This window comes from Papaver somniferum, chromosome 10, assembly GCF_003573695.1.
Source record: "Papaver somniferum cultivar HN1 chromosome 10, ASM357369v1, whole genome shotgun sequence".
Lineage (NCBI taxonomy): Eukaryota > Viridiplantae > Streptophyta > Magnoliopsida > Ranunculales > Papaveraceae > Papaver > Papaver somniferum.
In genome coordinates this window covers 149,122,477-149,266,655 of record NC_039367.1, presented here as the reverse complement: position 1 = coordinate 149,266,655, position 144,179 = coordinate 149,122,477, and the positions used below count along the sequence as shown (strand labels likewise).

At 37.5% G+C, this 144,179-nt stretch overlaps 7 protein-coding genes, 3 long non-coding RNA genes and 1 other non-coding gene across 14 annotated transcripts; 6 read left to right on the top strand and 5 right to left on the bottom strand.

The window, feature by feature from the left end:
- The first annotated feature begins 18,011 nt into the window (after positions 1-18,011).
- On the top strand, positions 18,012-19,083 carry LOC113318013. The gene is made up of 3 exons (XR_003344214.1): positions 18,012-18,151; positions 18,267-18,341; positions 18,888-19,083. It is a non-coding gene; the product is annotated as an uncharacterized LOC113318013 (long non-coding RNA).
- Positions 19,084-21,370: 2,287 nt separating this feature from the next.
- LOC113316497 lies at positions 21,371-22,585 on the top strand. Its single transcript, XM_026564664.1, has one exon. The coding sequence runs from the start codon at positions 21,371-21,373 to the stop codon at positions 22,583-22,585; it is 1,215 nt and encodes a 404-aa protein (XP_026420449.1).
- A 546-nt stretch (positions 22,586-23,131) lies between these two features.
- On the top strand, positions 23,132-27,302 carry LOC113318700. 3 transcript variants are annotated; one of them, XM_026566920.1, is made up of 3 exons: positions 23,132-23,739; positions 24,136-24,247; positions 26,709-27,302. In XM_026566920.1, exons 1-3 carry the CDS (start codon positions 23,155-23,157, stop codon positions 26,888-26,890), a joined length of 879 nt encoding a protein of 292 aa, XP_026422705.1. In that variant the 5' UTR covers positions 23,132-23,154; the 3' UTR covers positions 26,891-27,302. The 3 variants fall into 3 exon arrangements, with proteins under 3 accessions (XP_026422705.1, XP_026422706.1, XP_026422703.1); XM_026566921.1 differs by having other exon boundaries at positions 26,784-27,301; XM_026566918.1 differs by lacking the exon at positions 24,136-24,247 and having other exon boundaries at positions 25,073-26,848.
- A 1,622-nt stretch (positions 27,303-28,924) lies between these two features.
- On the top strand, positions 28,925-31,533 carry LOC113319122 (nitronate monooxygenase-like). Its single transcript, XM_026567400.1, has 6 exons — positions 28,925-29,200; positions 29,315-29,527; positions 30,230-30,325; positions 30,581-30,726; positions 30,813-31,038; positions 31,159-31,533. Exons 1-6 carry the CDS (start codon positions 29,066-29,068, stop codon positions 31,408-31,410), a joined length of 1,068 nt encoding a protein of 355 aa, XP_026423185.1. The 5' UTR covers positions 28,925-29,065; the 3' UTR covers positions 31,411-31,533.
- Positions 31,534-61,262: 29,729 nt separating this feature from the next.
- LOC113315153 lies at positions 61,263-63,453 on the top strand. 2 transcript variants are annotated; one of them, XR_003342776.1, is made up of 3 exons: positions 61,263-61,389; positions 61,723-61,974; positions 62,486-63,453. It is a non-coding gene; the product is annotated as an uncharacterized LOC113315153 (long non-coding RNA). The 2 variants fall into 2 exon arrangements; XR_003342777.1 differs by having other exon boundaries at positions 61,557-61,974.
- Positions 63,454-72,375: 8,922 nt separating this feature from the next.
- Positions 72,376-74,289, bottom strand: LOC113316873 (mitogen-activated protein kinase kinase kinase 1-like). The gene is made up of 3 exons (XM_026565030.1): positions 74,182-74,289; positions 73,497-73,605; positions 72,376-73,259 (listed from the first exon to the last, which is right to left on the bottom strand). Exons 2-3 carry the CDS (start codon positions 73,512-73,514, stop codon positions 72,555-72,557), a joined length of 723 nt encoding a protein of 240 aa, XP_026420815.1. The 5' UTR covers positions 73,515-73,605; positions 74,182-74,289; the 3' UTR covers positions 72,376-72,554.
- Positions 74,290-82,304: 8,015 nt separating this feature from the next.
- LOC113318511 lies at positions 82,305-83,623 on the bottom strand. Its single transcript, XM_026566682.1, has 3 exons — positions 83,571-83,623; positions 83,356-83,488; positions 82,305-82,572 (listed from the first exon to the last, which is right to left on the bottom strand). The coding sequence occupies exons 1-3, from the start codon at positions 83,592-83,594 to the stop codon at positions 82,325-82,327; spliced, it is 405 nt and encodes a 134-aa protein (XP_026422467.1). The 5' UTR covers positions 83,595-83,623; the 3' UTR covers positions 82,305-82,324.
- Positions 83,624-87,017: 3,394 nt separating this feature from the next.
- Positions 87,018-88,730, top strand: LOC113316496 (nitronate monooxygenase-like). The gene is made up of 6 exons (XM_026564663.1): positions 87,018-87,149; positions 87,257-87,469; positions 87,604-87,699; positions 87,834-87,979; positions 88,086-88,311; positions 88,497-88,730. The coding sequence occupies exons 1-6, from the start codon at positions 87,018-87,020 to the stop codon at positions 88,728-88,730; spliced, it is 1,047 nt and encodes a 348-aa protein (XP_026420448.1).
- A 2,895-nt stretch (positions 88,731-91,625) lies between these two features.
- TRNAG-GCC lies at positions 91,626-91,696 on the bottom strand. The gene has a single exon. It is a non-coding gene; the product is annotated as a tRNA-Gly (tRNA).
- A 30,084-nt stretch (positions 91,697-121,780) lies between these two features.
- On the bottom strand, positions 121,781-122,528 carry LOC113318996. Its single transcript, XR_003344992.1, has 3 exons — positions 122,463-122,528; positions 122,321-122,362; positions 121,781-121,850 (listed from the first exon to the last, which is right to left on the bottom strand). It is a non-coding gene; the product is annotated as an uncharacterized LOC113318996 (long non-coding RNA).
- A 5,328-nt stretch (positions 122,529-127,856) lies between these two features.
- On the bottom strand, positions 127,857-128,342 carry LOC113316494 (E3 ubiquitin-protein ligase RNF181 homolog). Its single transcript, XM_026564662.1, has one exon. The coding sequence runs from the start codon at positions 128,340-128,342 to the stop codon at positions 127,857-127,859; it is 486 nt and encodes a 161-aa protein (XP_026420447.1).
- Between the last annotated feature and the right edge of the window lie 15,837 nt (positions 128,343-144,179).

Genomic DNA, 144,179 nt, shown 5'->3' with positions numbered 1-144,179 from the left:
TCAAAGTAAGTTGAATTGAGGCGAGGGAAGCTCAGTGGAGCTTTGATACCCAAGGCCTCACCGCTATCACAAGGCGGCGCAGTCACGCATTCAACTCACAGAAACCATCATGAACTTTGGAGTGTGCTTAAAGGGCAACCAATATTTTTCGAAATTTTTTCCTAACAAGCTCGATACCCTATAGGTCTCTTTCTAATCAGATTTTAAAGCTTGGGTTCGCGTTAGGTTTTGTTTTCCTAAAACGGGCAAGAAGGGAACGGTGATGAAATCCGAACCCTTATCTTGTTTTGGCCAGGCCTTGCCCTTTACTAGGAAAATAAAGACAGTCTGGTTCGTCCTCAAACAATTATCACCTTAAGGCAGACAGTAACCCGCTTGCAGGAGATTCGCGAGTGTTTCGATGGACTTACCTCCCGTACAGACGGGCGAAGAACCGTTGAAGTCGACTTGGGCCACGACTCCTATGTCACGTACGAACCCGAGGGGCCGAGACGATATAGTAACCGTCGTCCTTCCCTGCACACAGTTTATATAAATTTTTTTTTTTTTTTAATAATACCCTTCCGTATGGTTAAAAAAATAAAATAAAGTCCAATTGTTTAAAGTCCAAAGTCCAAAATAAATAATAAAAAAAAAATACAGTTTCCTCACACACTCTAAAAAAATTACAAATTAAATATTAAATCCTAAAATTGTCCTTTTTTTCTTCTCTTTTCGCTTTTCGCTTTAAGATTTTTCCTCTCCAAGTCCTTAGTTTTCACTTTGAACCTGCAAAATAAAGACAAAAAGAAACGTAAAAAGGAACAAACAATTCTGAAAAAAATAATAAACCTAAAAAAAATAAATCAATCTATATACAAGTCCGCGTCGGCGGCGCCATTTTGTTATAGTTTTGAAAGTGGTAGTAAAAGTTCGTTGCTCGGACTTGTAAAGATAATGGATTTTTAGATTTAAAAATATATATACAAAAATATTAAAAATGGGTGCGAGAGGTAACCAAGACACTAGATTCCACTATTAGGCAAAATTGATTGATAAATATTTCAAATCTCTATTCAATTCTTAAGTCCTCTTTTATCTTTAATTCACTATCAATCATACAGATTCTCAAACATTATTTGTAAACCTTAAGCATAGATTATCAAGAGATTAAACCAAGCATAACTTATCAAACTGAATAACAAATAATTAAAACAATCATTCAAACAATTTAAAACTCTGCAAAAGCAGCGATTAGGTGAATTATATAATTAAATGAAATAGTTACCCATTTATGTTGCGTGGATAGCTTCCTCCATTGCCTTGGTTACGAGGGAATTAACTTATCATAGTAAAAATGCTCTCAAAGAATTTCATTGATGCTGAAAAGTGTTTTACAATGAAGAGAAAGATAAGTAAATAGTATAAAACAGGATTCTGCGACCCACAGAAGGCGTCCAGAATCAACGACACAGATATAGTGATGTTGGTACAACGACTCAGTCGCGGAAAGGAGTGGAAAAGTGTCGCAATAAAGCGACAGTTTTTAACGACTTTCCTGCCTCGTCCAATGTTCTTCGTGTTCTTCAGTTCCATCAGCAGCAGGAACTTCTTCACAACGTCTGGTTCTTTGATTTTTACGTCTCTAACTCTCTCCCAACTCTCGACAGCCTCTTACCAATGACCGATACTTGTATTTATAGTGTTTTGGAGAAAGAAATCTCCATGTACGCTCCTAATCAGCTTCAGAAGCTTTCCCGCGCCTCCACATCACTCCATGCATAGCAGAAACACGATTGAGCTCGTGTTCAGTTCACGTTGCTCTGTTTTGAGCTCGTGAATTAAAACGAGCTTTCCAGCCAATGTCGATCAAATTCGATGCCCAAAATGTCTTCCCTATGTCATATCACATCTTTATGCCAATTTTCAGCGATTGAATCGCATTCCAACTTCTTCATTTTCTCGATCAAACATCATGCAGAATTGTTCTTCGTTTCCCGCCAATTTTCAGTTTTCAAACGTAGAAGAAAGGGTGTCCCCCTATCCTGAACTTGGGTGGGAATAACAGCTGCTTTGGGGTGACCTGCGGGTGCCCCTTAGTAATTAGGTTACCCCTTATCCAAAAGCGAGATTCCGAATAACACTTGTCCTCCGGGTGCCAAAATCAACTTTTCGAGCCGAATTTTTCAAAAATATTTATTTCCAAAAAATACCTACAAATACATAAAATAACATAATTAGTACAAAATCGAGTGCCAACAATATATAGTATTGAGATCAAATTAGACACAAAAATGTGTCTATCAACTACAACAACTCGATCAACTAGATTGTAGTAATTATACGAAAAAGGACTGCAGCAGTTCGATCAACTGGACTTTAGTATTTGTTGTGGAACTGGACTACAACAGCTCGATCAACTGGACTGTAGCAGTTATACGAAAAAGGACTGCAGTAGTTCGATCAACTGGACTACAATATTTGTTGTGGAACTGGACTACAACGACTCGATCAACTGGACTGTAGCAGTTATGACCATCACCGTATATAATTTTCTTGAGACTTGAAAATCTACACAACAAGCACGAACTTCCCATGTTGTGGACTTAAATCTACATTACGTCAATCTTTGAGGATTTTGTTATGGCTTCATATGGTGATTAAAATGCGCCCCTCTTCGATGTCGCCGTTCTAATCTCAAAAAAAATAAAAATTCTTTAAACGTTGAAATTTCAACCTTCATGATGTTGGAAATTAACATACGATCTCAACGGGACGAAAATCACTCCGTTAGGATGCACGGAGAAGAAGTTATCGAAGAAACAAAAATGATCGGTGAGCGCCTTGCTCCAAACATGTTGATGACGTGATTGTACCAAAAATATTTTTCTCCAATTGTAAAATTTTTACCTTTCATGATACTGGATATTGAAATACGATCACAACGAGCCAAAAGTCATCCAATTCGGACGTGGGATGAAGAAGATATCAAGGAAACAAAATTTAAGACCAAGCCCAAGTGGGGCGTATAAATCCGCTAGGTAAACAGCATGGGGCTGAAACATCCAGGGCTATATAATTAAGTTGTGTCGCGATGCATTAGATCGGAGAAACGTTATAAAGTTACTCCGTGCTACACCAAAACATATTCATTTGATTAAGTTGCATCTTGTCGCACCGTATGATAATTGCAGCCGGACAACTGAGGCCGGACGGATGAAGCTCCACAAGATCGCTTCCGGGTGGAGGAGGTTGCTGGCAGAAGCTGCCGGCTGTTGCCGCCGCCACCTGCAGCTGCCGTCTTCTGCCGGACATTTCTGCCGGGTGTTGCCGCCGGCATCTGCTGCTGCTGACGAAGCCGGGGCTGTTGAAGATCAGCGGAGCTGTTGAAGATGATCGGCTAAGGTTGACGTGGGTGAAGGAACCTTAATTTGAGTGACCTAAATGTAACGTGGGTGAACTGACCCATTGATGTGGGTGACGGACATTTTAATGTATCGCTGACCATCGGAGTTTGATGCACCATAGAGCATCGAAGGTTCATATACGCAGAACATCGAAATTTGATATACTTTTGTGTATCGAAATTTCCCGGTTGTTGATGATTGATGTACCGCAGTTCACTGAAGTTTGATGCACCACAGGGCATCAACGGTTGATATACGCAGCACATCGAAGTTTGATATTAGACTAAGCATCAAAAATTTTCCAGAGTGTAGACGGAATTGAGAACCGCCGGCTTCTGGACGCCGGTTTTTTTGTATGAGAACTTTCGCAACGGTTGTCAAAAAAAATGATCTTTCTAGGGGTGTAAATTGGGTCGGGCCGGGCAGCCTGGCCTAATTATTAAATTATCCATGAAATTAAAAGGGCCGGGCGGGCAAGGTTATTTATCTACAGTTAGTACTCATGGCCTGCCCAAGCCTGTTATGTAATTTGGGCTCGGGTGGGTAGGGCCGGGAAGGCCTTGAATATATTACATACATATATATAATTAAAAATAAAAATAAAGTAATTGTGATAGTACACAAATTTTATTTTAAATTAATAATCAAATACGAGATTGAGTTGGGAACAAGATAAACCAAGCTTCCTATAATTTTTCTTACCTTAGATTTTGCTCAATATTTTCTCTAAAAAGTTAGCAAATTTAGATTCATGTGAAGTAAAAGTTAAGAAATACATACGAGAACTATGAGGGTTGACTGTATTAAATATCTGTACCAAGTATATTCTAGAATAAAAAAATGAAAATAGTTATTTAGGCTAGGTAAATGGATAACATTGACGTGCTAATAGGGCGGGTAACATTGACGGGCTAATAGGGAGGGTATTGGGCCGGGCAAGAAAATTTAAATTGTGGCCCGTGCCCGCCCTCTTATTTAAATGGTCTAGGTCGGGCCAGCCCGTAATGGGTCACGGGCACCCATGGTCTGTCATGGGACAGGGGGGACAGTACTGGGCCTTGGGCTGCCGGGCTGAATTTACACCCCTAGATCTTTCCTCCATACATTTGGTGACAGTTTCGCGAAACTGTTGTCTTTTCTTTCAAGCCTTCTTGCAACGGTTTTCTGCTTCAACCTTCAGCAACAGTTTTATTTAACTCATACCATTGTTCGGGAACGTTTCTGCAACAGTTTCTTGTTTTAGCAACGGTTCCTGGGACTGTTGGCGTTTCTCATGGACTTTCCACCACCGTTTTGCTACACTTTTGTGGCCTTTTCTGGATCTTTTTGAGGTGCTTTTCTGGAGGTATTCTCTAGGGTTTTCAAGCGCCTAGAGATGTAGGCAAATTGACAACCTTGCGATCATGACAGTGATGATTTTGACGTACTACAAACTCGAACATGTAGACACTACGTTATTTGGGAAGCAAATTTTTCTAACTTTGGAATGGAATATGTTGCGGATCGAACATCCTGGAAACAATCTTAGCGATCTTTCCAATGAGTCAGTCTTGTTGGCCTCTGACTATGAAGCTGGACTGCAGTAGTTGCGATCAACTAGACTGCAATAACAGTGATTAACTAGACTACATCAATTGCGATCAACTGGACTGCAGTGATTGAAATCAAAACTGGACCCAGCCTTGTTGCAGATCGAATATCCAACAACAATTTTGACGATGTTTCTACGCCATCTTTTGCCGCGGATGATGGTTTTTCAAATAGTGATTGTAGTAGTGGTAAAAACTGGGTCTTTTCAGACTTGTGAAGAAAACAATTTTTATAGATTTAAATTAAAGAGGCAACTAAATAAAATAATTCAAAGTTTTGGAGAAAAATACCAAGACTAGGATTCCACCATTGACCAAATAAATAGTAAACTCTAAATAATATTCATGCAATTCTATCTTTAAAAATAATTTTAATATTTTCCTCAAATATATTCTTGAAGTAATAGTTGTAATCAAAGAGTAAAAAACATCAAAAGTATTTAAAACCCAGCATGCTTCATCAAATTAATTCACAACTATTCAATAAGAACTAATATTTCAATTCAATCCCATGCAAATAATCAAATAATAATATTGCAAATAAATAGTAAAATTAGAATTATACCAATTAATGTGGAACAATGGCTTCCTCCGTCGCCTTGGCTAATGGGTTTAGCTCCTCATCCCAAAAACATAATCATATGATGTATCCATGGCTTAATAATGTGTTTTTATTGATGAAAATGGTGTAAAAAGAAGTTTGCAACGCTGTATAAATGTTACAGCGTCATTGTTACAAAGTGGAAGGGTCTTAAAAACAACGATAGTAGCACTAACTGTTGTAAAACAACGACAGTTGGTTTTGATACTATGACTATTGAAGAACGACAGTTCAGAAGCGTCTGTTCTTCGTCTTCTTCAACTATGCAGCAGCACAAAATATTTTCTCTGGAAGTTTTTCTCACGCCTCTCCTGGTCTTTCTTTTGCTCCCCAATCTCTCTTGATGTTTTCCAACCCTTCTTATGACTCGAACCAACACTTATATAGCTACCAAACCCCCAAAAATCTCGAGTGAATCCGACTTCTTCTTTTTCTCTCTTCTCTGCGCTGTTGAGAAAATATCTCTCTCTGATCTCCCTGTACGCGTTTGTTAGCTATATATTTGCGACCAAACTCTTATCAAGACTAGAACAGGACCAAGTAAAAGTCTAACTAGCGTGAAACTCTCCCTGAATCCTTTACCCATTCTCTGTACATATCGGGAAGATACGTATCTCTGTAACAACTCTGTTTATCCAGCCCGGATTATCCAGCCCATTTCGATTGATAAAAACGCATGTACCAACTCTGTTTAGTCCATTAACATCCAGCCCAAACGAATTTGGTGATCGAATTTGTCCCAAAGGGCCCCAAAATTCCAACCCTGTTTGCTGTTCGTGAAGCATTTCATTTCCCGCCAAAATTTTCTTTTGAATTTGAGAAGATGACCTCCCCTTATCTGTGGCTGGTCTCCCTTTAGCAGCTGCCTGGATATAGGTCACCCCTTAGTAATTAGGTTACCCCTTATCCAAAATCAAGTGTCCGTATAGCAAGTGTCCTCTGGGGAATTTTCCGCACTTTTTCGGGGTTCCTCCGGGGTATTTCTGGGTGTCTCCAACATACTTCTGGGGTGCTTCTGGTAGTTATCAACGGAGGTCCAAATGCCGCATTTTTAGCCAATTTCGCCACAAAGCCTTATTCTTCCAAAAACACCTACAAATACATAACATAACCGAATAAGTACAATATCGAGCACTAACAATATATACAAATGAGCTATATTAGACACATAAATGCGTCTATCAAATACCCCCAAACTTATTATTTGCTAGTCCTCGAGCAAATCTAATCTAAAATAAAATGACTACACTTAGCACGTGCAGTACGCCGTTAAACCACTAGGTGGCCCTAGTGGCGGAGTGTTGTCTCCGGGGGGTTTACCAGAGGTGTACCCACAAAACCTTAATACTCCAGAGCTTAGCTATCTACGCAGAACCTTGGAAGGCACTAAAGAATCTCCTTGGTTGGCATACTTATTGACTACAGGAAGAAGTACCCTGATGCGAAATTCCAATTGCTGTACACGAGTTTGCACTCAAGCATACTAAAATTCATATTAAGTGACAGAGCTCTACTCAGATAGTTGCACTATGGACATCATATTCAGAGTCAAAACTAATCACATGGATAGATCAAGAAGATGGATATAGAAAAACATGTATGGATTTGATGTTTACTAAGTGAACGGCGTTTCCCATATCTGTCTGAAGGCCTCCGCCAAAATGAACCTATCCTAATGGATTGAGATACTAGTCTGACTAATATCAACACACTGGCATATACAAGGGTACCAGTGGTCGACTTAGGAATACTTGGTCAAATGGTCTGGTTCATTTTTATTTTTTTGGTCAAATGGTCCATTTTTTTTTTTTTTTTTTTTTTTAATCTTTTTTTTTCAACTTTTTTTTTCATGGTATCTCAATCACTCTAATTCACCCTAGCATTGGTAACAACTTGAATCGTGGGCCCCACCTATCACTTAGAGAAACATAGTTTAAAAAAAATAAAATAAAAATAGAAGTGAAAAGGACTCAACGAGATATGGTGAAACTATCATGTTATTTCTAACACCTGAGCTCTGTGCTTTTATGAATAGACTCTTTAGATGTTTCCATCTAATCAGATTGGTTCCTCAAACTCCTACAATCAAAATGCTTCCATCCACTTAGATTAGTTAGTGCAATCCTCAATAGGCATAAATTTCTAGGCTCTGGAGTTTATTTATTGCAACTAAAAGCTAACAAAAAGTTTCTTCCCCACCCCCAAACTTAAATCTAACATTGTCCTCAATGTTTCTCATGAAAGAACAGTACCAAGATATAAGTAACATGAGGAAATAGTAAAGAGAGAGTTCGGAAAGATAGTACCTGAGTGAAGTGAAACCAAAAACTGAATACAAAAATTATACAACATACAAATCGCCTCGATGGTCAATCAAGGGTAAACAGGGTCCTCCAGAGGGACCTCCTCAACATCACCTGTAGGAAAAGGCTCTAAAAAGGGCTTCAATCGCTGACCGTTAACCTTTGAAGAACTACTACCATCCAGTGTCTCGATCTCAACAGCTCCATGAGGAAAAACAGTACGGACCACAAAAGGACCGGTCCACCGAGAGCGCAGTTTCCCGGGGAATAGATGCAAACGAGTGTCATACAGAAGAACTTTTTGACCTGGAGAAAATGACTTCCGTAATATGTTTCTATCATGCACAAGTTTCATTTTGTTCTTATACTCCTTCGCACTATCGTAAGCATCTATACGAATCTCGTCCAACTCATTGAGCTGGAGTTTCCTATGGGCTCCTGCCTTGTCAAGTGAAAAATTTAGCTGCTTAACAGCCCAATAAGCTCTGTGTTCTAACTCAACAGGTAAGTGACATGCCTTGCCATAAACAAGCCGATAAGGCGACATTCCAATGGGTGTCTTAAACGCAGTACGGTAAGCCCATAAGGCATCAGTAAGCCTAGACGACCAGTCTTTCCGATTAGGATTAACTGTTTTCTCTAATATACGTTTTATCTCCCTATTGGAAACCTCTACCTGACCACTAGTCTGTGGATGATACGGGGTAGCTACCTTATGTGTAATACCATATTTCTTCATCAGAAGTCTAAAAGTCCCATTACAAAAGTGCGACCCTCCATCACTAATTATAGCTCGCGGTGTACCAAAACGTGTAAGTATATTATTTTTCAAGAACTCAATCACAACCCTATGGTCATTGGTTTTACACGCAACCGCCTCAATCCACTTAGAGACATAGTCTACGGCGACAAGGATGTATAGGTTACCAAAAGAATTAGGAAACGGACCCATAAAGTCAATACCCCACACATCAAAGACCTCAACAATTAAAATAGGGTTCAAGGGCATCATGTTCCTACGGGAAATGGTTCCTAATTTCTGGCATCGTTCACAAGTAACACAGTAACTGTGGGAGTCTTTAAACAACGAAGGCCAATAGAATCCACACTGCAATATCTTAGCAGCAGTTTTCTTAGCACTAAAGTGACCCCCACAAGCATGATCATGACAAAAGGAAATAATACTGGACTGGTCACTCTCAGGTATACATCTCCTAATAATCTGGTCTGGGCAATACTTAAACAAATAAGGATCATCCCAAAAGAAGTGCTTAACCTCAGCTAAAAATCTAGAACGATCTTGTTTACCCCAATGTTGGGGCATTCGACCAGTAACAAGATAGTTCACTATATTCGCATACCAAGGTAATTGGGTAACAAAGAACAATTGTTCATCAGGAAAGCTATCCCTTATAGGAAGGGAATCATCTGGGGAACTAACAACTAGCCTAGACAAGTGATCTGCTACAACATTTTCGGCACCCTTTTTGTCTCTAATGTCTGGAGAAAACTCTTGCAACAACAGAATCCACCTAATCAATCTAGGTTTAGTATCCTTCTTAGACAAAAGATATTTTAAAGCAGCATGATCAGTATATATGATGATCTTAGAACCTAAGAGATAGGGTCTAAACTTGTCTAAGGCAAACACAATGGCTAATAGTTCCTTCTCGGTAGTGGTATAGTTCAACTGGGCATCATTCAGAGTTTTGCTAGCATAGTAAATCACATGAAGTAACTTATTTTCTCGCTGACCTAGCACAACACCAATAGCATAATCTGAAGCATCACACATGATCTCAAAGGGTAGGTTCCAGTTGGGTGCCTGGACTATGGGGGCGGTAGTGAGTAATGACTTAAGCTTCTCAAAAGCCTCTAAACAAGCATCATCAAAGACAAACTTAACATCTTTTGCAAGCAAATTGCAAAGAGGTCTAGACATCAAGCTAAAATCCTTAATGAAACGACGATAAAAACCAGCATGCCCTAAGAATGACCTAATATCTCTTACGGTTTTTGGGACCGGTAAAGTTTTAATAAGGTCAACTTTGGCTCTATCCACCTCTATACCCTTTGAAGATACAATATGCCCTAGAACAATTCCTGAACGAACCATAAAGTGACATTTCTCCCAATTAAGCACTAAATTCTTTTCCTTACACCTAGTCAAAACTAATGACAAATGATGCAAGCACTCATCGAAAGACGAACCAAACACTGAAAAATCATCCATAAAGACCTCTAAGAACCGTTCTACCATGTCAGAAAATATGCTCATCATGCAACGCTGAAAAGTCGCAGGGGCATTACATAGCCCGAAAGGCATGCGTCTATACGCAAAGGTACCAAAGGGACAGGTAAAAGTGGTTTTCTCCTGGTCTTCTGGGGCAATAACGATCTGATTATATCCAGAGTAGCCATCTAAAAAGCAGTAGTGACTATGTCCAGCTAATCTCTCTAGCATCTGGTCGATGAAGGGAAGGGGAAAGTGGTCCTTCCTAGTGACCTTGTTCAATTTCCTATAGTTAATACAAACACGCCAACCCGTGGTCATTCGGGTCGGGATTAACTCATTGTTATTATTCTGGACTACAGTAATACCAGATTTCTTGGGAACAACCTGAACAGGGCTGACCCACTTACTGTCTGAAATAGGGTAGATGATGCCTGCATCTAATAGCTTAAGAACCTCAGTTCGAACTACTTCTTTCATATTAGGGTTTAGTCGACGTTGCATCTCCCTAGAAGGTTTGGTGTCTTCTTCTAAATATATTTGATGCATACAAACAGTAGGACTTATACCCTTAATGTCTGCTATGGTCCACCCTAAAGCTTCCTTGTTGTTTTGAAGGACGGTTACTAGCCTACTTTCCTGATCTCTATCCAAGTCGGAAGAAACAATCACAGGTAGATTCTCAGACGGGCCTAAAAACACATACTTCAGGGTATCTGGCAATGGTTTCAGGTCCAACTTAGGAGGCTCTTCTAAAGAAGGAACTAGGGTAGACTTAGAAACTGGTAGTGGTTCGAACTTAGGTTTCCATCCATTACTCGTATCTAACAAAGGAGTTGAATCTAACAAAGCATTCACCTCATTAATTACATTATCATCATCAAAATCAATCCCAAAGTGAGCTAGGCATTTTTCTAATGGATCTTCTAACAAAGTGTTTGGTAATGACTCCTCGACTAATGTTCCTATCATGTTCACCTCTTCTATATTCGAGTCATCTAGTTCAGAGGGTAGCTTACTAATATTAAAAATGTTCAGCTCAATAGTCATATTACCAAAAGACAAATTCATAATACCATTTCGACAGTTAATGATGGCATTGGATGTAGCTAAAAACGGGCGACCTAAAATCACTGGTATTTGGTTCTCTGGGTCAGGGACAGATTGGGTATCTAGGATAACAAAATCCACTGGATAAATAAACTTGTCAACCTCTATGAGAACATCCTCGATCACACCACGAGGAATTTTAACGGACCTATCAGCTAACTGAAGTGTTATCTGGGTAGGTTTCATCTCACCAAGTCCTAGCTTAAGGTACACATGATATGGAAGTAAATTCACACTGGCTACTAAGTCAAGCAAAGCTTTCTCAACACGGTACTTACCTATTGCACAAGCAATGGTAGGGGACCCTGGGTCTTTATACTTAGGAGTAGTGGTATTCTGAATAATAAAACTCACATGACTAGCTATGAAGGCTTTCTTCTGGACACTGAGCTTACGCTTTCGCGTACACAAGTCCTTAAGGAACTTGGCATAAGAGGGAATCTGCCTAATTGCATCTAATAATGGAAGGTTGATATTAACCTGCTTAAAAACCTCCAATATATCATTAAAGTTGGACTCCCTCTTAGTCGGAACTAGCAGCTGGGGAAACGGGGCTCTGGGAACAAATCCGTGCTTAACAAGACCCTCATTGGTCTCTTTGGAGACTCTATTAGTCTCCTCATTTTCTGGCTCAGCAAGGTGAACTACAGCATGTTCATTATCAGGCATGGCGACCTTGTTGTCAACTTTCTTTCCACTCCTTAGGGTTGTGACAACATTCACATGATTGTACGATTTCTCTCCTTTGGGGTTAGGATCAGTATGATTTGGGAACCTTACTTCTTCTCTCTCATTGATAAACTTAGCTATTTGGCCGACTTGAAGCTCTAATTTAGCAAAAGACTGGGCACTATTCTTAAAATTCTGTTTGGTTTCTTCTTGAAATTACCCTGGCTTTTTACTAACATTTCCTGGATTTGTGATAGCATCTCCTGGCTCTTCCTTAATATACTAAGGGTTTCCTCTAAGCTAGCTATCTAAATAATAGTAAACTCTAAATAATATTCATGCAATTCTATCTTTATAAATAATTTTAATATTTGCCTCAAATATATTCTTGAAGTAATAGTTGTAATCAAAGAGTATAAAAAATCAAAAGTATTTAAAACCCAGCATGCTTCATCAAATTAATTCACGACTATTCAATAACAACTAATATTTCAATTCAATCCCATGCAAATAATCAAATAATAATATTGCAAATAAATAATAAAATTAGAATTATACCAATTAATGTGGAACAATGGCTTCCTCCGTCGCCTTGGCTAATGGGTTTAGCTCCTCATCCCAAAAACATAATCATAGGATGTATCCATGGCTTAATAATGTGTTTTTATTGATGAAAATGGTGTAAAAAAAAGTTTGCAACGCTGTATAAATGTTACAGCGTCACTGTTACAAAGTGGAAGGGTCTTAAAAACAACGATAGTAGCACTAACTGTTGTAAAACAACGACAGTTGGTTTTGATACTATGACTATTGAAGAACGACAGTTCAGAAGCGTCTGTTCTTCGTCTTCTTCAACTATGCAGCAGCACAAAATATTTTCTCTGGAAGTTTTTCTCACGCCTCTCCTGGTCTTTCTTTTGCTCCCCAATCTCTCTTGATGTTTTCCAACCCTTCTTATGACTCGAACCAACACTTATATAGCTACCAAACCCCCAAAAATCTCGAGTGAATCCGACTTCTTCTTTTTCTCTCTTCTCTGCGCTGTTGAGAAAATATCTCTCTCTGATCTCCCTGTACGCGTTTGTTACCTATATATTTGCGACCAAACTCTTATCAAGACTAGAACAGGACCAAGTAAAAGTCTAACTAGCGTGAAACTCTCCCTGAATCCTTTACCCATTCTCTGTACATATCGGGAAGATACGTATCTCTGTAACAACTCTGTTTATCCATCCCGGATTATCCAGCCCATTTCGATTGATAAAAACGCATGTACCAACTCTGTTTAGTCCATTAACATCCAGCCCAAACGAATTTGGTGATCGAATCTGTCCCAAAGGGCCCCAAAATTCCAACCCTGTTTGCTGTTCGTGAAGCATTTCATTTCCCGCCAAAATTTTCTTTTGAATTTGAGAAGATGACCTCCCCTTATCTGTGGCTGGTCTCCCTTTAGCAGCTGCCTGGATATAGGTCACCCCTTAGTAATTAGGTTACCCCTTATCCAAAATCAAGTGTCCGTATAGCAAGTGTCCTCTGGGGAATTTTCCGCACTTTTTCGGGGTTCCTCCGGGGTATTTCTGGGTGTCTCCAACATACTTCTGGGGTGCTTCTGGTAGTTATCAACGGAGGTCCAAATGCCGCATTTTTAGCCAATTTCGCCACAAAGCCTTATTCTTCCAAAAACGCCTACAAATACATAAAATAACCGAATAAGTACAATATCGAGCACTAACAATATATACAAATGAGCTATATTAGACACATAAATGCGTCTATCAGCGGACTGAACGTCCTGAAAACATTTTCATCAGGCTTTGTAGTGATGCAATTTTTAGTAGTTTGAGAAGGTTATAGCTTCAAAAAATCTCGAATTGCGAATCTGGACTACAGCAGTTCCGATCAACTGGACTGCAGTAACTGCGATTAACTAGTCAGCAGCAGCTGCGATCAGCCGGACTACAACTATTACGATCAAACTGGGCTGTAGCAGTTACGATTAACTGGACTGCAGCAGTGATTTTTCACGACGTTCAAACAGACTTTTCACGGAAACGATTTTAAAGCATTCTGTACAACTTTTCTCAATGGGAAAACACGATTCCTTTTCTCTTAGTCCCCTTAGTCGGCGCCAATGTTTGTACTTACCTTTGGGCATGAAACACAATTGAATTGATGATTTGGTGTGTATTTAGGGTTGGAGGCGAATTGAAGAACAAATAAAAGAGACACAGATTTTTACGTGGTTCGACATGGTTTGCCTACATCCACGGGTGAATCCCCTTGGGAGTATTGTTTTATTGATAATTGAATTACAGTATATTTTTTTCAGTGTGAGCTAGTCTCCTTTTTCTATTGGCCCCCTTTTTCCTTTATCAGGGCATCTCTATTTATACAGTTTTAATAACTAATTTCGAGATAGACTTAAATGGCGTTAATATGACCTGCAATCAATTTTGCATGAAACTGCTGGAATTAACTCTGCATACCTCCATCTTCAATTCTGCATGGAACTGTTGGAATTAACTCTGCATGCCTCCATCTTCAATTCTGCATGAAACTGTTAGCATGCTTCTTTGATTCTGCATGAATAACAGCTGGCAGTATGGGTGGATGCTGGCTGGCAGCATAGCTGACTGCATGGCTAGAGACTTGCTGGCAGCACATCTGGCAGCATGGCTAGAAATTGGATGACAGTGAGGCAGAGCACTTGGATGGGAATTGGTTGGCATCACTGTTGGAAACAAGACTAAAAATTGGCTGGAGGTGCGACATGCAACCTGACTTTGACAGTTGACCAACGGTTGACTTTGAATGTTGACCGAATGTTGACTTTGACCATTGACCGGTCATTGTAGTACTGGGCAGGCTGGTGGGCTACTTCAGTTGACTGGTGGCAGCTGAATAGTGGCCCAAAACAATATTCTGGCCCATTATGTGGTATTTTTACTCATGGTACAAACAGGTTTGTACCTCGTAACCCTTAAAATCAGTCGTTATTTTGAGATCCACGGCTAAGGATCGTACAAAACAGCGGCGCTTTATCGGAGACCCCAACAGAGACGGTTGGAAATGGTCGTATAACTCGTATATATGACTTGTACTGACAGCCGCGGAACTTCTATTTTCCACTAGTGCAAGCTACTAAGAAGTCAAGATGGGCAATCCATGCTGCTGTTACTGCCAAATTTCAACGGCCGTGGAGTTTGTCCTTTCTGTATGGGAGTACAAGTAAAATTGGAAGGAAGAGAATGTGGAATGAGTTGGAGGTTATCGCTAAAATTCCTAATATGGAATGGATGTGTTAGGAGATCTCAATACTATTGCTGGGAGCCAAGAGAAAATGGGAGGTAGCAGGCCATCTGCAAATCATCTATCAGAGCTTAAAGAGGTGTTGAACAACTGTGGGCTTATTGATCTTGGTTTTAATGGTCCAAGATTTACCTGGAACAACAAAAGAGCAGGTGCGGCTAATATCAAGGAGCGTATTGACATGGATGTTGTTAATACTAATTGGCAGAACAGATTCAACAAGGCTCAGGTATATCATTTACCCTACTATAATTCTGATCATAGGGCCATTATTGTCGATTTAGATCCCTAAAGTAAGTTTAAAACTAAACCTTTTAGACTTGAGGTTGTTTGGGCTGAGGACCCTAGATATGAGGCTATTGTAGAGAAATCTTGGTCTCTCCAATGTTGTAATTCCAATAGTAATAAATTCCTTGATAATGTTGCTAAAATTCAGGATGAATCAAAAAAATGGAACAAACATGTTTTTGGCAACTTGTTTCGTCAAATTGATGATGCCCATGAGCAGCTTATTTTGAGCCAAAATGAATTTGACAATTGGCCATCTAATGAAGCCAAACTTAAAATGACCAATTGTCTCATTGAGTACCTTAGACTTTTAAATCTTGAATAGGTGTATTGGATACAAAAATCCAGAGTCTCTTTGCTCAAGGATGGCGACCTCTCTACTATAGTTCGAAGGAAAAGTATCTCCATTGTTATGCTTAAAGATAGTAGGGGTAATTGGATTAATTCGATTGAGGATATTGAGTCACAAATTGTGGATCATTTTAGTAACTTGTTTTAACTATTCTACTTCTGATGTGACTAATAGTGAATTAAGCACTTTCTTCCCTCCTATTATCACTGCTGAGGACAACTTGCAGCTCAACCGCGATGTCAGACAGGCTGAGATTAGGCATGTTATTCGACAGTTGGGTGCTCCTAAGTCCCCTGGTCTAGATGGTCTTCAAGGTATCTTTTATTCCAAGTATTGGAAGTATGTGGGTGATAGTGTTGTTACTCTGGCAAGAAACTTCTTCTCTAATGGTTTAGATGCTAGAATCAATAAAACATTTATTGTTCTTATTCCCAAAATAAGTGATTCCACTTGCATTAAAGAGTATAGGCCCATTAGTTTATGTAATTTTAGTATGAAAATTATTATTAAAATTTTAACTAATAGGCTTAGACCATTTATAAGCAAAATAGTGTCTCACAATCAGCATGCTTTCATCCCTGGAAGATTTTTCTTTGACTCTACTATTTTGTTTAATGAGATTATCCATTCTTTTAAGAAGAAAAAAGGATCTAAGGGGTGGATGGCTTTAAAATTAGATTTTGATAAGGCTTATGATCACATTAGTTGGGATTTTCTTGAACATATTCTAATTTGCAATGGTTTTGATCAGGTTTTGTTGGTTGGATTGAAGTGTGTCTCTTCAGTTTCTTTCCAAATGTTGATAAACGGATCTCCTAGTATAGATTTAAGACTACAAATGATTTTAAGACAAGGGGACCCTTTGTATCCTTACCTTTTTATTTTATGTCTTGAAGTTATGTCTAGAATTATCAATGTTGCTATCGCTAATAAGTCTATTTCTGGTTTTACTATTGCTAGGAGGGCACCATTGATTACTCATTCTCTCTTTATTGATGACAACATTGTTTTCTGAAGGCTTCTTACAAGAATGCTTTAAATCTGAGAGCAATTTTGGATAAACTGTGTTCTTAGACATGTCAAAGGATAAATGACAACAAGTCCACTTTGTTGTGCTCTGCTAATCTGGGTAGAAGCTTTTCTCAGGGTATGGCGAAATCCCTTAAGGTCCAAGTAGCTACCAGCCCAGGTAAGTACTTAGGTGTCCCATTACAATGGGGCAAAATTAGCGAGAAAACTTATGTTGATGTTTTTGACAAAATGAGTAATAGGCTTCAGGGTTGGAAATATAAAAATCTCAATGTGGCTGATAGAAATACTATGTTAACTGCTTGCATTGTCCCTATTTCTTATCATGTTATGTTTGTAGTTAAGTTACCTAAAACTTTGTTGAACAAACTTGATAAGTTTAGGAGAAACTTCTTCTGGGGGGTGATAAACATAGTAGGAAAATCCATAATGTTAAATGGTCAACGGTCTGTCGACCTAAAGATCTAGGTGGAATTAACATTAGGAATTTGGAGTTTAACAACTTATCCCTTCTTGCTAAAATGGATTGGAAGGTTGTTGTGGAGCCAAATAACACCGTGGCTAGGTTGTTAAGAGCCAAGTATCAAAGGCAGGTAGGATTCTGGAATACTAATCTGATTTCTGGCGCTTCAGTTAGTTGGAGAAGCATTCTTCAGGGTAGAGATGTCATTAGGGATTGTGTGAGATGGAGCATATGAGATGGGACCCAGGTTGACTTCTGGAGAGATCATTGGATTGGTGAGTCGTCCATAGCGTTTTTAGATACTCATGATAATAATGATTTTCCTATAAAATCAGTTAGTTCTGACATTGATTCGGTCACTCTTAGGGCTGCACAAGAACCGGTTGGGAGGACCTGGACCGGAGTGGAACCGGAAATACCGAACCGGTACCGGACCGGAACCGGTCTAGCCGGTACAGACACCGGTACTGGAAATTGAGAACCGGTCTAGACCGGTACAGACACCGGTTCTAGGGGGAGTACCGGTAGGAACCGGCCCATATGTGCCGTTTAATTTCAGCCGTTAAGATCCTAACTAGTTTTAATCCTATCCGTCCAATATAGATAACCCTAATACTAATCGCTAACTCTGGTAACTCTCTCACTCTCAGTTTTCTTTCTTCTTCGTTTTTTTCTCTGTGAAGCAGTGAAGCTATGAAGAGCAGCCTCTTCATCTCTGAGTAACTACGGCTACCCTCACCAATCAATCAGGAAATCACCAATTCACGATCATCATCAAGTGATTCAAGTCTTACTAGTTAGTAGCTATCAATCAATCAGGTAATCTTTTCGATTTCCTTTCTGTTTCAACAAAAGGAAACCCTAGGAATTGTAAACGATTTTAAGTAGCTATCGCTTGACTAATCAACTAACCCTAGTGTTTATACTCACGCAGGTTAAGTGGTGACTGCCAAGGATACCAATTTTTTCTTCGTCTATCAGATTCAATCTAAACCTTTTTGTTTCCAAGGTACTTTACAGTCTTTACTTATTCTTGTTCTTCTGATTGAGCAATCTATCTTATGAGATTAACCTTGTTGATGTAAATGATTTAGGGTTTGACATTGATTGAGAGTTTGAGATCAATTTAGGGTTTGAGAATTCAGATTGATTGAGAAATACATGTTAATATGTTATAATGAATACATAGATTGATTGTACTCTGTACTACTGTGTGATAAGTGATAACTGATTAACTGTGATTCTATGAATGGTTTTGCAATTAGTTGTATCTTTCTTGTATGAGTATGTGTGACAGTATCACTATGTGTATGTCTCACTGGAGGTATTTCCTAACTTGGATTTGTTGATAATATTGAGTTTGTATGTCAGTATGTCTGTATACTGTATGTTTGCCAAGTACAATAAGTATTGGGGTGTGTATGAGAATATGTAATGTATGGAAATGAATGGACTGAAAATATTCAATCTGCACAAATTCAACTGTAGTTATGAACTTCTTATGTATTTGCTTGCTATTTGTTTTGAACTGGTTGTAAACTTGTAATACACACAGGTTGAGGTTGTCCTATCCAATCAATGGCCTTATTGGAGGGGAAAGTGCAGATTTGTGGCCTAGGATTGCAACTTGCAAGTGCAGGCTGTGCAGCCATCCATTTTCGTTTGCAATGATCGCATTTCATTTCTTGTCGACTTGTCGTAGACTGACTTATATGGTAGTGGAAATGTTGTTTTTACTTTTTTAGCAAACTGAACTTATGAACTTATTTTGGATTGTTGTTTTGAAGTTATGCAAAATGTTGAACTTAAATATGTATGCAACCTGAACTTATTTTGGATTGTTGAACATTGAACTTATGGAAATGTTGTATTATATTTTGTAATATTTTTCAGGTAAAAAACCCGGTACCGGTCTTGTACCGGACCGGTACCGGAGGACCGGTACAACTCCAGGTACAAGTACAGGGACCGGTCCTCAAAATGAGGTACCGGTCAACACCAAGTACAGGGACCGGTTCCATAAGAGAACCGGACCGTACCGGAGTATGTGCAGCCCTAGTCACTCTTGAGTGGGATACTGTTAAACTGGGAAATAATGTTGATCATAATATTTTTGAGACAATTAAGTCCATCCCTATTAGTAATGTTTCTAACAATACTGATAGACTAATCTGGTCTGGTAGCAAGTATGGTGCTGTCACTGTATGTGATGCGTATAGGTACATTCAGAAAAAGAACATTGGTGAGGAGACTACAAACAAAGACTGGAAATTCCTTTGGACAGTTAAGTGTTCTTTCAAATACAAATTTTTCTTGTGGAAATTATGTCAACAACATTCAGGTTAGTGAGTCCCTTTACTGTAAAGAAATTGTGAAACACCCAGGGTGTTTACTTTATAATAAGGATATAAAAACTTGTATGCATTTTGTTTTTTCGGTTGTGCTGCTGTTATGCCAATTTGGAAGAAAATTATGGATTGGACAGGGATTAAACTTGATCCAGAACAGTTCTCCCCTAGTTTTCTTAAGAAAATCTGCTCTTATGAAGCCAATATTGGTTTGCTGACTTGGAAGGATCTCTGTCCTTTCATTTTGTGGGGTATCTGGATTCATATAAACAAGTTGATTTATGAGAAAAAGAGGTTTAATGGTCTGCGGGTGTTGGCTGAAGATATTAAGGCTGCTAAGGAATTTTGTTAGGTTAACTCTGACTTGGTCATGGGAGACAAGGCAAAGGAGGAAGTTTTAGTTGCTTGGCAGAGTCCAAGGAATGGTTACGTTAAATTAAATAATGATGGTTCTTTTAATGGGTGTGGTTTTGTAGGAATTGGAGGAATCATTAGAGATGAGTTTGGAGCCTTTGTTGCTTGTTATGGAAAGCACATTTTCATGAACAAAAACAATGTTGTTGAAGTTTGGGCAATCAGAGATGCTTTGCATCTAGCTGCTAGCCTAGGTTTACATTGTGTGGAAGTGGAGAGTGATTCTAAATACACTGTTCAACTGTGTCAAGAAGAAACCTCACCCAATTGAGATACCTATGGTCTCATCAGGGAGATTTCGGAACTCAAAAGCTCTTTCAGTCAAGTGAAGTTTGTGCAAAGATATTGTGAAGCCAATAATGTTGTTGATCTATTGCCAAAGAAGTTAATAGAGAATATGCAGGAATTTGGATTAGGGATATGCTTTATTTTATAGCTGCTTTATTTCATAATGACGTTGTGGTTGTTGCTACACCAAGACTTGTATGCGTTTTTGCTTAGTTTTTTTGTTTTGATGTTGACTTATCAAAAAAATAAATAAATAAATAAATAATATCCCGTGTAATGAATTTTCTTGCATCATGAATTAATTTAGAGATGGTTAAAAAAAATAATGAAGAAAGCACCAATTTCAATTCAGACTATTCATAATACAAGGAATCATATAAGCCATGTCAATGCCTTAGAAGGCTTTATTAGAAAACAAAAGAACAAGAGACAAAAAATCGGTGTAAGAACTCAGATTAATCCTTTGATTTCTGGGTGCAATCCTTATCTTTTCTAATGATTAACAAACAACAAGCGATTGTCGATGGTTCGATTGAACCAGGAGGGTTTCAAATAAGTCAAAATTCAGATGTTGATATTCAAATTGATGGAGCTATGGATTCGGATGAACATATGATGGAATCTGAAGTTGGAACTGAAGGTATGAAAAATGATCAACAGAGAATAGAAGAAGATGGATCTGGTTTGCAAAACAATCAACCTTTGAAATAGGGACCCTTGAAAGCAATTTCTTACAGGGATGTGTAAGAATTCGAATCAAAGTTGGAAAAATTGCTTCGATGAGTGGGGTTTTCAGGAAATGTACTTGGAATTTGAGGAAGGCCATACATCGATGGATAGTACTACTGAGGAAGATGATGGGATTCTGGTTATCAGTTTGGATTTGTAAACCAAGAAGAGAATTATCCAACCTTGGAAATACTGCCTAATTGGGAAGGTGGTAGGGAAAACGGTAGGGTATAAATTTTTATCTTTTAAAGCTAATGAAATGTGGAAGCTATCAGGTAAGATGCATATCCTTGATTTGGGTAGTGATTTTTTTCTTTTCAAGTTTAATAATTCTTTAGATTATAAATTTGCTTTGTTAGAAGGTCCTTGGTTTATTGGAGGTCATCATCTTTCCTTGCGAAGATGGAAACCAGATTTTAAACCATCTGAGGCTTCAATGAACACTACGGTTATTTGGGCTAGACTTCCCGAACTACCACTTGAATACTTCGATAAAACTGTATTGGAGAAGGTAGGAGCTAAAATTGGTAGATTGATTAAGGTTGATGCAACCACTGAGCATGTGTTAAGAGGCAAATTTTCTAGAGTTTGTGTTGAGGTGTCTACTGATAAACCGTTAGTTCCTCTAGTTAAAATTGGGAGAGTTTTACAAAAGGTTGAATATGAGGGTATTAGTATGATATGTTTCAATTGTGTAAAAATGCCACATAAAAAAGATAAATGTCCTTTGATAGTTCAGGATTCAACTCCGAATACTAACACTTTTAACAATGCAGGTGCTCCAAAAACTGTTAACTTGGAGGATAACTATGGTACCTGGATGATTGTCGAGAAGAAGAAGAACAAAAATAAAGGGAAGCATCCCAGTAGTCAAGACAGGAAGCCAAATAGCAGTATCTCAGGCGTTTCAAACAGATTTGCGTCATTAGCTGAGCAGAATGTCATGGAGAAGAATGAACGGGGAAGTGAAGAAGCATTTAATGCTAAGATTGATAACAACAACTCGCACATTAATGATGTTAGTGGAGGGAATGATAAAAGATTAGAGAGTCAGTTACAAACTAGAGAAATGAAAGGGTTTAATGGATCCTCTACTAATGATGAGTTATTACAAGTTAATCAGGGAAGGAATTTGAATAGAAAGAATAACAGTTTCAATAAATCTGATGGTGGGTGTGTGAAAACTGCTATCCCAGTTATTATGAATGATCCATTAAATAAAGGGAAGGATAAATTAGACTCTTCTACCTTCCTTAGAAATAGAGGAGTTGATGGAGGACAACAATCAATCACAACAATTTCATTTACAAGAAACATAGGAGCACATGGAGGACAACATTCGGTTCCAACAAATTCTTTCTCAGGTCTTTCCAAGACCATTGGAGGTTTCTTGGACAGTGGAAGAATTGTTAGTTCGAAGAGCCCAAGTAGAACTTCTGGCGATGGAAAATCATCTGACAAAAATTGTGATTGAGCATATAACACAAGTGGATATAAGGATTCAACTCATGGAGGACGTTGCAGAGTTGAGAAGGCTTATGAATCAAGCACTGCCAGAGGTGGTGCATGCCCAGGAACAGCTGGATTGGAGTGTATTTTTGGACAGAGTCAATCAGGTATGGATACTGCTAAGCTTTTCCCCCTCAAATTGGACACACATGGATCCGGAGGAATTCCTAAATCAGGGAAGGGAAGAACTAGAATGCGTGTCAATTATGTGGCCAGAAACAACAATTCTAGTGGCGGAAATGGCCCCAATGGTGGAAACTCCGGCTCTTATAAGAATCCCAAGCGATCTTTGGAAGTTCGAGATGCTTTTCAATACTCGTTTGGATCCGTACAATTCCTACCAGCTTCAGTTCAAGATAAATTTCATTCCGATGTTGGAGTTGAAAAAAGCATCCATTGCAAGGATAATGGAAATGCCGGTCTTCAGCGGACCATCTAGGCCTGTGTTCCTTGCCTCGTTGTATAGATAATTGCTAATTGAAGATTTTAGTCTGGAATTGTAGAGGTGCTGCAAGGCCCTCGTTTATTCGAGTTATGAAGAAGTTAATCAAGAGACATAAGCCAACTATCGTGGCTTTGCTAGAGACAAGAGTGCTGGCTTCCCATGCAGCTGGTATTGTCGGTCGTTTGGGTTTTTCAAAGTCTATTGTGATTGACCCTGAGGGTTTTTCTGGGGGTATGTGTTTGTTATGGGATCCGGAGGAGGTGGATATTCAGGATACTAAGGAATCTAGGTGGGTTATTCATGCTGTGGTCACTGCGAAATTTAAGAGCCCCTGGATTTTATCTTCTATTTATGGGAGCACCAACAAGGTCACTAGGAAGAGGATTTGGGATGAGTTAGAAGCCATTGCCGAGTTTGGTAAAACAGGTCATATGGTTATGGGTGACTTAAACACGATTGGAGCTAGAAATGAGAAAGCTGGTGGCAAGGAACCTTCAGCTAATCAGTTGCAGGAGCTCAAAGATGTCATGGACCAATGTGGATTGATTGATTTGGGGGCAAATGGACCAAAATTTACTTGGAATAATAAGCGTCCTGGGCTAGCTAACATCAAGGAAAGGTTGGACCATGTGTTAGCTAATGAGGAATGGTGCAAAAGCTTCAAAAATGCACAGGTTTTCCATCTCTCTTATTTTAATTCTGACCATAGAGCATTGTTGATAGATCTAGACCCTAAAAAGAGCTTTAAACAAAGACCGTTTAGGTTGGAGGCCATTTGTACCAATGATCCTAGATTCTTTAATGTAGTTAAGGAGAATTGGATTAATCCTTCTAGGAGTAATAATCAAAATTACTTTGAAAATGTTGAAAGATTTCAAAAGGAAGTTAGATACTGGAACAAGAATGTTTTTGGTAATATTTATACTAGGATTGAATCTTCTCTTTTGAATCTAAATCATGCTCAGAATGCTTTTGACTCTAATGCCACTGATGAAGCTAGGACTAACATGATCAACTACTTGTATGAATATTTGAATTTGCTCAAAATGGAAGAGTTTTTTTGGAAACAGAAATCTAGGATTGATTGGCTCAAAGATGGTGACCTTAATACAAAAATTTTTCATACTTCTACTCTGGTTAGAAGAAGAAGAAATTCCATAAATTTGCTTAAGGATAATGCTGGTAAGTGGCTGAAGTCTGATGAAGATATTGAGTTAGAAATTGTGAATCATTTCAGTAAACTTTTTAGTTCTATCAATACTTGTTTGGATCATGATGAAATTGAATACCTTTTCCCTAGCATCATTACTGAGGATGAAAATACAAAAATTACTTGGGAGGTTTCGCTTGTGGAAATTAGAACTTCCATGCGTCAGTTGGGGTCGTTAAAAGCCCCCGGTCCGGATGGATTGCAGGGCATCTTTTTTCAAAAATATTGCGACATTGTTGGTTCTGGATCATAGATTGAACAGGACTTTTATAGCTTTGATACCTGAGAAACCTATTTCTATGTGTGTCAAAGATTATAGGCCTATTAGTCTGTGTAATTATGCTATGAAGATTATAACAAAACTTCTTACTAATAGAATCAGGCCTCTTATGAGCAAAATTGTGCCAAAAAATCAGCATGCTTTCATTGAGGGTAGGTCCATTTTTTATTCTACTATAATCTGTAATGAGACAATTCACTCTTTTAAAGCTAAGAAAGGAACTAAGGGTTGGATGACTCTTAAACTTGATTTTGATAAGGCTTATGACAGAGTTAGTTGGCCATTCATAGCAAAATTTTTGAATTGTGTGGGCTTTGCTGACAAAGTGGTAAATTGGATTATGACTTGCATTAGCTCTATTTCTTTTCAAGTTTTAATCAATGGTGCTCCCAGTGATGAGTTTGTTCCTAATAATGGTATTCGTCAAGGAGATCTGTTATCTCCTTAAATTTTCATTTTGTGTCTTGAGGCCTTATCGAGACTCATAAAACATGGTACTGACTCGAAGTTCTTGCAGGGCTTTACTGTAGCTAGGGGAGCCCCTATGATTACTCACTCTCTCTATGAAGATGACAACATTATCTTCCTCAAGGCAAATTATAAAAATGCTTGTAATTTGAGATATATTCTTGACAAGTTTAGCAAATGGTCTGGTCAGGTTGTTAGCGATGCTAAGTCAACTTTACTGACTTCGAATAATCTGGGTAGGAGCTTCACCATGAGTATGGCTAAGGCACTTAGAGTGCAGGTTGCTGAAACTCCAGGTAAGTACTTAGGTATTCCTTTACAATGGGGTAGAGTTTCTGAGAAAACCTTTGCTGATTTGCTAGAAAAACTTAGTAATAAGATGGTTGGGTGGAAGTCCAAATCTTTGAATATTGCTGGTAGAACTATTCTTATTAAATCTGTTCTTGATACAGTTTCTAATCATGTTATGTCTATGCTAAAGTTTCCTAAAGGTTTAGTCAATAAGATTGATAAATTTAGGAGGGACTTTTTGTGGGGAGGAGATAAAGACTCTAGGAAGATGCATAACATAAATTGGTTAACTGTGTGCAGTCCTGTAGTAAATGGTGGTTTAGGTGTAAGAGATTTGGATTTTGACAATATGGCTTTGCTAGCAAAGATGGCATGGAGGGTTAGTAAGAACCCTGAATCTGAGGTGGCTAGCCTTTTAAAGGCTAAATACATCAAGGATAGTGATTTCTGGTCTAGTAAGTCTAAAAATGGTTGTACTACCTGTTGGAGAAGTCTAGTCAAAGGAAAAGATATTATAAAGGGTAGTCTTCGATGGTGCATATGTGATGGGAGTCAGGTTGATTTCTGGAGAGATACTTGGATCGATGAACTTCCTTTGTCTGCTTTAAACAATATGGAAGGTATTAGTTTGCCTGATATTTCGGTGAAAGATGTCATTAAATCGAGTACGAGGCAATGAGATCTTTCTGTTGTTGATAGATTTATTTCTGATGAGGTGAAGAATAAAATAATTTCTATCCCGATCCCTATTAGTGATGATAGGATTGATAGTAGAGTCTGGATAAATGGGAAAATGGTAAGGTAAGTGTTAAAGAGGCTTTTAACTTCTTAATTTCCAGGAAAGTCGGCATGGTTAATACCAATACTCACTGGAAATTTCTGTGGACCATTAAATGCCCACAAAAATTTAAATTCTTTTTGTGGAAGCTTTGCCACAACAAACTTAATCTGAATGAATCTCTTTACAGGAAATGTATAAGCTCATCCCCTGGTTGCACTTCATGTCGTAGAGACTTTGAAACTATTTATGTTTCTCAATTGTTCTGCAGTTTCTCCTATATGGAAAAAGTTATATGATATGACAGGGCTGAGGTTTGATTTGGATGTAATGCCACCTACTTTCTTAAAACAATTACTTTCTTTAAATGGTACTGTTGGAAATGTTAGGTGGGATTATATTGTTCCCCATATGTTGTGGTGCATATGGAACAGTATAAACAGGTTGATTCACGAAGAAGAAAGGTTTGTTGCCTTAAAGCTTCTTGCCTTGGCCATTAGAAAAGCAAGGGAGTTTTATTTAACTGTCGTACATAAGGAAGAGAGACCTAACCATATGCATGAAATTTTAGTTAAATGGCAGGCCCCTAAGACATGTTATTTCAAATTGAATACAGATGGCGCTTCTTCTGATTCTCGCTTTGCAGGAATCAGTGGGGTGGTTAGAAATGATGCTGGTACTTTTGTGGCAGGATTTGCAAAACACGTTTACCAGAATGGAAGCAATGTGGCTGAAGTATGGGCTGCTAGAGATGGTTCTTCTTGCTATGCAACTTGGGATCAGAAAGCTCGAGGTTGATTGCGATTCCTCTTATACCATCCAACTCTACAGAGGCGAAGTTGCCCCCCTTGGAATCTCAGAGGGCTCGTCCAAGACATTGTTGATATGAAAGACAAATTTAAAGATCTGGTGTTTGTTCATCAGTACAGAGAAACAAATTTTGTTGTCGATATTTTGTCGAAGAAAACTGCTGACGGTGATCTTGAAGGAGTGTGGATTAATAGTCCACCAGTAGAAATAATTAGTAATATTGTAGTTGACATTCAAAAAAATAAATAAAAGATAAGCCATGTCAATGCTTTTTAAAACCAAAGCCGATGCAATATAAATTTGGCTTTTAACATTTAGCATGCGGAACGTATATTGTTATCATTTATTATTTCGGTGTCGCTGGCTGGTGTCTGTGGTGGGCTAACTGGTGGCAAATGCTTAATGCAGATGGATACGGTGACGAAAATGCAATATTAATGAATGACGGGACAGTTGTAGTACGAACGCACAAGGGTCCAACCAAGAGGCAAAAGTAATGAAAGGTCGGTTTCATCGCACAGTCATCTATATACGGAACTTGTTCTTTCATTCCTTAATGCACTTTCATTTCATCGTCATCTTTAAATAGTAAGTGCATAGGTAGTAAAGTGTGGTTTCCATGGAACCACATGCAATTTTTTTGGTCGAAAAAGAAAATAATAATGATTTTTAAAAAGTATAGTTTACTGTAGCTGAAAACTGTGAGGCCCAAAATAAAGGAGTGGAACAATAATGGAGGGTATGACTAAACAGCCACGACAGGCAATCCAACCAGATCCCAAATTAGAGAACTAAACTAGAAAAAAAAATCCGTAATGTAGATCAGAAAACTTAGACTTCCAGTTAACATAATCTCATCTAAAGGAGTATCTCTAAAACACGGTAGAGATGAAGTCCAAGAGAAAGCTCTAATCTTAGCTTCCAAAATGATGGCAGTTGGACTTTTATCCTTGAGAAATGTTCTATCATTTTTCACTCCACCCAAAGACACCACGACACGCTAGCGTAGCGTAGATCCTTTTTTGGAGCATACATGGAAGCATATTCATCTTGGGTTAATGATGCAAGCAAAGGCCATATGGCTAAGCATTTAAACACTGTTATCAAGGTCATCCATAATCAATCCAGTATCATTAATTCAAAAAAATATCCTGGGATTAGATTATGTGATTATAATGTGTCAACCTGACTCATTCTTGCAATTTTACTTGCAAGATTCGGGAAAGCTGCAAGCTTGTACTAAACCACATTTCAATCAAAATCTTAATTTAATCACAGACAATAATCAACAATTAAAAAAAAATCAAATACATCTTTTACGTATTTTGTTTTAATCAAAATACCTTTCTGAAATAACGATTATGTTAAAAAAAATGCACGGATACACAAACGACTTGTATTAGTAAGAATTCTTATTTGAACTTAATAAATTACGAGAGTTACCCCGAACTATTTGTAGCATTATATATACCAAGTGTGTTATCAAAACAAATCTCTATCATAGTAAATAATTTAATTGCTGCAACATGAGTAAAAAATTCATGAAATTGTGGGTGCCTCAAATAAAGGAAGAAATACAATTTGTTTTAGGTAGGAGAAAAAAATAACAAACTTAACATGATGATTTGATTAAGAAAAATTGTTCCAGGTTTTAACGAGAATTCACTTATGTTTTCATTTTCATATGACTTTTAAGGTTAGAAACTCTCGATTACAATTGCACCTCAAATAAAAATAAACTATTAACCTACTTAACAAGGATGAAACATTAAAGGAGTGATTTAATTTTTCGTATTAATTTTGGATTGTTAATTAATTATTCCAAATGTGAAAAGTCTCATCTTCTTGATCAATGTACATAGGCTGTTAAGCCTAACCCAGAAGGCCAATTAATTTTTAATTGTTGGTGGCAAATTAATACAATGCCAGAAAGATCTTATGATAAATACACTTTTATAAATGGAAAATTATAATTAATTTTCAAAGATATGATTTATAAAATTTAATCAAGAAATTAATTAATACGGAGTAGGAAGGTGAGTTAGTCTATTGTTTCTCCAAATATATAACAACACAATAGAGATAGAAGGCAGACATATACATTGAGACCCGGATAGCTTCTAGCCAAAAGGTCAACGATTATCAAGAAAACAAGAGAGAAAGATGATGAAATTTGGAGGGATTCTTGGTTTTGAAACTGGAATCATGTTAGCACCTATGGGTGTTGATGTTGCTGGACCTGAACTTGTCGCTGCTGTCGCAAATGCCGGTGGTATTGGACTGATCGCTAGCCCTGTAGTATGATCTCTTTCTCAAACTCAAACTCAATCTTTTTTATATTCATGATTCATCTGCATAAATGTAAGAATTTGTTTTTTCTTAATGTTTTGCTGTTGAAATGATGAATCACAGAATGATTATGAACTGACGGTCAAAGCGATAAATGATACAAGGAAACTGACGGGTAAACCATTTGGAGCTGGGATATTGTTAGAGTTCGAGCAAACCAATACAATCAGAGCAATATTTGATGAGAAATTGGCTTGCTTACAAGTATACTGGGGTGATTTCTCTAAAGAAATGGTTGATGAAGCGCATAAACATGGAGTCAAAGTCATCCATCAGGTAATCTTAATTCGTTAAGCAATTGGTTTTGATTTAGTAGCAAGATTTTCTATGACATCTGAAACCTTTTTCTCTATAGTAACTTTTCCTATAAAATTAACCTTAATAATTTTGGTTTTTTCCACTTCCTCCGTTACTTTCTAATAGGCCAGTTTCTTTTTTTTGAGAAAATTAAGGAAATTAAGAGAACTAATTATTGAAAGTGGTTTTCTAGACACTTGTCACTAAAAGAAGTGAAGTGAAATGGTCACCATGACACTTGTCAGCCAAAGAAATAAGTGAAATGGTCAACATAACATTTGTCATCAAAAGAAGTTAAAAGAAAAGTGGTCATAGAAAATTAAAGTAACATTTGACTTTTCCAATTAAAAAACTAGCCTATTTTTTTGAAATATTTATTTATAAAAACCGACCTATTAAAAAGTAACTGAGGAAGCGGAAAAAACCAAAATTATTAAGTCAACGAGTGAAAAAATAGAATAAAATTAGAGTAATGTTACGGAGAACAAGACAATATCTAACTTTTATTTTCTTCTAAATTCCTTATGAATATGATACTGTGAAATTCATCAGGAGGAAGTGATTTTATTAAGCGGATTTATCCACGAAAGGAAAGCTCAATAATTTTCTCATTGGGTTAATCTTTTTGGAGTCTTATAGAATAAATAATTTACTAATTACAGATTTAATTTCTTAATACAGGTAGGATCAGTGAAGGCAGCAGAAAGAGCAATAGCTTCCGGTGTGGATTGTATCATCGCCCAAGGTTCAGAGGCCGGTGGTCATGTTGCTGGTACAGTTAAGTGCCGACAACGATTAAACACATTACTAAATATCATCAATATTGATGTAGATTTTGCCCTTTTCATAAAGGTTTCTCGTAGCTAATAAATTTTGAATGCATGGTGCTGAATGATGAAGGCCATGAATACGGGTGTACCATTTATTATAACCAGCAGTATTAGTCGCATCGATTGAATGACCTCTCTAGATCAAATCGATATCAGCTTTAATTTTGCTCTAAATTACTGTTCTTTTAAATTTTACATGCAGGTTTCGCTGACCGCGTTAGTGCCGAGAATAGTTGATGCAGTTGGAGATCGGGGAATTCCGGTGGTAGCAGCCGGATCAATGGTTGATGCTAGGGGATATGTTGCTGCCCTTGCACTAGGTGCCCAGGGCATAAATGTGGGTACAAGGTGTGTAACCCAACCTTATCTATTTTGTTTTACTATCCACTTCTTTCCCCCTTAAATATATATTTACATGGGTGCCCGTAAAACAGGTTTATAGCTACACATGAAGCTTATGCAAATGACTACTACAAGCAACAACTACTCCATTACAACGAAGAGCAGACGGATCGTACTGATTTGTATGGTCGGTATGTTTGGAAAGGAGACGTGCGTTGCCTCAACACACCCTTCCATCAACAGTGGAAAAATGCACCTGAGTGGGTACAAAATGACGATTATCAACCTATAATTGGGAAATCCACCTTCTATACCCATGTAAGTTTTTTTTCTTTTTTTTTTATTACTGTAAAGTTTTAATTAACTCATGGCAGCAAGACCCAGTAATATTGAAACCTTAAATCGTGCCAAAGAACTTATCCATTATTTGCGATACAGGAAATGGTACTTCGCCGATTTGCAGGTCAAGTTGCAAACCCTACTACTTGTGGTAAACTAGAGGACATGGTCATGTATGCAGGACAAGGAGTAGGCCTCGTAAATGATATTATTCCGGCTGGTGAAGTGGTAAGAAGATTCGTTGAGGGTGCAAAAGCTATAATTCAAGGGCTAAACCAAAACTACTTGTTAGAATCTACTCCAATCAAAGCTAATGATGATGATAGTGACGAAAGTTCTGTTACGGTTTAAGACGTAGAGCGTTTGAACTATCCTTGTTCTCTGTTGAAATCTTTGTAATTTGTTCCTCCAGCTTCTTCATATGTTGTTTCTCTGTGGTTTGTGGGATGAAAAAGAATAAAATAAATTTCAACATGTCTTCATTCATTTTAAGCTAAATCTGTGTGCAAATTACTCGAGAAAAACTCAGTTACTTCAACTCAAACAGATGGCTGTATAACCTAAATTTAGGATCCTAATTTCCGTTAGAATGCAGCAAGTACTCCGCCAATTTTTTCACTAAGCCAGTCGAGACACACCAAACCCGAAACTCAAACTATTCCCAGGTTGAAGTTTATTATCCAAGATTTGGTTCCTCGTGGTCCATTGTTAGGTGTACTTGCTAAAATTATGGTTGAATTAAACAAATGTTTTGCAGAGGAACTAATATCATTAAGACATTCATTTGACAAAACAAAAAAATTTATGGAAAAAATACAATTGATCCCGACCAGCTGAGCAGACTGTGTACTTCATGTCTCTGCTCGTAGAGGGTTAACAAAAGTCCATTAGAATAATATACCTCAACCCTGACACGATCTCTAAATACCATTATCTCGGTCAATTTGAGAAAACCGGAAGAAAAGAGAAAGAGCAAGCCATGTGGACACCTCCCATGGTAGAACGTGAGAACTCAAAGAATAAGCAACTCCTGTCGGCCTAGGTGTAGAATATGCGCAGAGTTAGATAGCGTGTCTTTAGACACCGGATTAAGTTTATTACTGTTATTCAAAAGATTGGACGCTCCCAAGAATCGAAAAACAAAGTTAATGACAACACACAAGTTAAAACAAAACTGTATATATGAAATTGACCGGAAAAAGAATACAATTTTGAAGCCCATTATATGTTTCATATTAATTTGAAAATACTATGAACTCTGTACCTCTTTTTCATTTCTCATTGTTCACTAAAACATCTTTTTCAAACCCACATTGATCAGCTATGAGACAGTAGTACAGTACACATAACAAGAACCTTTAACATATGCTCCAATTGTCCTTTCTAGGCCTCTTCTTCGTGTTCCTATCATCTATCTACCCACATAAGTATCGGAGTTGAGTGAAACTAGGCTTTCTACGAAAATTTCAGCATCATAGAGCAGTATGTTACGGAAATTCAATGGTTTTCTAGCACTTGAATCCTTCGGATAATAGACAACTAAGTTATGGAAAACCCTTAGTAGAATCTTACCATTCTTAAAAGAACAAATAAGCCTCAAATGACTAGTATTCTGAAGTCTCTCAGGTGCAATGCTATAACATTTTTTCCAAGATTCTTGAACTCCATAATCCTGCATCACCCAAATTTCAAAACCAACCCTAACCTTATCAACTACACAAAGGCACCCTTCCAATACTCCCATAGTCATCGACAAATGTTCATCCTTTAGAAGTTTGATTGGCACTGGTAGTTGCAATTCTTCGAATTTCTCGCTGACATTCAAAGAGATTATCAACTTGGGTGCCTCTTTTTGACGCAGTTTCCCAAAAAATGCCAAGATCCGTTGAAAAACACTTATTTTCCGATACAAGCTACATAAGGTACAACTTGAGTGAATTTCCATGAATCTGTTCCTAAGGAATAGGCTTCAACTAAAGAATTGCTCTTTTGTCCATCAAAGAGATCTACAACTATTATTAACTTGAGATCATCAGTCATTCGATCATAACCAAAACAATATATACCGTATTCATATTTCTCATTATTTCATAGTGATTTGGGTAATTTCTTAAATTGTGTAGTTGCTGGGTTCCAAAGACGAAGGAACTCCTTGTCACGGAAATTGGTATACTTTAGGCAAACTAGACCATTACAAGAACCCAACAAGCGAACATCATAATTTAAGGATTTGAATGGTTGATCCAATACAAAATCATAATTTCATTCATTGATGATAATGATTCATAACCTATGGAGTAACTTCTGTTATTTGAACCTGTAAGTATGAGTCGAGTGTTGTTTCTTTCGATATTAAGATTTAGTTGCATTTTAACGAAACTACGATCAGAAATTATTTGAAACCAAAACTTGCAAACACACTTACATATTGATGCTGTTCTCACTGGTTCCCTTAAAAGGATTTCGAGGTAGGCATCTTCAGCAACGCTTAACATTGACGCCTAGGTTTTTTCTGTACTGCGCAAGAAACTTTTCTTGCATTTTTGGTTTTGGTTTTTGCCCTAATTAGGGCAAAAACAGAGAGCTTACTTAGGAAATCTTTACTTATGGGCAAAACGAAGCCCACCCACCAGTTGTCTGATAATATAGGAACGGTTTTTTGGGGATCATGGGTTTTTTGAGGGGACCATGATTTGATTAGGCCACCTTCCCTATAATTATAAGGGGTGTCCTAAAAGGTGGAGATGACTAGTTTACCCTTTTATCTAATTAAAATTATAACTAATGTACAACTTCTTTTTCCTCTATTCTACAATTTTTCTTCTTCTCTTCTTCATCAATATATGATCATCTAAACCTGATCGTATACAAATCTAATCAAAATCATCAAATTTTCATTGTCGTCGATTTATTGAGTTTTCATCGTCGATTAATCAATATTTTATAAACAAACCTATCCATAAATATTTTTCCACAAAACCATTACTTCTAATTCGTTTTTGATTGAAATTTTGAGCCGTAGTCATCAAAGTATGTTGAATTTGGAGGTTACAGTAGTAAGTTCGGTTAGGATAATTTTGAAAAAAACCTTAGTTTTACAACCGAACTTTTAAAAATGAAGAACACGAAGAACACTTCGGCTAAGATTTTTTTTCCCCTAACCGAACACCTGAGTTCGGTTGAGTCGCAAAAATAATTTCAAAACCGAACTCTTCTCTATATAGCCAAATGTTGAGTTCGATTTAATCGCAAAAAAAAAATCTTAACCGAACTTTACTCAGAAAACCTATATAATGAGTTCGGTTAACTCGCAAAAATAATTTCAAAACCGAACTCTTCTCTGTATAGCCAAATGTTGAGTTCGGTTTAATCGCAAATTTTTTTTTTTTGCGAACTTACCGAACTCTGTTGTTTAAAGTTCGGTTACAATGTGGTCGAGTCGACTGAATCGAACAAACTCTGTAAACTCAAGCATAGTAGTTCGGTTACATTTGATTTTTCATCAGCTAGCCGAACAAATAAAAACTCCATTAAAGCTCTGGTTCGGTTGCCTGTGATTTTGGATTTTTTAACCGAACTGCATTTGCAGAAAGTTCGGTTTCATGTTCTTCATATAATCTAACCAACTTTGTTGACCTGGTTGAACTTTTGATTTTGAAGATATTTTAGGCCATTTATAACAATGTTCACTAAGTTACAAGCATACTTCGGTACCCAGAGGATGTTTTTTCTCAATATTCACCCATCTCAAAATAATTTTTTTCCTCCATCTTCTTCTTCTATCACTTTAGTCACTAAATAATTCAACTTTAAAAAATAACAATCTATTAATTTAACCTTAATCAATGATTAATCACACTAACTAATCATTATACAAAAATAATCAAGAGGATAATTTTGGTATTAATATAAATATTTAGATAAGGGGTGACCTAGAATTACTTCTAATGTCTTACCAAAATAAAACAATGGTCCCAAAAAAAGGCTGGTCCCGAAAAACCGTTCTAATATAGCCAGTGCCTCCCTAATCCCGCCAAACGTTGCGGCATCGAGTAAAGGTTACCGGCCCAACACCTGTAGCCCATCTCCACGGGCCATGGCACCATTACCGCTGGTCAGTTGAATTATGTTTTGACACCAAAAATTCCAGTAAGATTGTGTGTACTTCAGGAACTCTGGTAAAATCTCTAAATACCATTATCTCAGTCAATTTGAGAAAAGTGGAAGAAGGACAGAAGAACAATCCATAGGGATACCTCCCATAGTAGGGGTCCCGTACTAAGAGAAGAGGGTGTTAAAGCCAAATGCGGTGGTTTGAAAATTTATCAACTGTCGCATCGTTAGCTTCTTCATTTCAACTAAACCTATAATAGAACGTGAAAATTCAACCTAGATAAAGAAGAAGGGAGGATCAATGGACACTCTTAGATGGACACTATCATATATGATTTGTGTCATTTTTTCCACGAAACTCAACAACGATAAATTTAAATTTAATATACTGATCATATATTCCTTGTAAAAGATTCTATATTCCTACCAAAAATGAGCACGATCCAAGATCCCAAACCTCATCGCAGACTTAAAAAAAAGAGATATTTTGTAAAAGGATCGTATGTTATTGGGCAAATTAGGGTCTGGGTCGTGAAACATGCCGTTGATGCGTATGGGTCGTAGACTAACCGAAGACCGTTAAAAAACTGTTAGATGACCTTTTTTTATTTTGCCACAGCCCCTGACTATTAATTGACTACCGTTGAATGTGAAATAATATTAAATATATACTACCTCTATCCTAAAATTTCTGTCCTCTATTCTATTTTCGCCTGTCCTAAAATATTGTCCAGCTTCTGTTTATAGTCATATTTTTCAGTCAAACTATCAAATATATCCTTCAAACATTTATAATTATAAATTTTTGTAAATATCACCAATCTAAATATTAAATGATATCTTCCTCAATAGGAAACAAATCTACTAAATCAAACCATAAAAAATTTATTTTTATCTTCTATTTAAATATTTCTATAAATATAATAATTATATCATTTAACTTTAGTAATAATATATCATATAATATGGGGTAGTTTTGTACACTCCTCCGGTCTCCTTAATATCTTGATCTTAGATTTCTAGATTTCTATGTGGAATAGTCACACAATAGTGTCGACTGTATCTTTTCATTGGGTATTTATATGATTACAAATACAGAGAATAGCTGAAAGAATCAATCCTAATCTAAACAACTTATGACGAGAATACAGGTAAGTTATAACTAGATACAACAACAATGACTGCACAGGACTCGGACTTTGCTGAAGACTTGCACATTGTTATGACTGTTGTGACCTGCGCCTGGTTGGTGTACCACTGCTGTGGCACATCGTATGTACACGTCCAATACCCCCCCTCAAGTTGGAGCGGGAGGATTATGAGGCCGAACGCCCAATTTGCTGACAAGACGTTCGAAGTGATCCACGCCAAGTGGTTTGGTGAAGAGATCAGCCAATTGAGCTGCAGAGGGAATTTGAGTTGGCTTTATAAGACCAGATAATAGTTTTTCGCGAACAAAATAACAATCGATTTCGATATGTTTAGTTCGTTCGTGAAAAACCGGATTTTCAGAGATGTGAATAGCAGCCTGATTGTCACAATAGACTGGAATGGGCTTCAGAATATTAACACAAAGATCAGTGAATAAATAATGTAACCATTGTAACTCATAAGTTACCCTGGCTAGAGCTCGATATTCTTCCTCAGCAGAAGATAGGGAAATAGTTGGTTGTTTCTTGGATTTCCAAGAGATAGGGCTATCTCCCAACATTGTGAAATATCCTGTCGTGGAACGACGAGTGGTTGGACAACCTGCCCAATCCGAATCAGTGTAACCAGCGATAGAAAGTGAGCTAGTTGCAGAGAGAAAAATTCCATGACTCACGGTTCCTTTGAGATAACGAATCACACGATGAGAAGCATCCAAGTGACCATAGCAAGGTTGTCGCATAAATTGACTTAAATAATTCACAGAATAAGTGATATCAGGGCGAGTTACCTGGAGATATAGTAGTCGACCAATTAATCGTCGATAAATACTTGGATCAGGTAGAGGATCTCCTGAGGTTGGTAGTAATTTAAGGTTTTGTTCCATAGGAGAAGCAGTAGTTTTAGCTCCTAAAAGACCAGAATCCTGAACAATGTCTAGAATATATTTATGTTGTCCAAGAAAAATACCTTTTGGAGAACGAGAAACTTCAATGCCCAGAAAATATCGCAAAAGCCCAAGATTTTTGAGAGAGAATTTGGCTTCCAGTTTATGTTTTAGTTCTTGAATAGCCAAGTAATTATTACCTGTAATAATAATATCGTCGACATAAACCAAAACATAAATAGAAACTGCTCCTGAATGAAAAAAGAAAAGTGAATAATCAGCACGAGACTGTATAAAACCTTCCTCAAGTAAGGCATTAGAAAATTTAGCAAACCATTGACGAGATGCTTGCTTAAGACCATATAGAGATTTATTGAGTTTATAAACACGAGTATCTCCCTTTTTCTGAAATCCGGGAGGAAGTTTCATGTAGATATCTTCATTAAGATCGCCTTGTAAAAAAGCATTGTTGACATCCAGTTGATGGAGAGGCCAACTGAAAATGGAAGCAATAGAAAATAAAACACGGACAATAACTAATTTAGCAACAGGAGCAAAAGTATCATGATAATCAATACCTTCCTGTTGTGTGTATCCTTTGGCAACCAGACGTGCCTTATGACGTTCAATTTCACCATTCGGCTTATATTTAATCTTGGATACCCATTTACAACCAATGGAAGTTTTCCGGGGGGAAGAGTAGTCATAGTAAAAGTATCATTATCTTGTAGAGCAGTATGCTCTCTAACTATGGCATCACGCCACTCTGGAATTTTAATGGCTTCCGTAAATGTGCGAGGTTCATCATTGGCAATAACCGAAGAGAGAAAAGCGCGATGTTGCGGAGTAAATTTATCAAAATAAATGTAATTTGTAAGAGGATAAAGTGAATTAGATGTACATTTGTTAACAGAGCAAATGTAATATTTCAAGTGAGAAGGTCGATGATGTTCCATGGTCGATCTGCGTAAAACAGTGTCGGTGGCAGAAATAGTAGGAGTAGAAACCACTACGTCATTAGTAATGGTCGGAGAATTGGTCACGGGAGTGGATTCATTCCCGGTAAAAGTAGTAGTGGTAGTATCACCTGTAGTTTGGGTGAATGAATTAGAATAATCATGATGTAAAATAGGTAACAGGTTAGGAGACGGTGCATCTAGCACAGGAACTGTTGGAACGACAGAAGTGTAATCCTCATAGAAAACATCAGGTTCTATAGAGGGTGAAATTATATTGTCAGATGTCAAGTTAGCATCTTTAAAAGGAAACAGATAGACAACATCTCGGGATACAAAAGTTGTCTTTGTGGCAAGATCTAAAATAATGTAACCTTTGTGATTGTAGGGATATCCTAGAAATACACCAGGCTTAGCTCGTGGATCAAATTTAGAAGTGATCTTTGTGTTCCGAGCATAACACAAACAACCAAAGATGCGAAGATGATGGTAGTCAGGTACAGTACCAAGGAGAACTTCATGTGGAGTTTTATGTAGCAAAATAGGAGTGGGAATTTTATTAATGAGATAACATGCCGTGAGTAAACATTCACCCCAATAAGTGATGGGTAGATGTGATTGAAAACGAAGAGCGCGTGCTACGCTAAGGAGATGACGGTGTTTGCGTTCGACAACACCATTCTGTTGAGGAGTGGAAACACAACTCCGTTGATGATGAATACCACGGTCTTTAAACCATGTTTGCATTTCTCGGGATAGAAATTCCGAGCCATTATCAGACTGCAATCTTTGCAAGGTTGAAAGAAAAGGAATTTTAGTACTAGTAGATGTGTGATCAATTTTGTTAGAAGATTGAGTAATAAAAAAATTAAAAAAAAAACAGGAGAAATTTAAAGGTTTCACTTTTGGTGTGCATGAGATAAACCCATGTATAATGGGAAAAATCATCGACCATTATGAGAAAATATTTTGTACCAGTAAGTGAGGGTGTCATAAAGGGACCCCATATATCACAATGAATAAGTTCGAAACAACGTGTTGAAGACAATGAAATTTTATTAAAAGATAGACGGGTTTTTTTAGCCAATAGACAGACATCACAGAAGTGAGTAGAACTAGACTTAATATAATCAAAAGTATGACAGAGAAAATTAAAACGTTCTAAGTTAGGATGACCTAAACTGCAATGCCAAACATTGGCAGAAGATTTATTACATAAGACTCTATTGACTGACTGTTGTGGATGGACTTGAAGATGATACAATCCAGAGATGAAATCAGCCCGACCAATCACTGTTCTCGTGACACGGTCCTGAAAGAAACAAACATTGTCGAAAAATAAGCGACACAATTAGTTTGGCGAGTTAACTGACTCACAGAAATAAGATTGAACTTGAAATTAGGAATGTGGTGCACATTCGATAGTTTAAGTGTGGGCGAGAAAACAACTTCGCCTATATGCTTAACAACGGAGAATGATCCATCCGGTAATTGCATTTGAATCAAAGACTGAACAGGCATATATGACGTAAAATATTGCAAAGAGTTACAGACATGGTGTGCTGCACCACTGTCCACGGACCATGGATCAACAAAAGACGTGGATAGAATCATACCTGCGAAGTTGGCACGGGGTTCAATCTGTGCAGATTCTGGTGCAGGGTTGATCAAAGCTAGAAGGCGAGCATATTGATCAGCAGATAGTGTGGGAAGAGCTTGCTGAATGGTAGATGTATCAGCTGGTACGGCTGTAGTTGCAGCAGTGATTTGCAGATTGGTGTTGGCTGGTGGCAGAGAGCTGTTGGTGGAGGGAAAACTGTGAAGGCGGTAGCATTTGTCTCGAACATGGCCGTGTCTGTTACAATAATCATAGTGTGGGCACTGGCGTTTGTTCTGGCTTACCAGAGCACGATAGGTTGATAGAAGGTGTCGATTAGAACTCAGGGAAGCAGCATCAACAGTTGGCAGAGGAGTGGCGGTTATATGTTGTTGTTCTTCCTCCTGTTGAACCAGATTGAAGATGCGCAGAGCTGTAGGGAAGGGCTCCATAGTCAGGATTTGACTGCGAAGATTGGAGAACTTGTCGTGTAGTTCCTGCAAAAACTCCATGGAACGATCTCTCTCTAGCCTTTCCAACATGTGCTTTCTATGACCACAAATACAAGCTTCTGTAGAAGCGACCAGAGAGTCATACTGGTCCCAAAGTGTTTTTATCTTTGTATAATAGAGTGAAACATGCATAGATTCATGTTTGATTGAAGCAATAGCTGATTTTAAGCGAAATAAAATCGGAGCATTGGATACACAGAACCTCATCTGCAAGTCTTTCCATATGGCATGAGAAGAAACGGCATAGAGACAGCTTGCACGGATGTTTGGGTGAACAGAGTTTAGAAGCCAACTTCCCGCTAGGTCATCACACCGTTTCCAGCAGCGATGGGTGAGATCATCTTCTGGAGGTGGTAAAGAGCCATCAACAAATCCCAGTTTTCCTTTGGCATTCAATACCGTGGTAATTCCTCCAATCCATGCACCATAGTTATCAACTTGAAGCAATGGAGAGAACAGAATGGTAGCTGGATTATCACTAGGGTGTATGACATAGGGATCAAGGATGCGGGAGTTATTGGTATTGGTTTGGTTGGAGTTATGAACTGGGGAGTTTGGGGAGGATTGATCTGATTCAGGCATGGTTAAAAAAAATCTAGAGAAAAAAAAACTGATAAAGAAAGAGATGAAGCGGAAGATTGGAGATTAGGGTTCCTAGGATCTACAAGGATGCCATCTTAGATTTCTAGATTTCTATGTGGAATAGTCACACGATAGTGTCGACTGTATCTTTTCATTGGGTATTTATATGAGTACAAATACAGAGAATAGCTGAAGGAATCAATCCTAATCTAAACAACTTATGACGAGAATACATGTAAGTTATAACTAGATACAACAACAATGACTGCACAAGACTCGGACTTTGCTGAAGACTTGCACATTGTTATGACTGTTGTGACCTGCACCTGGTTGGTGTACACTGTTGTGGCACATCGTATGTACACGTCCAATACTTGACTTAGTCAAAGCGGACTAATAATTTAGGATGGATGGAGTAATTCTTTCGTCCTTTTCCATGTTCTTCCATTATTCTCGTTCTCCAGTTCATGAATCTTGTTAATGGAATACATTGAGAAGAATCAGAAATATAACATCACTAGAAGCAAACCCGTGAAATCCATCCATATGGCCCCAACTGATAGCCTATTAAGGAAATATCCACCAATTAGATTAAGAGTTTCCTTTCAAACTCATGGAAACGTAATTTGATGAAAACTGAAGTAAGGGATAAAGTAAGAGGACCATTTAATTTTATATTTTAACGAATTACCATGAATTTTAGGGAACATAGATAATTCTGGAAAATCAATCTCAATTTTGTCCTTGGAATTAAAACATGCCCAATCCACATGGAAAACAAGGATTACATGAACTTCTCAATAAGAGCTCTGATAGATTGATTGTGAGAAGGAGCTTCTATCACATAGGTACAGATTGGATGGTATTACAAGGTGGTGGTGCTGATAGGACATAAAGAGAGCTGCTCAAACAGACAGAAACACATGAAATTCTGATAAGTTGAGTTGGCGGGACAAATTAGGGGTTATCGAGCACTGAAATGTGGTTCATCTATTAAAACGACCTTAGCTTAAAACGGTGTTAGAATTTGATGTCTTTCATCAATTAGTTAAAGGTATTTTCGTAACAAATGCAAATGGTCAAGTTAGTCTTTGGTCAGTCAACGACCCAAATGCATCATCGACATGTTTCACGACCCAGACCCTAATTTGCCCAAAAACATACGACTCTTTTACAAAATGTCTCTAAAAAAAGTATGATCAAATTTATTTTAGTTTTAGACGGAAGATAAAGATTAAAGTATTATTGTTAGAACTTCAAAAGATTGGACACTCTCAAGGATAGAAAAACATAGTTAATGAGGAAAAAAAAGGTTAAAACAAAATTTATACATGAAACTGTATTGATATCGACCGGAGAAAGAATAATTTTCACTCCCGTTATATAGGGAAAAATATGGTTTAGTCCAAAATCCCATCCAAATATACTAGTTAGTCCACACCTATTTAACTAGGTACAAATTAGTCCTTTATTTATTTGAAATATGGAAAGTACACTAGTAACCCTTAATATTACAATTTAGTCCAAATATTTTCAGTTTAATCCACCGTGACTTAGGATGACGTCACCAATTTTAAATAATATAAAAATAATTTTAAAACGATTTATCTTTCGAACCGCTCATCCAAAATTCACAAACTTTATATATTCGGAAAGTTTTTTTCGATAGCTACAAAAAGAGTAGCCATATGACTATCTAATTTTCACTTTTTGAAAAATTTAATTTTCACTTTATTATTTGATGTGTACAAAAAAGTGCACCACGAAACTTTTGAAAGTTTATGCAGTCAGTTTTTCACATGCGCACCACTTTGTATACACCAACAAACACATGGATGCAATTGGTCATTCATATCCACTCTCAAACCTACTTTTTCACGGAAATTATACTAGTGCATCAATATGCACACCCTACAAAACATGCACGAAACCATTTATTCATTACCACACAATTTACGTTTTCATAGGAAAATACACTTGTGCATCAATATGTACACCCCTGCAGAACATGCATAAAAACTAGTAAAGCAAAATCTAACGCATGACAAGTACCGAAACACATAGCAAGTATGCTATTAAAATCGGAAAATCCAGAAAATCGTCTATCTGTAGAACATGTCCGTCGTTCTTCTCCACTTACTTCAGCTCACTCGAAAGTACCTAAACACATAAGAAACATGCTATTAAAATCATCTCATGATATCGAAAAACAACAACTTAGGGTTTTGTCAAGAATTAATCTTTCTATACTTTTGAGAGAGCACAATTATGTATAATTATGCACACACCTACGAAAATCTAACATCCATACACACACCTACGAAAATCTAACATCCATACACACAAAACAAACCATATATTACAATGGTGTACAACTATGTACACACCGAAAAAATCCAACAAATGCAACATACACACCCGCAAAAACAGGTCATAAAATCATTAGAGATCATAATGGTGTAGAACCAGTAAACCAAGTGTTTAAAGTATTCGTAGATTGTAGGTATAACACAGAAATAGTAGAACTGAGTGAATATGGACAAGTGTGAAATAATACCATTTTGGAGATCATTAGCTTGCTTGCCCCTGGCAATAAATATTCATTTGGCGCACCCAGCAAGCAACCTAGCATGTATGGAAAAAGATCAGTCAGTTTTAAAAATGTATGGTGCAAAATATGTCACATGTTTACCACAATGTACACTTATATTATAGGTGTACCAAAATGTACACATGTAAAATTTCTGTCTTAACCAATAGTCAATGGCTCATAGCATCACTGATTCGACATCCAAAAACTGAGAAAATATTGGTCACTAAAATTTGATTAAGAGTCCTAACGTGGGATTGAGACAATTTGGAAAATCATGTAACTCCTTCTCGCCAAATCTAGGATATCCACCATGGTGGACATATAGTCTGACAAAGGTCGACTTATCTATAGAAAAATATGTGCAGCCAAGCACAGTGAACAAATATAAAGGACAAAGATGAACAAGACCTGGTTTAGCTGGCCCATAGTCAAAGCTGCTATCACCTACATGGACAAAACTGGGCCATCCTTGATTTTGAGGTGTACAATTATGTACACAATAACGATCAACAAGTGTATAATTATGTGCACATTAATTAACAGGTGTAGAACTATGTGCACATTGACGATCAACAGGTGTACATCTGTGTACACATTAGAAGTCAACATGTGTACAATTATATACACATCAATAATCAACGTGTACATCTATGTACACATTTACAATCGAATATCAAAACATCTGAAAGTCAGATCCTACACAAAGCTAATAATTCCATATGTTTAAGAAGTTACTAGCTTGTCTTTCATACCAAATATAATAGCAGTAGCATGCTCTACAACATTTGCCACAATGGGAGACATGATAATGCTGATGTATGCGATCGTTATTTTCCATGCAATACATGCTATCTGAAAAACTAATCCAAAAATCCCTTTGGTACGAGGACTGAGAAATCCACCATCCCAGTTCTTAACCATATTTCTTTTTTAGAATTGACTGCACTGACATTATAGTGGGACTGGTTTTATAATTTTAAAATTCATGGTACATCTAAACCCTATAAAAGAGTATTATTTGAGGTTTGCATTATAAAAGAGAATTATTTGATGTTTGCACGTGAATGAAGAGTTTCCAGATAAGTACCTTAAGAACACAATACTCAAAGAAATAGAGCTTTCATTTGGTAACCACAGGATCCGCCAAAGATGATTTACAAATGAAACGCGTAAAAGACAATTCCTCTTTCAAATCTTCTCAGCTTCCTTCCATTCCATCTCCATCTTCCATCCAGACTTATAATCTCCTTTATCATGCATTAACTTGACAATCAACAGGTGTACAACTACGTACACATTAATAATCAACAGGTGTATAACTATCTATACATTAAGAGATAATCATAATACCTATGTTTCCTTGGCGCACATTTCCTTATTAGCTAGCAGCTCCACCATTTAATTTTTGCTCGCTCTCAGCTTTCCAATTCTCCTCTTGCCTCTTCAAAGCAACAATCTCTTGATATGCTTCTTCAATTCTATTACTGTGAAATGAAATAAAAGAGTAGCTTGGTGGTAATATCCAACAAGGTATATAATGATCAACAAGTATACAATTATTGATAATCTGCATAACGCAAACATTCAAGCTGCTTAACCCTCTGTCTTAACAATAACAATTATTCAGTAGTCTTTCTTTTATTTCCCTAACCATGCATTTTACGATAAATAAACAGAACTCTAAACTCAACGGTACGAGACTGTGGCACTAACCATTAATAGGTGTACAACTATATACGCATTGACGATTGACAGGTGTACAATTATGTACATACTGAAAATCTACATGTGTACAATTATGTACACATTGAGAAAACATGTGTACAACTATGTGCACACCAAAAAATCAACATGTGTTGAGTGAAAGGTCTCTTCCCATATTTATCAACTCTGTTTTACTTTTCTTAGTGGTACTTTGGTGGTCAGAATCCAGTATCATACACACAAGACAGAAAATTAAACCTTAGATAGACATCCAGAATAATAATAATGACACAAAATGACTCATGTGGATAAAAAAATGACTACCTAAAACACTTTCTGGTATGGTAGAAAATTGTCCTTTCCTAAGTTCCAGCTATTAACGAATAGTTATGACCACAATGATGATTGAATGATAAATAATATGGACACGGTGGGTAGAGCAAGTTATAACACTGGTCTACAACCTACTCTCCTATTTTTACATTCCACGAACTATCCAACATTAAAAGATACTTAAAGGGAAATCAATGGTACAACAAGTTGCACAAAAGCAATTTGGATCTTTATAGTAAGTACTTTGGAACAGTTGTATATATGAGTGAAACCAAACAAAAGATGTACACTAAGAAAACGATCACGCATTTTCCAAAGTATTTAAAAAAACAACTGCAGAATACATATAATACAGTTGATAAGTCGTAACAGCGAGATTAATGAATGTTGTACTGGATTTTCAAATTCCATTTTTTTACCGTAGTTCATTGGTTATTCATAGGATGAGCATCATTATAATATAATCATGATACTAGACACAAAGTATATCGAGTCTAATACTCACTTATTGCATCGCTGCAGAGTTGAAACATAGGGTGCTAAGAAAAGAGGAGCCTCCTAGAATTTATGCATCCGCCATAAAGTACGATATACATTAAGAATTCAATATTCCATAAAAGAGGAGATGCATTTCTTGTCCTCCAATTAGCTAAAAAGTACCATCAATTAGCAATATTAATTGATTGCCTAATAAGGTTAAGTAATCAAAGATAATCATGCATTCATTCCAATGCTAAAGAATGGGAACTCACAAGCAACTCCATGAGAGAAAATGAATGTTGCATACTATTATTTGGACTTGATAAACATAATGAATCACCTCTATACTCCGGAGCATTTTTGGAAGGATAAAAACCTAAGCCCCGCATATCCTATTTTGGAACTAGGACAAGCACCTATAAGGAAAAAAATGATTTTTTCCATACAGATTTGTCTTAAATACGAAAATTCAAGGAAACTAAAAGCTACAGGGTGCAACCCATATTTCTACTTCGATTTTCCCTAATCAAATAACAACATTAGTTTATCCCCAAGTAGCAGTACGTAAGAAAATAGTTTTCCATCTTTACATATCTGGACTCTGGAAGGATATAAAAAGAATCCAAAATTTTTGATTCTGCACTGACTAATTCTTCCGTATTCAACCCCTAACAACTAATGATAACACACATATAAATTTAATTTTAAGCTCAATAAGTAAACCAGCAGTGATAATAAAAAGTGTAATGAGAAATTAAATTCAAACTTGCGCAATCTTTTGTTTAAACTACTGAATACAATCTTCTTGATACGAGACTAACCTTCGGCTTGTTGATGAAGAAGAGCAAAATCGAGAAACCTTAAGAAGTTTGAGTAGATCCTCTGAGTACAAGATCAAAACATATGAAATAAACATCACGAAAAAAACTAACAGTAAACATTCCCATGTGCAATTCACAAACTCGTACTTTGTTTCCCTAGAGAGAAATAAGGTTGATCCCTATTAGTCTTCAACAATTCTGTCACTAAATTTTGAAATCCAGGGAAATTTTTTTATTGGATCTAAAACAAGCAATCTAATAGATTTGAGTTCATCTACTTTCAATCTCGATCTCATATGAAGCTAGTCTAGAGAACACAATGGTGAAAATAAGATGGCTTATATAGCCTTACATACGCACGGAAATAGGAAATAACTAACCACGTTCAGTAGTGGTATCTAACAGATGACTAGTCAACAAAAGACTAAGCTACTTCCCTGAACTGTAGGGATTATTCTAAATACTACTAACAATAACCAAAAGACTCGATCTTAAAGACTGATTAACTCAACAGCTAGATCAAAGAACGATATCTAAGAAATTTTGTTGAACATTTGTATAAACAAATAAAAAGTGTAATGAGAAAATTTGTATAAACGATATCTAAGAAGAAAAGAAGAGTTTTTCTCAGCCTCTCTCTGAATCTTTCCTGAAATCTGTATAAACAATGAAGGGTAATTTTGGTAGAGAAAATATTCGGGAGTTTCTGAATCGGTGAGAGTTCGGATTAACTCGTTTAGATTTGGACGAAACTGTTTAAAACGGGTGAATTTTGGACTACAGATTACCGGGCTGGAAGAGACAGGCTAGAGCGTCCAAAGCCCAGAAAATAAGGGATTAAATGTAGGGGTGTAAATTCGGGCAGGCCGGGCCGCCCGACCCAAAAACTAAGACAGGCCGGGCAGGCCAGGCTTAATATTTGTGAGCCCGTAAACAAATTCAGGCCGGACAGACCGGGCACAAGTAGATAATTTGCTACCCAAAGACCGTCCAAAGCCCGCTTTTTATACGGGCAGGCCAGATCGGGCCGGACAGGGCACTATTTTGAATTTTTTTTTTTTTTAAGTTTAAATTTTCAAATGAACGGTATTAAATACAATATCCTTTCCTTTCCAACATCGCATATCGTAAGTGATAGTATTATTTTATATATAAATTACACTGACAAATTTTTAATTTTAGCCTATAATAAATAATTAATTAGAGTACAATAAATTTTCTAATAAGAAAATATATTACCATTAATGTTTTGAAAAGGTTAATTATAAGTAAAAAAACAATTATATATTTTATTTTTCTTGACACAAAATTGACAATTATAAAATTGTAACTTTTAAGTCTTTTTAAGAGGATATTAAATGATTAATCGCACATAGAAGGCTTTCAGGTCGGACACCAGGTCGGGCATCATAATTAATCGCAAAGCCCGAGACCGCCCAATAAATTAATCTAGGCCAGGCCGGGTGTTACATGACGGGTCATAACAGGCTTTGGACTACTTCGAGTACAGGCGGGCTCGGACGGATACAGGCAGGCCGAGTATTTTCGGATATTATTTACACCCCTAATTAAATGTTAATTTCTACCGTTATATATGTTTCATACTAAAGAGGTTCACAGGACATAGCAAAAGATAGTAACTTGAAATGCAAAACCCTATGGACTCTTCGATTACCTCCAGCATTAATTAATTTCTCACATCTCAGTGTTCAGTAGAACAGTTTTTGCAAACTCACATCGATCATAAGAAAATACACATAAGGACCTTTGGCATGTACGCCAGTTGTTCTTTCTATGACTCATCTTCATGTTCCTTCTATTATCTAACTACATAAGCATCGGAGTTAAGTGAAACTAGGCTTTCCACAAAAAAATCTACATCATCATAGGGAATTATGCCACGAGAACTCTTTGGTTCCCTAGCAGTAGATTCCTTCGGGTCATAAATAAATAACTTGTACAAAGTCTTTAGTAGAATCTTACCATTCTTGAAAGAACAAATAACCCTTAGATAATCAGTATTCCGAAATCTCTCGTGGGCAATGCTATAATATTTATTCCAAGATTCTTGAACTCCATAACCCCGCATCATCCAAATTTCAAAATCAACCCTAACCTTATTAACAACTACACAAAGGCACCCTTCCAATACTCCCATAGTCATCAACAGATGTTCATCCTTTAAAAGTTTGCTTGGTAGTTGCAATTCTATGAATTTCTCGTCGCTGACATTCAAAGAGATTATCAATTTGAATGTGCCATTTGACGCAATTGTCCAAAACAATGCCAAGCTCCATTTATAAACACATTTTTTCCTGAAGAAAACATATAAGGTACACCTTGAATGCATTTCCAGTAATCTGTTCCCAAGGTATAGACTTCAACTAAAGAATTGTTCTTCTGTCAATCAAAGTGATCAACCACAGTTATTAACTTGTAATCATTAGTCTTCCAGTCATAACCAAAACCATATGCGCGGTTTTCATATTTCTCATAATTTCTTGGTGATTTGGGCAATTTTTTAAATTGTGTAGTCGCTGGGTTCCAAAGACAAAGGAACTCCATGTTACGGAAATTGGTATACTTCAGGCAAACTAGACCATTACAAGAACCCAACAAGAGAACATCATAACTTAAGGATTTGAATGGTCGACCCAAATTACCCATTACAAAAACATCATCTTCATTTTCGCTGGTTGATGATAATGATGCATAACCTATGGAGTAACTTCTATTATCTGAATCTTTAAGTATGAGTCGAGTGTTGTTTCTTTGGATATTAACAGGGGGTTAGTCCTCGACCCCCCGTAAGATTTAGGTGCATTTTAACGAAACTACGATCAGAAATTATTTGAAACCAAGACTTGCAAACACACTTACATATTGATGCTGTTCTCACTGGTACCCTTAAAAGGATTTCGAGGCAGACATCTTCAATAACGCTTGACATTGACGCCTAGGGTTTTCTGTTTTGCAAGGAACTTTTCTACGTAATTTTTTTCTTCGCTTTAAGTTTTTCGTTAAGTAGGGAAAAAGAAGAATTTCTAATAAATCTTTATGGGCAAAAAGAATCCCGCCCACCAGTTGTTTTGCCTTAATCCCGCCCAGAGACTTTGCTGCCGGTCATGATTCATGGTTACCGGCACAACACCTGCAGCCTATTATAGAATTGTTTCATTTGACACAAATAGATACTCCAAATATATTGGGATCCAAACGATGTGCTCTCCTCACCTATCAGTACCAACTACCAATAAATATAAGGTGTTCCTCTATATACCCCCAGAAATACTAATAATACCCCTTTATTTATGTACCCCAGATTTTATCTACCTACCCCATCACATCTGTAAATTTATATACCCCTGCCAGAAAGAGAAAAACAAAAACCCATGTCGTCTCCTCCGTTTGAAATTGATGAAAAATTAAGCATGGAGTTCATCTTTTTCTCTCCTATATTCATAGAGAAAAACCCATATTTTGAACAAGCCTAATTAAACTAATCTTAAATTTCCTTGGATCTCACAAACAGATACTATAGAAACTTAGTTTTCATCTTGAATTCTGCTCTTCTTATTACAGCTGAGAGGAAGAGCGGAAAAATGGCATCTTCAAAGGGTTAGCAGTAGCAGAGATAAAGTAAGTCAAATTTTAAAAAGCTTATGCGAAGAAAACCTAAGAAGAAACATTATGTGTGAAACCCAAACACTAAAAACAGAAGGAAGCTTAATATTAGGTGGTAATGTAAATCCAACAAGCCTAATTGTTCTCTTAATACCCATATCTATTCTTGGTTTGGTTTTTCTTCTTAAAATCATTTATTTAAAAAACTCTAATTTTACATTCAAAGATAAGATTGATTAAAATCCATAAATGGGGCATCATGTTTAGACGCTTCTTAGGTTGGTACGGTGGCCATTGACTCTGTGTTTTTTAAGATTGTAGCCCAATCACTCATCAAAACATCCAATAGATTTATGAGAAAATAATCAATGGTTTGTTATTGTTTTTTATACACTTATGCCTGTAGAACTCGTCATAAGTGTAAAAAAAAAGAAGCAAAAGTCAATTCTATCTTTACTACTGATCTTCAAATTTAGAAGAAGTGTAGAAAAAAGAGGAAGAGGATGAAAATTTTTTTGGGTCATGCGTCTTCCATTTACGTATGTATAGGGATTTTCTGCCTGTTAAAAGAAGTGGTATCTATTGGATATGAAACCAATTCTGAACATACAGAGAAATGAAGACGAAGATACTTGTATTATTGCTTATCTTCAGATACAATTTCAGGGAAAAAACAAATACCTATTTATAGATGCTGGAATACTAAGAAACGCGTAAACAGAAACAACGACACACTACCAAGTAATGGCAACAAACTAGGAAGCACTACTGACTACTAACGGATACGACTTATTCTAGTAAAGACCTATTCAAAAGTACTAACATTCCCTCCCTTAAACTGAAAACACAGTAGCAGTTTAAAAGATTAGTTTGCTTGTTCAGTGAATGAACAAACTTCGAGTAACTTGCGAAGGTTCTCAAATGCAGCAACTTGAGAGGCTTTGTAAAGATGTCTGCAAGGTTATCTTCACTTCTGCAATGTTGTATATCAACTGTTCCATCATTCACCAGATCCTGTATGAAGTGATAACGAACGCCAATGTGCTTAGTTCGACCATGAAAAACTGGATTCTTTGAAAGTTTAATTGCAGAACTATTATCACAAAAGATTGTGGTGCTGCCATCTTGAGCGAAATGAACTTCAGCGAGTAACCTTCTCAACCATACATCTTGACAAGCGCAAGAGGCAGCTGCAATGTATTCAACTTCCGTGGTTGATAAAGACACAATCTGTTGCTTCTTTGAACACCATGATATGACTCCAGACCCAAACATAAAGGCATAGCCCGACGTACTACATCGATCGTCGGGATCTCCAGCATAATCACTATCAGTAAAACCAACCAGAATTGGTTTGGTACCTTTTGCATACAAAATACCAAGGTCAGGAGTACCTTTCAAATAAAGGAGGATTCTCTTCGCGGCATTCATATGCATTTCAGTTGGAGCTTCCATATACCGACTGATGAGACTAACATCATACGTTATATCCGGTCGAGAAGTTGTTAAGTACATCAGACTACCCACAATTTGCTTATACAGTGTACTATCCACCTTTTTTCCTTGAGGATCTTTCTCCAACTTCATTCCAACCTCAGCAGGTGTTCGAACAGAATTGCAAGTATCCATTTGAAATTTACTTAAAATTTCAGAAACATATTTCTTTTGAGATAAAAACGTACCTCCACTGGACTGCACCACTTCAAGACCAAGGAAATAATGCAGCATTCTAAGGTCTGACAGTTCAAACTCCGCCATCATCGATGCTTTGAACTCTTCATACAACAAACGATCATTACCGGTGTAAATCAAGTCATCCACATACAAACATACAACCAGAAACTTCCCATCTGGTTTGGCTTGCACAAACAATGTAGGCTCATGTGGAGATTTCTGAAAACCCATCTTGATGAAGTATGCTTCTATACGACTGTACCAAGCTCGTGGAGATTGTTTCAGTCTGTATAAGGATTTGCGCAGTCGATACACCTTCTTCTCTCTTCCCTTTCTTACGTACCCCGGAGGTTGATCAACATAAACAGTCTCTTGTAAGTCCCCATTTAAGAAAGCTGATTTCACATCTAGCTGAAATACTGGCCAAGAATTCTGAGCTGCTAGTGCAATAAGTAACTTGATGGTGTCATGCCGCACCACTGGAGCAAACACTTCATCATAGTTGAATCATTTTTCTTGCGCATACCCTTTGACAACCAACCCTGCTTTGTACTTGTCCACCATGCCATCTGAGTTATACTTTGTTTTCCCACTTAACACCAATGGGTTTATGACCATACGGAAGGTCTCTCAGCTCCCAAGTATTGTTCTTCTCTATTGCTTTGATTTCAGCATCCATAGCTACAAGCCATTTTGGATCTTGAACAGCATCTTTGAAGCTCACAGGATCACTGCCAGCAAATAAAGCAAGGTGAATTTGAGAAGAATCATCACCAGAAACTTGTAGTTGATAATCTTCCATCCAAGAAGGTCTATGAATTGTGCGACGAGGTCTTGACGCTGCAACAGATGTTTGAGAAGTTTCTGACTCAGGTAAAGTAGGTAAGCTTGATGGAGAACCTTGTCCTGTAGGAGCATTTGGTGTTGCGATGTGCTGCGGTTCTGGTGAGCTTGGAGGTGAAATAACAGGAGTATTGATTTCTGGACTTGTACTGCCTACACAATCATCTTCAACTGGAATGAACTCACCAACATCATTAGTCTTCCAATTCCAGAAGCGAGTTTCGTCAAACACAACATCTCGACTTATCATAATTTTTTCTGTTATAGGATCAAACAACTTGTAAGCTTTTGAAACATCACTATAACCAAGAAAAATACATTTTACCCCTTTATCATCAAGCTTTTTCCGCTTCTCATCCGGCACATGGGCATAAGCGATACAACCAAATAGATGCAAGTGTGATACACGAGGTTTTTCACCGCTCCACGCCTGTATTGGAGTCATGTTTATAACGGATTGTGTAGGACTTCTATTCAGCACATGAACAATCCACTGTACAACTTCAGGCCAAAAATTCTTGGGAACTCTAGATGTGTACAGTACGCTACGCACCATATTCAAAATTGTACGATTTTTACGCTCCGCTACACCATTCTGCTGTGGGGTAAAAGCTGCTGTAAATTGCCGTTTGATGCCATCTTTCTTACAATAATCAGCAAATTCATTAGACTTATATTCACCACCACGATCTGACCTTAAGGTCTTAATGAGACACCATGCATCTTTCTCAACAAGAACCTGAAACTTTTTGAATACAAAAAAAGCTTCAGATTTTGCATTCAAAAAGTAAACCCAAGTTTTGCGACTAAAACAATCAATAAAGGTAATAAAATACCGCTTGTTACCGTTTGAAAGTGGTGTGATCGTCCCACATATATCGGTATGAACCAACTCACCATTTACTTTCCTTAGGAAACGAGTCTCTGTGTTGTTTACCAACAACACAACCTTCACACAATTGTTCTTGCAAATCAAGTTGAGGTAATCCCTTCACCATATCTCTTTGATATAGGATCCTCAAACCCTTGAAATTCAGATGTCCATAGCGAAGATGCCATAACCACGATGGATCGTTCACTATACTAGAAAAAAAAGGAAGAACATCATTTCTCAGAAACAAAGTAAACATGCGATTGCGAGTCATTTGTACCTGGGTAATTAAGCCTCTCTCCGGGTCTTCAATTCGGCAAACTCTATTCTTAAGAGTGAGTTCATATCCCTTTTCTAAGAGTTGGCCGACACTTAGTAGATTGCTCTTCAAACCAGGAACATTAAACACATTTGAGATGACTTGCTGAGTGTTGTTTTTGGCTTGAAATTTGATATCTCCAATTCCCTTCACAGCAATAGTAGAATTATCCCCAAACTTCACACTACTTATAAAAGTTTCATCCAAATCACTAAAAAAAGATTTATCTCCACACATGTGGTTACTTGAACCTGTATCCAAGTACCACATATCGTTTCGATGATCAATCTCTTCTTGGTGATGACATGCCATTAACAAACTTATTTCTGTCTCATCATCTTTCTCTGCAAAATTCGACCTTTCACCATTCTTCTTAGATAAATTAACTCGACAATTAACTTCAAAATGGCCATACCTCTTACATCGACGACATTGCATTTTGGGAATTTTAAGAAAGTGCCACACTTTCAATTTCATGTTTAAGAAACTGCCACCGTTTTTTTCAATATTAATTAAACGCCACAACCGTTAGTTTTTCCGTCAGGACCCACACACTTGGTCTTTTTCGCTGACTCGGTCAAAACAATCTTCCGTGATTTACATATTTACCCTTGAAAACCCTGTTATACTAGTCGCAGGTTCACCATCATTATCACCGGTAAACAAAAAAAGAAAAGAATAACAACCTGCCTTTCTTCTGGTGCCGCTGCCCGTATAGGTTCTCCATGAATGAATTAGAAGATTGGGAGTGCAAAGAGGGGAAAATTTATTGAGTGATGAATTAAGGAGAAAAATATGGTGATTGGGTTTAATTAAGATTTCTATTATTGTTTCAATTTGATTGATAGAATTGGTGATTGTTGTTAGGGTTCTTAAATCGAAAGCAAGAAAATCCAGAGGTAATCGTTGGTGGTCATGGTAAGCTTTCAATTGGGTATTTGCTAGCATGAATGGTAATGGGTTGGAAGAGCTTGGTATGAATGAGAAAGATATGGATATGGTGAATTTGGTGGCGTTCGGAACCAGAAAAGGGGAAGAGATTGAGCTAAAATTCAGGTGGAAATGTGCTGCTTCCGTGTCTGATTTTTGAGAGTCTACGATGGGTATTTGCCAGGGTCCATCAAGAGCTTTTATAGCTCGACTTGCAGGCTGAAATGAGTACGAAATGTTGAGCAGTTGATGGACTTTGAAGACCAATTGAACCAGAGAAGATAATGGTGTTGTTGGTTGATAATTGGGATTGGATTTGGAGATTTGTTATTGTTGAATGGTTTCTGAACTATGGGTTTGTTTTGAATTGAATTTGCAGGTGTTTGGATGAGTTTAGAAGCTATAGAAAGTTCAATGTTACAGCAAGATGATAATGGCACATCAGGTGTTCGATAAAAGGCCTAAATGACTTTTTCTTCACCTCTTCAAGCTCAGTTTCTGTTAGTTGAGCCCGTGCACAAGGGATGTTGCTGAAAATTGCTTGTGGAGGTATTTTCCATGAGTTCTGATGGCCGGGTTCATATGAGTCTAAAGCAATTTTATGAGATTGATGGGGGCAGAGAAATATGTGGTGATTCAGGGCAAGTTTTGGCAGTAAACTTAGTTAAGAAAACAGCTTGGTGTTGATGTAATTCCCATGGGTTCTGTTGGCTTGAATTGGTAATGAAAGGGGTAGTTGTTGGACTGACTTTGTGATGGGCATTGACAAGGGTTTTGTTGAATCAAGAAGAGTAAGAAACCCAAGATGGGCACTGACAGCAGCCGAAAATAGAGATGTTGTCGATAGTTTTGGGTCGGTGAATGGTTGAGACGATTTGAGGGTGTAGATGTCTTTTACTAGGATGGGTAACTGCCACCTATGCACTAACTGAGGTCAATAGTTTTTTTGGATGGAAAAGGTCAAATGTGTGGTATTAAATAAATTCTGAAAAAAACGGTGGCAGTTTCTTAAACATGAAATTGAAAGTGTGGCATTTTATTAAAATCCCCTTGCATTTTTGATTTGTCGAAAGCTTGATCTCCTTTGTTGTTGCTTCCTTTCTCCTTAGAGTTTCCATCATAGTGTTTCTTGCATTTGTCCTTCTTCTTTGAAGAATTGCCATTGTTGGAGTGTTGCAGCTGCAATGCTTGTTCAACAGCTTCATGTTGATTGATTCTTTGCTCGTGAATCATCAACGGACATGTTAGTTGATCAATTGAAAGAGTATCAACATCATGTGACTCTTCAATCGAATAAACAACATAATCAACTTCGACGTCATGGTCCTCAAAACCTTCTCGATGATAACAACGTCATCCATCTTTTCACCATGGATTCACATCTTGTTTGCGATTGACATTGCCCTAGACAAGTAATCAGAAACAGATTCATCTACCTTCATTCTCAGAACTTCCCAGTCTGACCTTAATGCTTGTAAGCGAGCTCTTTTAACCTTCCCTGTTCCTTGATACTTTTTCTTCATCGAATCCCAGATTGACTTTGAAGAACTCTTGTCCAGAATAGTTTCCAAGATTGACCTATCAATTGCTTGGAACAAATAGTTCTTCAATTTCAGATCCTCTAACCTTTCTTTATCCAACTTCGACTTGTTTTCAGGAGTAAAAGCTAATAACGCAACCCTATTAACTGGTTCATTAACCCCATCCTCTATAAGAGGTCAATACACCTTGGATCTTATAAAATTCTCCATCAATGCTCCAATGGTCATAATGACCATCAAAACGAGGAATTGCAGGTTGCACAAAAGTTTCAGACGCCATTACTGATAGTTACTCAACTATCACTCTCACTCTCACAACAATGACAAGAAAAAAAAACTCACTCAGGAAATAAAAGCAAACACTTTATGACCACCTAGCTCTGATACCAGATATTGGATATGAAACCAATTCTGAACACACAAAGAAATGAAGAAGAAGATACTTGTATTATTGATTATCTTCAGATACTGGAAAAAACAAACACCTATTTATAGATGCTGGAATACTAAGAAACGTGTAAACAGAAACAACGACACACTACCAAGTAATGGCGACAACCTAGGAAGCACTACTGACTACTAAAAGATACAACTTATTCTAGTAAAGACCAATTCAAAAGTACTAACAATATCTCTATCAAAAATTTCAAATTTTTTTTACAATTTTCATGTTAATCGTAATGCAACTAACCTAACTAACTTTTGGGGGTATCGTTAGTATTTGTAGGGGTGTATAAAGGAACGCCCTAAATATATGGTCCCTTGGGTTCACTGTTACCCCTCACGAATTTTGTGAAATTCGATTGGACGCGGATATCGGTGTATCTGCTAAATTTATTGTTGAATTAAACAAATGTTTTGCAGAGGAACTGATGTCATTAAGACACTCATTTGACAAAACAAAACTAATGAAAACGATACAATTGTTTCCAAGAAGCTCAGTATAGACTTTATACTTCATGTCTCTGCTCATACTCATAGAGGGTTATTAAAAGTCAATTAGAATATTATCTCAATTCTTAAACGATCTCTAAATACCATTATCTCAGTGATCACAGGACATTTCCCATAGTAGAACATGAAAATTCAAAGTACAAGCAACTCCAATCAGCCTAGGTAAAGAATATGTCCGGAGTTAGAAATTATGATCTTAGTCAAGGTTTTTTCGGTTTTAGACAACAGAGTAATTTTACTACTCTTAGAACTTCAAAAGATTGGACAGTGCTCTCAATTCTCAAGGATCGAAAAATAAAGTTAACGGGAAAACAGAAAGTTCAAACAAAATTCTATTCTATATATAGGAAATTGCATTGAGATTGACTAGATGTTTCATCTATGAAGCACGGATACTTCAAAATTGGTGACGTATCCGTATCGAAATCAGTATCGGACACTTGGAGATACGTATCGGATACTCCATTTTTTTAATTACAAAAAAGGGTATGGGACACTCTGGGGATACCTCTCATATACTCTATGAGGGGATACTTCATATAATCTAACATTTATTTTTTTATACAAAATCTATATACTTATAATTTATACATAAAATCTAAATATTTATACATATTTGTACTCATGAACATATTGAATAATTATATCTAAACCTAATAACTTGTTGACTATAAAGAAAAAAGACTTGGTATTTATTTTTATGGTGCTTCCAAAAAAACAAAAAAAATTGGTGTTAGAAAAATCTAACTTTAAGGCTCATTGGGCAGTCATTTTCTTCATGTTGTTTAGAGAATGTTTGCTCACTTTAAATTTCAAAATAGTATCTATCAGATTTTTTATTTTATGATTTTCTTATTAGAATGAATTATTATTATAATAAATATTTTTTTAATAAATACACGTATCCCACTGTATCCTGTATCCCCATTTTATGAAAATTGACGAATCCCCGTATCAGTGTCATCGTATCAGTATTGGTGCGTCATAGTGTTTCATACTAAAAAGGTTCATGAGACAACAAAACATACTAATTTTTGAAATGAAAAACACTATGAACTCTTTACATCAACTGTACTTTCTGACTTCTCATGAAACCAGTTTTTGCAAACCCAAATGGATCAGCTATGAGAAAATAGTACACATAAAAAGGACCTTTGACATATACTCCAGTTCTTCTTTCTAAGCCTCATCTTCGTGTTCCTTTCATCTATCTACCCACATCAGTATTGGAGTTGAGTAAAACTAGGCTTTCCACAAAAGTATCTGCATCATACTGCTTTCCGCTAAGAAATTTGTTCGGTTCTCTAGCACTTGAATTCTTTGGATCATATGTAAGCAACTTGTGGGAAGTCACTAGTAGAATCTTACCATTCTCGAAAGAACAAATAACCCTCAAATAACTGGCATTCTCAAAGGCAATGCTATAGTATTTAGTCCAAGATTTTTGAATTCCATAATCCCTCATCACCCAAAATTCAAAATCAGCACTAACCTTAACAACTACACTAAGGCACCCATCTAAGACTCCTATACTCATCGACGAATGTTCATCCTTTAAAAGTTTGCTTGGTAGTTGCAATTCGTCGAATTTTTCGTCGCTGACGTCCAAAGAGATTATTAACTTGGAGGTGTCTTTTTCCCTAACCAATGCCAAGCTCCATTGGAAAACACTTTTTTGCTTAAAAAAATCATATTATATGGTAGAATGCGACTACTTTTCCATGAATCTGTTCCTAAGGTATAGACTTGAACTAAAGAACTGTCCTTCTGTCCATCAAGGTCTACCACAGCTATTAACTTGTAATCATCAGTCTTCCGATCATAACCTAAACAATACATGCCCTTTTCATATTTCTCATGATTCTTGCTGATTTGAGTAGTTTCTTAGTTTGGGTAATAGCTGGGTTCCAAACACATATGAACTCCTTGTCAAGGTAATTGGTATATTTTACGCAAACTAGACCATTACAAGAACCCAGGTACCCAACAATACAACAAAATATCCTAAGGATTTTAATGGGATATCCAGTACAGAAACATCATCTTCATATTCGCCCGTTGATGACAATGAATCATTTAAGCAAACTAGACCTGCTATTCAAACATTTAAGCATGAGTCGGATGTTGTTTCTTTCGATATTAAGATTAAGGTGGATTTTAACAGAACTACGATCACAAATTATTTGGAACCAAGACTTGCAAATACACATATTAATGTAATTCTCACTGGTACCCTTAGAGGGATTTCGAAGTAGATATCTCTGATAACGCTTGACATTGATGCCTAGGGTTTTCTTGTTTCTGTGTGGTCTGTGAAACTGTTGACATTATTAGTCCCACATTGTCTGGGCAACTTAAGAACCTTCGGTTTATAACTTTATGGGCCTCTCCACTCATTGCCAATTGGTTTTGAGTTGGATGCTCGTATTCTAACATGGTATCAGAGCAGACTATTTGTGTCGAGTCATTTGACCGGACCTTTACTCTGCGTCACCCGATTTATTGTCCACGTGTTAGACCCAACGAGGCTACACGTGAGGGGGCGTGTTGAGATTATTAGTCCCACATTGTTTGGGCAATGTAAGATTCTGCGGTTTATAATCTCTTAGGGCCCCTCCACTCATTGCCAATTGGTTTTGAGTTGGATGCCCGCAGACTTTAACAAGGTGTCAGAGCAGACTATTCGCGACGGGTCATTCGACCGTGCTTTTATTCCGCGCCACCCGGTTTAATTGTCCACATGTTAAACCCAACGAGGCAATGTAAGATCATGCGGTTTATAATCTGTTAGGGCCCCTCCACTCATTGCCAATTGGTTTTGAGTTGGATGTCCGCAGACTTTAACATGGTATCAGAGCAGGCTATTTGCGACGAGTCATTTAACTGCGCCTTTATTTTGCGCCACCCAGTTTAATTGTCCACGTGTTAGACCCAACGAGGCTACACATGAGGGAGCGTGTTGAGATTATTAGTCCCACATTGTCTGGGCAACCTAAGATCTTGTGGTTTATAACTCTATGGGCCTCTCCACTCATTACCAATTGGTTTTGAGTTGGATGCCCGTATTCTAACAGAAACGAGAAAATTAAACACAATAACGAAAAATATTTGGACAAATGACCCATTTTCCGAAAATCAAATACTTGGTTGTTAAAGTAAATTTGTGCGAGACTATGATACTCAAGTAGCCAAAACAATAGAAGTGGCTCTACTAGAGCGGTAATGTTGTTTGGCATTGGTACGTAATTCAAACTACGCCTAGGTTGAATTTCGTGACTTTCATTGGACGCGGATGGAGGTGTATCTGCTAAAATCTCCCCTCCTTTAAAACACTAAGTCATATGAGCTCCCACGTCACACGGTGAGTATAACACCTACCTCAAATTAAATTAGATAAAAGCTTTCACACAGAGCAATTCTTGAGAGGATAAGTGGTGGAACTCTATTGATCGAAACATTAAAAAACTGGATTACACTTTGTTTACACCCTATATTTAACTGGTCATTAATAGCACGTTAGCAAAAACGTGGGTATCCAATACTTATGTGAGGATTTATACCTAACTAAAAACTTACACTTTGTTTACACCAAAACCTTAACTGTACGTTATTGACGTCCGTTAAGTGTATTGTACGTTCGTTAAATTGTCATCAGCTAAAACCATTTCTTTTTATTTTCTTCTTCGGTCACGTTTCTTTTATTTTCTTCTTCAGTTCTTCCGTAAAAAAACGGCTGCCATAGTTTCCATCTTTTGAACTCAGAAGAAAGTAGAACTCGATGATTTCAATGGCGAATCAATCATGGACTGAGAGTATTCGAAGCAATAGAAGTTGGACTATCCTCTCTGGTGAGAGTTTCGTCATCTTAATTTACACCGACATTTATTTTCTATTATTATGGTTTCCACTAATCAATCTGTTCAATATATATCTGATTTGTTTGTAAAAAATCAATCGATTTTTATACTTTTGATCAAACTTCTTTTTCTACTTTGTTAATTTTGGGTATCATCAGGTTTGATTTAACTCTTCCATTACAAATACAATCATCACAAAAAAGGAAAAAAAGGCTTCGCTGTTTGACTGTGGTGATAAATGGCGCAGATTCCTTGACGGTTGATTTGGGCTCTATAATGAATTAGGATTCAATATGGTTTTATGTAAATTTTATTGCTGTGCAGGGAAGGAGTTGTAATGCCTCAAAAATCAGAACCAACAGAGTACACGATCGGTGTTTGCTAAAATGCGTAAATGAATTGATTATTTTTTATGCTATTGTAAGGCTGTTGTTGCCGAATGAGGGGTTTGATGGGTCCAGGCGGTGTTAAATGTTGTCATCAGTTGGAGGACAAGGTCTGGCTAGGAGGCGGAGTTGTGTTTGTCATCAGAGAATACTCACTGAGCATGCAGATGTCATAACTTTTGATGGCGAGGTACTACTTTCCTAGCATCCTTTTTTGTATCAATTTTTATGCAATCCTTAATTAGTTAAGTTGTGATGAAATCATCGACAAGCCATACTAAGTTGGAAAAACAATGGTTTGCATGATTTCTAAAGTGTTTTTTCCCTTCTAATTATAGTATTTGCAACATGAAACACTGTAGCGGGATATACACATTCTGTTTAAGTGTTTAACCTTTCCCATATTTTATATTTGAGGCATTCTTGATTAGTACGTCCACAAATTAAAACCCGGCGTTGTGAATCAGTACATACTATCCCGTGGTCCATGTAAAGATTCTTTGTTTAGTAATGGACTAATGGTAGTTGTTCTATATGTTCTGATTGTCATGTTTATCTTATATCTTATTCACATTTTGTTCAAGGTGAACTCGAGGCACTATTGCCTTGGCGTATTGCACCAGAGTTGAGACAGTTGGGTGGCTAAAACATTAAGATGTAGTTTATTGATAATAAATTAATGATTTTTTTTTCTGTTGCAGGAAGAAGATTTGAAAGAAATACTACACATCTAGAGTTCGCGGATATTCCTTTGGGAGAGTTCATCAAGAACGCCCTAATGCGTTGTATGCTAGACGAGCTAGCAAGAATATGTAATACTCTATTTCGTGCTTTTATTTTTGTACAACAAATTTCATTGGGTAATAAAGTTTTGTCATAAAAAACGGAAATCAGTAGTAAGAAATCTATGAGAAGGTTTAAGTAGGTAATTCAAGTACCTGAAAAGAGTTGGTTTTATGATCCAATTTCATTGAAGTTTATTGGAATATATAGGAATTCCATCAAAAATTAAGGGAGGATAATAACTGTAGAGGAGATCAATTAGATTCATAGTGGTTTACCATAATTATGCTGCTAACCCTGGGAAGAATGTGACCCTTAAGGAAAAACTTGGGTGACCCTTGAGGAAAAACTAACTTTTTTGTTTTTTATATTTTGTTTGAAGCATTTTGTTTATGGATAAGACATCCGTCAAAGTAAAGACCTAACTATTCTTTGATCAAACTACCAATGCTTGGACGGTTAATGGCATTAGTGTTTATTTGTGGATGCTTATGGATTGCTGCTCTCGAAGTTGCAGCTGCAATGGCGATTCAGACAGCTTGGGTTAGTTGTGAATCTAAATTATGAGTTCTTGAGATTTCAGTTGAAGGCAGAAATTTGCAGCAGTCAGATTGGGGAATGGGGAATGATGTTGATCTGAGTTTGTTGTGGGGTTAGCTAATTAGCTTTGCAAGGTGGACGGTGGTAGAAATGAGAATTTGTTGGTCAATAGACACAGGCGGTGATGGAGTAAATTTGCTGGTGGTAATGGGTTTTATCTACATGAGATTTGCAAGCTAATTGAAGACAAATTACTGATACCGAAGGAAGTAATGGTTGTGTTGGCTCGATGGGGTTAGATGAGTGTTTAGAGTTCAGGAAAGCTTTGATGATAGTGGAGATATTCATAGTTACAACAATAAGTATGGGGATCTGATATGGGTATTATCCGGAGTTAGAAGTGGTGAACCGGTGGTGTTTGGATGAGAAATATTTGCAGGAACTGGTGGTTACTGTGGGTTCTTGGCATGAGCCGAAATTGGGTTCATTTGAAAGGAATTAGTTGGGTGCAGGATTCTCAAACTGGTGGTGGTCGTTGGTACAAATTTTGGAAATTTTGGCTCAGTGAAGTGGGTTTGATGTTTGAGAATTATCTCAATAAATCAGACCGGGGAAGAGGTTTATTGACGGAGCTGTTGACATGGGTATGGCTGAATGCAGGGAAGGAGATGTGCGTGAGTCGGAAGAATACAACAAACTCACCTCCACCAACACATATTCACACCCCATATATGTTTGAAGAAAGTCTCAAAAAAGTTCTCATCTACATCATTGATCTGCATAATACATTCAACAGGTCTGCAACTGACTTTGTTTGATGTATCAAGGAATGAAATTAGTAGCGTCAGTGGAAGGGAGTCCTTATATGGTTGGTGTAATTAATTAATAAGTGCTTAAACTTATTTGATCAGGTGCAGTGGTAGTGTACAATGATTTAAAATTATTTTATATTGATTATATCTCCACTCAAATCAAAAGTCCAAAAACTTTACTGTAAACTTATGATAGATGCTTAGCACCGAATCACTAATGCCAAATGCTAATTACTATTCTCCATGTCTACAGGAAAAGATCAGGGATGGAAAAAAGATAAAAAGATAAAAAGATAAAAATAATGCTTGTCGGCTTGGACTTTTTACTTTTCCGACTCCATTTTTATTGAACAAAGATTTAAAAAAAATAATATTAAATCAAATATCCTAAACAGCGGGGCGAGGCGAAGCCGAATCACACCAAATCAAAAGTCCTAAGCAACGGGGAAGAGCGAAACCCCACGACACCAAATGAAATGATGCACGACAGAGTGGGAAACAACAAGTGATGGCGGAGGGCTTGCGGAGCCACCCGGTGCGTAGCACGGACACAAAATCTAGTTATTGTTGAATTAAACAAATGTTTAGCAGAGGAACTAATATCACGAAGACATTCATTTGACAAAAAAAAAAATTATGAAAAGGGTTACTGAAAGTCCATTAGAATAATCTATCTCAACTCTGACACGATCTCTAAATACCATTCTCTCGGTCAATTTGAGAAAACCCGAAAGCAAGCCATGTGGACACCAACCGTAGTAGAACGTGAAAATTCAAAGGAATAAGCAACTCCGATCAGCATAAACAATATGCACGGGTTTCAAATTATAATCTGGTCAAGTTTCGACAACAGATTAAGTTTAGTACTACTAGAACTTCAAAAGATTGGACACTCTCAAGGATCGAGATCAAACAAAAGAAATACAATTTTCCCTCCTATAATATATTTCATAATAAAAAGGTTCACAAGACATATCAAAACTTAGCAACTTGAAATGCAAAATACTACCCATTTATACAAATGCACATACCTCAATTGTACATCTCACTTCCCATTGTTCACTAAAACATCTTTTCCAAACCCATGTCGATCAGCCATGAGACAATAGTAACAATAGTACACATAACAAGGACCTTTGACATATATTCCAATTGTCCTTTTTAGTCATCTTCTTCGTGTTCCAATTCTCTGTCTACCCACATAAGCATGGGAGTTAAGTGAAACTAGGCTTTCCAAAAGAATATCTGCATCATAATGCATTATGCTAGGAGAATTCTTTGGTTCTGTAGCACTTGAATTCTTTGCGTCATATATAAGTAACTTACAGAGAGTCATTAGTAAAATCTTACCGTTCTTGAAAGAACAAATAACCCTCAAATAGAGCTGTCAAACGGGCAAGCTAGGGTCAACCCGGCCCTAGCTTGACAAGCCACGGACGGGTTAGGGTCAACCCTAACCTTAGCACTGTTCATGTACAAGCCCAAAACCCCAACCCTAGTCCTAGACGGGTTGGCTCTGACGGGTTGCGGGTTGGCTGGTAAATTTATGGCATCAGTTAACTGATGGTGTTTCTGAACCAAATATCCATTCTATTCCGTACTATGTTTAAACCAAGAAAGTTGAGGTTTTTTATCAACTCAATGCCTATGGTGTCAGCTGTTAAACATCACATGTCATGATTGAAAATTTGAAATGAACCAAACCAAAGTTGTGGAGTGGAATATATATAGACATAGTTTACTGTTTACATACATATATAAAACCAAGAAAAAAATACAAACTTCCACTTTTACTGCCTACCAGTTTACCACAGTGACAGAGACACATAATATCACCTACTAAAAGTCTAAAACACTTCAACCTTAGTGAAGAGGAGACCATAATAACAACCAATTCCTTATTCCTGCACAAAAAGTATCATATTCATTAATAAGGAATTAAGGATCTAGGTCCAGGATTGTGATTCATATAAGAATCCTCAAAGTGACAGTAACTATTATCTATGTTTGTCCTTTTATATACAAAAGTGGACAAACTGAAGTACTGAACTGAAGCTACGGCTACCGTCTACTGAACTGACTTAGAAATCTTGAATCACAACCTAAAGGTCATAAACCCTCATATGCAGTCACATATACAATATATATCGTTAGTGTCTCCCTTCATATTTATACAAAAAATAGGAGACAGTGATATCATATAGAAGTCCAAAATATTTCCTAAATCAGTGCCCAAAAAATGTTGTTTTTCCATGTATCTTTGTAATTGTGTCTAGAAGTGTATCACTTTAAGATGCTCCAGTACGAATCTGTAATTTCCAGCAAAAAGTATATCAAACAAAAGGATGTGTTAATGTAAATAAATAGAATTTTCATAATTACCCGCTTTATATCGTTGAAGTACAGATACTAATTAGACGCATAAGAACTTACTGCCTCATTGTTGTTTGCTGGCTCAAATGCCAATACATCCTCACTAATATCATTATCTTTCACTTCCTCAACATCAGTTGATGCAGCTCCTACATATAATTGAAAATAAGTAATTATCACTCTCATATATATTGTTAAATAGACTTACAACTAATTTTAAATATTACTCAATCAAGATTCAAGACACTTAGCCTCTTACCGATTCCATATATCCAATCACGAGTTGTTATCAATGCCTCGGCACTTTCAGGTGATAAGGAGCTGCGATATCTATCAAGTACCCTTCCCCCAAGGCTAAATGCAGATTCCGAAGCAACGGTTGAAATAAGAATTGATAAAATATCAGTTGCCATTCTTGTAAGATTAGGGTATCGTAGTTCTTGGCTTCTCCAATACTTCAAGATGTCAAAATCAGTTGGCATTGATCCTGATGACTCGCTTAGATATTGTTCTAGTTCTGATTTGTCAGATTGTTGACCACCATTTTTTTTTTGCCGCGGCAAATTCCTGCATCAAAAAACTTCAACAATTAACTACCAGTTCTATATGGACAGTTATAGAAATGTTCAAGCAGTTAAAACTTAAAGAAATATCACCTGCATAAAAGCACTTCCATTGAGTCCAGAATTCCCACCATTTACAGTACCCGAATTCTGAGTTTCATTGGTTGTTGTCGAACCTCTTAAAGTTGACGCCGTATGATACTCTTTATAGAGTGCCGCCATCCTTTTTCTAATAATATCAACTTCCTTCTTCATTTCACGCTCAACAGGATACACCTTTTCTAAAGTAAACTCTACAAATTCAAACTTCAATCGAGGGTCTAAAACGACTGCCATTACCAATATTGGACTCAATTTTTTCCAATACTTGGCAAATTTTTCTTGCATTTTCTTCGCCATGTTTCTGATGAACTCAATGTCATTAGTTGTCTCTTGATCTAATAATACTTTAATCTGACAAACCCCATCAAAATAAAAATTAGAAGTAGGATACTTGTTTCCAGAGAATAGAGTCGTGAGGTCATAAAAGACCTTGAGAAACTTCGTGACCACTTTGATTTGCTCCCATTCTTCCCCATTAGGAGACTCTGCATAGTCAGGGTCCACCAACCTCAAATGAGTGAAGACTTTTTCATACGAAATACAACTTTGCAACATCAGATAAGTAGAATTCCATCTTGTCTTAACATCTTGTCGAACACCCATCTTTACTGACATTCCTAAATCGCTGACAGTATCCAAGAAATTTTGTTTTCTTCTTTGTGAACCTTTAAGGTACTTCACTGCTAACCTTATCTTGATTACTGCTGGATCAATCTCTGTCAGTCCATCTCTTACAATAAGATTTATTATGTGAGCACAACACCTTATATGAAAGTTTCTTTTCTCAGTATCCGACATAACATTCCTTGCAATGAATCGACTCTTCATTATCTTAACACATGAAGTATTTGATGCAGCGTTATCCAAAGTGATGCTGGTTACTTTTCCTTCAATTCCCCAATCATTTAACATCAGAAATAACTTAAAAGAATCGACTCTTCATTATCTAAAAGTGCTTGACCAGTATAGGGTGGTGGCAGTGGAGAAAAATTTAAAAGAAACTTCTGCAATACCCAATCTTGATCAACAAAGTGTACTATTAAACTTATGTATCCAGTGGTGTTGACGGAGGTCCACATGTCTGATGTTAGACACATTTTACCTGGAGCACATTGTAATTTCTTGCGAATAACTTCTTTTTGGAACTTATGCATTTTAATAATATCAGACCTTGTAGTATTCCTTGATATGGTTTCAACATCGACATTCAGATAACTACATAACTCCCTAAATTCAGTCCATTCTACACAATTAAAGGGGAGATTTTTACCAATAATTAGTCTTGCAACTAAATCCCGAAACTTTGATTGATCTATTTTGCGTGCACGAGTAGCCAGTTCTCCATTATTTGTAGATAACAAAAGTTTCCCCACATCTTGCATCTTCAGTCTAGGGCACTTCTTTAAATGCCTTGACATAGTTGATGTTCCTCCTTTCTGACTGTCATAAGCATATTCCTTCCTACAATGCTTGCACGTAGCCTTTTCTTTACCATCTTTGTCTCGTGACCAATGAAAATCATTCCATACTTTTGATGTAAATTTCCCTTTCTTTGAAGCATGCTCTTGACTTGTCATCGACTCTACTACTGTGATATCCTCTTCACTCATGACATCGTCATGGTCTTCTTCAACTGACATTTTAGGAAGCTACATAAAGAATTCAAAAATCAAAATTAGTAAGCCTTGAGCTACATCACAGGGGACTAGAGCTGTCAATAATTAAAATCCCAACAAGTACACATCCCAAACTGGCAAAGGCAAAGCCAACAAAAGTATGCTTTTTTACACTTTCATGTAAGCCAAAATAAAACATGTGCTTTCTGATTCTGACATGCTGCATATGGAGTTCATTTCCATTTTCAGAATCAGTAAACCTTTGTAATTCAAATAAATATTCACAAGCATAACGTAAGCAAGCTATGCATTATTAATTTATTATAGATCGACATTAAGAGATAGATTGACATTAAGAGACATGAGTTAACAATAAATGACACAAATTCGTGAAAAGGGGATTGGGGTTCTAAGAATCATTTCCACAAACACCTAACAGTACTTAAAACAAATTATGCATTAAAATTTAAAAACTTAGAACTACTCACCTAGATTAGGAAAGTAGAAGTAAAATCATCGGCCAATTTTTCCTATTCTTCTTCAACGGTAGTGAAAAAACCAATTTTTCCTATTCTTCTAAAATCATCTATAACTTAGAAGTGAAAAAACAACCTAAAGGATAAAACTTGGTTAGTTGATTACGAGTAAAGCCCTAACCCTAACCCCTGAAAATCAAACAGAATAAGTGAATAACAGATAGTTAGAAAATTAAAAAAAAAAAATCATTATAGTTAAACAGTAAACTTAAAGATCAAAGATTCAAAATCTAATCTAAAACTCAGAATAGAAAAAACAACCCTATTTAGTTTTAAATTAGAAAGAGAGACGAACTCACGAACTCGAATACGGAATACCGAATACCTCTGCAGCTCTGCTCTGCTCTACCTCCACCCTCCAGTCCAGATCTAAAACTTAAGAGAAGTTTTCTGATTTCTCTTTCTTTGGAAAACTAAGATAAGAATGCGATTCGTTCCCGGTTACCTGGGTAGCAGGTGAAATTCTACCGAAACCTCCGATAACAGGTTACTAACATAATTTAACGGGTTGGCTGGTAACCCGCGGGTTAGACCTAGCCCGGCTTGTTCTCTATTAGGTTCAGATATAACAGACCTAACCCGGCCCGTTTAGGAAACAAGCCCAGCCAAGCCGGGTTGAAACAAGCCGGGCTAGGGTCAACCCGCGGGCCGGATTACTAATTGACAGCTCTACCCTCAAATAATTGGCATTCTGAACTCCCTCAACGGCAATGCTATAATGTTTAGTCCAAGATTCATCAACTCCATATTTCCTCATCACACAAATTTCAAAATTAACGCTAACCTTAACAACTATACTCAAAATCCAATTTTTATCCACTAAAAGTTTGCTCGGTAGTTGCAATTCATCGAATTTTTGGTTGCTGACGTCCAAAGAGATTATTAACATGGATGTGTCTTTTTCACCCATTTTCCCCAACCAATGCCAAGCACCATTGAGAAAGAATTTTTTTCCTATACAAATCATACTATGAGGTAGAATTTGACTGCTTTTCCATGAATCTGTTCCTAAGGTATACACTTCAACTAAAGAATTGTTCTTCTGATCATCAGTCATTCGATCATAACCAAAACAATATATGCCGCACTCAAATTTCTCATAATTTCTTGGTGATTTGGGCAATTTCTTTTGTTCTCTAGTCACTGGGTTCCAAAGACAAAGGAACTCTACATCAAGGAAATTGGTATACTTTAGGCAAACTAGACCATTACAAGAACCCAACAAGATAACTTCGTATTTTAAGGATATGAATGGTCGATCCAAATTATCTAATACAAAAGCGTCATATTCAGTTTCACTCATTGATGATATTGAATCATAACCTACGGAGTAAAATTTGTTATTTAAACCTTTGAGCATCAACCGAGTGTTGTTTCTTTCAATATTAAGATTAAGGTGCAATTTAACAAAACTATGATCAGAAATTATTTGAAACCAAGACTTACAAATGCACTTACATATTAATACTGTTCTCACTGGTACCCTTAGAAGGATTTCGAAGTAGACATCTCCAATAACGCCTGACACTGACGATTAAGGTTTTCTGTTTGCAAAGAACTTTTCTGATTTTTTCTTCACTCAAGTTTCTGCTCAAGTTAAACAATTATTTTTTGGGCACCATGGGTTTTTTGAGGGTACCATGACTTGATTAGGCCACCTTCCCTATAATTATAAGGTGTGTCCTAAAAGGTGGAGATGACTAGTTTACCCTTTTACCTAATTAAAATTATAACTAATTTACAATTTCTTCTTCTTCTATTCTGCAATTTTTCTTCTTCTCTTCTTCATCAACATATGATCATCTAAACCAGATCGTATACAAATCTAATAAAAAATCATCAAATTTTCATCGTCGTCGATTCATTGAGTTTTCATCATCGATTAATCAATCTTTTATAAACAAACCTATCCATAAATATTTTCCCACAAACCCATTACTTCTGATTCGTTTTTGATTGAAATTTTGAGCAGTAGTCATCAAAATATGTTGAATTTGGAGGTTACAGTAGTAAGTTCGGTTAGGATAATTTTGAAAAAGAAACCTAGTTTTACAACCGAACTTTTAAAAATGAAGAACACGAAGAACACTTCGGCTAAGAATTTTTTTTGCCTAACCGAACACCTGAGTTCGGTTGAGTCGCAAAAATAATTTCAAAACCGAAGTCTTCTCTATATAGCCAAATGTTGAGTTCGGTTTAATCGCAAAAAAAAAATCCTAACCGAACTTTACTCAGAAAACCTATATAATGAGTTCGGTTAACTCGCAAAAATAATTTCAAAACCGAACTCTTCTCTGTATAGCCAAATGTTGAGTTCAGTTTAATCGCAAAAAATTTTTTTTTTTGCGAACTTACCGAACTCTGTTGTTTAAAGTTCGGTTACAACGTGGTCGAGTCGACTGAACCGAACAAACTCTGTAAACTCAAGCATAGTAGTTCGGTTACATTTGATTTTTCATCAGCTAGCCGAACAAATAAAAACTCCATTAAAGCTCTGATTCGGTTGCCTGTGATTTTGGATTTATTAACCGAACTGCATTTGCAGAAAGTTCGGTGACATGTTCTTCATATAATCTAACCGAACTTTGTTGACCTGGTTGAAATTTTTTTGTTACAATTTTGATTTTGAAGATATTTTAGGCCATTTATAACAACATTCACTGAGTTACAAGCATACTTCGGTACCCAGAGGATGTTTTTTCTCCATATTCACCCATCTCAAAATAATTTTTTTCTCCATCTTCTTCTTCTTCTATCACTTTATACACTCAATAATTCTACTTTAAAAAAAAAATCTATTAATTTAACCTTAATATTGGTATTAATATAAATATTTAGATAAGGGGTAACCTAGAATTACTTCTAATGTCTTACCCAAAATAAAACAATCATCTCCCAAAAAAAAAAAGACTGATCCCCAAAAAACCGTTCAAGTTAAATAGGGAAAAAGAAGCCCGCCCACTAGTTCTCTGCCTGAATCCTGCCCAGACGTTGCTGCTGGTTGTGATTCATGGTTACCGGCCCAACACCTGTAGCCCATCTCAACCGGCCAGGTGAATTACGTCCTTCTACATTGAGACTGAGACTCGAAGTGCAGCCATCAAGACCAACGCAATTCAAGCTATGAATCTATGTCCTGGCGGACCAGTGGCGGTCACAATATGATTTTTCAGAAAGAACATTGGCAAAGAAAGAATGAGATAGTATTACCTGTTCTACAGGAAAAGTAAACCCATTTTCGCCATAGTGAATCATAAGATTGTTATAGTAAATAAAAATCATAGATAATTTCCGTGTTTATGGTTTCCGTTTTTTCAGAACTTGGGATCTATACAGATCGATCCATAGTTTCTTATATAGACACAAACACCATAGCAAACAACCAAAAAAAGTTCATTATGTGAAGGAGCATTCTTAACTGATAACGAGAATTGCATTGCATAGTTTAATCCATGCCGTCCTCACTCATGTAAGATGCAAGGTTCAAATATTCTTTCTCGTAGTCTTCACACCACCTACTCCCACAGCGTGCACAAAAAGGAGCCCCAGTGCTCGGTTTCCTATATATCATAAACTTTTCGTGTCCAACTGCCTCACAAACGTAACAATCCAATGCACTATCTTCAGCATACATCTCCCTTCTGCATTTAGCACACTTTTCCAACTCAGGCTTTAGTGGAGGACCCAAGTCTGACTTGGTTGAGAATAGATGAAGAAATCTCTCACGTACACGGGAACCAGCAAGAGTTTGAGACGATGTGGGCGTGTTGAGTAGATGTCTAAGTTGACATTCCCTAAGAATCTTCCTCCAAACACAAGGATCGTCGACAGAGACTTCGAGAACACCAAGAAAAACAAAGAGTATGTGTTTGCATGGAATCAGACGGTCTGGGAAACTGCACAACGAGGTCGTAGATAACCTGACGTTATACACATCACCAGTTGCACCTAATAAGAAGAAATCAGATTCACAGCGGTGAAGTAGACATAGACGTTCTTGGAGGGCTTTTTGTATTCGATCTGTCACTGGCTGGGTTGGTTTGTTGAGCGTTTTTCTTTGAATTGGATCCACAGGTTTCACACCCACAAGAAGCTTTCTATTGATTTGTATCCAGCTCTTGGTAAGGACTTTTTGAGCATCTGATCGGTTCTGCATTAACTCATTAAATTACAATTAGGAACAACTATAATTGCCAACAAGTTCAGATTTCATATGCTGCCACCAAATCTTGATTTCAAATCAACTGGCCCAATTACGTGTTGCATTATAATAACGCTGGCTTTTATACAGAATGAAGGAGTACATTATGCAAAGAACACATTTACTAATCAAAAGTAAGATAAGACCGCAAAGATAAACAAAGTTGAAGGTTAAGAAAAAAATAACCTGATAAAGAATATGCATCCAGTTATCACCAGGAATTCGGACCTGATCTAATATCTCACCATATTTCTCAAACTTGCGCAACACTAATTTGATATCATTTTTGGAGAAACTGTACAATTCAACAAAAGGAGGAATATTACCAACTCCAAATGCATCGCCATGAAATAAAAGTAAAACACAAGGTGGAAACACATAATTATTCATTCAATCTCAATCCTGGACACCTGCTATTTTAGTTTATTTACTTGACTTTGTGTTACAAGAGTCAAACTACACAAGCAATTAATCAGAAGGAAAGAATATGAGTGGCAACTAACAAGAATGTACGAATGAGTATACTGACGAAAACAACCCACGAAGGACTAAACAAATTACCATTAAAGTTGCTCGCTATAAATTGGATAACGTGCTAATGGAAATTTGAAACAAACATGTTGAATAACAAGATTGGTAAAAAAAAAGTGGTGCAGCAGAATCACAAATACTATTGCAATTGTTTAGCAGAGCAGCAAACAAAGTGGTGAATCAAGAATCATAGAAGAGTAAGCATTCCGTAAAGTCGATTCATATTTGCTCAAATAATTGGGATCTTCCAAAAATCCCAGACGACAACACGAATTCCACTAAGTAAACCCAAAATTTCATAACAAGAAGTGAAAATTAGAAGAAATTAGGAAACAATTACTTGCATTTAAGTATAAAATGGACCAAAATTAGGAAGCAATTACTCGTTACAAAGGGTTCATCCGAAGATAGATTAACCAATCTAAGTATCCAACCATGAATTGAAGCATAATTTATCAGCCGAAATCATGAACTAAATTAGATAAAATGAGAAAGTGAAAATAAAAATTATACCCAACTACAGTCACCCACTCCTCTTCTGATGGTGACCCCTTTCCCTTTTCTGCAACCGAATCAGGGACGGGCCTAGCAAGGGGCTAACCCGGGCTATAGCCCGTCCCTATTTTTAGCTTGGTAAAATTTTTGCATAGGTAATTTCTTAAAGATTACTCCTTCTGTTCCGATTTACTTGATGTTGTAGAGTTTTTCACGGAGATTAAGAAATATCAGAGAGAGTAAAATCTTTCTAAGTTTACCCATATTAATTCTTCTTAAAGATTTAGATGACCTAGTTTTTAATATCTAGATTCTAGGGAAAGCTATCAATCCCTAGTATTTTATTTGGGATGTATTACCAAATTCTCTATCATTTTGGAACACAATAAAAAATTATAGTAAATTTAAAATTCAGCTAATAATATTCTAGCCCTACCCTGAAAAGATTTCTGGGTTCGTCCCTGAACCGAATCGTCATCACTACTACTATGTTCCTCATCGGCACCAGCCCTACCATACAATCCATACTCCTCACCGTAATCAGTACTATCATGCTCCTCATCGCAATCAGTAATGTCAAATTCCTCATCGTCATCAGTAGTGTCATGCTCCTCTCTAACGGAGTGAGAAGAACTTTCCTCAAATCTTCTTTTCAATGGAGTAAGAGAATCCTTTCTCCTCGCTGATAAAGGGGTGCCAACCATTTCAGATTTTGGACTTTTGATATTCGATTTTGTATCAATTTCTCCTTCAGAATCAGAAGATATAATAAGTAAAGGACTATCCATGATCTTAAAGAGAAGTTACTGATTCAGATTCTTGGGTTTTCATTAAAGGGTTTTAAATAGAAAAAATAGTTGGACACAAAAGGTTAGGGTTTCAATTTTGAACTCTGTGCTTGATTTTCCCTCCAAATTTTTATTTTTAGCGCCAAAGGTTTTCTGAGCTTTGACTTCTGAGTCTCTCTTTTTGACTAGATCGTTAACTCGGTTGTGTTTACCATCAGTAACCCAAGCCCAGCCAAAATACTGGAGTAACAGATTATCACTCACGAGGAGAAATACAACGTGCCTATTTTCTGAACGGAGAAAAGGGATAAAAACACAGATTTACAGGGTCATGCAGTGGTAAATAAGCGATAGGTACAGGTGGAGCAATCCCAAGCCACGACTCACTGAAGAAGCAACGAAGCGAAACACTGAATCGTCTTCTATAACATCATCCCAAGGAAGAGATATACATCAAGCACCCATTGGACAAGCACGTGTAAAGAAAGAACTCGGATGTGATGGAGAGATGACCATCGGGAGTCGAGGTAATAAATGCGCTGACAGAGCACGTGGAAAGAACTGAAGAATCTAGTCAAGGTGGGGCTAAAAAAAAAGGTACCGATTCGGGTCGAGAGATAAGGCGACATCGGGTTAAAGAGTATCAAGCTATCAACATAGGGAAGAGACGCATCGGTAACTACATTTATCGAGATAATACGAAGATCGAGTAATAGATATCAGAAAGAACATTACTCATCACCCGACATGAGTATCAAGAAGGATGAGCTGTGACCCACATTGTAACTTCGTTGTATGAGCGTGATAGCCTATAAATAGATAGCCTTGTAAAGAGAGAGGGGCAAGCAATCTGTAAGAAGTGAGAGAATAGAGAAAGTATTGAGAAAAGCATAGAGAAAGTATTGAGGAGAGAATCATACCTTGTATTCTTGTGTGAAGTAATAAAATCATCCTTTCACCCGGGGACGTAGGTAATCATGACGAACCACGTATATCTTGTGTTCTTATGAGTTCCTACTTGTTTATGTTTGCTATGAGTTCATACGTGGATTGTTGGATGTACTTGTAGGATTTTCTACACCTACATTTTGGCGCCGACTAAGGGGACCGAATAACATCTCTGGATACATTGAAAAAAGCCACTAAAAGAGAGAATCGAAATCTCCTAAACCATATATGATGTAAGTCGAAGCTAAGAGAAAAACTCTTGTGGTTAGATGTATAAGTTGGTAGATGAATCAAGTGTTTCTAACAGTGGGTCTGTAGAACTTAAGGGTTTGTTTTCTTATTTTTGATAAATGATGGTTTCTTTTCTTTTAAGGAACTTCGATCTAGGATTACGGGTTTAACAAAATTTGTTCAAAGGTGTTATTTAAGTTATTTTGCTAAGTCGAGTTGTTAGAAAGATTCAAAAGCTCCCAAAATAACATCCCTGATGTTTGGTTGAAGCTATATGAAACTTCATCTCGCGGGCTAGCAAAGATCCAGTCAAAAGAGTTTGCATTACGGTTTATAAGTTTTGAAATTGGTAAAAATAATATTGTGTTGTATCACCACTAGTAGATCGGCTCAAAATCATTGAGTTGCGTTGCTGGAACAATCACTCGAAGCAAATTTTTTAAGCGTCTTAGTATAAATTTATTCCTCCTTTTCTGTCGAGTTCTCAAGATTGTAAGGTTAAAATGGAAAACCAAAAGAATCCCAAGGTAGAACTATCCTTGAGGAATTCTAAGGAAAAACCATAAGAAAGGGTGAATTGTGTTTTGTTCATGCCTCAAACATCATTTACGAGTGGTGATATCATCAGTTTCAGTGAAGGAAGTCACCACATTACAACTTGACCAAAGAATTACTTTTCCGACCACCAGTACGGCTAAGTAATGACATCTGGTAGGAGGAATGTTAGGACAAACAATGATTAATGCATAGTGAGAGTACTGAAAGCGACATAACGGTAACCTTTTTCCACAAAAATATCCTAGTAATCAAACAAACTAGTTTGTTGATTTCATCGTGACAAAAATATAGGAATCGTACTTGTATCTGCATAATGTCGAAATGACAGAATCTTTTTGTTGTACTTGTAAAACTTTTTCGAAAACAGTTCAAAGTGAGGTGTTGTTTGCTGATGTAAGGACATTATCGAAGGAAAGGGTGGACCCGATCCGATGGCCAGCACTTCTTGGACGGGTAGGATTCTGAGGAATCGAACTGTGGAAGAAACCAACATGCAAGAAGGAGTGATGGACCCGCGACAAGAAAGTGATCACCGACGTCAACCCGAGGAAAATCTGGTACCCGCGGGAGGAATGGCAACTGTCAATGAGGAGATCAACCTGGGACAGGATGATGACCACACCTTCTTAGAGCATGTCCAGCTGAAGTGTATTCATTGTATGTGTATTCATACTTGTGTATGTCCAAAATCCTTGAACCAAAGTATGCGTACTTTGCTTGTTCAGGATGGACGGAGCTAAGTCTGCATACTGTCTGAAGTTCACATCCTGTGAATTTCTGCTGGAGTTTGTGAACTGAAAACAAGCTCAGACTGGTTACTTAAGTATGTGTACCTGTATGCGTACTTAAGTGGGTTATTTTCTAAAAACAGTTTAATACGTGAACTAAGACATTTATAAATTAAGGAATGCCATCTTCGCAAACCGTGGCTATAATGTTCATGAATCGATTCGAGTGAAATTATTTTTGCTTCGATTGTGTCTTGTATACTTCTATGAGATCTAAGCAATTGAACAACTCTTTAACTAGTTCTTTTGAGTCATTTGAACTAGTTATGGTGAAGATGAATAAGGTTGATATGAAAGTGCTCATATGGATAACCATTGGTTAACTACTGTCGAACCAACGACTTGTACACGTTTAGGTACGGTTACTCAAACCTAAATGAAATTACATTTCATGTGTGTATAACAAGCTAAGTTCGATCAAACGGTGATTGAATCTAATCAAGTTCTCATCTAACGGTGAATATTGGATGCTTTGTTACCAAGGTACTATATAAAGGAGAACTCTAGCAACTGGGAAACCTAATATCCACACATCCTGTATGATACTAGTTGTGTTAGTTAGAGTCTATTCTCCATTAACCTTAGGTTTCTATCGAGACCCTGTAGGTTCACGACTTAAAGACTTCATTGGGATTATGAAGCCGGACCCAACTATTTTCTCTGTAGTTGCGTGATCTGATCTTGTTGTTTCTATCGTATTGAGTACAATTATAAAATTGGCTCGAGATTAATTTCTCCGACAGGTATGATAGAAAAGTAGTCACAAACATCTTTGTCTCATCATTTGTGATTCCACAATATCTTGTTTCGCTAGTCGATTAAGATTATTGTGACGTGATTGATATTTCTAGGCTGTTCTTCGGGAATATAAGTCCGGTATATCAATTGGTTCATGTTCACCTTGATTTATCAAAAGAGGGAATAAAACTCGTAGGTATTTCTGTGGGAGAAAAATTTATCTATTCTTGTATACTTTTCTGTGTGATACAGATTTGTTTAGTAAAGAATTCGACTTTGGGTCGTAGCAACTCTTAGTTGTGGGTGAGATCAGCCAAGGGAATCAACTGCGCAGTATCCTGCTGGGATCAGAGACGTACGCAGCGCTACTGTATCTTGGTTCAGTGTGAGATTGATAGGGGTTCAACTACAATCCATACCGAATTTAGTTTGTAGTAGGCTAGTGTCTGTAACGGCTTAATACAGTGTGTGTTCAATATAGACTACGTCCCGGGGTTTTTTTGCATTTGCGGGGTCCTCGTTAACAAAACTTCTGGTGTCTGTGTTATTTCTTTTCCGCATTATATTTTGTTATATAATTGAAATATCACAGGTTGTGCGTTGAATCGATCAATTGGTAAATCCAACCTTTGGTTGTTGATTGAAATTGATTGATCCTTGAACATTGGTCTTTGGTACCGTTCAGTTATTTCTCTTGTATTCAATCAGGCTCGCAGATGTCTATTTGTTTGAGTAAGGATTGAATCGAGAAATTGAGATATAACTCATTGATATACTTTTTATTAAGATTGAATCTAGTTGTCTAGTTGATTATCTTAAAAGTGTATTGGATTTCGTCCATACAGATTACTAAGTGAAATATTGGGTGAGGTTGTTGTACCCTCACTTTTCAGGACATAAGGCGATGACATTAATGGACGGATATTCGGGATACAACCAGATACCATTGGCTCCCGAGATCAACAAAACACATCTTTATTTACACCTAGAGGACTGTACTGCTACACCAAGATGCCGTTCGGCTTGAAAAATGCAGGTGCCACCTATCAAAGGTTGGTGGAAGACATGTTCGAAGACAAAATACACAACACCATCGAGGTATATGTATATGACATTCTAGTAAAAGTAAGGCAGGTACCAACCACATCAATGACCTTCGGGATATCTTTCAAACCATGAAAAAATACAAAATGAGAGTTAACCCGACCAAATGCACCTTTTGGGTAACCTCGGGCAAGTTCTTGGGATACATAATCACCGATAAAGGAATAGAAGCATATCCTGATAAAGTCAAGGCCATCTTAGAGATGCCATCTCCGGTGACGGTAAAAGATGTGCAAAAGTTAAATGGGAGCTTGCCGGCACTAGGAAGGTTCATCTCACGATCATTGGACAAGTGTAAAGACTTCTACGGAACACTAAGAAGGGAAGAGAAATTCAAATGAAGCAAAGAATGCGAGGAAGCATTCCAAAAGATTAAAAAACATCTCGCGAGCTTACCTGTCTACAAAGACCCGAGGCCGAAGAAGTGCTTACCCTATATCTCGGAGCTACAGACTGTGCCATTAGTGTTGTACTAATCAAAAATGACGGTACGGAAGAAAAACCAGTGTACTTCATCAGTAAAACCATGAATCGAAAGGAGAAGAACTACACCCGAATCGAGCAACTGATACCCGCGTTGGTATTTGCAACACAAAAATTTCGGACGTACTTCCAGACCCATAGGATCAGGGTACTAACAAAGTCATCTATCGAATCAGTACTTGATAGTGTCGCGAGATCGATACGAATATCCAAGTGGAGTGCTCAGATTAAGCAATTCAACATCTTCTATGTAATGAGGACAGTCGTGAAAGCACCGGCAGTAACATATTTCCTTGGTGATTTTCCCCTTGGTGAGGAGGTAGAGGATATCTCATGCATGGAAGAAGATAGAGACGATCCAACCGACTTTCTGGAGACCTGCAACCTGACGCGTTGGGAAGTATTCACTGATGGGTCGTCAAACAAGGATGGCTCGGGACTAGGGTTGGTCTTCACAAAGCCGAAAGGGAAGAAGATAGTCTACTCATTTAGGCTCGAGTTCAAAGCAACAAACAACGTTACTGAATATGAAGCAGTGATACATGCCTTATGACTAATTGTAGAACTAGTGCTTCAGGAGGTAATACTTACCAGCGATTCGTAATTGGTGGTTCGACAAATTAATGGAGAATATGCTATTCATGACCTGATACTCCAAAAATATTGGGAGTTAGCAAAGTTCTACATCATACAGATCCCTAACATCAAGTTCCGACATATATGCAGAACAGACAACCGACACGCGGATGTTGCGGCTTACATCACCTCCATGACAACAGATCCAAGCATAGAAGCCTTACGAATTGGAAGAGTATTGATGCCATCTATACCCGAAGAAGAGGATATGGAAGTACAAATGGTAGTTTCTACAGCCGATAGATATGAGGCAGGGGATTAGAGAAAACCCATCCACTAATATCTGGAGTCGGGTGAATTACCAAAAGGACGAGCCGAGGCTAACAAGATCAAAAATAAGGAAACATGGTACGATCTACGAGAGGGCATCATGTACATAATATCATATTTGGGACCAATTCTAAGATGTTTAAGCAAAGAAGAATGGCACTCGATCTTGAATGAACTACATTATGGTGGCGCAAGAAATCATAGCTCGGGTCGAAGCCTGTCGGTCAGAGCCAAGACAATACGGTACTTCTGTCCCTATATGAATGAGTATGCAAAGCACATGGCATTTGTTTGTGGTGAATGCCAAAAGTTTAGGAAGAAGATACATGCACCATCAGTTTCATTGAATTCGGTAGTGAGCCCATGTCCCTTCGTCAAGTGGAGCATCGATATTGCGGGACCATTACATGTCGGGTCGGGACAAAGAAAGTACTTAATAGTAGCAACAAACTAATTTACCAAGTGGGTTGAAGCTGCACCCTTGAGACATATTCGGGACAAGGACGTATTTCGGTTCATCTTTGAGCATATTATTTGTCGATTCGGCATTCTTGCAGCTATTGTCTCGGATAACGGAAAACAACTACAAGGGAAGAATATCGACCCATTGTTCAATACCTATAACATCATAAAGAGCAAATCTACACCCATTTACCCAGATGTAATGGGCAGGCCGAGATCACCAACAAGAAAATAGCGGATAATCTAAAAAATGGAGACCAGAGAGATGATTTGGAAGAGACCAGAGAGATGTCTCTGCAAAAGATGGAGAACTATCAGAGGCGGTTACAACGCGAGTACAACAAAAGGGTTCCCCCGAGGAAATTCCAACTGAGGCGACTTACACTCGACGGGCTATTCTTCGAACTCGGGGCGACGGCAGTGCGCAAGTGACGAGGTACTCTAAGGGTCCTGGTGGATGGAAATCAAGTACCAAAGGTTTTCAAGGAGCGGGTCCTTGACAGCTAGGTAACCTACTTACATCTGAAAGGTTTCCCCCATCGCAAGTGACCAGATTCACTTTCCCGGGATAGTTGGTTGATAACTAACCCGGGGTATTCGGGACATAGAATCTAAGAATGACTAAGTACACTTCCACTGGTTCTAAACATCAGTGATGAGATACCTCGATCGGGACATGCATTGGTCCCAATGACCCTCCTTGTTGAGTGTGTTCAACAGAAATGGAATTTCAGCTAATGTGTAAATATTTATATGAAAAGCAGGAAATTGAAAGGATACTGGTTATGAATGACCAAGCACAACATGAGAAAACAAGAAACAATATCAAAAGAGTAAAAAACCATAGAATAAACAACCACCGTTTGGTGACGCATCACCCCACGAAATAAAATGTCCAAAAGTTATAGGTGTTCAAGCGAAAGGAAAATTACAGCCCGAGATAAGGGGCAAAATAGTGACACAACATTACAAAAGGCACGAACTATTCGTTCGGAGGAATCGATGCCGAGCCCGACTTCTTAGCAGCAACTTGAGCCCTCCTCTTCTCAATGAACTTCTTCACACCCTCCTTGATCTTAGCGGTGAGCTCGACCTCATACTTTTCCTTCGCTTCAGCAAGCTGGCGGGTCAACTCGGTAGAAGCAGCATCAGCATGGGAAATTCTCGCATTTAGCCGATCCTCATTGTTCTTCAGTTGGACAATATCCTCCTCCAAAGATTTGACCTTTCCTTTCTCGGGTACACGAACAAGAATAACAACACGGTTAACACACAAGAAAAAAGATACAATGAAGCAAGGAGACATACTGGAAAACAAAAATCACGCACAAAAACCTGAAAGCACGAGCAAAACTAATTTTAGAGTTGATTTCGAGTTCAGACATCTTCAATACCAACTCGTTCTACTGTTTTTCATTAAACTCATTAGAGGGGTAGTATTGCTTGTGTTTACCCCAAGCCGTTTTCTGCCGATCATGTACTGTTCGAAGACCCGATAACTGGGCTCGAGTCCACTCCAAGTCCCGCGATACTTGATCAAACCCGAGAATTTACTCCTCTAACTTTGAACGGAACTCTCGGCATCATCTCTCAACTGTGACAGACGTTTACGATCGGCATGAAGATCTCTGTTCTGAAGCCTCAAAGTATTGCACTGACTCTCTAAGGACTCGATCAGTAGTTTTCTGTCGGGAGCAACTCTTTAAATCCGAGATAGCTCGGCTCGGAGATTATCTATTTCTTCGGGTACATACTCAAATCTCTGATAACGAAGCTCGGAATGGAGACTCTCATTTTCGGCGGACTGGCGGTCAATCTTATCATCCTTGTTGTAAATCTTCTGTTGAAGAGTAGCAACATGCTCTTTTTCGATGTTCAATTTCTTGGACATAGTACGATATTCATAAATGAAGTCTCGGTCTAAGCTAGCTATCTCGGATAGGAAGACAACGCTAGACTCAGGATATTGGCACTACATTATCAATCAAAAATGACAAGGTTTCGCAAAAATACCTTTGGAAACAGCTAGTTGTCTCTCGAATCCTCGGGCGCGCCCTTGCTCCCTTTGAAGTTGATCCCGAAAGCTAGCCATGTCTGCCAACTCTTTCTCACGAATAGCAGCTTCAAGAAGCCTTTTGTTCGCGGCCTAAAGGGATCAAATCGGGTTAAGTCACTAATAAAAGCAGAAGCACCAAAGCTAGCTACACGCTCAAAACAAAGCGACTCACCATAACGTTGAGGGAATTCCTCATAGCAGAACCATACAGGGGAACCGCCTTCAACATCTCGGCAGCAAAAAGATAACTGAAGCTAGAAGAAGTAAGATCACCCAAGGAATCACACACATGACCCAAGAAGGTAAAGACGGAACTTCCGACTGTTCCTTCATTGAGAGGATTCTTGTTCACTAGCTCGTTTCGGGTGGAAGCATTATCCTCGGGGGCAGGGATCTCGGGTTCCTTCTGCTTCTCACCCGACCAATCGGTCTCAGTATCAGAACTGAAGAACTCATCATCATCATCATCCGTTATCACCAACACTACCTCTGCATTTGAAAGAGAAATTCCCTTTCCAACAGAGGACATCTTGGACAATGGGGGCACATTCTTCCTAGGGGCAGATGATCACCTACACCGGGAGAGGAGACGTCAGAATTCTTCTTCTTGACCAACTTTTGGGTATAAATCACGATAAGGGGAGACGATCATCTAAGTCCTCACCATCCTTCCCCGACGAACTTTCCACACCCTCCTCACCAGTCTTCTACTTCTACAAACACAACATCGCGAGATCCATTCAAGGCAAAAAATAGGGGTAAGTACATATACTGAGAGTAGAGCAATGTATTTTTTACCTTCACTGGCTCCTCCTCAGTCCTAGCACTAGAGCCTCTCTTCCGAGTGTTTTGAGTCTTCGGCTGATTACCCTGAGCCTTAGGATGATTACTCTGAGACTTGTGATACAAAGGAATGGAGCAATTAAAAAACTTTTCTGGCTACCCGATATCGCAAAGGTAATAAACCCAAACCGAGCAAGAGGATGAAAGCCTTACCTGATCAACATTAACCACCCAGAATTGGTAGGAATCGATAGGAAAGTCAGGAGAGGGGAATTTTCCATTTAAAATAGGACCGCGAATAACCAGAGGAACCCGATCCAAGACAGAATCACTAGTATGTCGGCCATGCTTATTAGTATTGGTACTTCCCTCGGGATCTTCATCCAGCATCAATTTCTCAAAACCGTCGGTCGGAACCTTAAGTCGATGAGGACTAGCAACAAAACCATCCAAAGAGCCAAGAGAAGAAGTCCCACTTCGATAATTTCCAATGAAGCTGGCCGAAGTATACTTACTCGCGTCAGAAGGATCATAGGTTGACTAAGGAGTCTGGGTACGCTCACCCTTTCCTCGCCTCACCCATTCAGCCATCAAGAGGAATGTATTCCTGTTCCACTGAGCCAAAGCACGGGAAGGATGAAGCTGAGACAGAACCTCATAGGCAAAAGTACGGATCGGGTCATACAACAGAGTACGCAACCCGAGTTCAAGTTGTCCCTTGGTAATGATGGTCGCCTTGGGAGAATGGGAGAATCCCCAACCAACTCCCTCCTCAGTTAACCTTTCAGACCCGACAACAGTTCAAGATCATAATCGTGAAGATTGTACTCATCCTTCAATTGGTCTAGAAACTGAGCATCAGTAATGTTGGAGTACTTATAGGTCTTCCTCTCAATCCTACATTCAAAAAGAGAAGAATCATCTGAAAAATAGAATCAAGAGCCCGCTGGTCATGAAGGGAATTCTATCAAGAGAAAACAACAAATCTAAAGGGACATTACCTTCATCAGAAAACGTATAACTTACACACCTCTTTTCGGTAATGGACGGATTTTGAGAAGCTATGGAGATTAGATAAGGAGTAAAAACTGATAGCGTGAAGAGATAAGGAAAAACAGTGAAGGACAAGGACAGCAGCAAAGAAAAAACGAGGGTGAAATTGAAGCAAAGGTGAAAAGAACAACAGAGGATGAAGGAAAGTTGCAGAGGCGGAGAAGCCAAGAATGTATGTTCTTAAAAAAAAGAAAAGTGAAAAAACAAAAACCCAAGGGCTTATCATTCACATTTATAGTCCAACGGTTATAACCGGCAGAAGAGGTAACGGGTCATAAAGGGCGGAGTAATGGGGGAACAGCAGATCGGAAAACGCTGCATGACCAGAGTCGTGGGAGGCGAAGCACTTTCTTCACCTCGTGTCGGGAACACGGGCGAAAGAATGGGCATAAATATAGGGGTAAAAGTGATAGGTACAAGTGGAGCAATCCCAAGCCACGACTCATTGAAGAAGCAACGAAGCGAAACAATAAATCGTCTTCTATAACATCAGCCCAAGGAAGAGATATCCATCAATTACCCATATGACAAGCACGTGTAAAGAAGGAAATCGGATGTGATGGAGAGATGACCATCGAGAGTCGAGGTAATAAATGCACTGACATAGCACGTCGGAAGAACAGAAGAATCTAGTCAAGGTGGGGCCAGAAAACAAAGATACCAATTCGGGTCGGGAGATAATGCGACATCTATCAGGCTATCAACATCGGGAAGAGACGCATCGGGAACTACATTTATCGGGATAATCCGAACATCGGGTAATAGATATCAGAAAGAACATTACTCATCACCGGACATGAGCATTAAGAAGGATGATCTGTGACCCACATTCTAACTTCGTTATATGAGCGTGTAAGCCTATATAAATAGAGAACCTTGTAAAGAGAGAGGGGCAAGCAATCGCTAAGAAGTGGGAGAATATAGAAAGTATTGAGGAGAGAATATAGAAAGTAGTGAGGAGAGAATCATACCTTGTATTCTTGTGTGAAGTAATAAGATCATCCTTTCACTCCGTGGACATAGGTAATCATGCCGAACCATGTATATCTTGTGTTTTTATGAGTCTCTTACTTGTTTATGTTTGCTATGAGTTCATGTGGATTGTTGGATGTAGTTGTAGGATTTTCTACACCTCCAGGTCATAAATAATGTCTTTTGGTCAGAAGCTCAAAACTGTGGTGGTATGGTGGCAGATACTGTTGGCAGTGGCCTGAACTCACTACAGAGTGATTGACAACCAAAAAATTGTGTTGTAAGAGTCAGGTTTTCCTTTGAGTATTTTTGTGTGGGCTCTTTTTCTTTGTAGCTTGATTTGGTTTGGAATGTTATGTTTCATAATCATGTACTTCTTTTCTACTTCAAAAATAAATAAAAGTATTTTAATTCTTCTTTAATTTCTCCTTAATAAAAAATTACTGATTAAAAAAAGGAGTTATAGAATGATGCCACACTGCAAAAAAGAATAAAAAATAAATCATCCAACACAAAACTTTGTAACTGAATTCATTACGGACTCAAAAGATGGTTAACAACTCTTGGTTGGTGGCCTCTAAACGTACTGTCAAAGTTATCCATTTATATCACTATTAAGTCAAGCAATCAATCAACTTGGACTAAATATCACTAGTAAGTCAAGAAATCAATCAACTTGGACCAAAATATGTACTAATAATGCTTTATAAATGATAGTTTTGCAACATGAACTAAGCAGAGACAGAACGAATTAGACACAACAACCCAAACATTCTTGGTCAAGCAAGTGATAGTTTGCATTTGAAAGATGATGAAATTTGGAGGAATTCTTGGGTTTGACAATGGAGTCATGCTAGCACCTATGGGTGTCGATATCGCAGGACCTGAACCCGTTGCTGCTGTTGCCAATGCCGGTGGTATCGGACTCATCGCAAGTCCTGTTGTATGAACTCTTTATTCGTTAACTCAATCACCTTTATTTATCGCTTTACATGTACATATGAATTCACGTTTCGATTTTTTTTTTCTTGTAATAATGATCAATTACAGAATGATTATGCACTGACTGTGAAAGTGATAAATGATACAAGAAAACTAACGAATAAACCATTTGGAGCTGGGATATTTTTAGAGTTTGAGCAAGAGAATACAATCAGAGCAATATTTGATGAGAAGTTGGCTTGTTTGCAAGTGTACTGGGGTGATTTTCCAAAAAAAATGGTTGATGAAGCTCATAAGCGTGGCATTAAAGTTATCCATCAGGTATATTAATTAATATGAAGTCGGATCCATTTTTTTTTCTTGAGATTCTGCTTTGTGCTAGAAGTTACTGGTTGTTGATATTTGGGAAATACAAAGATTACGATTTCTAACTACTATATAATTATTTGATGTAGGTTGGATCAGTGAAGGCAGCTGAAAGGGCAATAGCTGCAGGAGTGGATTGTATCGTAGCTCAAGGTTCCGAGGCTGGTGGTCATGTTGCTGGTACAGTTAAGTGACTGCAAAGATAAATCCTCAAGTGCTACAACTATCTACCTTGAAACTCACTCACAATAACAATTGGCAAGTAAAAAAAAACAAACAAGTTTAATGACTACATCTCAAGAGTTCAATTCATACGCAGGTTTCATTGACGGCATTAGTGCCAAGAATAGTTGATGCGGTTGGAAATAGAGGAATTCCTGTTGTAGCAGCTGGATCAATCGCTGATGCTCGGGGATACGTTGCTGCCCTTGCACTAGGTGCTCAGGGTATCAATGTAGGTACAAGGTGGGTTATAACTGTGCCTAGCCCTTATCTAATGATTAAGCAATTTTTAATTTTCTTTGTTGTGATGATTCTTTCCCCCTTATAATATATGAGTACGAATAAATAGGTTTATAGCTACAAACGAAGCGTATGCAAATGACTATTACAAACAACAACTGCTTCACTACAACGAGCAACAGACAGACCGTACTGAGTTGTACGAACGTTACAATTGGAAAGCAGACGTGCGTTGCCTTCGCGCACCTTTCTATGAACAATGGAAAAATGCACCTCACTTTGTACAAAATGACAACTATCAACCTATAGTTGGGAAGACAATTTTTTTTACCAAGGTAAACTTTCCATTTTTCTGATGATAAATGTGTAAAAATAGAATTGGCCATTGTGGAAGCTTAACTCATGATAGGCTGAGTCGAGCAATTACCAAAAGGCCTGGTAGATCATAAACGGAAACTCTTACTTCTAAGCTTCCGGTTAATCAGTTTTGTCAATAAATATAATTTTGCGATATGAGCAGGAAGCAGTTCTTCGAAGATTCTCCGGTCAAGTAATGAACCGTCCTACTACCGGCAACTTAGAGGATATGGTACTGTATGCAGGACAAGGAGTGGGTCTTGTAAATGATATTGTTCCGGCAGGTGAAGTGGTTAAAAGATTTGTTGACGGTGCAAAGGCTATAATACAAGGGCTAAGCAAAAATTATTTACCAGAGTCCAAGAAAGACAAAGCTAATGATCACAGTGAAGACTGAAGATGATGAAAAGGGAAAGGATAAAAAGTTGAGTAGGCCATGAATAAGGAATGTGATAAAATTATTCATTAGACTAAGTCTTATGGGCTAGTTTGGATGCGGTAGATTAACACTTAAGTGTTGCAATTTAAAAAAAAAGTGTGGCAAAAAAGTTAACACTGATTCTCTCTCCTACCAGTTGCTAGAATGTGAACTAGCATGCTAGATAGTTACGCTGAATGATTCAGCGCTTGAAAAATCACCTTTTCGCGGAATGGTTCAGCGCTGAGAGATTTATTTTTGATCTGACGGCTGAGATTTAAAGCGCTGAACCATTCAGCGCTGGGCTGACGTGGACTGCTAATCTAGCTGCTAGATTAGCACTCCCATAAGACTTAGGAGGTAGTCCTGACTGCTAATCTAGCTGCTAGACTAGCACCCATAAGACTTAGTCTTAGGAAGAATTGGTTTTTATGAATTTTAATAAATATTCTGTAATAAATTATGGACATGGCCTCGTATTCATATATGTACTGCAAGTCTGCAACTGAAAATGATATGTACTTTAAATAAAGATCGACTTCTACTTATGAACAAAACTTTAAAAGTCGGGGGGGGGGGGGGTGGTGGTGAAAGAAGAACCTTTAAAAGAATATGCATCCAGTTGCTATCATCCAGACCTCGGACATGTTTCAGGATCACACCACGTCCTTAATTCATGCAGTACAAAGTTTGCATCACTCGGCCAAATCTGGGAAAGAAAATGAAAAATGTTAAAAACAAACTTTAATACAACCATACAGCATGCTTGAGAACAGTTCGCATTTTCACAGCTATATAAGATTTATTGGAGAACCGTCAAAAAGGAAGCTAGTATGACTTATAAACCGAGGTTCGACCAGACGAGAGACCATATGTACGCCAGCTCCAAGTTCAGGTTATTAACAGGAATGAAGCCATACAATGACAGATTCGATTGTGGAGAAGTCAGAGATTAATGATTATTCAGACGATCAAACAGTAAAACAGATGAAATATGCAGTGCAGACAGGAGGAACTTGAGAAACAAAAACCCTCAGCAAATTAAAGATAAATGGGGGGAGGGCTCTGAACCACTGATGGCGAACTTATCAGAAGAAGAAGAAAATGTAACCACACATAAAAGAGAACTAGAATCTCAATCAGGATATGTGGTTTGAATTTTCGCCATTCCGTGTATTCACAGCTAAAACAAGAGGTGCTTAAATGTCGGAAATTATTTATTTAGAAAAACCTAGAAATCAAGTTGGTTTTGTTGTACTCATAAATCTCTAGAAAAATCAAGAGTTTAGTCAAGGAAAAGCCTACAAATATGCAATTATAGCATCTCTATAAACGCAAGAAGTAATCATTATAGACAAGTTCAGCTCAGACTCTTGCTCATCACTTTCTAGTATACTACTAGTGTGTTGGAGCTCTGTAAGAGCAAGTACTACGGCTCGTACATATCTTGCATAATCAAGTAGATGATGCTACCAACGTTTCCACAAGAGCATGGGCATCAACACAACATCTGAGCTCGCGTTTGTTGTTAACATTTTCAACACAGAATTGCCGTGATCATAGTTTTGTAGATATCTTAAGTCTGGCCCAATTAAGATCTTACTAGGACATGTGCAGGTGAGATGCACTTATCAACACGGCAGAGAACATCCTACAGTAGTACCAGCTATTAGATAATCTTTACGTTATCAATCCAAGTGTTTGAAGTGTGTGACAGAATAGTGTTTTTAATTTCCAGTTATGTAGATGTTGCTGAATACAGTTATGATAAAAAGGAGAAAGACACAGGCCGGTAACAGATACTACATATGTCTTAGAACACATCGTAAGACAAGTAGAGAATCACAGAAAGAAAGAATGAACAACAATTTGCATCTATCTAGAGTTAACATAGATTCCTTCGAAGAAACTGATATAATAACCACTGCATTAGTGCAGAGACAAAAAACTTAAGAAACTCACCAAGATGGATCAAATTAAGTGTCCTGGGAAATTTCTGTGAACTACAAATTTTAGACTCAAAATCACACATAGATAAACCTAGATTCTCAATCAAGATAACTGAATTACTTTTGCAGCCGTAACGGATGTGTATTGCACACTAATATAGGTGAAATATAGAGACATGTCATGGTCAAAACTTTGTAGTTTTTCTACCTTAATCAAGACCCTATGTCAAATAAATCCAACGTGAATCCAATTTCATTTCTCACAAAATCATGCTAGGCCATTAATTAGAGATGCGTTAGACACGCTTATATCACATATAAGCAAATGTATTTGCTCAAGCCAATATACAAAACCCTCAAACAATCACAAATCCACAACTATAAAAAGGCTAGTCTGCACCAGAGAATAGCGTATTCTGCTCTTATTAGTGTATTTTGAACAGAAAACATTCAAATCCTTCATAAACATAAAACATTCAAATCCAAAAGTACACTCTAATTTACAACTATACACAATCATTAGCATATGCATCCAAATTCCTTTCCTTAGTGTTTTCTGTTCTTATTAGTGTTTTTTGAAACAGACTAGTCTGAGTTATACATTTATACAAACAGCATGAGAGCATTACACAACTCCTCTATGTCCAAGAGTAACTCATAATTTACCTAATTCGGCATATACTACTTCAACTAAGATGCAAAAAAAATGAGAACTTTGAAACAATTCAATAATATAAGAAAAATAAATTCAATAAAATTTAAGTAAGACTCACACCCATATGCAGTAACCCACTCCTCCTCCACCTCCTCAACATTTTCGGAAGAAAAACTACTTTTTCAAGATGAGACACTGCAAATCTGTTCCAATTTCTGCTGTTTAGCTTAGCTGAAGAAGAAGTAGAAAAAAAAAATCAAAAAATTAATGTGCACCAGCCGGGAATCGAACCCGGTTCTGTACCGTGGCAGGGTACTATTCTACCACTAGACCACTGGTGCTAGCAGTTGATGGATCTTCAGATTCATTTTTGTTGACCTATTGTTCATTTTTAGTTGTCCACTCACCTCATGGTTAGCAACTTCGATAGTTTAGAGTCTCAATGGACATGCCTAGGCATGTAACAAATACGCAACAACTACTCAAATTTCAACTAGTAGTATAAATCAGGTGTTGATACCCAAAGAGGGATCCAATTATCTATGCTGCATTGATTTATACTAACTACTTGAATCTTTCTGTTCCTCCACAGTCAATTCTCTGTTTCTGACAACTGCGAAATGCTTTGGTTCTATCCTTGTCTGTTATGTCCACGGAGTAGTACGGCGAAAGTGGTGAATCTAGAGAATGGAATAGAGGTACAGTGAACCCAATGTTATGATATTTTGGGTATTCATCCGCAGGTAAGGATTATTATTCTTTTCAGGCATGGGGAGTAGGGTGATTGAGTCTTTTTACATTGTTGGTACTTTCTCTGTCTACTACACTGTTAATTCAATCGCCCTTTTCTCTTTGCCTGAACAACTAATCCTTACATGCGAATGATCGCCCAAAAACTCATGACACATTGGATTCACAGCTCCCCTATTTCATGCTCTAGATTCACCACTTTCTCCGTGAACTGTAGTTTGGACATAATAGATGAGGATAGAATCAAAACGTTTCATAGTTCTCAGACTATTCCCAACTTCACTGCCAGGACTCAGGAGGGTTGATCCTATCGTATGAGGCAAAGTTCTATTAGATTATAGCACGCATGCAAGTAGTTTCATGAGGTATCCAGGCAAGACCTGAAGTAAAAAGATGTATCTTGTGTATTTTGGTAGGGCATGACAAGATATAATATCTCTAAACCTTGATCAAAAGGACAAAGGGGATATGAAAAGCTGTTGTCCTTAAATTATGTAGCAGTCGGCGAAAACGACATATAACCACTTGGCAGCATGTTTTTTAAGTCATTAGTAATGATATTATCCTTTTATTAATGACTTTCTGATTTATTATCCTAAATTTCTTTTTCTTAAAAAAGAAAATTAAATTCAAAAAGGTGTCGCTAGGAAGCCACTTGGTCGATAAAACAAAGGCTATTGTAGGTTTTTGGAGTTGGCCGGACTCCGGAGAACAAGGATAAACCAAGCCCTCGTTCCTCCCCAGAAAGTAGCATATTGTCAACCACTCATTTCCCTACTTGTTCTGTGTCAAATGAGGCGATTTTTAGTCCAATGGCGATTAAGGTGTGCCGAGGCGTGAAACAGCGCACCCCATCACGACTTCATTCGATTAAGTGCAAGTCTTATGGTGGAATCTAACCTATTCCAAGTATGGAAAAATCATGAAATATCAAATCTAATGGCTTTCAAGTTGGGGTTTTTCACAGAAAATCCAAGTAAGATTCCACCGTTTCGTGGAAGGGTTCGTGGAATCCATCTAAATGCCAATAAGAATAGCGTTAAACGCTATTAAAAATAGCGTTTTTTTTTCCGTAAATTTAAGATGAGTTGTTGAAATTTAACGGCTGAGAAAAAAACGCTATCTTTTAATAGCGTTTTCTTAACGGTATTAAGAATAGCGTTTTCACTATTCCACCACTACACTTGCACTTCCATCCACGATTCCAAATGTTGAGGTGGCGTGGAAGATGGAAGATGGAACTCTTCCACGGTAAGACTTGTTCTAAGTAAAGCTAAAGTTAAAGCAATCCACTAATTAAGAACCGATCTTGTTTCACTAAATTCCAACTCTTATCTTGGAAAGGTGGAAGTGGGTGCAATAATTGATTTAGAGATATTATCGGGTTGTCCACTGTTTGCTCCGTTCCTTTGTTTTGTACACATCTTTTTTCTTTTGTTTCCTCCACTTAGAAACACATCTCCAATCAAAAGTAGGCGAACGATCCAAAACTTCTCAAACCGAAATGTAAACTCAGATTTCTTTTCGAGTCCAAGATACTTCATATCAACAAAAGAAAACAAAAATTGAAAAAGCGACTACACCGTGTAAGTTCACATTTTTGCTCCGTTCCAAGAAATTGGCATCTCAAGAATAGCCGTTCTTTCGCTTCCCTATATGTGCAATATTATGGGCACATTATACAAGATTCTTTCACCTCCCAGATTGAACCCTTAGGGTCCATTTTTTCTGATTGCCACACACAAGAGTCAGGTGTAGGGGTGAGCATTTGGTCCGTAATCCGCGGATATAATCGGGACGAACCGTTCATTTGCGGATGGATGTCCGGACCGTTCGTTAATGGGTTGAATACGGATGGAATTTTTAAAATCCATCGGACAACGTATCGGGTCCAGATGCAACCTTGAAAATCCGTTGGACATCCATATCCGTTAAATTATGGGCATTTATATAGTTCTAGAAAATACTATGAATCATTTAGGAATTTTTAAGATGTTTGCTTGGGGTGTTGTACATGGCATATTTATATTTGTATACATATATAGGATATGTAGGTTTTATAAGGAGTCATTTGTGTCAGCTTATTTTCTTTACTATAAATTTTAACTAAAACAAATCCATTGGGTTATCCGCATCCAATCCGTCCATCCGTGCATCCATTTGATGCAAATCCGTTGGATATGGATTCGATGCGGATGACAAATTTGAAATCCGCAGTGCAATGGATTGGATGAGGATGAGGCGCAAAAAGGTCCATATTGGCCCATGATCACCCCTAGTCAGGTGCTCTAAAAGACATGATGTATTGGTGCGTCGGAAAAAAAATAACAAAGAACTAAATGTTATTCCCTGCGAGGGGTGGCTTACCCAGGTTGTAGCCCACCCAAAAATCCCTAAAAGCAGCTTTGGGCCATTGTAATACATTCTCAAAAAAAAGCAACGAGACTTGGGTTTCGTCACTCATAAGTTTTTAGTGACCTTATTTAAAGACGAAATAATGTCTAGTCACTAATGAATTTTTTGTGATTATATATGTCTGTCACCATTCAATACCATTGTGATGATGCAAAAAAATTGACATAAAATATTTTTGGTGATAATCTATAAATTTCGTTACAAAAGAAATGTTTATACTAACAAAATTAATTCGTCACTAGCTAATTTTATAGTGACGAAACTAAATGTTTGACGCTATATTTATTTTTAGTTAGCATCAGCTTGTTTGGTTGCAAATATTTATATAGTAACAACTTCTAATCGTCACGAGACAGAACATTCGCAACGAACTAGATTTTGTCGCTTTAGTCATTTTCAATGGCACTATAACTTCACCGCAGTTCGTGATTTCAGTGATTATTGAAATGTTGTCACCAAGATTTTTTTATGGTGATAAAAAAAATACGTAGCTGCTAAAGAATAAGTTTGTGGTAACAATATATTTTATCATGTAAAACATAATACTTAAAAATATTGTAATAAATTAGAGAGAATCAATTCACTTGTCGTAGTAATTTTTCATTAGGGGAAACATACAAGTCGTCATTTGTTTACGTCGTTTAATGGGAAAAGATCGAAAATAATTCTCTATAAACCAAAGATTGATTCTGTAAGATTGAATCAAAAGTTTGTCGGGTGCAACGAGCCTTCCTTTTCCTGGACAACAATTTCGTGTTTTTCCATTTCAAGTTTAAACCGGGGAAACTTGGCAGGGTCAGCAGCTGTCTGAGCACCTTAAGTTATGCCAACAGAAAAGATCACCATGCACAAGGAAAACAGAAAAGACACAAAAAGCACATGAAGAAAGTGGATTCCCAGACTGCAATAGAGGAAAAAAATTGAATTTGAGACAGAATATTGAAATCCAACCAACAACAAAAATAACCGATCCCTTTGTTCAAAAATAAATAAAAAAAACCAATCTCTGAATCATTGAAAGATAAAGAGCTACTGTTCTAATCAAAATAATTATCAACCCAAACAACTATTTTTAAGTAAATAAAATGCAAATAACTAATCCTCTAAATCTATATCATCGTCATCTGGCTCAATGTCTTCCTCATCCACCTTTGAGTCATTATAATCAACCAATGTCTCATCTTCTTCCTCGATATCAACATCATCCATGTCAATATCAATTGCACGTACAATCTCTGCATCTACCAAATCTGCCTCCACATCATCTCTTTGGAGTTCATCTAGTCCAACATTATTATCTTCTTGTATGACTGATGATACCGTTACATCTCCAGTTTGTTGATAAACATCTTCTTCTTCATCATCATCATCATCATCATCCATTTCAGGCACATCCCATATATGTCTGTGATGCATCTTTAGAACCACTTTCCAGTCTGCTCCGAATTTATGATCATCCAGGTAGAATACTTGTCGCGCGTCCGATGCGATAACATATGGGTCATTCTTATACCACGTACAACTCACATTTAAACATGTCAAATCATAATCTGTTTTAATATTTTTCTTCCGTGGAGTCTAATCGAACCAGTCACACTTGAATAACACAACCCTATAATTTTTCAGGTATTCTACCTCAATAACATCACATAATGTACCATAAAACTCAATTTACTTGCCTTCAGATACTGAATCAACTACCGATCCACTATTTTGGGTTGTACGGCGAGCTTCACGTTGTTTCGTATGATACCGAACTCCATTCAGGTTGCAAGCTGAATATGAGTTTGATCGTAACTCAAACCCCAAAGCCAATGAATATAATTCGTCTGTAGCTTCCGGTGAATTGATAGAACGCAAATCAAACATCTGCAAATTGTTTGAAAAGCACTACGTGAATAAATATACAGCATATGATCATAATGTATTAAAACTTGAGAGAATGAAATTTTCGACATACCCGATTCTTAAACCAATCAGGAAACTCTTTTTGTTGTCGTTGTGACAGCAAGTTATCATTATTCGTCTCTTCTTTCAACTTCTTCAAGTGTTCCCTATATTTTAAAAGAGAAAAATTAATCGCATAGAATCTGAAATACACATACGACACACCAGTGGATTCCCTCTCTGAAACGTTCATTCCATGAGCTACACTTGTTTTAATCATTCTTTAAATAAAAGCATGGGACTCTGAACTCATTCAAACAAATACACACACATTCACAAAAACAAACAAACACCGATAAACTTGGCACACCGTGTGTCTCTGCCTCAACTACAAGTAATAAACGTGTTTGGCGCTATGGCTCAACTATTATCTGAGACTGCTGGCGCTATAAGCAGTTCTTTCAATTAAGATTAAATATTAAAATAAAAGATGTTCATACCCAATTATAGGATTAAATTTCCAAAATAGTGACCAAATACTAAAATTGAGATATCACTTTGGTAGATACTACTTAAACAACTAAGGTTACAAAGAAAATATGGAATTTATCTACCAACCTACCTAGAATAAATACTAAAGAGTGTACATGTTTACGAACATCATCAATAAAGTCCACTTCATTAGGCCCTAAGCCATGCTCCTAAGTTCGGAACTAATGTGCAAACATAATAACCACTGAAAATAATCTTAGAAACAACTTGATAGTTTTACTTACTTCATATAAGGCTGCACCTCTTTGCAATTGTTAAGGATGTACCAATGTATCTGATCTCGTTATTCTGGTGACAATGACTTTATTTCTGTAGCACCAGTTGGGCGGACTTTTTGAGCGAAAATAGATATTGTTCCTTGGCGTCGTAGACTGCCATCTAATTCATCATCATTTCGTTCTTTCCTATTAAATTTACTTTCAGTTTCAGTGAAGTGCATCGAGATGAATGTCAAGCATTCATTAATGATGTAAGCCTCTGCAATTGAACCTTCTGGGCGCGCTTTATTTCCCACGTAGCGTTTAAGTGTTCCTAGGTACCTTGATATATATACAAAAAGGTAAACATCAGTAACTATACATATAATTATTGAGAAAAGAATCATTATAGAGAAAAGTTATAAGTGCAGTATGACATAATTAAGAGCTCTGTACACTAGAAAAAGCATTAAAAACAAGTAAAATACCTTTCGATTGGATACATCCAACTATATCCAACTGGTCCAACAAGTTTTGCTTCCTGTGGTAAGTGAACAACCAAATGAACCGTCGCATCAAAAAATGTCGGTGGGAATATTCGCTCCAACTTACAAAGGATCAATACAATATCCTTTTCTAATTTATCCAGGTGACTCACAGTCAAAGTCTTTGCACATAAATCATGAAAGAAGTTACACAATTCAATTATGGCAGTACACACATCTTTGCGAAGATAAGCACGAATTCCAACAGGAAGAAGTCTTTGTAATAAGATGTGGCAGTCATGGCTTTTCAGACCATGTATCTTTCCATCAGCAATGTTAGCACACCTCGATATGTTAGCCGCATAACCATCTGGGAACTTCACCGACTTCAAAAACTTACAAAAATCTCTTCTTTGTTCTGGTTTTAATGTATAACATGCTGGGGTTTTTTCGAATTTATCTCCCTTAGGCCGTAGATGCAATTCTTTCCTAATGTTCATATCTTCCAAATCTAACCGAGTTTTCTCTATATCCTTTTTTTTCCCATCAATACCTAACATCGTTTCGACAATGTTATCACATATATTCTTATCCACATGCATAACATCAATCTTATGTCTGATTTTGAGATGTTTCCAATATGGAAGCTCGTAGAAGATACTCTTCTTCGTCCAGCTCAGTTCTTCCTTGGAACGCTTTCTTTTCTTAGTTGAGTAACTCGGATGTTTTCCGAAACGATTGATCCCAAGATTCTGCATTTGCTGCAACAGTTGCTCCCTTGTTTTCTCTTCCGGTGGATCCCGTTTTTCTTTATGTCCATCATGAAGTCTGTTATCTCGCCAGGTATGACCAGGATTCAAGAACCGTCGGTGACACAAATAACCTATCTTGCTATATCTTGATATTTCAAACTTGTTAACTCGGTTTGAAATATCCTCGTTATCTTCTTATTTCTTACAGTAATTCTATAATCTCACTATAATTTTTTCCAAGATCTCTCTGATATATCCAAATTTCTTTCTATCGAGAAATTGAGTTCTTTATTGGCTTCCAACCGTAAATGTGGTCATATAATATATAAATAAAACAAAAACATTACATATGCATAAAATTTTCTTGGATTCCACTCTAATTTGTCCAAATTTCTTTTGATTGAGAAGTTGAGTATTAGAGTATTTCATCCGCCTCATATCCTGAAAGTGGTCATTTAAAACAAATTACCCAAGTCTTAAGAAATCTGCACTCCAACTCGGAGTTTATAAGTCCACTATTAACACGTCCTAAAATTTACTCAACAACCTTAAAACCCTTGCAAAAGTTCATTTGCTCGATATTAAAATGTGCGTTGTCCCATATGTTCTTGATGTTATTTCGAAAACCAAATTAAAATACATCTCAGATAGGGGCGCGCCTTCGACGCGCTGGCGGGTCCCGGGTGCAATGCCGGGCTGGGTTTGACCTCAAATTTTGAATATTTTGAATATTGGTTCCCTACTGAAAACGCTCCCCGACACATATTTTAGTGCCAATCTACTCAGACTTTGAATATTTATAGCGTAAGGTTTAACTACTATAGTAGACATATAAATAAAATCAAAAAAAAATTGCTATAAAGAGACAAACATGAACCTTTGATTTTCTCTTTATAACAGTTGGCAAGTTTTTATTGGATCTGGGATAATGTTGTATCTTAATTTGGTATATCGTGATGCTTAAATATATCCTTCACTAGGATATAATTTCGCTATACTGGATTTTCGATACACCCAATTTGGTAAACTATCGCAAAGGTTTACTTGTATGTTTGAACGGCTCATAACTAAAGAGGATGTTGTTATATTACACTTCACTACACCATGTATCATTCTCTAGTATATGCTGGGAGAGATCGCCTTTTTTCCATCGAAATCTCCAGAAAATTCTTCTCCGTTCTTTCTTCCCAAAGAAACGGAAAATTTCTTCTTTTTGGTTAAGGATTTCCTAAAAGACAAAGATAATTGTAGAAGGGATTTGACTAGAAATCAAATTTGATTGAGCTGAATTTTTTCCAAAGATTTTCAGTATATTTTTTCGGGGGATGAACAGTTGATTCGTGGGTGGAGGAGCAGATCAAATGGTGAAAATTTTCCTTTGTTAAAAATTATCTTGCACGGGAGTTTTCGATTTATGAGGAGAAGAATATTCACTTATTTGGAAAGAAGATATGGATAAACAAAAAACCCCTAATTTTATCTCAAAATTAAAGAAAAACAAGCTAAGAAACCATTTCGATTTTGGTTAATCTCCAATTCTTTTTGGCGCCATGTAAATCAAAAGGAAAAAATGCTGGGCGGGATTTTTTTCCGCTTGATTTTCCATTTTCTCTCCTATAAATACAGTCCCAAAGTTATCAAGTTTTGCTCACAACATACTGATTGAAGGTAATTTCTCTCCAGATCTCACATCACTGTTCAATTTCATATGTTAAATCATATATGCAAATCCTTAATTTTGTAGTTCTTTGTTCTCTAGGCTGATCCTATTCCTTTTTTTTTTTTGATCGGAAGGCTGATTTTATTCCTTGGTTATCCTAACTTCAAGGATTTTCAGAACTCTAACTTAAGGTTTGTTCTGCGACTTTGAGTTCCCTTTGTATCATGTTGTTTAATTGTATTCCTTTACCCAAGTTAAAATTTCAAGTAATCACTGTAGTGCTCAATCTCTATAAGTATACTGTATTTTATGCATTTCTGTAGATTTAGTGTTTGATTATTTGTGCTATTGAACCCAAAGTTGTTTCAATCAACTTTCACTAATTTCAGTAGGTTAATTGTTTGATGAATTGTTTTATTGGACCTAAAGATGTTTTTCTCAAATTATGTCAAAGTGTTTCATCAAGTTGTATCTCTGATCAACCTGTATTTCTGTACTTTGTTTTGTTTAGTAGTCAGTAAGTTAATCAATTGTTTCAAGAATAAGCAAATAATCGTAATATCCACTGTGCTTATTTCTCTTTTTGATAGTGTAAATTGACCAAAAAGTATCCCTCTTCTATTTCTCGTTTAGTGTGGTAGTCAGTAGTTTACCATAATTTATTTATTTTTGCCTAGGAAATCTTTACTTTTTTCCTCCATAATTGAGTATCGTAATGCAATCAAATGTCACGGCTTCATATATCTTAGGAAATCTTTACTTTTTTCCTCCATTAGTAAGTTGTTTGAGTTGTTTGAATCTGTTCAGTTGGTGTTGTTATTTTTTCATTGGGTTTTTTTTAGCCCACCCAAACATGAATTCCTGCTTCTGTGGTTGGGTTTCTTAGTTGTTCTTTTAATAATGGTGTTGTTTCATTTCCCAGGTGAAAAATGGTGAACAATAATGAACAATCAGCTCCAGCAACATCATCTTCTGAGGGTATAACCTGTTACTTTTCCCCTTTCTCTTCTTTTTGGGATTTTACTTCATTAATCTCCGCAATTAGATTGGTAGTTTTTTATTCTCTTTTTTTCAATATGTGCTCAGTGGTAGAAATAAGATTCATCTATCATTGGTTAGAAACTTTGATTGTGGTTCTGTCTGTGCTCAGTGATAGGAATAAGCTTCATTTATCGTTGGTTTGAAACTTTAATTTTGGTTCTGTTTATCACTATTGTTGTTAGTTCGATATGTCTGTTTCAATCTGTGCTCAGTGGTTAGAAAAAGCTTCATTTATCATAGGTTTGAAACTTTGGTTTTGGTTCTGCTTATCATTATTGTTCTACTACAGCTAATACAAAGTGGGTTGCCACAGGTTGTTTGAAAAATTGTTATAACCAAATCTTTTGTCATTTTAGGAAGGGATTTCTCCTTTCTGTTCTTCGGTTTTGGAATTTGTTTTGATTGTGTAAATGCATGAATCAGGGTTCTTCACGAAAAATTTGCGGCTTGTTTTAATCATATCAAATGCTTATATGGGTTTTGGGAGAATTTATTTTATGTGCTCAGTGGTAGGAATAAGCATCATTTATCATTGATTTGAAACTTTGATTGTGGTTATGTTTATCAATATTGTTGTTAGTTCGATATGTATGTTTCAATCTATGCTCAGTGGTAGGAAATTAAATGATCTGTCTGACTGAACTTAAGGCCTCTAATTTATATAAGCCAGGAATGCTAAAAGGTTTATGATATTTTCCATGATTTTTTATGTCCGAGAAACCTGCATTTGATTATGTTTATTTAACTGCGTTATCTTTATTACCTTCCTACATAACTGATCCATTTCATCTTAGTAGACGCAACACCCACAAGGAACGTGCGGGGATCTACTCGAGGGCTTAAGTTGGATGCGCTAATCGCTGCCAACAAAGGGAAGTTGTGTGTTCACTTCTCAGAGTTAGAAGGAAAGCCTGACTGCGAAAATGCCAGTCCACTCGCAAGAGAGTGTGGGGTGATTGTTCGTTCCCTTGCCCCGTTACAATACAAGTCATGGACGAAAATACCTATTCGTGAGAGAGACGCGCTGATTGAAAGACTCAAGGTAATGCATTTCTCTAACATGTTGTTCTACTTTATATACTTCAATGAATGCTGATATATTTTACGTTTTCAAAATAAATTCATTTTAGACATTTCTTTGCCAATGGTGCAGGAGTTCTTAATGAAATCTATGGGCAGTGAGTACTCAAACCGCAGGAATAAAATGTCAATTCATTTTCAAGAGTCCTTGAAAGCTGGAACGTATGAAGATGCCAAGATAAAGCCTTATGAGAACGTGTCGCTGGAAGATTGGGACTGGTTGTGCGACCATGTGTTTTCCAGTGAAAGTTTCAAGGTATTGTCTTTATTGTCTTCTTCTTTTGGAACATGTTTTTAATTGGAGTACAATATGTTTATGTAAGTTGTTATTTTACTTTTGATTTATTTAAAATTTGCAGAAGCGCTCTGCAGCAGGTGCAAAAGCAATAGAAGCTGTTCCGTTCAACCATTGTGGAGGTTCTAAGTCACATGTGGTCCACAGGGCGGAGGTATGTTCCTTTATGAATAAGAATATGATTTTCTCTTATAGTGATGTTTGTTCAAATGTATAAATTTTTTAAGTACTTTAGGAGCTTAGGATGGAATGTGACTGTCTAATGTTTACCCTTTTTCTGTTGCAACATCAACTCACTTGTTTTTTATTTCCTGTGTAAAACAGAAACGGAAAGCTGGATTCGAGCAAGGTGACATTCAAACATTCTATGACACCCATTCATCTACCAATAAAGAAACATGCGAAGTTGTTTGGATTTCTGATGAAGATCGCATCAAATGGGTGAGTATAAACAACATTAGTGTTACCGTTTGTGTTGTATATGTCTAAACCAATAGGATTCGGAAACACACCACACCAATAAGTTTTTCTAATCTATTAATTATACAATTTTATATCACAAGAACTAACCTACTGGTTTGATATTCTAGTGCAGTTGCTAATTATTCTCTCTATTATGTATCTCTATATAGGACACGATGAATGAGCTAATGCAGCAAGGCAGCGAAGTGGGAGCTACACCACCCACTGAGGCTGAAGTATGTGCTCAGGTTTTAAAGAAAAAGCAAAAACGACGTCGTTCTGCGACCAATGTTTCTAACAATGATGGAATTCATGAAATGCTGCAAGCGCGGGCTGATAGAATTCAAGCTCAGGAAGAGCAGATACGCGCCCAGAATGAGGTTATCAAAAAGATGAAGGAAGACAGTGAAAAGGTCATAAGAAACATGTAGGATATGATGATACGTTCTCTCGGGTTGAACAATATTACCGCTAGTGGATCTGAACAACATTAATGTTTTAGTCTTAGTATTTTTTTTTCTTTTCTAGTAGTGATGTTTATTTATTGGTAGAATTTATTTATCAGGTTTTTTCTAGTTTGGATTTTGTCTAAACAATTTATTTTAATGAGAAATTATTATTTATTCAATTTATATTTTTTATTTAAATATTTATTTATTTATATTTATTTTTGTATACTATTAATATTAAATCTAGGCTAGTCACCAAAGAAAAAATGGTGACGAGTTTGGTATACGATGAGAAAATATTTATGGTGAGGCAGTGTCATGTCTCTAATTATTTTTGAGACGAATGACTTTGTCTGAAATTTTTTTTGGAGACGACTATATTTGCAGGTGAAATTATTTTGGAGACGATGAGATTCGTTATTGAAATGACCATACAGAGACAACCCTAATTGGTAAATATACTTGTTTTCAGAGATGACTAAATTTTGCTATTGATTTTTCATTTTTTAGAGATGACTAAAATTATTCCGCTGCTAAATCATTAATTTTTCAGAGAGATAAAAATATTCGCGGCTAAAACTATTTAGGGGACGAATTTGTTACTTCACTATAACTATATTTTGAGGCGAACAAATTTCGGTGCTAACACTATTTATGTAATGATTTTGTTTCTTCATTATAAGTATATTTTGAGATGAACAAGTTTGGCGGCTAAAACTATTTTATGTGACGAATTTGTTCCTTCGCTATAAGTATATTTTGAGACGAACAAATTTCGCGGATAAAACAATTTTATGTGACGAACTTGTTTCTTCACGATAAGTATATTTCAAGACGAACAAATTTCACGGCTAAAGCTATTTTAAGTGATAAAGTATTTTTCTCACCAATAATACCTAGAGTGACAAAATTCTTGATCACAAATTAGTGAACAATGTCAATTTTATTCGCTCACGAAAAGACAGTTTTGGTGGAAAAAAGACTTATGTCGCTAATTAAAAAAATTCGGTGACGATTTCTTAAGGACGTCACAGAACACTTTCAACGACTCGCTATAGGTGATGAAAATTTTTGCGCCGCTGAATTTTTTTTGCAACGAAGAAATTGATTTTCGTGACACAATATTTTACCACTAAAAGTGACTTTTCTTGTAGTGATACCAGCGAGAGAAAAAGTGGGGCAAATTAGCACCAACGTGGGGAGGACCCTTTGTAATACATGATATCGCAGGGAACGGGTCTTACTACCTGCGTAACTTGAAGGGAGAGGTTCTCACACACCCGTGGAATGCGTAACTTGAACGGGTCTTACTACCTGCGTAACTATCCTTAAGGCAGCGCAGTTCTGCATCTGTGTGAAGAGTACCAGAAGAAGAAGGCAGCGTACCCGCTCGATATGTTTCTATCTCTGGACGAGGAATAGCAGACCTCAACCTATCAATCAAACGAACAAGTTTTTGCAAAAAGACTATTGGGGAAAGTAATCATATACAATCTCTCCGGACTCCCCTATCAGCATCTATAAGTGTAGGACCATGGGGAAGGCATCCATCAGAAAGAGATACCCAACCAATTACAATTCAGCGATTCAGCGGAATGGGTGCATGTAAATATTTTAATAACGCACCACATATCCGGGGACGCTGCCCCGACCCCCACCGTTTGGGATCCCTCTGGCCAAGGATTAGACAACGGGGTAACAGGTCCAAATGCAATCACGAAGGTGCATACCTTCAGCATTGTTATCAAACACTCCTTGTCATTATACTTAGTTCACTTTTTACTAAATTTAACTCATTATCTAAAAGAATATATTGAACTAACAATGCAGGTGAGATTTAAATTGTACATATTCAAACAAACGATGATCTATTCCATAAAAGTTGATTACAAGTTCGGGAAACGTACGCAAGAAACACAAGACATATCAAAAAATGGCCCGAAGCCAAGTAATCAACGAAGATCATCTTTATATAATAAACAAGGAAATATACTTTCCTTTAGATGATTCGACGTGATCAGTTGGACTTTTCTTCTGCGATGAAGGTACGCTTCCACCCGAAGAGTAAGTTAATGGCTCAGGCGTAGGACGACGAGGGTAAATCTTGACGATGCCATGTTCTGCCTTAAGGCCCTGCTCGATCCTGGCCATAGTTTTGTTAATCTCTTCGGTCAGCTGACAACGAGCCTTATTGGCTATCATGGTGCTCTTCATTTCAGCCTACGACAACAGAGATGACAATCGAGTTACTTCTTTGGGCTCCTCCTTCGCCGCTTCATCCCGAGACCCCGCTAAACCCTTGTAATACGTGGTATGGATCTCCTGCTGCACTAAGGAAGATTGATCCTTGTCAAGTTTTTCATTTGCAGCGAGAAGCTGTCCCTCGAGCTCTGAAAAGAAAAGAAAAAGGAAAACACAAGGGGTTAGAAGGATGGAACTACAGAATTACACACGACCAAATAAATGTATACCTTCGATATCATCCAAAGCTATTTCATATTCGTTAACTACAGCGTCCCGGGCTTCGTCAAGGAAATCATACTGGTCTGATATTTTCTTATAATCCAATCTAAGGGTCGTGAGAGCAAATTGAAAACTCTACCTACTTCATGGAGTCCAAATGACGAAGGTGGTTGACCTCGTTGTTTATCTCTTATATCCCTTTATTAAGCCTATACATATTCACTTCAAGAATTCTCTTAGACTCGACTAACCGAGCAGCATCGGCCCGAGAAGCAGTTAAAGCATTACTAAGAGCCTGGGCCTCCGCTCTAGCATTGTCCCTTTCCCGAACGAGTCGTTTTATATAATCCTTAACTTCGGGATCATGGGACGAACGAGCTTGACGTAACTCCTCCTCCAAATGTATTATCTTGGCCTCTAAATTAGAAGCATGCTCACGCGCTTCACGAAGGTTTTCACGAGTCCGCAACAGAGTGTCATTAAATTGACGATGATCAATGTTGTAACTATTTTGCATATCCACCATTTGGTTTTTCCTTTCTTGCCACTCAGCTACCAGCTTATTATGCTCATCAGCCCGAGCATTCCATTTCTCAGCTTCGTCCTTAATTTTCTGCACTAGTTCTTTGATCCGAGAAGCTTGCCGAGTCCTTTCATTTCGAAGCCATATCAATTCTCGAACATCACCAGCTGGAGATAGGGTGGGGAGACTCAGAGAGCACACTAAGAAGACGAAAGGGAGAGACGAAGGGGAAGGTAGTGAAGAAAAACAAACCTTTAGAGGACGAAGCATCATTACGAGCCTTCTCCAGTTCGATGCGAGCGAGGGCTAAGTTAAGACAAAGCTTCTCTTCTGCAACACCCAGTTGCTCTTTTCCCTTCAACCTGTTCTTCAGTTCCAAAATATCTTTATCCTTAGCAGAGATAAGGTCTTCGGCAGCGTTTAACTCCTCTTCTAGATGACGAAGCTTTGCCTCCATCTTGAGGGCCTTCGCCCTAAAGAACTGGTACAGAGTATGGTTACAATACTCACTTCTCATCATCTGCATTGGGAACAAACAGATGAAAACTATAAGAAATCAAATCTTATTCTCAAGCATACAGATTATAAGTGCACAATTTATAAAGAATCTCGATGACCTACCTCAAGCACACGCTGCTGAGGAAAGCCATACTGATACCCATCGGCTATAGCCATCATATCAGCAACAACAGATGGAGGATCGACCAGAAGTCTAGTAAAACTGGCCCTTAAATCCTTGTCCCACACTTCTGCAACTCTCTCTTCAGAAGATAGATGCATCATCCGACGAGTGAAAGCATCAGAATTCTTCTTACCAAGAACTATTTGGGCAGGGTTGGGCACGAACATCAATTTCTTCTTCATTAGCCAGTCAAGGATGGCATCATCACCATCGTGCATTAAGGAGTGTGGAAAATCCTCTGAAGATGACTCAACAGAAGCCTCATTAGCGGCAACATTCTTTCCAGCATCGGGATTTTTCTCGGCTTCAGATTTCTTCCTAGCTTCCGCCTCCTGGTTAGAAAGATCTTCTGCATCCTCGCCATCGGAACTTTCTTCCGCAACAACAGCCTTCTCACCAACGGTTTCTCAAAAAACATCCCATTCATCGTTTGGGGAAATCAAGGAGAATTCCGAAGCTAAACCCATGGAAGCGCTCATATCAATTGGCCCACCCGTGGAATGGATTTTGCCAAAGGAAAACCCTTGACCAGACCCAGCGGGTATTGACGATTGAGGATCTACTTCTTCATTCCCTTGATCTGAAGAAGGAATAAATCCGAGGCCACCACCAGGGGCACCCTCCTCCTCAACAGCTCCACCACCACCAGTGGCAACCTCTTCCTCAACAGCTCCACCAGCACCAGGGGAAATCTCTCTTTCAGCAGCGCCGTCACCATTATTTATGCCATCCTCATGATTATGAGGAGAAGTATCAGTACGCTCCTCATCATCAGTGATCTCTTCTTCCTCCTCGATGAACTCTTCGTTCACGGGGTTGTTAACCTCATCAGGGGTTTCCGTCTCTTCAACAACAACGGTAGAAGATTGAACTGGTCCAATCTTTTTCTTCTTGGTCACCTAGAAGTTTGCCATGGAGTTATTACTAACATTATTTCCTCCTTACCTTGATTAAAATCTCAAACCAAGAAGAAAAGGGGCAAGTATACGGTATAACAAGAAGCCATACCTTAGCAGCAGCGGTACTCTTTGAAGGAAGGGTAACATCAGAACTTTCTTCTTCGTCTACATCAGCAGCATCGAAGGCATACTCAAAAGTCATGCCCTTAAAATTCAACTGCCAAGGGCAGAAATTACCATAACGAGCTGGGGCACTCTCACGAGGTTGGCTACCAGCGACAAGGCGCCATCCATGCTGACCATGGTACCCATCCATAAGCCCAAGGACCGATAACTTCAATAACAGTGGAATGACACTCATAGTCATGGTCACGCTTGAGCCTCTCACGAGCAGGGAAAATCTTCCGCTGAGAATTCCCTTTGGTATTAGGAACATACTTCAGCTTCGAATCACTCACTTCACTTAAGAGACGAACCTCACCACGAGGAGAAGCAATGGTTCGAAGACCAATGCTCCATGGCTTACGATTCCTACAATTAATATAATCTCTGAAAGAATTATTGAAATTCTTGGGAATATACCAATCTTTCTCAGCAGGATTAGGAACGTAGCAGGTCATCATTTTTTCTCCTTTACTCCGAAGATAGCACTCCTTAAGTGCACGAAGGTAGTTTCCAGTCAGCTGCACCACCGAGCGGCAATGGGTATGTGGAATGGAATTATCGCGATAAGCCAAAACATCATAGTAGAAAGAATTGCCTGACTTTTATAGGGGCAACATGAGGTCAGCTTCGAAGGCTCCCATCGTAGTTAACAAGTGAAAGTCATTGTACTTATATTTCGAAATCAGATCATAAGTAAGATCATCATTTGGAGCATAAAACCTAACATCAAAAGCTTCGAGTTCATGCTTCGCTTTGAACGCTGCGAGATCTATATGCTTAAAAGTAACCTTCTTCTTACCAACTGTGACACTTCGTATAATTGGGGCAGCGTCCGAATCATCAGCACGATCCGATGAAGGTCTGTTCGGGGGACTCATATCTGAGGCTTTCCTATTAGTAGGAAGATTCTTTGATAAATCATCCTTCGATGCGGCACCCTTAGCAGATTTTCCTCTCATAGGGACTACAGGAGGTGGAGCTATAGGCTTCTGTAGGGGCATCGTAGGTGGAACAATAGAAAGAAGAGGTTATACATTAAGCGGCTCAGCACGATGGGGAGAAGGATTAGTAGGACGGTTAACAACGTACCTAGAACCCGGAGGACCCTTCGTTTGATCCCCTCTCTTGACAGACGGGGCTCTTGGACCAGACGCAGATGAAGTCCTCTGATCACGAAGATCTAGCTGCGAAGGCTTAGAAGGACCACCCTTCGGCGGAGATATATCAGGACTTCTGGTCGGGGGAGACCTATAAGGGCTCGGTGGCGGAGTATGATAGGGAACCCGATTACGGTCACCCATATCTACGAAGGATCATAAAAACAAGATAAAGATTAAAACAGAGAAACTGATAAAAATGAAAAAGTGAGAATTTATCAGGGTTTTGCGAGTTCATCAAAAATATCATCCAAAAACCCTAGAATCCACAAAAAGGAAGATCACTAATTTGTTTATGGACATCAAAGACAATCTTAAACCATCGGATAAGAATCCATAGGTTTTGTGATAAAGAACAGGGGAAAGTATATATATTTTCTTATATTTGTTCCTCATCACAAAACCAAGAACACAGCAGCAGAAGCTTAACAATCAATCAAGATCAAAATAAAGATAATCTCATACCTGTTTAAAAGCTTTGTGAAGAGAACGAAGACAGTCAATGAGAAGCTGATGAACAGCGACAGCAGTCAACTTCTGAAGATCCTAAGAAATCTTATCCTAAAGCGACACTAGAAGAAGTTAAGAACAAGAAAACAAAAAAGGAGAATGAAGAGGTTCAGAAAAGAAGAGGAAGAATTTCTCAAACTGACAAGAGAATAAAATTTAATTCTCTCATAACTCCTCTCATATTTATGAGCAAGAATAACAAAAACCGTCCCATGATTCGAGAAGAAGTTATTGCTAGGAGTGGGAAACGTTCCCTTAAATCTAGGAGAAGTTATTTGCGGAGAGATGAAGAAGCTGTGAAGACAGTTTTCTTATAACTTTGACTAATATCCACACTAGAAGAAAAGGGGCAAATGTTATACACATAATTCATCACTCGCCACGTGTCCAAGAAATTACACGTGGAAGATATACAGCTCAAGACATCAACATACGATGCCACGTGTTAGAGCGCTGCTTGGTCAAACTCGCATGCGTTGCTCTCTCAAGCATGTTTGTCAATGTTAGTGATCAAAACTATAAGTATTGAATTCTAGTCTCTCATAGCTAAGTCTCGGACTAGGATAGTAAGTGTAGTTGAGCTCAAGGACTTCATGGCGAGTCATCATACAAGTAGAAGATATACTCAAGGAACCGGTGGAACTTCTTGATAAAAAGGTATGTGGAGACTTGAACTTATCTGTCACTCAAAAGTCTATCTATTATATCTCCTACTCTTTGAGACAAAAGTCGTATGCTTATATATATACTAGATTATACATATTTGGTATTTCGAGCCGAGTATACCTCGCCTATCTATATCTCGAAATATGTGTTGGTAAGCTTTTCGCTTCGACCAAGTTTATCTTTACCTAGTGACGAAAGTCATGAATGTTTCAATCACTTTGAAAACTGCTTTGACAAGAAATAGTGTAACAACTATATAACGTCTTCTAAGAATGTTTCAATGATTCGAATGAGAGTTTAGATTACATAACCAATGGATTCCTTGAACCGAAGTTTTCAAACTTTTTTGATCAAGAGAACCGAACGTATGACAAGTGCAAAGTCCGCGAACTCAGTGCGCGAACTGCCGAAGTTCTCAAACCCGAGAATTTCTGCTGGAGTTGACAAACTACTTGCGTGAGCCCAGTCCGCGAACCCAGTCTGCGAACCGGCGAAGTTCTCGAACCCGAGAATTTCTGCTGGAGTTTGTAAACTCTATCCGGTGTCTTAAGTCCGCGAACCTAGTATGCGAACTTGAGAAGGTTATATATCTAAAGATGATTTCTGAACATAATCTTAAAAGACTAAGGAATGCATTTGCAAACCGTGGCAATTAAAGTTCATGAAACGATTCGAGTGAATCAAATCATCTTTGCTTCAATTGTGTATTGTGTAGTTACATAAGATTTCCTTGCAATTGAACAACTCTCTTAACTAGTTCATTTGAGTCAATTGAACTAGTTATGGTGAAGAAGAACATGGTTGGTATGAAACGCTGATATGGTTAACCTCTTTGGGTAGACTATTGTTGAACCAACAATGTACACGTTTGGGTGCGGTTAACAAACCTAGAAGCATACAGTCATTTGTGTATGACAAGCTAAGTTTCGATCTAACGGTTGAGAAATATTACCTTGAATCTAAAAGTAATCACAAACACCTTCGTCTCATTGTTTGTGATTCCACGACATCTTGTTTCGCTACCATACGATTAAGATTGTTGTGAGGTGATTGATTAATCTAGGCTGTTCTTTGGGAATATAAGACCGGATTATCAATTGGTTCCTGTTCACCTTGATTATTATCAAAAGAAGGAACAAAAATTTTAGGGTTTTTCTGTGGGAGACAGATTGATTCTTTGATAGACTTGTCTCCGTGAGACAGATTTGTTTATTGTTAAAGCCTGCGATTTTGGGTCGTAGCAACTCTTAGTTGTGGATGAGATCAGCTAACGGAATCAAGTGCGTAGTATCCTACTGGGATCAGAGGCATAGGGAGTACAACTGTACCTTGGATTGGTGGGAGACTGATTAGGGTTTAACTATAGTCCAGTCCGAAGTTAGCTTGTTGTAGGCTAGTGTCTGTAGAGGCTTAATACAGTATGTATTAAATCTGGACTAGGTTCCGGGGTTTTTCTGCATTTGCGGTTTCCTCGTTAACAAAATTCTGGTGTCTGTGTTATTTCTATTTCCGCATTATATTTGTTTATATAATTGAAATAATACAGGTTCTGCGTTTGAATCAATCAATTGGAAATCCGACCTTTGGTTGTTGATTGATATTGATTGATCCTTGGACATTGGTTTTTGGTACAGTCCAAGTTATTCATTGTGTTTGATTAGGACTCTCTGATTTCTATTGGCTTGAGTAAATCAAAACCAGAGAGAGATACAAACTCGTTGATATACTTTTAATTGATTGAGTCTTGTTGATTCTCTTAAAAGTATATTCGAGGTAGTCCATACAGATTGCTAATCGAAATATTGGGTGCTGTTGTTAGACCCCCGCTTTTTCACTATGTATCAACGCTCGATAAGTATCCATCATCTGTATATGTTCGACATCAGATTGATCCAAAGGTTAGGAGTCATGAAGCATGGAAAGAATGAGCCTCCGCGAAGTACCGAAGGGCACCCCAAAGATCTACTTTACTCCATCCCGAGAAGGATCTAGAATCAACGGAGGGGGTTAGTTTGACTGACACGTATGTGATGAGAGCCGCAGACAGCTGACTGTCGCATGCGGGCGACCCAACCACCCGCATTAAACACTCTAAACGTAGAGTACGTGTCGACCAATCTGTGGAGAAGAAGGAGGTGACCCATCGTGATCTAGCATGCCCGTTGGGGGCATCGGTAGAAAACGAAGATGCCAGCGGGATCAGCACAAAGAATAAGAAGATAAGATGGCAGTTGTCTTTAATGGTGGACCCCATGTATTATCCCTATAAATACCCCCTCCATTAACAGAGATGGGGTCAACTAATTTGTAGTAGCCAGAGAAGAGTTTAGGAGAGAGAGAAATAGGAAGAGTAAGTATGATTCCCGTTTCCCCTAGCATCGTTATTCACTTAAAGTCATTCGACTATCTTTGTAAACTCTCAATACATAGTGAAACACCAACCCCGTGGACGTAGGCCTTAGTGCTGAACCACGTACATCATCGTCTTATTTATATTTCATCATTTTACTTTCTATTATTATTATTATGCTTATCATATATACATTGGAACTATGTATAATGGCTGAATCAATCCCTCCCGACTAGACAATGAAGAGTCCGAAGACTCTGAATCGATGAGTCAGCGTGTTGTGCACCATTTCACATCTGTTTTATTCCTTATAACGCTTTTATTTACAAATGTGATTATTGTTTGTGAACATGTGAATGCCATCGTAATTTATGTGTTCACATATCGGTTGGTTACTCATAATTCTATCATTCTCCATAAACAGTGAGACATAACAAGATGGCATTGCCTACCTGCTCTACCATGTAGGGACGGACCTATGAGAGGGCTAACCGGGGCTTTAGCCCCGGTCGCCCTCCCGGTCCACAAGCCTAATTTTTCCCATTTTAACCAAATTTTTGGTTAATCATGTGTATTAGCCCGGATCTAAAATGAAAAATCCGTCATCCTGGATCCGTCCCTGCTACCATGCTTTTTAAGTTGTCCGCTAACCTCAGGTTTAGTTACTCCGGTAGTTTGGAGTATCGATGGGCATGCCTAGACATGCAACATATATTGAACAACTACTCAAACTGTAACTGGTAGTATAAATCAGGTGTTGATACTTGAATAGTGATCTAAGTATCTATGCTGGATTGATTTACTGTACTAACTATTACTTGAATCTTCTGTTCCTCCACAGTCAAATCTCTCTATGAGAACTCCGAAACGCTTCGATTCTATTCTCGTATCTTATGTTCAGTGAATAGTATGGAGAAAGTGGTGAATCTCTGGTATGTATTGTGAACCCAATACATATAACACACGATGATTGAATTCCACTTTCTCCATAGAGGTAGAGATGCCTTGAATTTTAAGAATTCGCACATGCCAGGGATGGACCCTGGTCTATACTCTGGCAGGGTACTACTCCATCAATATCAGAGCAATACTAGACACCGACGAAGTAAACACAAGCATTCGCAGTCATGGAGATGGGTTGCTCGTTCTATCATTCTCGATGTGTTGCAGTCACTAGAGCTAATGACATTTGATAGTTTCATTTCTTGATAAGTTCTCATTTTCCTTGAAAAAAGAAAAATTAAAACAAATTTACATCAATTAAAATTTAATTTATGATCCAGATTCCAGTCTAATTTGAGGCATCTTGGAGACAGCTTTTCAGAGGATATTCCGGGGATACACTTTTGCAAGAAGTTTAATACCTTGTTTTTATTTTGGTAGGGCATGATCATGAGTCCATGATGTTATGTGAGCATGCCAAGATGTATCTCTAAACCTTAATAGTAATGGACAAAATGGATCCAAAAGGTGCTGTCTTTAAGTTATTGTAGCAGTCGGCGAAAAACAACATATAACCGCTTGACAACATGTCTTTAAGTTTTTGTTCGGCGGTGGAGCACACAAAAACTAATAATAACTTTTTGCTTTTATTATCATAGTTTCCAATAAAATTATGGGAAATATCCCTAGATAGCCACTTGCTCAAAAATATAAAATCGAGATTTAAGCACAAAACAAAAGGTGATTTAGTTTATTTTCAGCTTTACGGCTCTGCCGGAGCAAGAATATACGTTTGGTCGAGGCTCTTTTTTTCTTAGTACCTGATTGCCCCACGGGATCTCGTAGCCAGAAATGACATTTTTATGTGCCTTGATGTTATGAGCTGTTTGGCCTTCTTTCCGATACTGGTTAGGACAAAACGAAATAAAAATATCTGGAAAAGTTCTCCATTGTTATTCTAAGAAGAAACCAAAAGTTAAATCATGTGAATTGCGAAGTAAGATTGTAGCAGTCGGCAATAAACAGCAACATGTTCCTTGAATATCTAGTTTGGAGGTGGAACACACAAATGTTGACAATATCTGCTTTTTTGAGTTATTATTATCCTAACTTTTCCCAATCTCCCATAGAGCATCCCTGCATTTTGTTTTCTTTTATTGCTGTGTGTTGTCAAATACGGCCATATCTTGAAACAAAAGTAGGCAAGCGATTCAAAACTCTAAAAAAAAAGAAAGAGAAAAACAAGACTAAGATCACACAGTCTTGCTCCTTCGTAAGAAATAGTCATACCAATTCGGTCTGAGTTGCTGGTAGAACCTCTAAGGTTAACTAATTGATCACCCACCCAATTAGAGATAGGGAACGGAACACACCCTTAAATGAAATAGTCAAATCATGTGTTACATTTTGTCTAGGCGTCCGTAGCTGGTTGCTCCACGGAATCCCATTCGCCAGTTTACTTTTCTGGGTTCATGTTTGTGAGCTGTTTGGCCTTCTTTCCGGTACCAGGAGGTGAGGGCAAAAGCTAAATGTGTACGGTTACAAATTGCAAGTTGTGTAATTTGGTAGGGCATGATCACTAGACATACACCTGCCTCATTAAAAACAAAAAAGCGGCTATGCATGAACCTAAGAGGACAAAGGATCCTAAGACGAAACCAAAACCTTAAATGAGGTAAGATTTGATTGTAGCAGTCGGCAAAAGACAACAACCACTTGACAACATGTCTTTTATCACTGGCTTTATGATTTTCTGTCCTGGTTTGTTCGTTCATAAATCAAAGTAAAAATAAATTTTGTATCAAATCCTTTTTTTTCTTCATAAATGCGAAAATAAACAACCCAAAAACCACCTCCTAAAGAATAACACAAAACACAATATTCTACCTTACTCCTAGATAGCCATAGTTACAACAAATTCGTCAGGTGCTCTAAGAGCCCTGGATACCATTGCCGCTAAATACGCTCATCTTTTGTGGTACCTGATTGCCGTTGGGAATCTAGTAGCTAGGGTCTGTTGCAATGATGTTATCAGTTGTCTGGCCAAACGAATTATGTGAAGCAGTCGGCGAAAATAAACATATGACCACTTGACAACATGCCTTTAAATTTTTGTTTGGTAGTGGAGCACACAAAATTCAATAACGATATTATCCTAGTTTTCCATCAATAATTTTAATCTTTTTTCTTCAAAAATAAAGATTCAAATTCAAACCTACAGAAAAGTGTCCCAAAAGAACCATTTGCTGGAAAATATGAAATCAAGATTTGGACAAAAACAAGGGCTATTTAATCTATTCTACATTTTGATCACAACAGTTCTAAACAGATCGAGAAAAACAAAACTCCACAAAAAATGACTATAACATATTTGGTTAATGAGTCTCGCCGTGTCTTTCAAAGCTAGTGTGTTTGTTGGTTTTTGTGGAATCTGTTTTATCGGTCTATTTATCATTTGTTTTGATGGTTTGGTTGGAACATAAATAAGCAAAATCATATGCTCCCTTCCCAGAATATAGAGGATTGTCAACCGTTCATTTCTCTTGTGACTCGCACTAAATTTGGCAAAGAAAAATTTAAACATTGATTAAGCGTGCGACCGTGCACCCTATCACGACTTTATTTGCTTAAGTAAAACTAAAGTTAAAGTAATCCATTAATAATTAAGAAATAATCTTGCTTCACTATATTCCAACTCTATCTTCGAAGTGGGCGCAATAATTGATAGTGAACACATTGATTAGACTTTAGAGAAACAATATACTGTGATATTAACGGGTTATCCTTTACTTTTTCCCGTTTAACAGTAAAACGGTGTTGTTTTTCTTTGCTAGTCTTTTGTTTTCTCCATTCAGAAATACATCTCTAATGAAAGGTATGCATGGGGGTGTATATCGGGCCCGGCAGACCATCCCAAGCCCAATTGTAGCACAGGCCGGGCCGTTTGAGCTTGTAGTTCTTATTACCCATTAAGTTTAACATGCCAGGCCAGACCGGACAGTAGCAAAAATTTAATGTCCATGACCGGTCCATAGTCGTGAAATAATACAGGCCAGGCCAGTTCAGACGGGGCAGGCCTCGGGCCCAAGAGATATCAAAATACTAAAAAGAATATGGTTTTGTTTTTTATGGCTTGATGAATGATGATATATCTGTAAATCGTTCGAATGATAATTCAACCGATTCATATTCATTACTGTAAAATGTAACTCAAAATTTTCTCCAATTCTAAAAAGTTGTCCAAATTTGAAATTTAAATCATAGAGAAATCCATCACACTCATAGAAATCTTTATTCCAGGATACTGGCGGTCAGGCTGGTCGGGTAACTAAACAGGTTATCAGGTGGGCTAACAGGCCGAACTCCAATATTTGAACAAAAACCCGGGTTCGCCTACTTATAATTATCGGGAGGATCGGATAAGCCCATGGCAGACTGTCGCGCTCCCATGAGCTCCTTCAGACCCGGGAGGTACATGGCAGGTCGCAGGCTTCCGAGCATTTTTTACACCCCTAGATATGCAAGCAATATAAAACTTATGCATCTTCCTAAGCTCCTAGTTGTAAAGGTATGCGAGCAATTCAAAACTTACGCATCTTCTTAAGCTCCTAGATGCATTTTCCATAAACTTGCAGTAAAGGACCAATCTGTTTGATAACCATTCTGCTTTCTCAGGAAATCAATCAAAGATAAATTTGTAGAGTGTAACAAAAGATTTTATGTTTAAACTCAATTAAACTCTTTTATCGGTTTTAGATCTCACAAGATCTGAATTAAGTCAAACAAAACTACCAGATTTGAACGCTGAAGAGTAACCAAATGATAGCTTGTCCAGCTAAATACAACTAGTAATAAAAAGTCTATGAAAACATAAAGTAGATCTAGTCGGATCCCAGTCGATCAAGTTTGTGGGAGAAGCAAATCTTAGAGCAGGGACAGATTGAGGGGATGGACTAAAATTTTAGCCCCCGGCTAATACCATTTTTGAAGACCAGTATTCAATTAAAATAAAAATTAAACTTGTGAATGTGAGGGCTACATGGGCTATGCCCAGGTTAGCCTCCTTACAGGTTCGTCTCTGCTTTATAGAGGCTAAACTCAATCTAAAAGAAAACTCTACTTTAATTCTTTTCTTTAATATGAAAATGAATTCTATTAGATGCTAATTCGAAAAAGATTCTTATTGAATGCATTTCCCAATTTCCATTGAATGAAGTATTCCGATCTGTTCTACCTAATAAATCTAAAGAATGTTTTGCAGATACATGTACTTGATTATTTTCCCTCTTCAACAAAAGAACATATCCAAGGATCTTGATATTGACCTAAAAAAAATGTGATCTCCAGCAAGGCTGTTGTGAATTGAGTGGATTGCGCTTCCTATTTTCAGCTAGCAGGACATTCCTGCCATCCCTTTCCTACTTAATCGCTTCCAGCAACGTCTGTGCTTCAACTTGCTCTGCATCTACTGCTGTAGTGATGATGCATCTAATTCCATAGCAGATACCTGCAAAACCACACCATATTGGTCAAAATCCTGTCTGTCATGTTTCTTTATAAGTAGCTGCATCAAAATATATCTTAAGCTTTCCTTATACAACCATTCTTGTACCCCGAACATGATTCTGGTTGGTCATATGTCTAAACCAATCAATGTACTCTATTTATTATTGTTATCGACATAAGAAATGAGAAATTAAACAAATGTCAGTCAATCTAGGATCACATCTTTGCTCTGTCTGATTTTTTTGGTAGGATCCCTAACAAGTTCAAGAGTCATTCATTCTAGTGCTTAAATGTGCAATATTATGAGCTCATTTTGGGAGTTCCTAAATCATTATAAGTTAATTTTTATTTTTCTAGTCACACGCAAACAAGAGGTAGAAAATGAGAACATCCCCTTTTAAGCACATCTCCAACCCCAGGGATCAGGGTCTTAAAATTAATGACACCTAAGATTTTAGATTTTTTAATCTCCAATACAAAAGTGAAGGTTATAAAATAAAATGATGACATGACTAAGTTGGGGTAAAGGAGAATATCTAGATTAGATTTTCTCTATGACCTTGGATCTTAAGTCCACATCATAATTTGTTTCTAAATTTAAACAAAGTTTATTAGATAGGACCTTGAAGATTGGAGATGAACTGTATGTGAAAATTGTTAGCTTTAATTTTTTTCTTGTTTTTTAGAAATGCCCCACTAAAAGAAAATGTTAATAAGACCTCTACATACGATGACCTTAACCTCAGGGGAGTAGCCAAAATTCCACTGATGGGGGTGCAAAATTACTCTACAGTTGCAAACAAAAAAAATTAGGAGGTGTAAAGAGAAAAATTAGGCTTGTAGATAGCCAAAAAAATTCAATTGGGCCTTAAATTAGGCTTTGGAGCCAGCTGGACAAAGGGTGCAAGTGCACATCCTTGTAATGGGCTGGCTCCGCCCCTGCTTAACCCCAAGCGTTGGAGATGTTCTAACAAGTTAGTCAACCAGCAATGTGGTATATATGTTGATAAATTTTGTCCAAGACTCATTTTTTGTGGAACCAGATTAACCCATGAAATCTCGTAGCTGTTGTTGTTATTTTTACTGAAGTAGATTGATGTTATGAGTGTTTTTTTTTTTGTTTGAAGCATGGGAGAGATAATGAGAAGGTCTGAAAAGTTCTTACACGTGGGTATAACCTCCACTACTTCCACTTCCACGACTTCTTGCATTTCTATCACCGGGCATTTAATAGAATTTGGCTGAGAAAATGTGGAATTGCCTGGTCCCATATTGTTGTTGATAAGTTCATGTTTGGCTTTCGTCTGCTGCAAAGTTTGCCAGACCACCTGTTGCTTGATTCCCCTATGTATAATTGTGTTGTACAACACAAAGAGGATTGGCATTATGAGCAAATGGGCCTTTTTTGAATACTAGTTTAGTTAGGACAAAAGTCACAAAACTGAATAAAAATACCTAGAAAGATTCTTCATTTTAGGCCGGTTCCTATGGGGGATGGCTAACCCTCCCATTTGTCATGCCAGCTGGCTTGCTAAAATGGCCACGCCACTATGGGAAAAAAGATAAGCGATCGAGTCTCCACCTAGCAGTCGAGACTACACCGTTAGTGGTCTCTTAACGATTGCCCGGTCTAGTTTAGACCGCTAGCGGTTTAATCTCGACCGTCCACGGTCGGTGCTCTACCGCCTATAAATACCATCATTCCCTTCAGTTTTCATTCACAAAAAAAAATTCTTCCCTTCTCTAGAGAGCAACCCAGAGCGATTTTTTAGAAATGGTAGTTCCAAAACAAATAGACAAAGAAAAAGAAATAGGAAAGAAAAAAGGAAAATTTGTTTCAGATATCACGTATGGGTTCAGGATAAACAACACAAGTTCGCTAAAGTTAGGAAACTAGTTGGATCTGGTGTAACATCTACCCATTTATGTAACCATCCCGAGCGAGTTTTGTTACCTAAATTAAGAAGTGGGTGGTCTGAGCTAACTGAAGTGTTCGGGTTACTCCCCGAAGTTGTTCAAGAATCCTTGAGAAGATATCCTTGGCAGCGTTTATATTTCATGAAAGGAAAAAACCACAGGGCTCAAGTTGTGCGAGATATTTGTGAACGTTGGTGGAACACTGCAAATATGTTCTTCTTCAAGGATTTCGAGTGTGGTAAGTTCTATTTTTTCCATTTAATAGTTTAAATTTTAGTTCAGAAACAAATTTTAATTTTTAGAGATTCTTAGTTTGATACAAATTTTAGTTCCACATACAAACTTTAATTTTATGACCATGTTGTTTGAAGGGTTCACACCGTTAGATTTGTATATGTTGACTGGAATAAAAAGTGAGGGTGAAATAGTACAATTTAACCAAGGGATTTTCACAAAAATAGGCCCGTTTTTTTGGTGCTTTTCATTTCTAGGCCACTTTTTTTATTTATTGCTAGACTAGGCAAGTTTTGACCAAAAATGATGGATGGAAAGTTAGCACCTTTAGGTGCACTTAAAAAGACCTAAAAGTCCTTTGAATCGGTTATTTCGACCCAACCAGATAGTATGACTCTTTATACGTCATCACCCAGTGCGTACGTGGCACTGCTTACGTGGCAAGGCCCACGTGACACTGCTTACGTGGCACTCTTATCTTCTTCTCCATCTAGACCTGTTGCAACCAGTAACACACCACCATACTTCCCATACAAATGGCAAGCATCCAATCCAATGATTTTCCTACATCCAGCCAAGAATCCTTCTATAGCAGGCTTGAAGCATAGTGTCATTGACAAGAATGTGTTGTATGTGCTTCCATATGAGAAACTAGCTACACTGCGAGGCATTTTTTCCTGCAATTACAACAAAGTAATGTTAATACCATATAATTTGTAATATTAAGAAAAACATTAACAAACAAACAACAAAACAATTAATGTTACCTTCACCATTTCACAGAATGCAGGAATTTTCTTGTACTGCTCCTCATAGCTGCCATGAAGTTTCTACAACACAATATTTCTTGCTCTCCATGCTGTATGGTACTTAATGTTCACTTTCATTGTTTTGTTGAACTCATTTGCCAATGACTCAGGATCAGGGATTTTGTTTTTTCTACCTAGAGTCTCCAACCTATGCATGTACCAGTCAGCTACAAATTCTGGATTTGCACATCTGTTCTCCCCTTTAACATTTCCATTGCATGTGTGCTTCACATTCCAACTTCTCAGAGTAAATATAGTTCCTTCACCCTTCAAAACTCTTCCATAAATGAACATAGGACACTTGGTCTTCTCATGATGAATGCACTTCACCCTAATCTTGTAGTTTTTTGAATCTTTAAACTTGACCTGATGTCTATGCTTCACACAGTAGGCCCTCAAATGCTTCTTGAAAGCATTCTTGCTGACAAACTTGCTTCCCTTCACTAGGCTGTAAGGATCCACTTGTTCAAAAGTAATTCCCTCAGGGAACATCTCCTCATCTTCCTCATCCTTAAAATGTTGTGCATGTTCTTCTTCAAACTGTGTGTTATCATGAGGCTTTGAACATTTAGGCTTTGAACAATTAGGCCCATCAGTCTTGTTGCTTTCTGATACTATAAGTTCAAGCCCATCATTCTTGTTGGTTTCTGATACAAATTCCCAAAAACAAATGACTCAGTTAGAGCCCTTCAAACAAGGGTAAAATGTGCATAACCAGTTATGCAGATGCATAACAAGTTATGCAGTACAAAAAAAAAGTGCATAACTAGTTATGCAGATGCATCAAAGGTTATGCTTATCATAAATCACTGCGGATGCAAATAAAAATGCATAATTAGTTGTGCAGTACAAAGAAAATGTGCATAACAAGTTATGCAGTACAAAAAAAATGTGCATAACCAGTTATCCAGATGCATTAAAGGTTATGCTTATCATAAATCACTGCAGATGCAAAAAAAATATGCATAACTAGTTATGCAGTACAAAAAAATGTACATAACAAGTTATGCAGTACAAAAAAAATGTAGTTTTCACTTCAAACAAACATAACAAACAAACATAACAAACAAACAAAGAATAAGAAAAACAAAAGACTACAAAACAAATGACAGTTTACCTTCTTCTTCTCTGTCAGAGACCAAGTCCCCATAATGGTCCTCTACAAAACCACAGAGATAAGGGCATTAGTACTAAATAAATTAAATGATTATACAATCAAACACATCAAAGTTTAAAAAGATACAGAAGCAATCACATACCTTCCTTGTCATTCTCAACCTCCACCTCCCCAAAGTTTGGATCACCAGCATCACTATCAACATTATCATCATCACTTGCAGCATCATTATCAACATTATCACCATCACTTGCAGCATCATTATCAACATTATCACCATCACTTCTCTCACTTGCAGTACCATCTGAAAGATACCCATTCTCAACTTTTTGTAGAAACTTATTGTAACTCTTGATATCTTTCTCTTCACTGTCATTGTCGTTCATCTTCAGGACATCCTCATCATCAGGGTTACATTCATCTTCTTCTACATTTTTCAAGTGCATGACATACTCATCACTTTCCTTGTACTCTTGGGCAACTGCAAACAAATCTTCCACCACTTCTGCCTGTGTTGTAGCTTCAACCCAAAAGTCATGATTGAAATAATCATCTAATCTAGGTATCTCATTACCTTGTTCAGCTCCACTAGCCTCCAAAACAGGATTACTCTCAGCTACACTTGCTTGTGTTTTTTGAGTAAACTGTGGAATATAAACATCTTCATCATCATTCTCAGCTACACTTGCTTGTGTTTGTTGAGTAAACTGTGGAAATGATACACCTCCATCATCAACATATTCATCAGAAACATCTTCTTCACTACCAGCTAAATCAACAAACACTTTAGTAGGATTCTTCTTCTTCATCCTTGGTATTCTTTGACTTCTTCTAACTGACTTGCCATGCCATCTCTTAGGTGATGAACCACTAGTAAAAACTGGTTTAGGTGGAGTCTTAGAGACTGGCTTCTTTGGAGTCACATTCTTTTTGTGTGTCATTTGTGGTGGAGGAGGCTGTGAATCTGCAGTAACCTGAGATACATCTATCTCACCATTCTCATCTAGTGGCATCACTTGCAAATACAATGTAATCCAACCATGTTCATCTTCAATTGCATTTTCCCAGAAAAACCAAAATTCTACATCATTAATGATGTTTGATGGTAGGCATGGATCAACAAACCATAGAAGGTCCAATGTCTCCCTACTGGTTAATCTCAACATAGGACTAATCCTAGACTTTAACTGATTTATACCCATATCTTCTCTGGACAAACCCTTAAACTCAAAACACATAGCAGTCTTGATTAGATCCTTCACCTTAATATTTCTGGTTGGAAATATGTCTTGTTGAACCTCTTTAACAACTTTAACCACTTGCTTTCTACAATTAAGAACAACAAAATATATATCAGACAAATTTATGGAAAACCCATCTCAGACAAATTCTAGAACCATAAAAACCCTAGAAATCAATTATCACACAAACCATAAAAAACCTTAGAAATCAATTTCAGTTAATCATTATCAGCAGATCCCAATTTTGAAATTAAGAAACCCTAGAAATTTATCAGTAGAACTTCATTATCAGCAGAACAAATTCGAACTTCATAAAAATTCTATAAACATAGAAAACCCTAGAAATTCAACAAACCCAAATAAATCAACCTTACAAACAAAACCCATAATAACTTCATCACTGAAACGTTAAAATCAACCGAGAAACCTCAAAAAACAGATTAGTGTTTTTTGTTACCTCTCTGTAGAAGGCTTCTTCCTTCTCGTCATCTTCACCAGCAGGAATCTTCAATTTGTTCTTCGAATCTCAACTAACAAAACACTGTTTCACTGATTTATCTAAAAACCCACTCTGAAGAACAAAAGAGAAGAAGAAACTAAATGAATCGATTTCTCAATCCAAGAATCTTCTGTTATTCCTTACACCTTCCCGTGCTGTCGATAATAACAATGAAGAACTATCTTGGCCGTTCAATTCATCCTCGAGATTTCGTGTTACTTAGATTTGGCTCTCAGATAGCAACACGTGGAGATCTTATCGAGACAGGTGGACATCTAAACGTGTGTGACTGACACACACGTGTGAAGGACATTTCAGTAATCTCACCACATGTATGAGATCTCCCTATATGATATTTTGGCGAGATATTGACAAGTCAACGCGATAAATTGACCGAGATGGTTAAAGTGGATGGAATCCGTTTAACTTGCCTAGTTTTGCAAGAAATAAAAAAAGTGGCCTAGAAATGAAAGTGAGGGTCCAGACGAGGCCTACTTCTTCATATAATCCTTTAACCAATTAAAGTGGATACCAGAAGGATGATGGAAACAACTACTTCCCTTGTACTTAAATGATACTGAAGGAAAACCAGAATCCAGACAGTTACACACATTTGGATTAAGAGTGTCGGGGTTGAAGGCTTTTTTGAGCTGTTACCATGACAAGGGGATACACAGAGCTGAAGATTATACTGAGCTTGAACGTATTTTTGTATTATGGATGCTACGTAAAGTTTTTTCCCCAATGCTAGATCAGTGACATTAATTGGTTTTCTCAACTCTTTAGAAGATTTAACTAAAGCGCCAAATTATGATTGGGGTTCTGAAATTTTAGATGAGCTATACATAAGTCTCGGTGATTGCTCATGTAAGAAGACAGATAGCTTGAACGGATTTTGGGTCGTATTGGAGGTAAGCACCATAATCCTTTTCTATTCATTATATTTATTATCGAGTTGTTAAACTAGTGGTGAATGTACTAACACAACAATTTTCGTCAATGTTATTTTTCAGTATTGGTGGTATACTTACTTTAAGGTCGGTGAACCTGATCTTCACGATACACGATTAATTTTTCTAGTCGTGTACAAGTACAAATCTGATGATTGGATTGCTCAGATTAATGATGGTAAAAATGTCGCTGCTTTTCAGAGGATGCAACAACTGTGCAGAACTAGTATCAACATTATGCAAATGTCGTATGCAGTAATTGATGAGTTCCATGAACCAACGGCACAAGCCATGCTTCATTTAATCCTTAGGCACATTGTGTTTTACAGTCCAATTAGTGGTCAGGGTATTTGGTACTACGGAGAAAGACATCTGTTTCAGCTACAAGGACAAAAGGTAAAAGCAATCAACCTGTTTCCAACTTGAATAATTTCACATAATGATTGGATAAAGTTGATAAATAATGGACAACTTTGGAAAGAAACTGATGATTTGATCCAAATTCCAGAAGATGATTATGATTACTTCAGCTGGTTTCAAAAGGTATGCAAGCTAAATATTGATGTTCATCCGCAAAACTTAGGTAGTGTTGACATTCCAGCAATTGGCAATTTTCCACTTACAGATCTTCCATCCCAACCCCCACCACTGACGGGAAAAGCATATACGTACCCTAGCAGTCAAATGGGGTCGTCAAGTACGCCTCCAATATTTTGGGAAGTCCGGACTTTATCACCAAGTGGAGATGTTGTTACAGTTCTACTTACTAGTGAAGGTATGCAGCAAAGCTATCCATACGATGGTGTGGAAGCATCAAAAGAAGAGTATCAGAACCAGTTGAACAATTTTTCGCTTTTTATCAATCAATTCCAGAATTTTCACTTGAGTCGGATGCAGAAACTGAGAGGGAATATGAGTTATGAATTGCCTTAGACTCCGTTAGGGTCAACTTCTCAAGTGTCCGGTGTAGCAATGCAAGAAGTCGTGGAAGTGGAAGTCGTGGAGGTGATAACAATGCAAGAAGTCGTGGAGGTCGTAAAAGTCGTCATCACACTCCAACTATGGTGGAAGAGACTCAGCTACCACCAACAGCAGCAAACGTGGAGAACGTGGAGACGGATTTCCAATCTCCTATTGGTTTCATGCCCCAAGGTTCTGTATATACTCCTAGTGGTGACGTAAATATGGATGCATTTAGGAAATCCGTAATTTATACCCCAGCAAGTTCAGCATTTCACCTATTTCAAGCACCTCCAATGGCTCGGTACCATTTCAAGGTTATGAATCACCTGATCCTACTCAACCACCATCTCATAGTCCAAATAATGAGTTTTCACAAGATTAAACAGGCTTAGGGGATTATATATTTGGTAATCGTTAGTTTGATAGATAAATGGTAATCGTTAATATGAATCGTGGTTTGTTTAAATTGTTAATGTAATTACACTTTTGTTTGATAAATAATTATTTTCATTTAGAGTTTTATACATAATTTAAAATTGAGAACTTCAAATTGATAATCTAGATTAAATTGGAGCAACACCTTTAAGATTTCATAACAACTTGCGTATCGGAACTTCTCTTAGTTGACGCGAAGCCACTTTGCTTAACATCTTTGATCAATCTCCAGCAGGGTTTCACAACTTCTCATGTTTCGAGCCTCTTTCCTTATCATACCAATATACTTGTTAACATTCTTGAAAATAATGGAGAACCGAGCACTCAACACCATCGAATCACGATTGTTGAGGTTCGTTGCGTCCCCAAAACGGAATAAGCCGTAATGCGCCATCAACGATTGGATAATTAGTGAAGAGAACATAATTCCTGCAGATGCATTCATCTTCTAACGTGCTAATATTGCGCAGTTGTGCAACTCTTCAACTATTTTCTCTTCTTATTTCATTTTGCAAACTAGCTCGAAGTGCAACTCTTTGATTTTCGACCGCATGTTGCTCTTCTATGAACTGAGCCATAGACATGTTTTGAGCCATTGAAAAATCTAAGAAAATAGGAAGAAGGTGTGAGTTAAAATGGAAGAGGAATATGATATTTCTAGGGGGAAGATTTATGGTCGTTGGATGAGATTCTACTTAGCGGTGTAAACTAGACCGAACGGTCTTATAAGAGACGCTAACGATGTACAAAACACCTGGCGGTGTAGTCTTGACAGAGCGGTCGAGACTCCACCGCTCGGTAGAAGCTTGACCTGGCCTAACGATTCCAAGAAACCAGGCCAGTTTGCCAGCTTCATAGTGGGTGCAAAAATGACAAACTTGAGGACAAACGATTCCAAGAAACCAGCCTTAGAACATCTAAACTTGAGGACAAACGATTCCAAGAATAATCCAAAAGCTAAATTATGCGGATTCTGAATTAAGATTGTAGCAGTCGGCAAAAATGTCTTTAATATCTAGTTTGCAGGTGGAACACACAAATGTTAGTAATAGCTTCCTTTATCAAATAGACTTTTTGATTTATTATCCAAAATCTTCCCAATCTCCCCCAAGTGCATCTCTGATAAGTTTAGAAGTGCAGTTTGTTTTCATTTGTTTTAGTCTTTTGCGTTGGTTCTGGGTATCTAAAAAAAATAAAAATCAAAAATCCAAAAAGCTTTGATTTGGTGATTCGTAAATTTATTAGCTGAAGAATTAGAGCGTCAACTCCAGATCTTGCAATCTATTGCCATTCACAAACTCAGTTTTCAAATTAACTAACGTGACCAATCAATCAATCAATTCTTGTCTCCCTAAATTCCAAATAGATGCTGATAGTGAACTCACTGAGAAGATAAAATACACCTTTAAAAACAAAAATTAAAGAAAATGAAAATAAAAATACAACAATTATTCGATGATCATTATCGGATTCTCCTCTACTTTTCGCCGTGTAACGGTACGCCGTCGTTCTTGTTCTTTATGCATATCATGTCTACACAGAGGGCAATTAGTCTTCCGTTTTTTCCACCTCGAAATGCATCCCGAATGAAAAGTATGCGAACAGTTCAAAACTCTTGCAGCTCCATCATCATCGTCGCCGCCGCCAGCGGTGTCTATGTCTTGTAAACAGATCGAACAGACATCTCCGTCGTCTAAAACCACAACCTTCTTGAGAATCTCTTCTTCGATTCTTCTTTCAATATCTTTATGAGTTTCTACAAAAGTTACTGAATAATCGACGCCTGTTAGAATAGATCTTTCCAACGCTAATCTCTGGGTTTGCCAATTAAAATTTAGATATTGTGAATCTGATGAACAAGATGAATCGCTGAAGCGTGCTCTCTTTTTTGCGATTTCAATAACCCTATCGGCGTAATCAATCAGATCCACCATGTTTAAGGAATTTGACTTTTGAGAATAAATCTATTGATGAATTTCTTTTTCTTCTTTTATTTGATGTTGCGGCTGAGTGTGTTTTGCGGTGAGTTCTGAATCTGTTATATATACTACTTTTTGGAATACTACTGGAGGGAAAGTAACGTTTTAGCGGAATTACCGAAACGCAACGTCCTGAATAAGTTATTAGTGGTCAAATCGAATGGCCCGACGCCAATGTTAGGCCCCTCGCCGACTTAGGATTAAACCCAGTCGGTTCCAGCTTTAATATATTTTTTTTATCAGGTAGTAACATGTTTGAGATATAGGTGACGTGAGAATTTTGATGATAGCCGTCCTAGTTTCGATGAACAGGAGGTTATTTTTGTCCCAAATTATTTGATAAATTTCGTATTTTTTTACTTTTTATCCTAATTTACGTTTATGTTGGAATACGGTACTAATATAGAGAATTGTGTAGTTCTTCTGTTTTCTAGACATAGTCTTAAATACTCCTTTTTATATACTCCTTCCGTTCCAATTTAGATGATGTTGTAGAGTTTTTCAAGCAGATTAAGAAACATCAAAAAGAGTCTTTTTTTCCAAATTTTCCCATATTAATACCTTCCTAGAAATTTAAACCTCCTAATTTTTTGTTTCTGGATTCTAGTATAAATTATGAACCCCCATGTAATTCTACTTGGGATGACCAAATATCCCAAAATAATAGAGAACAAATTTAAAATCTTAAATTAGATTAATTATCTCTCACTGATAACAAAGACAATGAATGTTATGTTGTGATCTCAAAGCAAGGGTAAATCAGTGAGAATTTAGAGAATATAGGTAAATCTTATCTATTTTGGAACACAAAAAAAACCCTAAAACATCATCTAAAGTGGAACGGAGGGAGTATCATTTATTCTTTTGGTTTAAACTTTATATTGGAAATTGTTTTGAGTTTTCTCTTGACACAATTTTTTTTGTTTTAAATTGTTCAAGTAAAGAGGGAAAGCTAGGATAATCGGAAGTGATACATCCACCGATATTTCTCCCGAGTAAAAATCCCAATAGGGGATCATGTGGTCATGGGAATGCTTCTCTACATTGGGATTATAAATGGTGTTACGGTGGGTACCACTATTCTTTCAGTCGGGATTATTTATTTGGAGAAATCGTTGGTAAAACTATCATTTCGCTAAAATAATTGTGGAAAAGAATTTACTCTCTCTGTATTTTTTAATCTTCGTGCAAAATTCTATTTAGACATCTAAAATAGGACGGAGGAAGTATTATTTAAAGCAATGCATTCCGAATGTACTATTCTTTTCAAGGTAGTTATTCATAAGGTTTGAAGGTAGTAATGTAGTTGAAAAATATGTATGGGTGCAGCGACGGAACCATGGCTACATATCTTGGGGGCTAAAAACCCTTTTTTAACGAATACTCAATAAAAAAATTCGACTCAACTGTATAATAATGACAAATGCGGCAAAAATTCATGAAGTGAGCAACATGCATCGCGTTGCCTTTTTTTTTTACTTTATCACTGTAGTACGTACATTGATAAAGTACGTTATTTGGGTGATAATATCAGTGACATGAGTTTGAAACTCGTCGTACATTGATAAAGTACGTTATTTGGGTGATAATATCAGTGATCTGAGTTTGAAACTCGTCAGCACCATATTCTTTACCGATTAAAAGAAAAGGGACACATGGTAAAAAAAAAAAAGAGGTGAAAATAGAATCCTTAGTAGGTTGAGGGTTGCTGGGAGATGCCATTAAAGGGTTTGGAGTTTCATCTTCAATATCCATGATAATGCAGTTGCAGAGAAATTTTCTCTTAACCTAGCTCTAGTATACCATGTTGAATATTGGTTTAGGGTTTTGTATCTCACACGACTATGTGTAGATTTGTTTTATTGATTCATATTTATAGTAACTACATAACACAAGATGTTACAAAGACAAGAATATGTAAATGAAGGTAGCAAAAAAAATAGGAAGACTAAAAACAGAATGACAAAGAGCTACTTCAATGGTAATATGGTCAGTTTCATATGTGGCATTATGGGAAGACATCCTTAATTCTATGTGGCAACTAATTTTCCTAAATATAAGGGAGAAAAAAAAAATTTCTCCAACCCATATATCTTTTAACTTCTTCCTTACCAAGTTATCTTCTTAATTTCACAATTTATTTGATTTGATAACAGCAGAAGATATACGAAAATCTCTATTTTTCTGGCGTTAGTTGATACATATGCAAACCCACATTTCTTCTCCGGACTCCAATAAAGTAGTAGCGATTGCTCCTGCACCACCGGAAATATTGATCGCAATTGTATGGGCTTATATTCAATTACCTGCATCACAAAGAACGATTTTCTCCTGTGGTTCAATATTTTAGAACCAAAACATGAAGCTCCAGTTATATGACCATCAGATTATTCTTTCATGTTCGCATTAATTCTATTTGTGGAAACATTCGATGATACTGCTTTGACTTATGAATAAGGCTATCATTCACAATAATATAATAAAGGATCCAAAGATTTGCTTTGTACATTCAAATTTGTAAACCTTGCGATCACTTGATCATTTTTCCCATTACGAAAACTTGATTTTGTTACTGGTTTATGTGCATATACTTGATTTTAAAAGGTTTGTTTTGAAGTTACAGGTTTTGGTTGTCGCAACGGAGAAAAGCAAAAAGGGAAGAAAGGGTGAGAAGAAAAAAAAATGAGTCATGGAAACAATGGAAATGAAATCAGATTTAGCATAATCTGAACTTGACTTGATTAAAAATAAGAACTAATTAAATCTAATTATTTTTAATGAAAATTAGGATTTTTAATTACAAAAATGCTGATTAGGATGGATAGGCATCCTCTTGGTGAACCTCTAAAACAAGAGGTCGAGCAAGAGAATATCTATATAAAAACATGCCATGTCATCTACATGTTATTTTAAGAGGTTAGGATTGGAGTTGTATTTTAGGAAAAATGGAAGTGGATCCTACGTGGACGAAGATTTCTTTCCTCACACACGTTCTATTGGAGAAACTCTAACTATCTACAAGGTAAGAAGACTAAAACTTGTTACAACAACTTATATACATAGTAAGTTATCTGTTGGTATTAAGAGATTCGCATATATATTTGTATATAAGGTAGTTAGGACATATATTATGTATTAGGAAAGTTATTCATTGCGTACAAATTCCTCGCCATATTTGTAAAGGAGTTTACGCCTATTTAGACACAGGGATATCCTGTTTGTAATCAAGCTTTTGGCAATATACAAAATCTTCATATTCTTACCTTGTCGTTTGATGGCATCTGAGCCAGGTTCGACTTAACCTAATCAAAATCAGAAATCAGAAAAGTGTGCTAAAAGATTAGCATCATGACTGGAAACGAATCAAAATCTGAAGAACGGAAAGTTGATTCAACCTCACCATATTACTTACACCCTTCGGATCATCCAGGTATGTTGATCTCTCCTGTGAAGTTCAATGGTGATAATTATGAAGAATGGTCTCAATCGATGTTGAATGCCTTTCGAGCCAAACGTAAAACATGTTTTTTGGATGGAAAACTTACTGAGCCTAAGAAAAATAGTGTGTATATTGAAGATTGGTGGAGTGTTAATCCTATGTTAATTGGATGGACTCTAACATCTATTGAATCAACAATTCGGTCAAGTTTGACCTATTTTGATACTGACAAAGAGTTATGGGATGATGTGAAGCAGCATTTCTCGATTGGTAACGGACCAAGATTGATGCAGTTGTGTTCAGATCTAGCAAGATGTCGACAAGATGGACATACTGTACCAGCATATTATGGACATTTGAAAGCTCTCTGGGAAGAAATCAATGATCATGTTAAACCGCCTTTGTGCAGCTGTGGTAAGTGTACTTGTTCTCTTATTACCCAATGGAATAAGCAACGTGATGAAGAACGTATACATAAGTTTTTAATGGAGTTGGATGATTCTGTATACGGAACTATTAGATATCATATTATTTCTCAAGATCCCCTTCCAAACTTGAGTCGCGTGTATGCTCTTGTTGTTCAAGAAGAAAGACATCAAACGATTACAAAAACACGTGATGTGCATGTTGATGCTGTGGGTTTTGCGGTGCAAACTCAGAAAATATCAAAGGGTTATGATAAGAGGATGGCCTATGTTTCTACAGAGAGACCAGTTTGCAAACACTGTGAAAATTCAGGTCACGAGATGGAAAATTGTTTCCAACTGAAGGGGTATCCGGAATGGTATGAAGAGAATAAAGAGTATAACATGGGACGAGGAAGAGGATGAGGACGTGGTTACCAAGGGAAAAATATTGGTCGTGGAAAGTCGTCACCTGCTGTAGATAATGTTGCACTCACGAATACTAATTCGAGTGGAGCCTCTATTTCATTGCAGGATCGTCTAGGTCTTGCTAATACCCTTACTGATGCCCAATGGGAATCCATTGTTGGAATGTTTAAAAACTTGAATATTGATGGTTTGAAAGAGAAGCTGTCAGGTAAGTGGATACTTGATACAGGGGCTTCCACGCATATGACGGGAAGTAAAGATTTTTTTAAAACATGTCACGTTGGTCTCTCTTCCATAAAACTTCTGAATGGCACATACTCGATTTCTCCAAGTAAAGGCACTGTGGTGCTTGGAGATAACATGAGATTATATCGTGTTTTATATGTTCCTGATCTTCATTGCAACTTGATTTCGTTAGCATGTTTGATTAAGGATTTAAAATGTATTTTCACTTTGACTGATAAGTTGTGTGTGATACAGGACCGTACTACGAGGACGCTGATTGGTGTGGGTGAGGAACGAGATGGGGTCTATATCTTCCACAACGGAGCGCAGATTATGGCTAATCCAGTTACCACCGGTGAAGATTATTATTTGTGGCATAGGCGTTTAGGGCATCCTTCTAATAAGATTGTTTCTTTGCTTCCGGGTATGAATAAAGATGATTGTCTGAAGTTTCTCAATGAACCATGTGATACTTGTTTTAAAGCTAAACAAACTCGTTCAAGTTTTTCTGTTAGTGAGAATAAAGCTAATGATATCTTCAGTTTAATTCATTGTGATGTATGGGGCGCATATCGTACTTCGTCTTCTTGTGGTGCACACTATTTTCTTACTATTGCTGATGATTATTCACGATGTGTTTGGGTTTATTTAATGACACATAAAACTAAGGTGGTGCATATTTTTAAGTATTTTTGTGCTATGGATAAGACACAATTTGATAAACTAGTTAAGCAAGTTCGCAGTGATAATGGAACTGAATTTCGTCCACTAATTCCATTTTTTGCTGAACAAGGGATAGAATTTCAAACTTCATGTGTGGATACACCACAACAAAATGGGAGAGTAGAAAGCAAACATCGTCATATATTAAATGTGGCGCGTGCTCCACGATTTCAAGCGAATTTACCTCTTCGTTTTTGGGGTGAGTGTATCCTAAGTGCCGCTTATATTATTAATCGTACACCTAGTATATTACTTAATGGGAAAAATCCATATGAATTGTTACATAAGAAATCTCCTATTTATACTCATGTTAGAGTATTTGGTTGCTTGTGCTATGCAAGTTTTGTGCCTCGTGATCGAAACAAGTTTAATCCACGAAGTCGACGTTGTATATTTGTCGGATATCCTTATGGAAAAAAGGGTTGGCGGTTATTTGATTTAGAAAGTAAACAATTCTTTGTATCATGTGATGTAGTTTTCTTTGAAAATAAATTCCCGTATGCATCCGATTATTAAGTTGATAACACTAAATATTGTCAAGATGACAGGATAGTATCTCCTAATGATCAGTCAGATATGTGGTTGTCTGACACAACTGAGACAAGGAAGAATATAATAGATGGGAATTCTACTGAGTCATGGAATATGCCAGGTGGAGCTTCAACTGGTACAGGCAGGGTCTCTTTAACTGCAGACAAGCCTGCACAGCATGTGGACTGTTCAGGCGGCAAAGTTAATGGTTCTCAGCGACTTGATAAGTCATTGTATGTGGCAGACACTACTGCACAACGTGTACCAACAGGAAGGGTCTCGTTCACTGCAGACAAGCCTACACAACATGAGGACAGTTAAGGCAAAGTTAATGATTCGCAGCGACTTGATAAGTCAATGTCTGTGACAAATACTACTGCACAGCGTGTCCCAGGGAAGAAGACAGACGTATTTAATAAGTCACATTCCAGGACAGCAAGAGACAAACGACACAAGGACAAGTCAGTGTATGTTGCCGACAGGACTGCTCAGCGTGTTACAGCACAGCATGTAGGTGTGATTGCTGATTCACAGCACATGATGAGCAGAAATACACAGCAAATGGACAAGTCACAGTCTGCGACTGACAGGACTGTGCTGTCTGAAGAGGACAAGAATTATGACATAGATGTTTCATGTGATGACTCACAGCACATGCCAGATATTTTGGGAGAGATTTTTGTTTCACCTGCAGATCAGGAGTATGTGAAAGATGGGAATAATGTGAACAGTGATGATAATTCTGGGAATTCTGACAATACTTTATTAATAGGGGCTTTACCTACTGCAGACAGTGACGCGGTAATTAGTGATTCTTCTGGCACACCTATTCGACGAAGTTTCCGTTCCCGGGTTCCCAATACTCGACTCAGTGATTATGTATGCAATACTGTCGAAAAAATAGACCCCATCTTCTCCGCCCCTCACTCGTCAATGTCTTCAGGTACGCCTTATCCCATAACTAATTATGTCTCGTGTGATAATTTTTCTGCTAATCATACTCAGTTTTTGGCGGCTATTACTACCCTTAAGGAGCCAACCAGCTATGCTGAAGCTGTGAAACTTCCATGTTTGCGCGTCGATATGTCTGAAGAAATTGATGCTCTTGATAAAAATGGCACATTATATATTACTGATCTCCCGCCGGGTAAAAAGGCTATTGGATGTAAATGGATTTATAAAATTACATATAACTCTGATGGAAGTGTTGAAAGGTTTAAAGCTAGACTAGTTGTTCTTGGTAATAGATAGGTTGAAGGGGTTGATTACCATGAAACCTTTGCTCCAGTCGCCAAAATGGTTTCGGTTAGAACTTTTCTGGCAGTCGCAGTTGCTAGAGACTGGGAGTTACATCAAATGGATGTTCACAATGCCTTTGTACATGGGGATCTTGATGAGGAAGTTTACATGCAACTTCTTCCAGGATATTCGACTACTACTTCGGGTAAAGTATGTCGCCTTCATAAATATTTATATGGTCTTCGTCAAGCACCACGTAATTGGTTTGTTAAACTTGCAAGTGCTCTTAAGACTTTTGGATTTATACAGTCTTATGCTGACTACTCTCTATTTACACTACGACGAGGTAAGAATTCTATTAATGTACTTGTGTATGTTGATGATTTGATTATTGTTGGGAATAATTCCGCTGCTATTGCTACTTTTAAGACATACTTAATTCGGTGCTTTCATATGAAAGATTTGGGTCATCTTAAGTATTTCTTGGGTATTGAGATATCTCGAGGTACCGATGGTTTATTTTTATCTCAACGAAAATATACTTTGGATATACTTTCTGAAACTGGACTTCTTGGAGCCAAACCAGTCACTTCACCTATTGATCAACATCATCGTTTGGCTCTTGATGACGGACCTTTGTATTCAGATTCATCTTAGTATCGTCGACTTATTGGCCGTTTGATTTATTTGACCATTACGCGTCCTGAGTTGTGTTATTCGGTGCACGTTTTGGCTCAGTTCATGAAATCTCCTCGGGTTGCACATTGGGAAGCTTCTCTTCGAGTTCTTCGTTATCTTAAGAATCATACGGGTCAAGGAATTGTATTACGTAAGGATAGTGCTCTTCAGCTTATTGCTTATTGTGACTCTGATTGGGCCTCCTGCCCCCTTAGTCGACGTTCTCTTATCAGTTATTTGATATTTTTGGGAGGCTCACATATATCTTGGAAGACAAAGAAGCAGCACATTGTATCGCGTTCTTCGGCTGAAGCTGAGTACCGTTCTATGGCTTATACTTGTACTGAGCTTACTTGGCTTAAGGCGTTATTGAAATCTCTCGGTGTGTCTCACTCTCAGCCTATGCATCTTTACTGTGACAGTCAATCTGCTCTACATATTGCTGCCAATCCTGTTTTTCATGAGCGCACCAAACACATTGAGATCGATTGTCATTATGTATGAGATCTAAATCAATCTGGTGCTATTGTCACTTCCCATGTTCGCACCACTGCTCAGCTTGCAGATATCTTCACCAAAGCACTTGGACGTCCTCAGTTTGAGATTCTTCTTCGCAAGTTGGGGCATTCGTGATCTCCATGCTCCAACTTGAGGGGGAGTATTAAGAGATTCGCATATATATTTGTATATAAGGTAGTTAGGAGATATATTCTGTATTGGGAAAGTTATACATTGCGTACAAATTCCTCACCATATTTGTAAAGGAGTTTACACCTATTTAGACACATGGATATCTTGTTTGTAATCAAGCTTTTGGCAATATACAAAATCTTCATATTCTTACCTTGTCGTTTCAGTTGGCCATGTAAGCTTAATACCGAAGGGTACTATTTTTCCAATATAAAACAATACTAGACCCCCACGGAGCCAGTAGCATTTGCAGCCATGAATGGATTGCTTGTTCTATCATCCTCGATGTGTTGCAGTCACTAGAGATAATGACATTTGATATTCTCATTTCTGATAGGAGATAAATTCTCATCTTCCAAAAAAAAAAACTAAAACAAATTTACATTAATTGTAAAATTTAATTCAGGATCCAGTCTAATTTGAGGCATCCTGGAGACAGCTTTGCATAAGGATTCAGGGGATGCACTTTTGCAAGACCCCTTGGTTAAAAAATACTATCTTGTTTATTTTGGTTAGGGTTGAACATGGTTTCGGTTTTCCGCCGGAACCGGACCGAACATAAACCGATTAGGAAGAAACCGAACCAAACCATTTAATGGATTGCTTATGTTAAAAAAAATTTGGAAACAGACATTTCTGGTTCGGTTTTGGTTTGACCTGAAAACCAAACCAAAAATCAATGGAAAACCGATAAGTATAGGCCTTTGATTAAAATCAGATAGATTTAATCTACCCCATCCATCTCACTCTTTGTAAACCTAAGTTCTTCCCTTACCCCGGACGAGTTCATTTTTTCTGTTCTTCTTTTCTTCGTCTCCAGTCGGCATTCGCCATAATCTTCAACTGAGTTATGAATTTGGAGCATGTAGAACTTGGAGTTTATGTATTTTGAATCTGTCATGTTTATGTTTTGAACTATGCTTATAAACTTGAGTTATGAACTACGTTTGTATGTTAATTACATTCTGCAGGTAGGTTAAAAAATTCAATTGTTATTCTTTTAAAAGATTTGAACTGTCAGTTTCAGAAAACTGTCAACAGTCGGTTTTACATTAACCCAATGGAACAAACCGAAACCGGATAAAACCATTGAGAAACCGAACCAATGATTAATGGATTGGTTTGGTTTAGATTTTTAAAAACCAATAGTATTGGTTTCGGTTTTGATTTGGCTGAAAACCGAACCAAAACCGACCATAAACAACCCTAATTTTGGTAGGGCATGGTCATGATGTTATTTGAGGCTTGTGAGCATGTGTATCTAGACCTGAAAGGACAAAAAGGAGCCGGAAGCTGTTGTCCGTAAGTTATTGCAGCAGTCGGCGAAAAACAACGGACAACCACTTGACGACATGTCTTTAAGTTTTTGTCTAGTAATAGAACGCAAAATTTTTAATAATAATACACTTTTATTAATGACTTTGTGGTTTCATTATCCTAGCCACTTGGTCGAAATCATGTTTTCTCCTCCGATCATAGCGTATTGTCAACCATTCATTTCTCTAGCAACTCATTATTAGATTTCTTAATCACCGGTGATTAAGATGTGCCAGGGCGCGCAGCCATCCACCCTATCATGACCTCATTTGATTAAGTAAAGTTAAAGTTAAAGTAATCCACTAATCAATTAAGAACCGATCTTATTTCACTAAATTCCAACTCTATCTTATTTGAAGTGGGTGAACACATTGATTTAGAGATACAAGTACACTTTTTGGGCTGTCCTTTACTTTTTGCGGTTTAACAGTACAACGTTGTTGTTTTTGTTTATGCATGTCATGTCTACAGGGAAGACAACTTGTTAAGGATCGAGCAAAAGAGAGGAAAGCATAAACGCGAAAGCATAAAAGACTACATTGATAATAATTTTGATGTGTCTTTCTCATTAATTGCTCAGGCTATTTATACAATCACAAGACTTGGTTCTTACGACACAAGACTTGATTCTCAAGATACTCAATTCCTAATATAATTCTCGCAATTTAATATGCGTATCTCCTAAATATAGACTCTCTTATATTATTTCCTATTACCCTCCCTCAAGATGGAGCATGTAGATCACGAATGCCCATCTTGGACAAAAGAAATTTAAACTAAGCTTTCACAAATATCTTTGTGAAAAATTCTGCCAATTTCGGTTCTCGTCGTAGTTTAAGGACGTATCGGTCCTCGTCTTCGTAGTTTAGGGACATTACGGTCCTCTTCATAGTTTCAGGACATTTCGTTCCTCTTCGTAGTTTCAGGACGTTACGGTCCCCTTCGTAGTTTAAGGACATCTCGGTCCCATCTTCGTAGTTTAGGACATCTCGGTCCTCTTCGGAAGTTTAAGGACATTACGGTCCCAATCATAATTTTAGGACATTGCAGTCCCAATGGAAGTTTAAGGACATTCCGGTCCCAATCGTAGTTTTTGGACATTGCGGTCCCCTTCGTGACATTCTCCATGATCTGTTAGATCACAAACATATCGTATGCGTTGCTATGCAATAATAATCTTCATAATGTTTCCTTAATCTTCATAATGTTTCCTTCGCACAACCTTGTTGGCGTCTTTTCTGTTTCTTCTTCTTTTCTCGCTATTAAATAAAATCCAGACCTTGTCGATCTCCTACATCTGCAGCGAACTATTAACTCAAGCCATCTTCACAGCTTCTCATTCTTCACTATCTCTGTCTTATTATTGCCATCGATCATTATCACACTTTTTTTTCTTCGAAACCACCATAAACTCAAGCCTATCCTCTATGTTCTAAATCTTACCAAATCTCTTTGTGTTATTCTCAACTTCAAGAATACATCTTGACCCAACTCTTCTTACGTTCCCAGTAGACCCATGATTCACCATCAAAATATACCACATACCATCAGCATTCGATCACTAACACACAACAGCATAAGAGTACGAGCTTCTCCTCTTCTCATCAAAACAAAACGCAACTTCGGTTATCACCATGACTTTGTGTAATTTTTTTTTTTTTTAATCTTCGTTTTCTTATTGGAATTTTGCAAAACTCTTTATCAAAACATCCGACTTCTCTTCCTCTCCTCTCTCCCTCTCACCTTGCTCTGATACCATGTTAAGGATCGAGCAAGAGAGGGGAGAGCATAAACGCGGAAGCATAAAAGACTACATTGATAATAATCTTGGTGTGTCTTTCTCATTAATTCCTCAGGTTATTTATACAATCACAAGACTTGGTTCTTACGACACAAGACTTGATTCTCAAGATACTCAATTCCTAATATAATTCTTGCAACTTAATATGCGTATCTCCTAAATATAGACTCTCTTATATTATTTCCTATTACCCTCCCTCAAGATGGAGCATGTAGATCACGAATGCCCATCTTGGACAAAAGAAATTTAAACTAAGCTTTCACAAATATCTTTGTGAAAAATTCTGCCAATTTTGGTTCTCGTCGTAGTTTAAGGACGTATCGGTCCTCGTCTTCGTAGTTTAGGGACATTACGGTCCTCTTCATAGTTTCAGGACATTTCGTTCCTCTTCGTAGTTTCAGGACGTTACGGTCCCCTTCGTAGTTTAAGGACATCTCGGTCCCATCTTCGTAGTTTAGGACATCTCGGTCCTCTTCGGAAGTTTAAGGACATTACGGTCCCAATCATAATTTTAGGACATTGCGGTCCCAATGGAAGTTTAAGGACATTCCGGTCCCAATCGTAGTTTTTGGACATTGCGGTCCCCTTCGTGACATTCTCCATGATCTGTTAGATCACAAACATATCGTATGCGTTGCTATGCAATAATAATCTTCATAATGTTTCCTTAATCTTCATAATGTTTCCTTCGCACAACCTTGTTGGCGTCTTTTCTGTTTCTTCTTCTTTTCTCGCTATTAAATAAAATCCAGACCTTGTCGATCTCCTACATCTGCAGCGAACTATTAACTCAAGCCATCTTCACAGCTTCTCATTCTTCACTATCTCTGTCTTATTATTGCCATCGATCATTATCACACTTTTTTTTCTTCGAAACCACCATAAACTCAAGCCTATCCTCTATGTTCTAAATCTTACCAAATCTCTTTGTGTTATTCTCAACTTCAAGAATACATCTTGACCCAACTCTTCTTACGTTCCCAGTAGACCCATGATTCACCATCAAAATATGCCACATACCATCAGCATTCGATCACTAACACACAACAGCATAAGAGTACGAGCTTCTCCTCTTCTCATCAAAACAAAACGCAACTTCGGTTATCACCATGACTTTGTGTAATTTTTTTTTTTTTAATCTTCGTTTTCTTATTGGAATTTTGCAAAACTCTTTATCAAAACATCCGACTTCTCTTCCTCTCCTCTCTCCCTCTCACCTTGCTCTGATACCATGTTAAGGATCGAGCAAGAGAGGGGAGAGCATAAACGCGGAAGCATAAAAGACTACATTGATAATAATCTTGGTGTGTCTTTCTCATTAATTCCTCAGGTTATTTATACAATCACAAGACTTGGTTCTTACGACACAAGACTTGATTCTCAAGATACTCAATTCCTAATATAATTCTTGCAACTTAATATGCGTATCTCCTAAATATAGACTCTCTTATATTATTTCCTATTACAACTAGTCTTTTGTCTCCTCCGCTTAGAAACACATCTCAAACGGAAAAATACGCGAACAACTGAAACTTTTCGCATCTTTGCAGACCAAAATTGTTTACCTAAATTCCTTGTATGCTCTAATCAATCATACACAAGCGGTAGAGATCATATCGACAGCTGATACTCGCTTCCGAAATTGAAGGACTTTGATTCTTTTTAGATGGCCATTCTTACAGTAAATTAGTCAGGTGCTCTAGAAGTCCTGGATGCACTGGCTCGTAGGAAAAATAATCGTCTGCTACGAGGTGGTATACACATAGATAAATTTTGTCTATGCTCTGTTTCTTTTGGTACCTGATTGCCGCGCTGAATCTCATTGCTAGATGATAGACGCATTTATGTGTCTAATATATCTCAATTGTATATAGTGTTAGCACCCATTTTTGTACTTATTTGATTATTTTATATATTTGTAGGTGTTTTCAGAAGAATAAGGATTTGCGGCGAAATTGGCTGAAAATGCGGCGTTTGAACCTCCGTTGATAGAGTGCCGGAAGCGCCCCAGAAGTGTACCGGAAGTACCCCAGAAATACCCCGGAGGAACCCCGAAAAAAAGTGCGGAAAATGCCCCAGAGGAAACTTGCTATATGGACCCTTGATTTTGGATAAGGGGTAACCTAATTACTAAGGGGTGACCCATTTCCAAGCAGCTGCTAAAGGGACACCAGGTCTGGTTAAGGGGACACCACATTCAAAGTTCAAATAATGGAATTTGGCGGGAAAACTAAGTTCACGTCTGATAATTCTCTGTTGGATTTCTGGGCAGTAATAAACAGATGAGAGAAAGTTTTATCAAGAAGTTTGGGAAAGTTTAGAGACCACAGAGACGCAGCAGAGAGGCTGGAAGACGAAGAACAGGAAGCTGCAGGAAAGCTTCCTGCTGCTGCTCGGGAGGAGGAAGACGAAGAACGGACCCTCCAGGACCGTCGTTCTTCAACAGTGCTAGCAGCAGTACACCTTCGTCGTTCTTCAACAGCAGAACACCAGCGTCGCTTATCAACAGCAGCGCTAAGGTATCGTTCTTTTATGGACGCTTAAAGAGGGTCGTAGTTTCACTGTATTATATTTTTCACTCTTTTAATCATATTTTGAGCATCAAGTATGTATTTTGAGAACATGATTATCATGAGTAGCTAAACCCCAATACTGGGATGATGGAGGAAGTTGTTTTTCAGCCATGTGGTTATTTAAATAATTCTTAATTCACTTTTTGCACCGATTTTAATTGATTTATGATTTCAATTAATTACTTGTGATTTTGTTTGATGGAACATGCTTAGTCCTAGGGATTCTTGATGTGCCATGCTTATAATATACAAGTAATATTTTATGGAATCTAATTTGGCAAAGATAGAGTTAATACTTGTTTTATTTTGAGCTATAATCGCCTAGGATTATTTTCTGAGCCACTTGAATATGAAACACATTGGAATCCTGAGTCCTGGTTCCTCTTGATCTTGTGACAATTTTGTACATATTTTTGTTTTTAAATCTATTCAAGTCCGAGCAACGAATCCGTATTTACCGCAATCTTAATATTACAACAAAATGGCGCCGCCCGGGGACTTGTATATAGATTTGTTTTTAGGTTTAATTTTTTATTTTTTTATATTATTTGTTCCTTTTTACGTTTCTTTTTGTGTCTTTGATTTACAGGTTCGAAGTGGAATACTAAGGACTTGGGAACAAAAAGCTTAAAGCTAAAAGCTAAAAGCTAAAAGAGAAGAAAAAAAGACATAATTTTTTTTTTTAGGATTTAATTTTTATTATTTTATTATTTTTTTTTTTTGTATATAGCTTTTATTATTTTTTTTTAGAATTTGTAAATAGGCTTTATTTTTCATAATTTTTGTAATTTTGGACTTTTTATTTGGACTTTATTCTGGACTTTGGACATTATTTTTAAAAACCCTACGGAAGGGTTATAAATTAAAAAAAAATTAAATACAAACTGTTTGCAGGGAAGGACGACGATTACTATATCGTCTCGGCCCCTCGGGTTCGCACACGTCATAGGAGTCGTGGCCCGAGTCGACGACAACGGTTCATCGCCCGTCTGGTACGGGAGGTAAGTCCAATCGAAACACCCGCGAATCTCCTGCAAGCGGGTTACTGTCTGCCTTAAGGTGATAATTGTTTGAGGACGAACCGGACTGTTTTATTTTCCTAGTAAAGGGCAAGGCCTGGCCTAAACAAGATAAGGACTCGGATTTCATCACCGTTTCCTTCTTGCCCGCCTTAGGAAAACGAAACCAAACGCGAACCTAAGCCTAAAATTTTGAATAGAACGAGACCAATAGGGTAACGAGCTTAATAGGAAACTCGTTCGAAAAATATTGGTTGCTCTTTAAGCACATTTCAAAGTTCATGATGGTTTCTGTGAGTTGAATGCGTGACTGCGCCGCCTTGTGATAGCGGTGAGGCCTTGGGTATCAAAGCTCCACTGAGCTTCCCTCGCCTCGATTCAACTTACATTAGCTCGGATTGATTCCAGAGGGGTGTGCTCAAATTGTAACGAATTCCTTTTCGAAGGAATAGAAGCTGGTCTAGAAAACAATCTAAGTGGAGCCATCATGCTTTTTGTTTGCTAGAAATTTATAGGTTTGTTTGGTCGAGTCGGCCTTGTTTGTGATTGTGTAGAATTCCCCTGCAATTAAGAATGTCGAACTGGTATGATAGAAGCCAATACAATGAATATCGACCTGAATTTGAATATGGACATCATCAGTATTATGACCATAGTGAGAATAGTGGTTGGGGACGCCAACCTTTTCAAGGTTATGGTTCATACCATGGTGATCCCAATTACT

Bases quoted from the DNA above. Each gene is read 5' to 3' on its own strand.
- LOC113318511 (XM_026566682.1), bottom strand. From the start codon at position 83,594: ATGAGGAATTCCCTCAACGTTATG. The intron at 83,489-83,570 runs GTGAGTCGCTTT...TGATCCCTTTAG, and splicing joins GGAATTCCCTCAACGTTATG to GCCGCGAACAAAAGGCTTCT. The intron at 82,573-83,355 runs GTATTTTTGCGA...TACCCGAGAAAG, and splicing joins ACAACTAGCTGTTTCCAAAG to GAAAGGTCAAATCTTTGGAG.
- LOC113319122 (XM_026567400.1), top strand. From the start codon at position 29,066: ATGATGAAATTTGGAGGGATTCTTGGTTTTGAAACTGGAATCATGTTA. The intron at 30,326-30,580 runs GTTAAGTGCCGA...TTTTACATGCAG, and splicing joins GTGGTCATGTTGCTGGTACA to GTTTCGCTGACCGCGTTAGT. The intron at 31,039-31,158 runs GTAAGTTTTTTT...TTTGCGATACAG, and splicing joins AATCCACCTTCTATACCCAT to GAAATGGTACTTCGCCGATT.
- LOC113316494 (XM_026564662.1), bottom strand. From the start codon at position 128,342: ATGGTGGATCTGATTGATTACGCCGATAGGGTTATTGAAATCGCAAAA.
- LOC113316497 (XM_026564664.1), top strand. From the start codon at position 21,371: ATGTGGAAGCTATCAGGTAAGATGCATATCCTTGATTTGGGTAGTGAT.
- LOC113316496 (XM_026564663.1), top strand. From the start codon at position 87,018: ATGAAATTTGGAGGAATTCTTGGGTTTGACAATGGAGTCATGCTAGCA. The intron at 87,150-87,256 runs GTATGAACTCTT...GATCAATTACAG, and splicing joins GACTCATCGCAAGTCCTGTT to AATGATTATGCACTGACTGT. The intron at 88,312-88,496 runs GTAAACTTTCCA...CGATATGAGCAG, and splicing joins AGACAATTTTTTTTACCAAG to GAAGCAGTTCTTCGAAGATT.
- LOC113318700 (XM_026566918.1), top strand. From the start codon at position 23,155: ATGAAGAAGTTAATCAAGAGACATAAGCCAACTATCGTGGCTTTGCTA. The intron at 23,740-25,072 runs GTTTTCCATCTC...AAGTTCTTGCAG, and splicing joins AAAGCTTCAAAAATGCACAG to GGCTTTACTGTAGCTAGGGG.